Source organism: Phocoena phocoena, chromosome 1, assembly GCF_963924675.1.
Source record: "Phocoena phocoena chromosome 1, mPhoPho1.1, whole genome shotgun sequence".
Lineage (NCBI taxonomy): Eukaryota > Metazoa > Chordata > Mammalia > Artiodactyla > Phocoenidae > Phocoena > Phocoena phocoena.
In genome coordinates this window covers 78872804-79016982 of record NC_089219.1, presented here as the reverse complement: position 1 = coordinate 79016982, position 144179 = coordinate 78872804, and the positions used below count along the sequence as shown (strand labels likewise).

The 144179-nt window shown below is 38.1% G+C and overlaps 2 protein-coding genes across 4 annotated transcripts; both read left to right on the top strand.

Annotated features, from left to right (window-relative positions):
- The first annotated feature begins 63638 nt into the window (after nt 1–63638).
- Nucleotides 63639–117534, top strand: LOC136131481 (guanylate-binding protein 6-like). The gene is made up of 11 exons (XM_065888270.1): nt 63639–63828; nt 64627–64754; nt 67008–67117; nt 67320–67516; nt 68872–69117; nt 69856–70136; nt 70859–71071; nt 71977–72079; nt 72417–72610; nt 73562–73785; nt 117252–117534. The coding sequence occupies exons 1-11, from the start codon at nt 63639–63641 to the stop codon at nt 117532–117534; spliced, it is 2169 nt and encodes a 722-aa protein (XP_065744342.1).
- Nucleotides 117535–122091: 4557 nt separating this feature from the next.
- On the top strand, nt 122092–132565 carry LOC136118994 (guanylate-binding protein 5-like). 3 transcript variants are annotated; one of them, XM_065872396.1, is made up of 11 exons: nt 122092–122333; nt 122834–122961; nt 125132–125241; nt 126600–126796; nt 127164–127406; nt 128450–128727; nt 129483–129695; nt 130450–130552; nt 130774–130782; nt 130864–131030; nt 132452–132565. In XM_065872396.1, exons 1-11 carry the CDS (start codon nt 122144–122146, stop codon nt 132563–132565), a joined length of 1752 nt encoding a protein of 583 aa, XP_065728468.1. In that variant the 5' UTR covers nt 122092–122143. The 3 variants fall into 3 exon arrangements, with proteins under 3 accessions (XP_065728468.1, XP_065728460.1, XP_065728452.1); XM_065872388.1 differs by lacking the exon at nt 130774–130782 and having other exon boundaries at nt 130849–131030; XM_065872380.1 differs by lacking the exons at nt 130450–130552; nt 130774–130782; nt 130864–131030 and having other exon boundaries at nt 122144–122333.
- Nucleotides 132566–144179: the final 11614 nt, after the last annotated feature.

The window sequence follows — 144179 nt, the reverse complement described above, 5'->3', positions numbered from 1 at the left end:
CCATGGCCGCTGAGCCTACACGTCCGGAGCCTGTGCTCCGCAATGGGAGAGGCCACAACAGTGAGAGGCCCGTGTAACGCAAAAAAAAAAAAAAAAGTCTGCCCCAGTTAAATCAATTCAAGAAGTGTCAGTGTCTGACAATAGCTTAATATTTGTTAAAATCAACAGTCACAAAAAGTCATTAAGCATTTACTATGTACTAGGTGAAGTATATGCTTATATTCCATGATATAACTACACACACTCATGCACACGCACACACAAACACACCCATCAGGCAGGTCCTTTCCATGGAAAACTAAAATGTAAAAATGGCCCTATTATTCCAAAAAAAATCAAATATTATTCCTGACAAGAGTATGTTTTTATATTTTTATTTTTATTTAAAGGAACTCTTTATTTATTTATTTATGTATTTATTTATTTATTTATGGCTGTGTTGGGTCTTCGTTTCTGTGCGAGGGCTTTCTCTAGTTACGGCGGGTGGGGGCCACTCTTCATCGCGGTGAGGGGCCTCTCACTATCGCGGCCTCTCTTGTTGCGGAGCACAGCCTCCAGACGCGCAGGCTCAGTAGTTGTGGCTCACGGGCCTAGTTGCTCCACAGCATGTGGGATCTTCCCGGACAGGGGCACAAACCCGTGTCCCCCGCGTTGGCAGGCAGATTCTCAACCACTGCACCACCAGGGAAGCCCAAGAGTATGTTTTTAAATACAGAATATAATAAACATTATGCAATACTCTTTTTCAAAATCTATTGACATTGATGAGTAAATATATAATTATAGGCTTACAAAGAACTAAGAAGAGACATATCCCATTTTAGGCAAGATCTTCATATAGGATCCAGAAACCCAGAATTACAAAACAGATTAATTAGGGGTGATTATTTTTTCCAAGCAAGGGTGCCACCTCACATGATTCTTTTAAAGTATGAACTCTGATTTAAAATATTTAATATTTCGATTTTAAAAATTCATATTTGTGCACTAGCTTCACCCGTAATCATTTCAGAGGCATAGATTTACCTCTCTGAGCTACTTCCTGAAAAATATATCCATCTGGACAGAGAGCTAAATTTAGGTCAAATTACTTTCTAAAATTTAAAAACATTGTATTTGATTGTCTTGGAACATTGAAGGTAGAGAAGAAAGAAGCAGAGGTGACTAATATTTATTTAATATTTAATTTTTCCAGACTCTTTGCAAGGTGCTCTGTGTCCTGCTTAGCATCAACAGTTTTTGAGGTGAGTGTTCCTATTATTACTTTGTAAATCAGAAACAGAGGCCCACAAATAACCACAGTAATACAGCTAGTAAGGACTGAAAAGAAGTTTATAATCCAGAGCCATAGGACTCCATAGTGCATGCCTTAAAAACAAAAACAAAAACAACCCAGTTTATCAACCATAAAAAAAAAGCAACTTAAAAAAGATCCTTGATTTTGGAAGAAGATAGTATGAATATTTTTTGAGTACAAAGGCCCACATTGTTATACTCCAACAACATGTAAATTAACTTTTCTAGTTAGCTTGCTTTAAGGTAAAACAATTTAGGCCCTAGCGAATTGTGGATTTAACCTCTTGAAAAATACTGAAAATTTACCAAGCATGAAGAAAACAATTCATAGCACACTGGCATATTAAATGCTCAGTTTTTATGAGCAAGCCATGCCAAATATAAGGTAATTTTAGCCATTGAAGTCTGTCTTTATGTAAATAGATGTCTGCTCTCGCTGGTGCCATCCCAGCAATACAGATGGGCTATTTGTTGCCTGGTGCCAGGCTATAGAAAGATCTTAGAGTATCACAGATTGGTCTGCTGTTAGAGTTGGAACTGAACCAACTACCATATGATAACTGCAGTCATCTATTTTGATAGTCAGTTCTCTTCATTAGTATTCATTTTTGCTCTGAGAATTCAGCTCTCACACTAAGGGTGGGTCCCTAAAAGCATCTGGTTTCCCCCTTCCATATCACTGGCTTTGGATATTTTATTAATTGCAGTGTGAGTTGGCATCATTTACTAGTTTCAAATACTCTTCAAATGCCATCAGTATAAATGTTCCTTTGTTCCTTTCTTCCTTCTTTGTGAAAAAAAATCACAGGGTTCTGAATCTCTGGCCCATTACGATGCTGTATTTTATTTCATTTTTGATATGGAGTGAGCATAGCCAATCTCTCAGAATGCGGTGAAAGATTTTTGCTGCGTGACTACATTTTTCTTGTATGATTTCTTTCCATCCTGACTTTCCTTTAATCCATCCTGTCTATTCTTGGAACTCCTTCTACTGCTTCTCTCCAACTTTCAACTCTTTTTCAAAGTGATAGATGTCACATCCATGCTACTTCAGAACTTTCATGTATCCATATTCAAGTAATGCCTTTCACCACCTTTACACTACTATATGAATATGAACCAAGAGGACTCAGGCAACTGAGGGATCTAGGTTATGAAATGCCTGGTTTATCGTTTTCTTGACCCACACTACCTCCAGAGTAGGAGTAAAGCTTGGAAAAATACTCAAATTAGATTCATGAAAATTCTGAAGTGGCGTAGAGGTGACATCTATTATTCTGAATGAATCCTATACATTAAAAGCATCAGAGTATCCTATAGCGTGCCAGTGTGGCAGCATACTGAACCCTGCCTCAGAGTCTGCAAGACCTAGAAGCCCCATGAGATACAGAGAATGACAGAACTTCAGATGACACATCAGATGTCAGCACGTATGCCGCCCTATCTTATGCAAGCAACTACATTCTGGGTCTTGAGATGGAAACACTAAGATTCATTTATTCCTTGTTCTACTCCTTTATTCACACAAACGTTTATTGATTGCCTACTATGTGTCAAGAACTCTGCTAGGAATAGAGCTCACAATCCTTTTCTTGGCATCACGGTGGTCTTTTCCCTCCTATCCCCACAAATCACAATGGTACCACAGTTAAGTATTTGCCAAGCATCTGTGCTGTGCTAGGCACTGTGCTGGTTATTTACATAGTATCTCTCATCATCATCATAATCTTGCATGGGAGATAGTCATATTCCCACTTTATAACTAAGGAAACTGAGACTCAGAAAGACCAGTTATCTTCTCAAAGTAAGTGGTGGAGCCTAGAATCCAAGAACCCTGGTTTGGTTGGACTCCAAACAGCTGTACTACAGCTCTTTTCTCCAATAAGCTGTAGAAAACCCTCCTGCACTGAGAGTTAAGGTGCTCAGCGCGCCAGACCAGACATCTCCCGCAGCACTTTGGAGCAGTTCCAGCTCTTGTCCAACCAGGACTAAGTTCAGGCTTCCTTCCCTCTCTAGGGTTTTGGCAACCGAAGGTTCTTCTCCTGAAACTAGTCTTTTTCTCTTGTGTCTCTTGCCAACGGTTGTCTAGTTGCCTAGTTAGCAGATTCAACTCTTATCTTCCTCTTTATAGCCCTTCTCACCTGTGTATCAACAAATTTAAAGTCATTTGTTCTCACTTGTCTTTCCTTTTTCTAAAATGCACTTAGTCTTTCCTTCTATGTGGTTAAAGTTTTTCTGTCATTTCCTAGATCTATTTAATGCTTTATTTTCTGGTGAGTGTATACATCCAATGATCAATTCTTCCCCCTCCTATCCCGTGCTGCTTCCTTGCAATCTTACTTAACTTATCAAGCCTGGTATCTGCTGCTTCTGAGCAAGAAATATTAGGCAAGTTGTCTCACCAGTATGTGCCTCAGTTTCCTCATTTGTACAAGGCAATAGTACCTACTTCATAGAGTTGTTGTAAGAAATAAATAAAATAATACAGTACTTGACCATGATTGGAACTTCGTAAGATATAAATGTTAACCGTTATTATCGTTGAGGTTTAGTAGCGCATGTCAATTCTTTTCATCAGAATAGGCTCATAGGAGGGACTAAGACCTGGCGATAAACCCACCCACAGGGGAGCTGGCACCTGAGGCATGTGCTGGGCTGGAGGTTTAAGCTGTTGGGTAAGCATGCTTTCTGACTTTCTGAGGGCTGAGTCAGATTCAGTCAGGCAAAGAGTTGGTAACAGAATTGACAACGATGTAGCAGGGAGTTCTGGCATTTGAGAAGATACAGCAGTGAAGACTTGAAGATTTGTCAAGCGCTATGAAGGCTAGGTTCTCCAGGCTGATTTCCAGGACAGGCCCCCAATCCTTTGGAAGGGACCTTTGAAAGAAGTCCTGGTAAGGAACTGGAATATAGGCGAGTAATCAAGAACTTGGAGATGGTCAGAAGCCAACTGTAAGCCACGGAGGTAGATGTGGGACTTGGGAATGCAGTGAAGGTCCAGATATCAGACGTGGGGCCTCACACCAGAGTCAGATTCAGAATAGAATGAAATAGAATAGAATAGAATAGAACAGAATGAAATAGAACAGAGCAACATGGGGCTCTGGGACGAGGGGCTGGGGCAGTCCTAGGCCAGGACTAGGGACCCAGCCAGCTGGTGAGGACTTGGATCCAGACCCAGCAATTCTGGGTAGGGAGAGATATAGAGATGAGAAACCAGGCTGAGCTGGATCCTTTATAAATCTAATATTTTATTAGTCTATATTAGATTTATACACCCTGAAAGTTTAGATAAGTACGTATATGTAGGTATCTTGATTTGGTGTTAATTAACTTCTTATTCTGCTACTACTGCGAAGTATCATAGAGATAATGAAAAATAGATGTGAAGGTGATTTTTAAGTTTGCGGGCCCCTCACTGTTGTGGCCTCTCCCGTTGCGGAGCACAGGCTCAGCGGCCATGGCTCACGGGCCCAGCCGCTCCGCGACATGTGGGATCTTCCCAGACCGGGGCACAAACCCTTGTCCCCTGCATCGGCAGGCAGACTCTCAACCACTGCGCCACCAGGGAAGCCCAAGTTTTTTTCTTTTTTAAAGCTTTTTAAATGTAAGGAATTGTGGCTGTTATTTATAATCATACCTTTTCACAACAGCAATGAAATTTTCCATTTAAATTCTTGTTTTTCTTCATAATCTAGCCTGAATAATATTGCCATTAAAATAAAAACAACTGGTATATTGAATAAGCATAGTTTGAGGGATATAATAAGAAAAGCAACTTTATTTTTGTCTCCCACTGATACTTTAAAGTGTATTCAGTAAGATAAATGTTTTTCCTGCTGCTGGATAAAAGCTCGAGGGGACTTAATGACAGAAAGTCCCATGGTTGCTTTAACTTGCAAAACAGAGCTTGATTCAAAAATTAGAATGTCTAGGCTAAATTTTAGTTTCATTTATAGGCAAGAATTCCTTCCCCTTTCCTTCCCCCTCTCATCGCTAGCTGTCTCCTTGCAACCTTGTCAGGGAGGGATTATGGGTTGCTTGTCCCACCTAAGCAGCCTCAGGGACAGACAAGAAGAGGACCAGAAAGTTCTTGCTTAACTGGTACTTTCATTCTGTCTCTTTACTCTCTGGGCCTGGTTGATGTTTAAAGCTGATGTTCTCTCTCTGGGGCCATTCTGGATTATTTGACAGCTCACCTGCTGGGCCTCTCTGACCTCCACTCCACAATGTGGGCCGTGCCCCTCGTTTGCTGACTACTGGCTCCCTCTTAGCTTCTAGGTTTTCAGCAGTCCACTCAAGCCCAGATTCTGTTGGGATCTCTTGCCATCAGGCCAAAACCCTGTTTGAACAGATGGGAGCACTTTTAAAATGATTCCAGGATGAGAGTCTACCTGTAGTCAGTCTCTGTTGATGAGCTAACAGCAGCCAATCTCTCGGATGTCTCTGTCCTGATACCTCAGGCCAGCAGTGATAGCATCCAGCCACAGTCCTCAGACTTGTCACACCCCAGTCCAGCTTGCTTCCACAACTGCGGGGAACACAGATTGTCTCCCAGAGTCTCCTTCAGGATTTCCTCGCCTCATTTGAAGAAGGACAAAGCTCTTTTCAATAGGTAAAACGCCGTTATAATTCCACCCTCTCAGTCTGCCCTCAACCATTTATATCATCGAAGTGGGTCAGAGGTTTTAAAGGTACCAAAATATGTTCTCATAATTTTCTTTGAAAATATATACATGGTCTGGCATCTCACTTTGGAATTCAATATCTATTGTATTGTCATGAATGAGACAAAATTTCCAGTTTGATATCCTACCATATAAACAAAAATGTATCAGTCAAAGAAGCTTCTCAACTCTTTATGTATAGGATACAGGGAAATTAGAGTTCATTAGGCTATAGAATCACTGGGAAAAATAAGAATCCTTACTTATTCTAAGGATTCTAAGAATCCTTACTTATTCTTATATTTGGAGTTCCAAGTCCAAGTATCTCCTGATCATAAGAGAACACGGAAAGTACGCTTGCCCTTTGCTTCCAGTGTACTTGGTATATCGTCACTATCATTGCTCTCACCATTGTTCTTTTACATTTATTAGATTTAAAGATCCTGGAGAATAAGGACATGTACCTATTTTTCCTTGTATTTTTGGTACCTAGCATAGTATTTGGGATATTGAGGAAACTTAATAAAAGTTTATTAAGCTAACTTAAAGAGATATGGATTTCTACTTGGGCTCTGATAATAACTGGGTGAGTGGCATAGGAATGCGGTATTCCTGTTTCCTAGGCTCCTTATCAGTAAAATGGGGAAACTGCTGTTATGCTAATTAAAGAGATGAAAACTATTAAAAATGACCTAAAAACCATTCTGAAAACAAAGTGATTTATAAATGCTAGTAATTACTTCCATTATGCCCTATCTCTTGCTGCACCATTTCTACAGATGTGCTGTCAAAATGACCTAGAATCTCAGATTTTGCCAGGCTTGTTGGTCGAGGGGGTGACCTCTGTGTTCCTCTACAGGATTTCTTTCTTTCTTTTTTTTTTAATTTTTTGGCCATGGCGCATGCAGCGTGCGGGATCTTAGTTCCCCCACCAGGGATCAACCCATGCCCCCCTGCAGTGGGAACATGGAATCTTAACCACTGGACTGCCAAGGAAGTCTCAATATAGGATTTCTTGATTTCACGGTCCTTGATAAGTCTTTATTTATTATGGATAAAATGAAAGAAGCTAAGGCAGCTTTTGAACTGAATTATACTTTTTGTTTTGTTAACCATGAAAGGTCATAGAGTGACATCAGAAGTGGTAGGAATAGCACATAGTCAATTTTTGACACATCTTTTATAGAAAAAAAAAAAAAAAAAACCTGGAAAACCAAGAGTCCCAGTCTGTTGTTCATTTATGCTTCTATGAAATAGGCCCATCCAATTCAGCATATGTCAATGTATTTCTCATCTAGTGTTATATAAAAAACTACCTCAAACCTTACCAGCTTAAAACAACAAACATATTTATTGTTTCACAGTTTCTGTGGGTCAGAAATCTGTGAAAGGCTTAAGTGGGTGGTGTTTCTCAAAGTTTCTCATGTGGCTTCAGTCAAGGTGTCTGCCATGGCTGGAGTCATCTGAATCTTAACTGGGTCTAGAGAATGTGTTTGGCTGACAGCTACAGCTGTTGGCAAGAGGCCCCAGTTACTCTCCTTACCGGTCCTCCATAGGATTGCCATGACCTGGCTCCCCACACAGTGAGTGGTCTAAGAGAGAGAGAGAAAGAGAGGCAGGAAGTGTGGGTGGTGGGTGAGGAGACAGAGGAGAGAAAACAATTCCCCAAACAGAAGCTTTAATTCTTTACAATCTAGTTTTGGAAGGAACATACCATCACTTCTACCATATGCTCTTGGTCACATAGACCAACCCTGGTACGGAAAAGAATCTAAAAAAGAGTGGATATATGTATATGTATAACTGATTCACTTTGCTGTACAGCAGAAAGTAACACAACATTGTAAATCAACTATACTCCAATAAAAAAAAAAAAAAAAAGAATCTGTCCCTCTCAAAACACCCAGTGATCACTGGTGTGAAAAGCACAGGATAACTGCTATAGACATTTCTGTACAAAAAGGGGGAACTGGGAGTCACTGATCAGAGCAGTTATAAAATCCAGTCAGACATGGTAGAAGTTCTTGATTACGTCTCCGGGCCTGGAAATACTTCATCATGGCTCTCTATGCCTTTCTCTGGCCTTCTGGCATCGTCCTCTGAGCAATCCTTCCTTTGTCATGAAAGATAGTGTGTGTTTAGAGCTGAGCAGTTTTCTCAGCCTGCTTCCTTCCAGTGAAATTTTTGTAGTCCAAAGGCCACTTTTCATATTGTTCTCATTCTGTTCCTCTCAGGCCAAGCTGATAAGGTTTCTGAATGTGTAATTCTTTTAAAAACATTGTGGATTTTCTGTGAATCTTATTAAGTTGAACCATTAGACAAAAGCCATACCTACAAATCCTTTCAATGGAGCCCCGGCTCTTCCTTGGTTTTTTTCTGAGAAGGCTGAGGAACAATACCCTTAAGCTTTCCAGAGGCCCTGTTGTTTGATTGAAAGCATCGTGATACACACTGTAATTCTCCTCAGAGAGTCTTTTTCTGATTAAATCACACTCTGAGGAACCACCTTTGATGATCCTGAGGTCTAAACAAAAGACTTTTCAGTCTCTGGTTTCATATTTGACCCGCTTCTACCCCCGCCCCCAGCAGTGCTCTGGATTTGTTCTTTGCATAGAAGCTGTTTCTTAATCTTAGGATCATTTGCCATCGTGAAAAGCTAAGAACTTTCAAAATCATTGATTCCTGGCTCCTTTGTGTTTATCAATTCTTCCTTTAGTTTATATCTCTCCTCCTGCCTTCTACTTTAAGCAGCAAAAAGAAGGCAGGTAGCACTTTCAACACTGCTGTTGGAAATCTGTGTCACCCAGTTCATTAGTTACATTTTTTTCTTACATTTAACACTTTTCATATAACTATGTGCAACACTGTTTCTGAGCTTTCTATTAAAATGCAAAGCTCTTCTTGATTCTGTGTTCCAATAACAGTTGCTTCCCTTTCTTGTAAGCCCTCACTCACTGCCTTATCAAACACTACAAGGCATCTATTAACAGCTACTTGAAGGCACTTTAGGCTTTCATTAATGCTCTCTTCAACGCCCATTGCCCAGTTCCTAAGCCATTCCCACATTTTAGATTTTTGTTGTTGCAGCATCCCATTTCCAGATACCAAAATCTATACTAGTTATCTATTGTGTCCTAAACTACTCTCAAACATAACAACTTTAAATAACAAATATTTATTATCCCACTGTTTGCAAAGGAAGCTTGGAGCAGCTTAGCTGGATGGTTCTGACTCAGGATCTCTCACATGGTTGTAGCTGAGCTGTCAACTGGGCTGCAGTCTTTGGAGGCTCGGGCGGGGTTGGGGTTCATTTTCTAAGCTCATTCCAATGGCTTTTGGCAAGAGGCTTCTGTTCCTCCTTACGTGGGCCTCTCCACAGGGCTCCTCATGACATGGCTTCTCCCAGAGTAAGTGATCCAGGAGAGAAAAAGCACATTTGCAAGGAAGAGGCTGCAGGTTTCTTATACTCTAATCTCAGAAGTGAATACCATCATATCTTCTGTATCCAAATCATTAGAAGTTAGTCATTAAAACTAACCTACACTTAAGTTTTACCTCCTGAAGGGAGAAGGTTCAAAGAATTTGTGGGCATACTTTTAAAACCACCACAGGCAACATGCTGACTGGGGAAGACAGTTTTAGATGGTTTTAATTTCTTTGACTCCCAGTAGTCTGATTTTAAGATATAAAATATCTTAAAGTAACCCAATCCCCTAAAAAAGAAGACTTAAGTAATATTAGCTATACATTAAAGGAATTGGTCATTAAATTTCACAATCTAGTTGAGGCAAAAAAGAAAAGGAAAAAGAAATCTTGCATGTGTGGTTAATTTGTAAAGCATTGACATCAATGAACTGAGCATATTGTATTAGCAGTGAAAATGGGCAACTCCTACTGATGACTTTGTCTTGTGGTTCAGATTTGTGGTTAAATAATATGTGGTCAGAGGTCTTTCATCACCTACCTTGTCATTATATACACTTCCTCTTTGTTGACTTATAGTTAACTTTGAACAATCAATCCATTCCGATCTAAATAAGTCTTTTTTAGAGAAAATTCATGAATCTGAAAAAATATATAATAAATGATATAAAAGCCACAATTAAATATTATTACAGATATGGAATAGATATAGTATAATTGTACCACTTAGAGAGGTACAGAATTGTTATAGAACCTTGCTAACTGTAATTTTCTTTCACCTTTTACATTTTCTTACATAGATGCAGAGCAAGGTAGTGTCAGTTCAATAAATACAGGCAACATTCAATGATTATAAAAGGTTGGAATGGTTCTAGAAGAGTTGTATTTTCATACATTGTTCTGGTAGGAACTGGAGTTCACTAGGAGAATTGAGGATAGGAGAAAGAAGCTTATTCCACTCTTCCTTAATATATCCACATGAGCTGTCTGAGTTAAGTATTCAACATCGGGTCCTGAAAATGGAAAAGAGGCCTATACATTAAGTAGAGTTGGCAAACAGGAAAAATACTGCCATTCATGACCTCTTTTTCTTAATTTACCCTTCTTGGCCCTGGACAGAAAATTGTACGGGACTTGGAGTGGCTGAAGCTAGTGATGAAGATGATGTTAGTGATTTCTCTCTTAGCCCTGAATGGCCATTGATCGCAAAGACTTGGAATCAGCTCATTCTGCACCTCACACCTCCCTTTTGTGGCCAAAACTTAATTTTCTGGCATAATTTCTCTGCTGTTTCTCACAGACCCCTCTTTTAGAGTTACATTGAAAACAAAGGATTATTTCTTACTCTTTACTTACTCCTACAACCAACTCATTAGAAGGGGGAAAACCTAATTATTATGAATTCACCTGCTTTATGTGCTCAACAGTTGTAGAAATCAAGACATCCTTGTCAACACTGACTGGTTGGATTGTTACGGTGGCCCTCTTGTACCTAGAGTCCATAAAAGACTTTAAGGCTTGTTCTATTGTTGTTTCCTCAATGCATGATAATTATAAGTAGAAATTTATGAAATCCCTGTATAAGTACGTTGACAAAGTCATATCTTATAGGAGATAATAAAATGGATAAAGTCTCAGGACTTCCCTGATGGTCCAGTGGTTAAGACTCTGCGCTCCCAGTGCAGGGGGCATGGGTTCTATCCCTGGTCAGGGAACTAAGATCCCACATGCCATGTGATGTGGCCAAAAAGAAAAAAAAAAAGAATAAAATTAATAACTTCCATGATTATGATATTTGTGTATATGGAACAAACTACAGCTACCAGAAGTATATAATGTCATTAGAAAAGTAAATTAGAATAGTATTAGAAAAGACATCTGATGGTGATTTGTAATGGTAATAAAAGAGGAACTTCCTAAGCATCAAACTTAAAAGGCTCTAGTGTGCTCATTTTCTAATAGATTTCTATGATTATCATAGCAGATGCTATGTATCATCATTAATATTTTGTCAGATAATTTTTTTAAATGAATTCACTTTCCACTGTAGAACTATAATAAGCAAAAGTAAAGGAATACTTTTTTCATATTTCCATTTTTAAATTAAAAAATAGAATTAAATATGACAATTCAGAAAAATGAACAAATTATTAGTGTTCAGCTCAATAAACTATCCCAAAATAAACTTACTGCGTAATCACCACCCAGGCCAAGAGACAGAGTATTGTCTTCGTTCTTCTCTCAATCAATGCCTCCTTCCTTCTTTCCCAGGAGCATACATTATCCTGACTTCTAGCATCATTTTGGCTGTTTCAAACGTTTACATGAAAGGAATAACAAAGCATGTATTTATTCTTCAGTGTTTGGCTAATTTTGCTCAACATTATATTTGTGAGTCATCAATGTTGTGGTGAGCTAGAGTTCTTTCATTTTAATTGTTATATACTATTCCATTTTATGGATATTACTATGCAATTATTCATTTAATATTGGTAGACATTTGAATTATTTCCAGTTTAGGGATACTAGAAATAATGATATTAGGAACGTTCTTGAGCATGTCTTTTGGTGCACACATGCATGCATTTCTGTTGGCTATAAATCGAGGAGTGGATCTGCTGGGCAGGGTTGTCTTCATTGGCATGCAACTTGTACAGCTACACAGTGCCCTGTGCTCACAAAAGCTCAGTACTTGGTTTAGTGCTCTGTTATTTCTGTTCTAAAATTCCTTTTCTTTATTGAAGTATATTTGATTTACAATATTGTGTTAGTTTCACGTGTACAGCAAAGTGATTTGGTTATACATTTATGTGTATGTATCTATATTCTTTTTTCTCAATTCTTTTTCATTAGCGGTTATTACAAGATATTGAATATAGTTCCCTGTGTTATACACTAGGTCCTTGCTGTTTATCTATTTTTATATATGGTAGTGTGTATTTGTTAATTCCATCCTCCTAATTTAGCCCTCCCCCACTTCCCCTTTGGTAACCATAAGTTTGTTTTCTATGTCTCTGAGTCTGTTTATGTTTTATAAATAAGTTCATTTGTACTGTTTCTAAGATTCCCCATATAAGTGATATCATATAATATTTGTCTTTGTCTGACTTACTTCACTTAGTATGATATTCTCTAGGTCCATCCATGTTGCTGCAAATGTCATTATTTCATTCTTTTTTATGGCTGAGTAATATTCCATCGTGTGTGTGTGTGTGTGTGTGTGTGTGTGTGTGTGTGTATATATACACTACGTCTTCTTTATCCACTCATCTGTTGATGGACATTTAGGTTGCTTCCGTGTCTTAGCTATTGTAACTTGTGCCATTATGAACACTGGGGTGCATGTATGTTTTCGAATTAGATCTCTCATCTTTTCAACCTCGAAATTCTTAATAATTTTATGTTGAAGCTTGTCTTTTGTAATTGAAGCCTGATGGAATAATGAGCATGTGCATAGCAGAGGAGAAAGGCACAATGTCCGTGTTCGCAGTTCCTGGTGGCTTCATTTGCCTGTGACCGAATGCCTGCAAGCATAGAATTCTGGTGGAGCTACTACTCATTGAAGTTCAACAAGATTCAAAACAAATTTAAGATAAATGTATTACATCTACAGACTGGGCTGCGTAAGAAGGGCACTGACAGCCTCAAGAGGCCACGCTTTCATTCAAATCAGTATTTGTATCAAGTGCAGGGAGAAGGTAATGCATTCTAAGAAAAACGACTTCCCTTTATTAGCCAACCACTTAACTCTGAAAATGATGACAGAGAAGGAAAGGGAAAGATGGGACAAACCTTTCCTCTTAGTCCTTTCTTAGTAAGGGCTAAAGTAAGCCAAAGGTAGAGAATGTAGATAGAATATGAACACATTAAGAAGTGAAATAAAAATAGCAGAGTTAGTTTTGTGCGGTGTTTCCACTGTTTTGTAGAATAAAGTACATCTCCATGTATGGGCTATAAAATACAAATTGTGTAATACTCGTGATTCCACATATGAGTCAAGTGCCTTTATATGTGCACTTAAAACTGGCGTTGTACAATACAGAGATTAATTTTAAAATTCAAGATAATTTAAATTTTTAATTTTTCTTTGCTTAGAATGGCATTAAAGAGCAAATAAACGACATCATGACATGTTGCCCGAGATGCTGTGCAAGAAAGAGAACATTTTTATGCTTTAGTACCTTTTGAAGTACTTTCCCCCTGCTATTTGAACAGATCCTTTAATTTTTTTGTACTGGATCCACAAATTATGCAGCCAGACCCGCTACATAAGTCTGTAGGATGTGCATGACCATTTTAGAAAATGGTTTTTCAAAGTGGTTATACTAATTTACACTCCACCTAAAGGGGACAAAATTTCCTGTGGTGTCATAAGTTTGTCAGCACTCGATATTTAGATTTAGATATTCTGATGGGTGTGTGGTAGTTTCCTAATGATCAGTGAGATTGTGAGCCTTTTCATATGTCTATTGGCCAGTTGGTCATCATCTTTTGTGAAGAAACTTTTTTTTTTTTGTGGTACGCGGGCCTCTCACTGTTGTGGCCTCTCCCGTTGCGGAGAACAGGCTCCGGACGCGTAGGCCCAGCCACTCCGCGGCATGCGGGATCTTCCCGGACCGGGGCACGAACCCGCATCGGCAGGCGGACTCTCAACCACTGCACCACCAGGGAAGCCCAGCTCATTGATTTTTGACCTTTTTCTTTCTCTAACATATGTATTTTAAGGCTACAAAAGTTTGGCTTTAGCCACATCCTAAAAGTTTTAGTATTAACTGTTTTCATCATCATTTAGTTCAAAATATTTTATGATTTTCATTGCAATTTCCTTATTGGCTCATGAGTTATTTATAAAGTGTATTTTTAAAATTCTAAATGTGTGAGGATTTTTATTTTATCTTTGCATTATTGATTTCTAGCTTAATTCCATTGCTGTAAGATAATATGCTCTATATGACAGCAATTTTTGAAATTTGTGATGACTTATTTTATGACCCAGAAAATGTTCAAAAAAAGGATAACTGTAGTTGTTTGGTGTAGTGTTTCATATGTCAATTAAGTCATTATCATGTTGTTGTTAAAAGTTTTCTAGACTTATTAGTATCTTTATCTCATTGCTCTAGTTAGTGAGAGAGACATGGTAAAATTTCCAACTCTGCATATGGATTTATGAATTTTTCCTTGAAGTTTGATCAATTTTTGCTCTATATCATTTGAGACTCTATTATTATTATTAGATGCATACAGGTTTAGAATTATTATAATTTCTTGGTGAATTGAAATTTTTATCATTAAATAGCTCTCTATCTATAGAAATGCTATAAAAGACAAATTAATGGACTGGAGGGGTTCCACATTTATTACTATGGAAAATTCTTTACTTGTTTAACTAAACGCCTTGTAACATGCTTATTACACTTTTTAAATACATGTATTTTAATTGTACTGATAAATTTGAGTTATTTCTATTGTACTGTAGTTCAAGGTTTGACATAAATGCCATTTCTACCATGAAGCCATTTTTGATATCTCAAGGTAAAATAGGTGCTTCCTCTTTAGGACCTCATATTAATTTGTACGGTTGTAAATTACACTGCAACATTCTATCTTATCTAAATGGAGTTTATTTCCACGGTACAATTAAAGTTATTGGGAAGAAGAAATTTTGTCTCAGCAAAATATATACACTCCAAAACATCTAAGATGATATTTTGAATGTAATGGGAGCTCAATATATATATTTGCAAAATAAATGGAACAATGAATGAATAAACAAGAATGCTGGATTGCAGTGAAAGCAATGTTGATTGAAATAAGAAAACCTAGGTTTATGTGCCATCTCTACCTTGGGCAAGTGCTTCAAATGTTTTTTGTGTCCTTATTTGTAAAATTGGAACAAATGCCTACCTCAAGGAGTTTTGAGACTTAACATAATTTATCTTAATGTATATTGCAGAACAATATACAAATAGAAGGTGGCCATTTGTATTCTAAAAGCATGGGAAGGGGAAAATATCTGCCTCTAAAGGCATGAAATATCTTTAGACGAATACACAGGGAACTCTAGGCAGGGGAACTGGGTGGTGAGGATACAGGATAGGAATATGACTTTTAACATTACATACCCATTTGAATTTTGGACCATATGAATATGTTTTACATATATATATTCTTTTTAATATTCCATATGAATATTTTAACTATTTAGAATAAAACAAATAGAATTTAAGAAAAACATAATGTATTGTTATTTCATTTTGTGTCAGAGAACTTGGTTCAGTAAAAAAAACACTTTTTGTGCTGGTAGTAATAATGACGATTGAGGTCATTATGTAAACAAATTAACTTTATGGATAGAGGTTTAAAGAATTTGTGAATTAACTACTTTGCTTTTATTATTTATTAGAAAGTTCTTGCTTTGATATTTGTACTCTAGCTCAGAGGATGGAGCATATATTGATTATTTCTTAAATTCATTATGTAGTTTAGGTTTGTTAGCTTATCACATAACTAAATTTGGAAAGGTAAAATAACTAGAGATTTCTGGAATGTGAGGTTCCTTGTCATTTAATATAATTTAGAAATGTTTCCTGAATACCCTGCCACAAATAGAGAAAATTATTTAGGGCAGCAAGCAGGGAAGTACTCCTACTCATGTATCTTTGGTGATGAATATTGTCCTCCTGGGCTGACCTGGCAGCATGTGTAGGGATACACATGACTTAATGAGAGGGGATAGGGCCCTCAATCACCTTAATCAATTATCAACCTTGGTGATAAATGGAGTGACACATGTGGGAGACTCCAGAATTACCTCCAGAATTTCTGTAGAGGTTTTCTGAGTCAACTTTTCAGTCATTTAAAATATTTTTTGGTATCCAGGAATACTTCCTAACACTTGGCTTTGTCTATGTTCTGGCAATTTTCAATTGCACTAGATGACTAGGGATCTGAAATCCAATCTAAGGAAATACTGTTCTCCTTATACAGTTCTTGTTGAACTTTAGTGGAAGAGGGGATTGAAACTAATGCCTAGTCTGAGGATGAAAGTTGGCTCTGGAGCTCATTCATCTCTGTCTCCCAGGTTGGCAGGAGTAAAGAAAAAATTGACTTCACTCTGTCTGCAGCTATTGTAAAATGATTTCTGATTTATTAAAACCTTTTCTTATCCTCCTTTTCAAACTCTCTAGCTTCACTAAATTCAATTTATGATGTTTTAAAACTAAATAAAATGAAAAAGACTTTGGGAGGAATATTTTCTATTTATAATTTGTTTAGGTATCCCAGTTTCTTAATCATATCTCTCAAAAGACTCAGGTTTTTTTTTTTTTTCTATCTCTCAAAAAGACTCAAGTTTCTTATCTTTTAAAAGCTGTTACATTTCCCTTGAGAGGTAAATGAGATGTTTGCCAAGAGCCCTGTAATTTCCAAATTTGAACATTAAAAATAAGTCACTAGTGGCATTATATTAACACTTTTTGATAGTCACCACTAACCTGCAAGTAATAAGAACTTGTTGTTTAGCTTCGGCTTGATTAAAAAACTGAGGAAGTCATTATGCAGTCATAATTTTTGGTTCTGTTGCTCAGTGTAAAATGTAGTATGAACCAGTTTTCTAGGTGTTTTGGTTATGTATTGCTTATGATTTAGGGTGGTTTGCTATGGAGCAACAGGTAACTAAAATAAAAGGCAATAAGAACTATTCATTTCCCCCTTATTCCACAATTTGAGGAGGGCTCGGTGGGGATGTATTGTCTTTGGGCCACGTGGTGTTGGCTGGGGTAGTTCAAGCTTCATGTACTTGTCTGGTGCCTCACCTGGAGTGGCTGGATCAGCTGGGGGCTGGCTGGTCTTCTCTCTTTCCTTTCAAACTCTCGTATTATCCAGGGCGTCTCTCTCTATACATGATTATCTATCTCTCTATGTATCTATCTATCTAGCCAGCATCTATCAATCATCATCTATCTACCTATCTATTCATCTACCCACCCACCCATTCATCCATGCACCCATCCATCCATCCAAGAGGCTTATCTCTCTAACATAGTAGTTGAACTTCTTTATATGGCTGCTACATTCCAAGAGAATTAAAACAGGACCAACCATATTTCTTAAGGCCTAGGCCTGGAACTGTCAAAACATCACTTCTGCCATATACTTTTTGACAAAACGAGTCACAAGGACAGCCCAGATTCAAAGAGAGGAAAAATAGCCTGCATCTCCTCAGGATGAAGTGTCATGATATACAGAGATGAGAGGAAGGTGGCCATCTTTGGAAACAGCATACCATGTCAAGACAGCAAGATCAGTCTATTAAAATATCTCTTCAATGAGTCCCTTTACTCCTAAAAAAGAATTAGTTCATGCCCCTAAAATGTGTCCTTTCATGGAATCTGGTCTTTTAATCTTTATCTGATTATCATCAATATGCACAGAAGGTTTTTGTACTTTGTATATTACAGATTAGATACTTAAGTTTGCCTTCCTTATTTTTTTTTTGTAACAACTACACAGACTTTTATGAAATACACACACTCATACACATACACAAAAAACACATGCAAAAAAATGATTTCTACAATAAGACAGATTTAGGTTTTAATCCCAGGTTTTATCACACATTAACTGTATGGCCTCGGACAAGTTACTTATACTCTACGATTCTGTTTCCTCACCTGCAAATTGGATTGACAGAAATATCTATTTTATAGCATAGTTCTGAGATTTGAATGAGATGGGAAATTTCTCATATATAAGCCTTCAATCATTACTATTATCATATCTTCTCTTATGACTTCAAAATCATTTATAAAATTACGTTTATTTTCACTCTTAGTTTTCAAGGTTCCTGTAACTTGAGCAACTGGGGGAATGGTAGTGCCACATACTGAGGTGAGAAAGATTGAGACGAGAGTATGTTTTGGGATAAGTAATTTTCCTGATAAACAATTATCCCAGAGGCTATTAGATGATATATGAGCATATACTGAATTGTGCATATATATTCATATATACATGCATACATGTAAATGTATACAGACACATAGCATGCAGACCCAGAGAGGGGATGGGGAAAGAAGAGAAGGAGGAAGAGACAGAAAGAGAGAGAGAGAGAGAGAGAGAGAGAGAGAGAGGGAAAATAATAAATTTTGGAAACAATGATCCCAACTGTTGATGAATGACTAAGGACTATTCATTACTCTTTGCTCTCAAAGGCAGAGATTTTACCTTATTCATCTTTCTAGTTTCCATATCACACACCACTGTCTATCACCTCCATGTGGTAGAGTATTCATATAATTTTTCTCTGCATTGTATTAACACATTCTTTATAGAGTTAGCTTAAGAAACGATCTGGCAACAATTTTTAGAGCTCCTCAGTATGCCACAGATTCAGTTATACCCAGTTATGACTTTCATTTGCTGGGTCTTTGAAATACCTTTCTTTGCTTTCTCAATATTGTAATAGAACAAGGAAGAACGTAAAGTGTGAGTATTCTCTTTGTCTTCTAAGGCCAACAATTTCTATTATAATTTGAACAAAATATACGTCTTGTAATGTATTAACATTCAATACTAATTAACATTTATAATTCATATGACATTTTCATAGTCATTACAGAATTTGATAAAATAAACCCTTGGAGTATCATCATTATGCCTATATGACAGATAAGGAAATGCTCAGAGAGTTTAAGCCTGAGCCAGTGCGTGGCAGAGCTAGGACTCAAGTGCATGTCTTTCAACTCCAGGATCTATGCAATAATAAAAGTTTTGGTAGAAGAATCATCTTTGGGGATGTATGTGAATTTAAATTATTCCTGACTCCTATTATTATGACTAATTTGAAATGACTCTACATATTTCAAAATTTCTAATTAAATTTTGGTAACATCTTTTTAAAATGCACCATCTGTGATTCTTCAGTAACCTTTCATGGTGGATCTGTGGTTTATTCTAAATATATAGGTTATTAATTCATAATGAAAGTGACACAATGCTAGTAGAAGAAATTCACCAGAAATGATGATAAATCTATCATTAAAAAAGATTTTAGTTATTCTTTTGGCTAGTTATGAATAAGATTTTTGAAATTAAAGTTATTCCAATTATAGCAAACTGGTACTCGTTCTAGGTTTTTCCGTCCCACAGCAGGTTTAGTGTTATACTGAACTTCATTCATGGCAAATGGATTCTGTCCTAGCACCGAAATTCAGTGATGTGGAGTTGTGGTTTCAATACCAGTTAATGGACTGGCTACTGCCCTAGATGCTGTTATTGATCATCCGAGCATTTGCTAGGATTGCCTTTCTGAACAGCTACTGATTAAGGCTCTTCTCTTACTAACAATAGCAAACACATAAGCCCTCAGCCTGTGCCAGGCATTACAGAATTATGTTTCATAGAGGTATTTAGTTCCTGACATGTTATGATAGTTTTGTCTAAACTTTCAAGAAAAGATCTAAATTAGATGACACAAATAGTCATTGCTCAAGGGAAGCTGAAACACTCTTGTCGTTTGTATATTCTTAAAAGCTTGCAAAACACTTCCTTAGAATGATCTAATCCTCAAGATTGCTTCAGGGGCGGGTATTATAATTGAAATCTTACAGTAGAAGGAATTGAAGTTTACAGAGGTTAAGTGACTTACCCAAGACCCCTTTGGTGGTGGCAGAGTAGGGACCCGGGGCATCGTGGAAAGAGCAAGGAGTCAGAGAGACTCAAATGCAAGTTCCACCATCTTTGCCATTTCCCAGCTCTTGACCTTGGACGGGTTCCTTAAAAGCATCTGAGCTAGTTTCCTCATCTGCCTTGGCTTTGTCAGAAGGTTGCTGGTAGGACTGAGTGAACTGATGAATGCGAAGTGTCTGACACCTGAAAAGTGTGTGTGCGTGTTAGTTACATTATTTAACCTTTGAGGAGGAGATGGGAGACGGCACAGCACTGTAGACCACAGCACTTCAAGGCAGAACTGGTTCTAACTAACATGTGCTGCATGATCTCGAGTGTGTTACTTGAGCTCTCTGGGTCTCCGCTTTCCTCTGTTGTGAAATACGTATCATAATATGACCCTGTGGAGCTGTGAGCATCACCATTGTGACACAGGTGAAGCTCGGAGCACAGCGCCAGGCTGTCAGGAGGCACTCAGTGAATGTCAGGGCTCCTCTCTCTGGCTTCCAGCCTGGTGCTGGTGTTAGGACAGCACTGGCTCCGTAGAGAGTGCCAAATGATTTGGTCTAGCATGGAAGAGCTGTGGTGGGCTATGCGGGTCATTCCATGGGTGAGGAATCTGAGACCCGGAAGGGCGAACTGACTTACCCAGATCACAGAGCTAATGGCAGAGTTGGAAGTTGAACCCAATTCTGATTTCAACTCCAGTAGTCTTTTTTTTTCTTTTTACAATATAACAGTAACTTCATAAATAGCATTATTTATACCTCTTTTGCCTTGTGAAAATGATTTTTATTAAGAACTAATTCATATGTGTAGATAGCGTTGCTGGAGAAGTTGAATCAAACCTGAATTGTTCTACTTCACTGACAGCCAGGTGTAGGACTTTAAGCGTAGAAACATTTCCTTTCGTATACTGAGCTATTCTCTGTAACAGGATCACAGGGTGTGTCTTTGGTTTCTGTGCCTGGTGTCTAAACCTGTGCCCCCTTGGAAACAAGTCACACACTTACAATGTCTACTTATTTGATTTCAAATTCCCTGTTGCTATTACTCCAGAGACTTGTGTGTATCCAATGAAAGATGTAGTAAAAAGAACCCAGTACTGAGGCATAAAGAAATCCAGATTCTAGTTCCACATTTGGTATTAACTGGTTGTTAAACCTTGTTGGTAACACATCTATTACCCCTCTGATGGCTGTAAGGATCCTGAAGTGAGTCTGGAATATTTTTATTGCTGCTACAACAAATTACCACAAACAGTGGCTTTAAATGACATAGATTTATTTTCTTATAGATACGGAGGTCAGAAGTCAGAAATGGGTCTTATGGGGCTAAAATCAAGATGTTGGCTCTTTCTGAAGGTTCACAGGAGAATCCATTTCTTTGCTGTTTTCACCTTGTAGAGGCTGTCTATATTCCCTGGCTCATGGCCCCTTCCTGGCATCACTCCCATCTCCTGCTTCCACGATCACATCTCCTCCTCTCTCTGACACTCCAATGTAGCCCTGGGATTACACAGAACTCACCTGAATACTCTGGAATACTCTTCCCATCTCCAAATCCTTGACTAGGTCATATCTGCAGAGTCCCTTTTGCCACATAAGGAAACATTCAGAGGTTTTAGATATTAGGATGTGGGCATATCTCGGGGGAGGCGGGATTATTCAGCCTACCACAGTAACCAAAGTGGTCGATGATAGAGGACTGGGGATTGGAGTAGGAAAGAATGAACTTGGTTTTAGTAACTTCATTTATTTCTTAAAATTGTGAACAATGGCAGGAAATATAGTACATGAACTTCAGAGTTATGTAGACCTAGATTCAAATTCCAGCTATGCCACTTACTAGCTGTGTGACCTTAGGCAGATAACATAACCTCTCTGAGTCTCTGCTTCCTCATCTGTAAAATGGAAATAATAATGTGGATTATTTTTTTTAATGTGAGGTTTGAATGAGATAATGCATAGAATGTCAAGCTATTAGATAATGACTAGTACAGGTCAAGGTCTCAGTAAATGAGGCTGTCAATACTACTAAAGCCCAGGTCTTGCTTCAAATTCAGTGTGTGACCTCAGGAAAGCTCTCTCACTTTTTTTTTCTTTTTAAAATTTGGAACTTGGGTGCAGAGTTGAGATCATTGTACTCCTTAGTGCTCATCTGGGCAAGGTATCACTTTTGTTTAATTTTCATTTAGTCAAGTTTCAATATTCTTATCTCTTCCTCTGGTTCTTATTCCCATTTCCTCCACTGCCTTCTCGACAAACCCTCTCGAATGTGCTTGCTATGTGTCTTTGGATTCATGTATATTCTTCTAAAATATACATTATGGTATAATACATGTACATGTTTTAAATTAAATGTTATGTATTGTACTCTACAGTGTGTCTATTTCTTACTTTTTTTTTCACTCACGTTTGCACTGTTCAGGATTTGTCTGTCCCAGACCATATTACTTATCTATTCCGTGGTGATGGGCATCTCTCCCCTCTACAGATGAATATCCATTTATATGCATCTTTATAGACTTGTGCAAAAATTTCTCTGGGACATACACACAGTAGTTAGAAGAAGGGCAACGAGATAAGTATTGACAGATTGCCCTATAGAAAGGCTACACCATTTCTTCTTCCACCTCTTGAACAAGTGTTCCTGTTCACTTGGTGTTTTTTGACTTGAATTTTTGCCATCTGAAGGGTACAAAAAGCTATTATTTATTTTTCAATTCCTTTAAGCACTATTGGACTTAAGCATAGTTTTATATACTTGCTGGTTTACAGGTTTCTCTGCTCTATGGCTAGAAATAATATACATAATTTATATAGATATTAATTCTTTGCTCATTTCTTTCTTGGCTTAACTAACTTTTTGTCGTTATTTGTTAATTTATTGGTGTCACTTGAATGTTTTAGATGCTACTTCTTTGTTGGGTTTAGACATTTCAAATTTCTTGTCCAAATCTTCATTCTTCGGTTAACTCTATCCATATTATATATTCTAGATATACTCAGATATAGATAGCATGTCAGTTACGCTGTCACTAACTTTGCCCAATCACATGTATTTTAAGACTGGGAGGGTTTCTTTGATGAAAAGAAACTCAACTATTTCCCTCTTTATGATGTATGATTTGGGGTCTTATTGAAAAGTTCCTCCCCACCCCGAGATAACAAAGATGCTCTTCTGTATTTTCTTCTACTAGCTTTATATATTCCTTCATACTTTTAGTTCCTTAAACCTTCGAGGCTCACTTTTCTGTATGGTATGAGGTAGAGATCCAACTTAATTGTCTCCCAGGCGATGACCAGTTTTTTAATACCATCTCACACACAACACATCCTTTCTCCCCTTGTCTTTTGTACTGCATCCATCATATGGCACATTTCCATATGCACATGGACCTATTTCTGAACTCAATATTTAACTCCATGGTCTATTTGTCCCTATATGAATGCCATGTGTTTTGAAAAATTACTATGGATATATAATGTGTCTTAATTTCTGGGGCAGAGTCCCTTCCCTTTTCTATACTTAAAGAACAATTTTTGGTATTCATGAATTTTTATTCTTCCACATCCTAAATGTGCCGAGGTCCCCTAAAATTTCTACTCTAATTTTGATGGAGATTTAATTAAAATGAGAAGTAGAATCTTTGATTTTTGGCTCTGGATGAGACATGAAGAGTAATGTCTATATATACTACAGAGCTATTTCTAACATTTACTACAAATTTTTGAGGGATAAAAAGTGCATTTATGCATATGGACTAGGGAGTATCTTTGAAATACAAACTGTGACTTTTTGTTTAACTTGCAGTTACAGCAAAAGGTGCAGTGTTGTGAGAATGTTTCTATAGTCGTAAAATTATAGCATTTGAATAACATTTTATGAAGTCCTTCCATGTACAGACACAATTGCCAACAGAAGCTCCCAACTTAAGAGATTCTGTGGCCATGGATCATTTCTACATAACGTGAACGCTGTGAGCTATCAAGTTCCTTCTGATGTGTTTTTAGTCCAAAGTCTTAATTCTGGAGCAAGAGATTAAATGTACACTTTTTGGGTGGTGTATCTACAGCTATCTAAACATTTATTTTACTCTGGAAGCACAGTTATTTAAATATTACCATGGTACATAAGCTCTCTGACTATATCACAAAAGCAGATCTCTGTCTCCAGAAACAAATATTCTGAAAAATGTGACCATTGGAGAGATGCCGGCCAGAAAATATTTTGCTGTATTCTAAATAGAGTGGGCCTGGCAGTAGCCCCATTTGCTTCAGTACCCATCTTATGAGTAGATCGGCGTCCATTTCCCATTTAGGTTCTCATTCTCCCACTCCTCATATTCTCAGTCTTTCTTGCCCTCGTCAGTTGGCTCTCAGGAAGTAGTCTGAAGCTCATCCAGACCAAGGCATAAATAAATGGTCCAGAAGACATAAAGTCCTGCACTCCCAGTGATATTTGCATTAGAACAGACATCTCAGTCTCAAACTAAAGATATGGATCTGCAAGGTAGGCAGTAATCCCTTCTGAAGCCCGTGAAATTACAATTCACATTCCATTTATGCACAATCTCAGCTTTAGAACTAAGGCAAGGATGCCAGCAAAAACAAAAAACCTAGACTTGTCATTAATTTTTTTTAAATGTACTGTTACCAGGTTACCTGTAGTGACTATAAAACTCCATGTAATTGCTGTCCTGTTCTTCCAGCCCCTAAGGGCTAGATTTGCTGTGAGCCTCTTGGGGAAGGGTGTGAAGATTGTCACTTGTCTCCCCTCTCCTCTCCTCTGGGCCTTCTGCAAGAGAGTGAGGGGACATCTGAGCGCAGAGGAGAGTTCCAGGAAGGCTGCATGACCCACCCAAACACAGCCTGGCCTTATTGGCTCAAAGCCCATCTAAGACATGGGACTCCAAGGGTCATGTCCTTGCATTTGTCCTAGACAATTACAATTGCCTACAAAAATACTTCATCTGGAAGGTATTTAGCATTCTTGATGGAAAATATGGTCTTAGGCAGCCTTCCTGAGAAGTAACCAGTCACAGAAGAGGCTCCTTCCAGCTAAGTCAGTCACTTTCAGAAGAAATATCACTTGACTACTATAGCAGTTCATCTGTAAGGAATATGATGGTTGTTTTGGTTGAATTTTACTCAAAAGGATTCAACTTAACCTTTAAAAAAAGTTTAGGTCAACAATTAGTCAGCACCTAGTTTCTGCCAAATGTGGACTGAGTTTTCCAAAGGTGTGTTGGGGTCGGAAAGAGCCAATGGGAAAAAGGAAGCAAGGGTCATTCTGAGTTCAGCTCAGGATTTAGAGTGTGCTTTCCCAAACTCTGCCTTACCAGGCCACCCACCAATTAAGTGGGGCAAAATGATTACAAAACTGTTCGTGTACTGGGGACCCAGTCAACCATTTTAAAAAGGCCCTGATTGGCAAGAACGCATGTCTCAACCATAGGTCAAGAGGAGAATGACCACACTTCACAGCAGATTCTGGACGTGAACTGCTTGGTTATGGTGAAAGTCTCAGAAAGTTAATTGTGGAGCTGAATAACCTCCACTCTGTCCCTTCCTAGTTACCTGGAACTCCTTAAAGAGAGAGACAATGGCTTACTTGTTTTGACTCCCTAATGTGCAACATAATGCCCAGCACATAGTAAATGCTTAATTAATATTTGCTGAGTGATGGGATCACATCAGCAGACTAATGCCGGGGAGCAACTTCATAATGTGGCTGTGCTATGAAGCCTCTCGGTGTGAAAGGAGGTGAAGATGTAAGTTCATTGGGGGTGGGGTGGGGAAGCCTCCTCTAACTTATAGCCAATCACCTCTGTGCTTAGAAACTAAAGAATGCAAGACACATAAAGCCAATGATTAGCTTATCAGACAAGGTATCTACCACCTTGCACTGGATCCAAAGGAATGCTATTATTTAGGAAGGAGTGGAAATTGTGGGGAGAAGGGAAGTCTGGGGCTTCAGGGCAGAGAAAAGAGAAGGAGGTACTTTAAAGGAAAAAGGGATTAGAAGAGGTCAGAAGAGACACTTCTACCCCAGTGGATATTTCAGACTTCTGGGCCTGTGAAACTATGAGAACAGGCAGACTTCCTGGATTTATGGCAGTCCAGGAGGCAGTAAGCAAGTGACCTGTTTTTAATGAAACATTCAGTAAGATGCAGGCCACTCACTGGTTCCTCACTGGCATTAAGCAATAGGAAAAGTATGGGAAAAAGTGAAACTGATCGATCACACCCACATTTACTTTCACCATGGTAGTACATCACCACCCTTTTCTTGTTAGACTTCTTTTCTACCACTTCTGCTCTGTGATCAGAGAAATGGGTTGAAGGAGTTTGGAGTGGAAAGCAAAGGGTGAGGTGTCTCATACCTGGATAAGAAACCTCTGGGGAAAATTTGGAATCAGACATGATTGGGGAAGGATGGGATTCTGTGTCTCCTTCACCCCTTTGTTCCTCTCATCCCCCAGCTGGTGTGGGTCTTTGAGAATGACCACTCTGTAATTATGCAGTGGGAGGTGGTCACTGCTGGGGGAATTGGGTGGTGGATCAGCCCTACTCAAACCCTCAAAAGAGCACACCTTTACCTTCGCACGCTTCCACCAGGATTGGTTGTCTGGGCCTCACCTGGGTCCGTGCGGGTCTTTTCGGGCTCTGCCCCAAGGTCTTTTGCAGCAACTCTGGCCTTGCTCTCATTTGTCTAAAATGGGACAGTCACTGCTTCCTGGGGTCTGGCCTCCTCCCTGGCCCCTAGCCTTCAGGGACCCACATCTTTTCTTGTTTATTTCCCCCCCTCCCAGAGGAAGTCTTTTCTCTGGGCTGAGGAAAGTCCCTCTATCCTGCTTGCTTCTTCCAAGACTCTCTGCTTTTAAATTCCCTTTTCCTTTTTGTCTCCTCCACAAACCTTCTAAGTTCTCCTGTGGGTTTAGTTTAGGCTTTGTGAAATAAAACCTGGAAATTGTTGCTTTTGGCTGTGCTACAGAACTCTCTGAAAGCAATGAAACACAGAGCCAGCTACTTGTTTGAAAGAGGAAGAAGAAGGGAGAAAATATAGGGCGGGGGGGGGAAGAAACTCCTAAAGGCTTAAAATATATTTTTTCAACCTTATATCAAGAATATTCAAGTATTTGTAGGTGCTCTGATCCCAAATAATCATAAAAACATAAATAAACAAACGTTTCCGTACTTGAAAGGGAGATATTTATAGACACATAGAACCTATGGGGCCCTATAAATGGCACTATATATGCAGTTTTCCCCAAGTGAATATAAAACTCCCCTGGGTACAATATCCTGAAATATTTGGTTTGCTGACTAATATTTCCTGCCATCTCCCAAAAAGTTGATTTCTCTTTTTTCTTGACTTCCTCCCTTTTTTGTTTTACTCTTAGGTTCTGGTGGATCAGATTTCCTTACATCTTCCTCTACCAAATTTGGCTTATTTGCCCTGAATCTCTTCTAACAAACTTTTACAGACTTTACTAAAAGTTTGTAAATTTCTTGTAAACTTGATTCTTTATAAAAGTTGCTTAAAATCTCCCCATCTTTCTCCCTCTTCCTCGCCTTCTCTCTCTGTCCTATGTCTCAAGTCCGAGAGCATGCCAGCTCTTTTAGAAAAATCCCTCTGCTGCCTTCTTGTGGACATCTGCGGATAAGTAGGCATGCTCCCCAAAGCTGCTGAAACTGGCTGGCTAACTGGCTATGGAAATGGGTGGGACGATCACTTGGCTCCCACCAATGAGCTCCTTGACGTTGCTTCCTTCCTGGCAGCATCCAGGACACTGACCCACAGTCGCAGCTACACTTGTTTTTTTATTTAATTGGACGGACTCAGCTAGTTTTTTGTTATTGGCAGCTTATGAATAGTTTCCCCTATTTTTCTGTCTCAGTTCCAAGGTTTGGAGTCAAGGAAGAAAGCAAAGCATTTCACAAATGTCTGAAGCTGCTGCCTGTGGAGAGTGGACGCCTCCTTTGGAGGGGCAGCCTGACACTCCCTGGATTGTTACAAAGGAGGTGTCAGCCTGACACTCCCTGGATTGTTACTAAGAGTGATCAGAATGGTGCTTCTCACGTGTCCAGACTGACCTTCATTCTGGGCACCAGGGTGTTACTGTGGGCTACTTATGTTGCTGTTTTTCTTTACCTCCAGAGTGGGACGTGTCTTCTTCTTCTTCTTTTTTTTTTTTAAATAAAAGTAATATGTTCATTTGTACATTCGAAAAATCAGATAGTGAAAGAAAGACAGTAGAAGTCACCTGTAATGTCAACACACTGACAAGCTGTTGGCAATTTGCACTGCATCATCCTACTTGTGTATCTATATCTCTGAAGAGTTGTATCCTATTGTAGAAGTGGTTCGACATCCCTCTTCTCACACAACACCATGTTGCAGTCATTTTTCTAAGCTGTGCTGTGTAATTTACATCATTCTTTTCACGCTGCGTAGCTGTCCTCGTGCTTGCATTAGTGCCTTTTCACTCGGCTTTCCCTTGTGAGGACGGGAAGATTTGTTGACTGACTGACTGAATTCATTCTATGGCTGGACCGACCGTACCAAATGTGTTTAAGTGATTTCTTTTTGCAGAGCCTATAGATGGTACCCTGTATTTTAATATTTTTAGCAACACTGCAAGAATGTCTTTGTGTACTTGGACACTTCTTTTCTCCCTCCCAACATTAAACTGAAACATTTTAAACATAAAGAAAAGTAGAAAGAATGATGCAGCAAACACCCTAACCTTTCCTCAAGATTAAAAACTTGTTAATATTTTGCCACATTTATTTTCTCTCTCTGCATACTCTTTTTGATAAACGTTTTAAAAGTTACAGATTTCATGATACTTCACCCCTAAGCATGCATCTCCCAAGAATAAGTAACTTCTCCCAAATAAACACATGCTATTAGCACACCTAAGAAGGTTAATAATAATTAAAAAAATTTTTTTACTGGAGTATAGTTGCTTTACAATATTGTGTTAGTTTCTACTGTACAGCAAAGTGAATTAGCAATATGTGTACATACATCCCCTCTTTTTTGGATTTCCTTCCCATTTAGGTCACCACAGAGCATTGAGTAGAGTTCCCTGTGCTATACAGTAGGTTCTCATTAGTTATATATTTTATACATAGTATCAATAGTGTATATATGTCAATCCCAATCTCCCAATTCATCCCACCCCACCGTTTCCCCCTTGGTATCCATACGTTTTTTTCTCTATGCCTGTGTCTCTATTTCTCCTTTGTAAATAAGATTGTCTATACCAATTTTTTCAGATTCCACATATATGCGTTAATATAATATATGTTTTTCTTTTTCTTACTTACTTCACTCTGTATGGCAGTCTCTAGGTCCATCCACGTTTCTACAAATGACCCAATTTCGTTCCTTTTTATGGCTGAGTAATATTCCATTGTGTATATGTACCACATCTTCTTTATCCATTCCCCTGTTGATGGACATTTAGGTTGCTTCCATGTCCTGGCTATTGTAAATAGTGCTGCAATGAACATTGGGGTGCATGTGTCTTTTTGAATTATGGTTTTCTCTGGGTAGACGCCCAGGAGTGGGATTGCTGTGTCATATGGTAATTCTATTTTTAGTTTTTTAAGGAAGCTCCATACTGTTCTCCATAGTGGCTGTATCAATTTACATTCTCACCAACAATGCATGAGGGTTCCCTCTTCTCCACACCCTCTCCAGCTTTTATTGGGTGTGGATTTTTAAAAAAAATTATTTATTTAATTTATTTATTATTTTTGGCTGTGTTGGGTCTTCGCTGCTGCGTGCAGGCTTTCTCTAGATGAGGCAAGTGGGGGTCACACTTTGCCACCGCGCGGGCCTCCCATTGTGGGGGCTTCTCTTGTGGCAGAGCATGGGCTCTAGGCACTTGGGCTTCAGTAGTTGTGGTGTGTGAGCATCAGTAGTTGTGGCTCGCAGGCTCTAGAGTGCGGGCTGAGTAGTTGTGGCGCACAGGCTTAGTCGCTCTGCGGCATGTGGGATCTTTCCGGACAAGGGCTCAAACCCATGTCCCCTGCACTCGCAGGTGGATTCTTAACCACTGTGACACCAGGGAAGCCCTGTTTGTGGATTTTTTGATGATGGCCATTCTGACAAGTGTGAGGTGATACCTCATTGTAGTTTTGATTTTCATTTCTCTAATAATTAGTGATGTTGAGCATCTTTTCATGTGTTTCTTGGCCATCAGTAAGTCTTCTTTGGTGAAATGTCTATTTAGGTCTTCCACCCATTTTTTGATTGGGTTGTTTGTTTTTTTGATATTGACCTGCATGAGCTGCTTGTATATTTTGGAGATTAATCCTTTGTCAGCCGCTTTGTTTGCAAATATTGTCTCCCATTCTGAGGGTTGTCTTTCTGTCTTGTTTATGGTTTCCTTTGCTGACAAAAGCTTTTAAGTTTCATCAAGTCCCATTTGTTTATTTTTGTTTTTATTGCCATTACTCTAGGAGGTGGGTCAAAAAAGATCCTGTTGTGATTTATGTCAAAGAGTGTTCTGCCTCTGTTTTCCTCTAAGAGTTTGATAGTGTCTGGCCTTATGTTTAGGTCTTTAATCCATTTTGAGTTTATTTTTGTGTATGGTGTTTGGGAGTGTTCTAATTTCATTCTTTTAAATGTAGCTGTCCAGTTTTCCCAGCACCACTTATTGAAGAGGCTGTCTTTGCTCCATTGTATATTCTGGCCTCCTTTGTCATAGACTAGGTGACCATAGGAGCATGGGTTTATCTCTAGGCTTTCTATTCTGTACCATTGATCTATATTTCTGTTTTTGTGCCAGTACCATACTGTCTTGATTACTGTAGCTTTGTAGTATAGTCTGACATCTGGGAGCCTGATTCCTCCATCTCCATTTTTTTTCCTGAAAATTGCTTTTACTATTCAAGGTCTTTTGTGTTTCAATACAAATTGTAAAATTTTTTCTTCTAGTTCTCTGAAAAATGACACTGGTAGTTTGACAGGGACTGCATTGAATCTGTAGAGTGCTTTGGGTAGTATAGTCATTTTCACAGTGTTGATTCTTCCAATCCAAGAACATGGTATATCTCTCCATCGGTTAGTGTCATCTTTGATTTCTTTCTTCAGTGTCTTAAAGTTTTCTGTGTACAGATCTTTTGCCTCCTTAGGTAGGTTTATTCCTAGGTATTTTATTCTTTTTGTTGCAATGGTAAATGGGATTGTTTCCTTAATTTCTCTTTCTGATCTTTTGTTGCTAGTGTATAGGAATGCAAGAGAGTTCTGTGTATTAATTTTAGATCCTGCAACTTTACTAAATTCATTGATTAGCTCTAGTAGTTTTCTGGTGGCATCTTTAGGATTTTCTATGTATAGTACCATGTCATCTGCAAGCAGTGACAGTTTTACTTCTTTGCCAATTTGTATTTCCTTTATTTCTTTCTCTTCTCTGATTGCCGTGGTTAGGACTTCCAAAACTATGTTGAATAATAGTGGCGAGAGTGGTCACCCTTGTCTTGTTCCAGATTTTGGAGGAAATGCTTTCAGTTTTTCACCATTGAGAATAATGTTTGCTGTGGGTTTGTCATATATGGCCTTTATTATGTTGAGGTAGGTTCCATCTATACCCACTTTCTGGAGAGTTTTTATCATAAATGGGTGCTGAAGTTTGTAGAAACTTTTTCTGCATCTATTGCGATGATCATATGGTTTTTATTTTTCAGCTTGTTAATATGGTGTATCACATTGATTGATTTGCGTATATTGAAGAATACTTGCATCCCCGGGATAAATCTCACTTGATCATGGTGTATGATGTTTCTAATGTTGTTGTTGGATTCTGTTTGCTAGTATTTTGCTGAGGATTTTTGCATGTATGTTCATCACTGATATTGGTCTGTAATTTTCTTTTTGTGTGTGTGATATCTTTGTCTGGTTTTGGTATCAGGGTGATGGTGGCCTCGTAGAATGAGTTTGGGAGTATTCCTTCCTCTGCAGTTTTTTGGAAGAGTTTGAGAAGGATAGGTGTTAGCTCTTTTCTAAATGTTTGATAAAATTCACCTGTGAAGCCATCTGGTCCTGGACTTTTGTTTGTTGGAAAATTTTTTGTGTGTGTGTGGTACACGGGCATCTCACTGTTGTGGCCTCTCCCGTTGAGGAGCACAGGCTCCAGACGTGCAGGCTCAGCGGCCATGGCTCATGGGCCCAGCCGCTCTGTGACATGTGGGATCTTCCCGGACCAGGACACAAATCCGTGTCCCCTTCATCGGCAGGTGACTCTCAACCACTGCGCCACCAGAAAAGCCCTGCTGGAAGATTTTTAATCAGGGTTTCAATTTCATTGCTTGTGATTGGTCTGTTCATATTTTCTGTCTCTTCCTGGTTCAGTCTTGGAAGTTTGTACTTTTCTAAGAATTTGTCCATTTCTTCCAGGTTGTCCATTTTATTGGCATATAGTTGCTTGTAGTAATCTCTCATGATATTTTGTATTTCTGCAGTGTCAGTTGTTACTTCTTCTTCATTTCTAATTCTGTTGATTTGAGTCTTCTCTCTTTTTTTCTTGATGAGTTTGGCAAATGGTTTATCAATTTTGTTTAACTTCTCAAAGAACCAGCTTTTAGTTTTATTGATCTTTGCTATTGTTTTTTTTTGTTTCTATTTCATTTATTTCTGTTCTGATCTTTATGATTTCTTTCCTTCTACTAACTTTAGGTTTTTTTTGTTCTTTCTCTAGTTGCTTTAGGTGTAAGATTAGGTTGTTTATTTGAGATGTTTCTTGTTTCTTGAAGTAGGATTGTATTGCTATAAACTTCCTTCTTAGAAATTCTTTTGCTGCATCCCATAGATTTTCGGTCATTGTATTTTCTTTGTCATTTGTTTCTATGTATTTTTTGATTTCCTCTTTGATTTCTTCAGTGATCTCTTGGTTATTTAGTAGCTCACTGTTTAGCCTCCATGTATTTGTGTTTTTTACAGTTTTTTTCCTGTAATTGATTTCTAATCTCATAATGTTGTGGTTGGAAAAGATGCTTGATATGATTTCAATTTTCTTAAATTTATTGAGGCTTGATTTGTGACCCAAGATGTGATCTATCCTGGAGAATGTTCCATGTGCACTTGAGAAGAAAGTGTATTCTGCTGCTTTTGGATGGAATGTCCTATAAATATTAATTAAGTCTATCTGGTCTATTGTGTCATTTAAGGCTGTGTTTCCTTATTAATTTTTTGTCTGGATGATCTATCCATTGGTGTAAGTGGAGTGTTAAAGTCCCCCACTATTATTGAGTTACTGTCGATTTCCCCTTTTATGTTTGTTAGCATTTGCCTTGTGTATTGAGGTGCTCCTATGTTGGGTGCATGAATATTTACAATTGTTATATCCTCTTCTTGGATTGATCCCTTGGTCATTATGTTTTGTTTTTCCTTGTCTCTTGTGACAGTCTTTATTTTAAAGTCTATTTTGTCTGATATGAGTGTTGCTAATCAAGCTTTCTTTTGATTTCCATTTGCATGAAATATCTTTTTCCATCCCCTCACTTTCAGTCTGTATGTGTCCCTAGGTCTGAAGTGGGTCTCTTGGAGACAACATATATGTAGGTCTTATTTTTGTATCCATTCAGCCAGTCTGTGTCTTTTGGTTGGAGCATTTAATCCATTTAGTAAGATAATTATCATTACATATGTTCCTATTACCATTTTCTTAATTGTTTGGGGTTTGCTTTTGTGGGTCTTTTTCTTCTCTTGTGTCTCCCACCTAGAGATGTTTCTTTAGCATTTGTTGTAAAGCTGGTTTGGTGGTGCTGAATTCTCTTAGCTTTTGCTTGTCTGTAAAGCTTTTGATTTCTCTGTGGAATCTGAATGAGATCCTTGCTGGGTAATCTTTGTTGTAGGTTTTTTTCTTTCATCACTTTAAATATATCCTGCCACTCCCTTCTGGCCTGTGGAGTCTCTGCTGAAAAATCAGCTTATAATCTTATGGGGATTCCCTTGTATGTTATTTGTTGCTTTTCCCTTGCTGCTTTTAATACTTTTTCTTTGAATTTAATTTTTGTTAGTGTGATTAATATGTGTCTTCGTGTGTTTCTGCTAGAGTTTATCCTGTATGCGACTCTGTGCTTCCTGGATGTGGGTGGCTATTTCCTTTCCCATGTTAGGAAATTTTTTGACTATAATGTCTTCAAATATTTTCTCATACCCTTTCTTTTACTCTTCTTCTTTTGGGACCCCTATAATTTAAATGCTGGTACATTTAGTGCTGTCCCAGTGGTCTCTGAGACTGTCCTCAATTCTTTTCATTCTTTTTTCTTTATTCTGCTCCTTGGCAGTTATTTCCACCATTCTATCTTCCAGCTCACTTATTTCTTCTTCTGCCTCAGTTATTCTGGTATTGACTCCTTGTAGTGTATTTTTCATTTCAGTTATTGTGTTGTTCATCTCTGTTTGTTTGTTCTTTAGTTCTTCTAGGTCTTTGTTAAACATTACTTGTATTTTCTCTATCTGTGCTTCCATTCTATTTCCAAGATTTTGGATCATCTTTACTATCATTACTCTGAATTCTTTTCCAGGTAACTTGCCTATTTCCTCTTTATTTATCTGGTCTTGTGGGCTTTTATCTTGCTCCTTCATCTGCAACATATTTCTCTGTCTTCTCATTTTGTCTCACTTACTGTGTTTGAGGTCTCTTTTCCCCATGCTGCAGGGTCATAGCTCCTCTTGTTTCTGGTGTCTGCCTCCAGTGGTCAAGGTTGGTCCAGCAGCTTGTGTAGCCTTCCTGGTGGGAGGGACTGATGCCTGCCTTCTGATGGGTAGAGCTGGATCTTGTCCCTCTGATGGGCAGGGCCACGTCAAGTGGTGTGTTTTGGGGTGTCTGTGGGCTTAGTACGACTTTAGGCAGCCTGTCTGCTCATGGGTGGGTTTGTGATCCTGTCTTGCTTGTTGTTTGGCATGGGGTGTTCAGCACTGGAGTCTGCAGGCAGGTGGTTGGAGCCAGGTCTTGGAGTTGAGATGGAGACCTTTGGGAGATCTCTCGCCATTTAATATTACCTGGGGCCTGAATTCTCTTGCATTTCAGTAACCTGGACTCAGAGCTCCCACCCTGAGGCTCAGGCCCGATCCCTGTCCTGGGAACCAATATCCTGCAAACCACACAGCTCATCAAAAAAAAAAAAAAAAAAAAAAAAGGAAAAAAAGAAGAAGAAGGAAAAAACAAACAATGAAAATAAAGGGTGAGAAGAAAACAAACAGCCAAAAAAGCCCACAACAAATAGCAAAGACAGAAGCAAGCAAACAACAACAACTATTAAAAACAAACAAACAAGCAGACAACCAAAGCCCCAGACAAGTAGTAAAAGCAAAACCAAAGAAACAAAAACAAGAAAGAACAAAGAGACACACACACACACACAAAAAGAAGCAAAAACAAAAACAGAAACAACAAAACCCAAGAGAACAACCAGCCAAAGAGATGAACCCCTAAATGAAATGGAACAATTAAAAGCAAAACTAACAAAACAAAACAAATGCAGAATGCAAACTGAAGGAAAAAGCAAAGAAAACAAAACAAATACCCCAAAACGCTATAAAAGATAGAAAAGATAAGCACAAATAGAACAAAGGAAAAAAGATAAAAACAAAATAGATAAAGGAAAGAAGGAAAAAACACAGAACAAGAAAAAAGTAAAGTAGAAATAGAATATAAAAGGATAAAAAATATTAAAAAAACTAAAGAAAAATAAAAACAAATAATAAAAAAACCCCACAGAATAAAACAATACATTAAAAAAAGTAATAATTATATTTTCCTGGGGTCTCAGCTGTCAGTGTTCTTGCCCCCACCATCAGTCACAGCCAACCTCCGCTGCCCCAGGAGGCCCTCCAAAACTTCTAGGTAGGTCTCTGGTCCCTCTGTGGGCATTGTGGGAGCAGCTCAGACTCTGACCTGGCACAACTCCTGCACGTACTAGTCGCCAAAGTCCACAGCTGCTAGAGCTAGACTGCCTTCATTTGTGGGAATACTCGTTGTCCATTCAGATATTCCACAGATGTAAGGGTTACCAAGCTGATCGCAGGGATTTGTGCCTTGTGCCCAGAAAGATTTTTGTTCCTCTTCTTTAGTTGCCCTGCCCCTGGGGCTCAGCTGTGGTTTTAGCTCCACACTGGCATGTGGGCCACCCATAGGAGTCTGCTCCTGAGGCTGTCCTGGAGCACTTGGATCTGCCCCTGTGAGGAGAGGGTGCACATGTGGCATGACTACCTAGGTCATGGGGGCCCTGGCAGTGACAGGTGCATGGGAAAGCCAGTGGCCATGGTTGCTAGAGATCTGGCCCTAGCTCCTGATGGCTGGTGTGAGAAGGTCAGCCCTGGTTGGGGCTTTCCTTAACGCTTGAAGGGGCAGGGGGCTGGTTTGTGGAGAGAGAGGCTGCAATGGCAAATCCACCCACTGTTCATCACTCAAGAGTGGTGCCTTGCTTCTATGGCAGTCTGGGTTTCCTACACAAGCATTCCTGGTTGTGGATTTCCTCCCTCCCTTCCCCTCATGCTGTCTTCTTGCAGCCAACAGCAGTCCTCTCCCTTGGTTTGCTCTCCAATCCCTACATTCCAGCTCTCAGTTCCCATGTGCACATGCGGACACACATCCCAGTCTGGGGTGCACAGGGCTGTGGCATGGACCACCTGTGTACATTTCACTCTGTCCTGTATGCCACAGACTGGCCATTTCACCCTCCTCCAACAGCCTCAGGTACTCCCCTTCTGTCCCAACTGACTTCTCCATCAGTGAGGGACCTTCTCCCAATGCGGGAACCTCCCCTCTGCTTCAGCTCCCCTTCAGGGGTGCAGAGCCTGTCCTGCTTCCTCTCCTCTTCTTTTTCCCTTCTTTCTTTCATCCTACCTGGTTTTGTAGGGATCTTTCTTGTCCTTTCCAGTGTCCAAGGTCTTCTGCTAGTTTTCAGCTGGTGTTCTGTGAGAACTGTTCCATCTGTCGATGTATTCTTGATGCATTTGTGGAGAGAGAACTCCATGTCCTCCTACTCCTCTACCATCTTAGTGATTCCCAATAATAATTAATAATTCTCTAATATAACCTGATAGTCATCCTATATTCAAATCTCCCCAACTGTGTCTAAAAATACTTTTATAGCTGTTTTATTTATTTATATTTTTGAATCTGGATAAACGGAGTTTCACTCCCTGTATTTATTTATATGTTATATCTGTTTAGATCAATCTAGAAGTGTCATCTTGTATTTTTAATTTATTATTCATTTTTTTAAATGACATGAATTTTTAAATAAATAGATTAATTTTCTTATAGAATATCCCAGATATTCTGCCTGTTTATTTTCTCATGGTGTCATTTACCTTGTTTTTCTTTCCCCCATGTTTACTATCACTGAAGGTAGATCTGGATACTGACTGGGATGACATGATTATAATCACTCATAGTTGTGAGACTTTTTGATGTTAAAGTTGTCCCAAATTTGTCCATGAGATGTCCGTTTGGCCAGCTTCTCTGTCCTTGATATGACCTCATTAATCTTTGAGTGTGCTTTTGCTTTCTGGCATAGAAATATATCATAGCCACACTTTATGTTTTTCCCCTACACCTACAATCTGTGATTTCTCCAAGGAGCACTGTTTGCTGTTGTTTTTTAAAAAATGAACAAAAATTATTCAAAAAACAAAAATCTGGGTGCTGCATTTGCTCATTATTATTAGAGTTCTGTTGCTTCAAGAACCTTTTAGTGGGCCAAACTGTTATATATATATACTTTTTAATTTTTCCATTCAAATTTATGTTATAAAGATTTTTCTTAACTCCTTTTATATTTTTATTTTAAACACTCACCAACCAAAGCTCACCAAAGAAAAAGATTTATTTAGCTTGTTGCAGAAAAGGAAAATGCACACCATAGGGAACCAGAGGTCATCTCAAACTTGGGAAATTAAGAAGAGCACAGGGGATAGGAGTTAAACATACCATAGTCTCGGCAGGAATTATTTAGAATTTGTAAAGTCTGTGAGTTGCTGCTATCGTTTGTAGTTTTATCTTTAGAACACCGAGTTCCCTATGAGTTTATTGTTAAGAATGTGGTCTCTTCTGAAAAAGGACTATGGGCTGAATGAGCTGGTGTTTGAGCTTAGATAATTTGTCTTGCATGTTATGGTTTGGTGTATTTTATATATTTTGTGAGCTATAGTACAGTTATCTAAGTTGTGGTTTTTCTTTCAGTTACCAGTTCCTCCCTTTAACCTAGCAGCCATCAGGGTTATATTTTTAAAAACAACTTTATTGAGGTAGAGTTGATATACAAAAACTGTACCTACATAGTGTCTACAAGTGATGAGTTTGGACATATGCATACAACCATGAAACCATCACCACAGTCAAGACCATAGACATATTCATTACCTCCAAAAGTTTCCTTGTGCCTCTTTTATTTTTGGTGAGAACACTTAAGAGATTTACCCTCTTAACAAAATTTTAAGTGCATAATGCAGTGTTGTTCACAATCAGTTCTATGTTGTATGGCAGAATTTATTCATCTTGCATAACTGACATTTTAAACCCATTAAACAACCAGTCTCCATTGCCTCCTCCCTGTGGCCCCTCCACAGCCACCACTTGATTCACTGCTTCTATGAGTTTGACTATTTTAGGTGCTTCATATAAGTGGAATCATGCAATATTTGTGCTTCTACGACTGGCTTACTTCACCTACATAATGTCTTCCAAGTTCATTCATGTTGTCACAAATTGTAGGATTTCCTTCCTTTTTAGGACTGAGTAATATTCCATCCCATGAATATACCACATTTTCTTAGTCTATTCATTGGTCATTGGACATTACTGTCGTTGGCTTTGTCTGCCTTGTAGTTCTTTTGTTTGTCTTTTCCTCTCTTACTGTCTTCCTTTGTGTTTTGCTGATTTTTGTTGTTGTTGAGATATTGTTGCTGAAACTTGCCCTCTGCTCACTGGTGCTGAATAGAAACGTGGAGACAGAGTTTTGGATGAAGTAGAAAAGAGTAGCTTTTATTGCTTTGCCAGGCAGAGAGGGCCACAGCAGGCTAATGCCCTCAAGACTGTGTGACCCACCCTAGAGGGGGTAGTGAGGAGTTTTATTGTGTTCAAGGAGCAGGGTGTGATCAACTCATGGACAATTCTTGGATTGGTTGGCATCAAGGTGAATTTTCAAGCAACATCAACCTTCTGCTTTCAACCAGTGCAGGGTTTATGTTCTTATGGTCAGCAGTTTTCATCTGGTGGGTATCTGCTTCCTCTCAAAACAACTTAGGAATGTGTGTCAGGCCTTTATATCTTTCAGGGAACTGTGAGTTCAGTGATTCTGCCATGTGGCAGATTTATAGCCTAAACTGTTACCCATTCCCCAGCCCAACAGCTATTCTTTGTTTCTACATCTTCACATTTCCCAATCATCAAACCTTGAGTCAGCCTTTAACTTCAAAAGACAAGGACACGAGGGCTTGTACACAGTTTCAATATTTTTTGATTGTTTTTTCTCTCTCTCTCTTGTTTTTAAGTTTTTTTTTTTTCTTTTGGCTGTGCCATGTGGCTTGTGGGATCTCAGTTTCCCAGCCAGGGACTGAACCTGGGCCATGGCAGTGGAAGCCTAGAATCCTAACCACTAGGCCACCAGGGAACTCCCTGTTTTCTCTTTTTCTTTTTGTAGCCTCTGTTGGCATTTTCTTTGTGGTTACCTTGAGGCTTACATAAAATACAATATCTTATAGTTATGTCTCTTTTTAAGCTGACAATAACTTAACTTCAATCACATACAAAAACTCCCTCCCCACTTTATGTTTGATGTCACCTTCTATATATTTTTATATTGTGAATCTATTAATAAATTTTTGTAGTTTTTATTCTTAAAACTTTTTCTTTTAACTCTTACACCATAATTAACAGTGATTTATATACCACTGTCACAGTGTTACAGTATTCTTTATTTGTATATACATTTACATTTATCAGTGAGTTTTATACTTTGATATACTTTCCTGTTGCAGTTTAGTGTCTTCATTTCATCTTGAAAAACTCCCTTTAGTGTTTCTTGTAAGGTGGTTCTACTAGTGACGAACTCCCTCAGCTTTTGTTTGCCTGAGAAAGTCTTTATGTCTCTTTCATTTTTGAAGAACAGTTTTGTTGGGTATAGTATTCTTAGTTGACAGTTTTTCTTCCATCAGCACTTTGAGTATATCATCCTACTCCCTTTTAGCCTGTAAAGTTTCTGCTGAGAATTTCACTCATGGTCTTATGGGTTCCCTTGTATGTTAGTTTTTTCATGCTGCATTCAAAACTCTCTCTGTCTTTGATATGACAATTTGATTATAATGTGTCTCAGTGTAGACATCTTTAAGTTCATCCTCTTTGGGTTCTTTAGGCTCAGTGAATCTGGATGTTTATTTCCCTCCCCAGATTTGGGGAATTTTCAACCATTATTTTTAAAATAACCTTTCTGTCCCTTTCTCTCTCCCTTCTCCTCCTCTTATACTGTGTACATTGGTTTTCTTGAATGCTCTCCCGTAAATCTCATAGGCTTTCTTGACTCTTTTTTGTTCTTTTCACTCCTCTGGTGGGAGTATTTCAAATGACTGTCTTTGAGTTCACTGATTCTTTTTTCTTCTTGACCAAGTTTGTTGTTGAAGCTCTCTACTGAATTTTTCAGTTCAGTATTTTATTCTTCAGTTTCAGAATTTCTGTTTTGTTCTTTGTTATGGTTTCTATTTTATTTTGTTCATGTATCATTTTCCTGATTTTTTAAAGTATTCTGTCTGTTCTCTCGTAGCTCACTGTGCTTCCTTAAGATGATTATTTTGAATTCTTTGTCAGGCAATCCACTAATCTCAAATTCTTTAGGATAAGTTACCGGAGATTTACTTTGTGTCATATTTCCCTGATACTTGTGTTCCCTGCTGCTTTGCATTGGTGTCTGTGATTTGAAGAAGTAACTACCTCTTCCAGTCTTTACAGACTGGCTGTGGCAGGAAAAGACTTTCAGCAGTTGGCCTGGCTAGAAGTTCTGGGAGACTCTCAAACATTTTCTATGGATGTGCACCATCCACTGCTCATCTTCCTCCTGGGAGAGAAGTTTCAGGGTTGTGTGCCTTCCTCCAATCTTGCAGAGCTGTGCTGCCCACATTGAGCTGCCATCCTTTTTTATCTAAGGCAGTGTAATGAAAGACCAGGATGTTGGATTCATGCCTCATTCCTCTCCCTCCCATCTAAGGGAGAAGTCTCAAGGTTGTGCTCCTTCTCCCAAACTCACAGAGCTGTGTGACTTCCATATACCACCTTTTCCTAGGGCAGTGCATTGAAAAGCCTGGTCACTGAGTGTAAGCTACCCTTGTCTCCCTCCCTCCTGAAGTAGAAGTCTCAGAATTGTGTGTCATCTCCCAATCTTGCAGAGCAAAGCCAAGGGCTGAGAGCAACTCCCCTTTTTTGCTGCCCTCATATTTATTTCTCATTTGAAATAAGGGAGCTTTTAAAAATTTCTCTATGCTTGTTAGTCATTGATAGAAGTGTTACAGCTATAAATTTCCCTCTAAGCTCTGTTTTTGCCACATTTGTACATTTGGACATGTGTTGTGTTTATGTTTTTATTCATTTCAAAGTATTTTCTAATTTCTCTTGCGATTTCTTCTTTGACAAATTCATTATTTAGGAGTATTTGTTTAATTTCTACATATTTGTAAATCCCCAAATTTCCTTCTGTTATTGATTTCTAATTTAATTCCATTGTGTTTGAGGAATATAGTTTACATGATTTCAATCCTTTAAAATGTATGAGGTTTGTTTTATAGTCTTGTATATGGTCTGTCTTGAAGAATGTTTCAGGTGTGTTTTTGAAGAGTGTATGTTTTGCTGCTGTTGGGAAGAGTGCTCTACATATGTCTGGTAGATTTGATAGTGATGCCGAGTCCTTTATATACTTTTTGATTTTATGCTTACTTGTTCTACCACCTAATTTAAAGATTTACTTTTGTCCTTGTGGTTCTGCAGTTTCACCATGTTGTGTCTATATGGATATTTTTGGAAACTTTTTTCATTGAGTAATTGGTCTTGAATCTGTGGTTTGGTTTCCTTTCAATATTTCTGGAAAATATCCACCAATACTTCTGTTTTTAAATTTTAAAAAACTGAAGTATAGTTTACATAAAATATTATATTAGTTTCAAGTGTACAACATAGTGATTCAACATTTATATACATTACAGGTTAATCCCTATGATAAGTCTATTTGTCACCATACAAAGTGATTACAATATTATTGGCTATATTCACTATGCTGTATGTTACATCCCCCTCACTTATTTATTTTATAACTGGAAGTTTGTACTTCTTAATTCCCTTCACTTATTTGGCCCAACCCACACTCCCTTCACTTCTAGTGACCACCAGTTTGTTCTCTGTATCTATGCGTCTGTTTCAGTTTTGTTTTGTGTGTTCATTTGTTTTGTGTTTTAGATTCCACATATAAGTGAAATCATATGGTATTTGCTTTCTCCACCTGACTTATTTCACTGAGCATAATAGTCTCTAGGTCCATCCATGTTGTCTCAAATGGCAACATTTCATTCTTTTTTAATGGTTGGGAAAGATTCCATTGTATATGTATACCATATCTTCTTTGTTCATTCATCTGTTGATGGACACTTATGTTGCTTCCATATCTTGGCTACTGTACATAATGATGCAATGAACATAGGGGAGCACATATCTTTTCAAATTAGTGTTTTTGTCTTATTTGGATAGATATCCAGAAGTGGAATTTCTAGATTGTACGTTAGTTTTATTTTTAAATTTTTGAGAAAACTCCTTTCTGTTTTCCACAGTGGCTGCACCAATTTACATTGCCACCAACAGTCCACGAATGTTTCCTTTTCTCTACATCCTCACCAACACTTGTTGTTTGTTGTCTTTTTGATAATAGCCATGAATAGCCACTCTGACAGTTGTGAGGTTATATCTCATTTTGGTTTTGATTTGCATTTCCCTGATGATTAGTGATGTTGAGCATCTTCTGATCTGTCTGTTAGCCATCTCTATGTCTTCCTATGAAAAATGTGTATTTGGTCCTCTGCCATTTTTCAATTGGATTGTTTATTTTTTTGGTATTGAGTTGTATGAGTTCTTTATATATATTTGATATTGACCACTTATTGAATATATATTTGCAAATACCTTCTCCCATTCAGTAGATTGCTTTCTGCTTTTGTTGATGGTTTCCTTTGTTGTGCAAAAGTTTTTTAGTTTGATGTAGTCCCCCCCCTTTTTTTTTTTTGCTTTTGTTTCCCTTGCCTGAGAAGACAGACACCCCCCACCTGCCCCAAATATCTCTAAGACCAATGTCAGAGAGCATACTCCTGATGTTTTCTTCTAGGAGCTTTATGCTTTCAGATTTTACATTTAAGTATTTAATCCATTTTGAGTTTATTTATATATATTGTAAAAGAAAGTGGTCCAGTTTGATTCCTTTTCATGTACCTGTTCAGTTTTCCCAACAACATTTATTGAAGAGACTGTCTTTTCCCTACTGTTTATTCTTGCCTCCTTGATTGTAAATCAATTAACCATTTAAGTGTGGGTTTATTTCTGGGCTCTCTATTCTGTTCATTGATCTATATGTCTGTTTTTGTGTCAATACCATATAGTTTTGATTAGACTAGATGAACACTTTAGACCAGATGTACATAGAACATTCCACCACAAAACAGCAGAATACATATTCTTTTCAAGTGCACATGGAGCATTCTCCAGGATAGATCACATGTTAGGCCACAAAACAACAAAACAACTACATCTTGGTAGTGTAGTTTTGATAACAGGATGTGTGATACCTCAGTTTTGTTTTTTCTTAAGATTGCTTCGGCTATTGAGGTCTTTTGTGGTTCCATACAAATTTTAGGATTATTTGTTCCAGATCTATAAAAAATGCTATAGGTACTTTGATAAGGATTGAATTGAATTTGTAGATTGCTTTGGGTAGTATGGATATTTCAACAATATTAATTCTTCCAATCCATGACTGTGGTATATCTTTACATTTATTTATATTGTCTTCAATTTCTTTCATCAATATCTTATGGCTTGCAGAGAACAGATCTTTTACCTCCTTAGTTAGATTTATTCCTAGATATATTATTCTTTTGATGCAGCTGTAAATGGGGTTGTGTTTCTTAATTTCTCTTAGTTTATTATTAGTGTATAGAAACACAAGAGATTTCTGTATATTGAGTTTGCATCCTGCAACTTTACTGAGTTTATTTATCAATTCTAATAATTTTTTGTGGAGTCTTTAGAATTTTCTATATATAGCATCATGTAATATTATTTCCTCCTTTTTACTAACTTTGGGCTTTGTTATTCTCTACTTTTTAAAGTTCCTTTAGGTATAAGGTTAGATTGTTTATTTGAGATTTTTCTTGTTTTCTGAGGTAGACCTGTATCACCATGAACTTTTCTTTTTGAACTGCTTTTGCCAAACCCCATAGATTTTGGAATGTTGTGCTTCCATTTTCATTTGTCTCAAGGTACTTTTTAATTTCCTCTTTGATTTCTTTGTTGAGCCATTGAGTTTATTTTTCATAACACACTTTTAAATTTATTTATTTGTTTATTTATTTATGGCTGCGTTGGGTCTTCACTGCTGTGCATGGGCTTTCTCTAGCTGCGGTGAGTGAGGACTATGCTTCGTTGCAGTGCACAGGTTTCTCATTGTGGTGGCTTCTCTTGTGGCAGAGCATGGGCTCTAGGAGCATGAGATTCAGTAGTTGTGGCACATGGGCTCAGTAGTTTTGGCGCATGAGCTTAGTTGCTCTGTGGCATGTGGGATCTTCCCAGACCAGGGCTCAAACCCGTGTCCCCTGCATTGGCAGGTGATTCTTAACCATTGAGCCAACAGGGAAGTCCCGAGCCATTGAGTTTTTAGAAGCATGCTGTTTAGTCTCCACATGTTTGTGTTTTTTTTCCATTTTTCTTTTTGTAATTGATTTCTAGTTTCATACCTTTGTGATCCTAAAAGAAGCTTGATATAATTTCAACCTTCTTAAATTTATTGAGATTTGTTCTGTGGCCTAACATGTGACCTATCCTGGAGAGTGCTCCATATGCACTTGAAAAGAATATGTATTCTGCTGTTTTGGGGTGGAATGTTCTATGTACATCTGGTCTAAAGTGTTCATTTAGTCTAAAGTGTTGTTTAAGGCCAATGTTTCCTTATTGATATTCTGTTTGGATGATCTATCCATTAATGTCTGTGAGGTGTTAAAGTACTTGACTATTATTGTATTACTGTCAGTTTCTCCCTTTATATATGTTAATATTTGCTTTATGTATTTATGTGCTCCTATGTTGGGTGCATAGATATTTGCAAATGTTAAATCCTCTCATTGAATTGACCGCTTTATAAATATGAAGTGTCCTTTTTTGTCTCTTTTTACAGTCTTTGTTTTAAATCTATTTTGTCTGATATAAGTATTGTGATCCAGATTTTTTTGTTTCCATTTGCATGGAATATCTTTTCCTATTCCTTCACTTTCAGTCTGTGTGTGTCTTGATCCAAAGTGAGTCTTTTGTAGGCAACACATATTGGTCTTGTTTTTTATACATTCAGTCACCCTATGTCTTCTGTTTGGAGCATTTAGTCCATTTACATTTAAAGAAATTATTGATAGGTATGTAATTATAGCCACTTGTTAATTGTTTTCTGTTTGTTAATATTTGTTTAATATTGCCTCTGCACTACCTCACTTTTGTTCTGGAACACCCATTTAATGTAGTTTAGGTTTTCTTGCCTTATCCTCCAAGACTCCTCACTTCTACTCTTCTCTTCTAAATTTTTTCTCCTTCTCCTTTCCCTTCCCCCTCCTCCCCTTCCTCTTCTGCTTCTTCTTCTCCTTCTCCTTCTCCTTCCCCTCCTCCTCCTCCTCCTTCTTCTTCTCCTTCTTCTTCTTCTCCTCCTCCTCCTCCTCCTCCTTCTTCTTCTTCTGCTTCTTCTTCTTCTTTCTCTTCCTCTTTCTCGCTCCTTTTCCTTTTCCTCCTCCCCTTCCTCCTCCTCCTTCTTCTCCTTCTTCTTCTTCTTTTTCTTCTCCTCCTCCTCCTCCTCTTCTTCCTCCTCCTCCTCCTCCTCTTCTTCCTCCTCCTCCTCCTCCTCCTCCTTCTTCTTCTTCTTCTTCTTCTTTCTCTTCCTCTTTCTCCTTTTCTTTTTCCTCCTCCTCCTTCTCCTCCTCCTCCTTCTTCTTCTCTGTCTCCTCCCCTCCACCTCCTCTTTCTCCTCCTCTGCTTCCTCTTCCTTCTTCTTGGTGCTGCCATCAGGATACTTTATTCTGACCTGTCTTCCAGTACACCAACTCTTTCTTCTCATGTCTCTAATCTGCTTTGAATAATATATTTTGGATTTAAAATTTCAGCTATTCCATTTTTCATTTAAATAAATTTCCATTCCTTTTGAAATCTTCTACATCACTTTATCTAGTTTCCTGTAACTAGTAAATATTTTAAAGTTTGTCTTTTATATGTATAAATGGAGAAACCCTATGAGTTTGTAATCTGTATTCAATATTTCCAATATTTAAAATTTGTTAGTCTCTTTTTACACCTTGTGGGTTTTTTGAGGTGGGGGGAGTGTTTGATCATTGTTTCTTTTTGATTATTTTTCTCTTTATTTCTGTTTAATTTCTTTTAAAATTCCTTGTCGGGATTGTATGATGAATAGGGTAAAGTTATCTTCCTTTGTGGAGGATTTAAGCTTAATTTTTAGGGACCTGTGACTATTACTAGTCCAGAATTGCCTCAGGCCAGGATCTTGGCTTGAGTTTCTGGACCATCAAAGAGATGCAACCCTGTAATAACTATATTTTCTATCTTCTGTATTTAATGCTTTGGCATCTTGGGAATTTGCTGTCCCTGGAGAGATTGAACATCCCAGAGCTAACCAATTCTTAGAGATAGAAAGGGACTGACTCCTTTGCAAGTATGCTTTTGACATACAAATCAACCAATCCATAGCCCATATTCCAACCATCTCCTCTATCAGCCCTTGCACTCTGGCCACTATATAACAGTCCTAATCACCTGAGGGTCAGATATCAGATAACTATAGATACCCCCGTAACCTAGAGCCCACTGATATTATTCCAACTAGCCAATCCTAACCCTGTTTGCCATACCTATTCCTTCTTGCAGAAATCACAATAAAGCTCTTGCCCATGTTTCATCTTGCTCCCTGTGTTCCTAACTGACCCTCATGCTTTACTGTGTGGCCATGCATGGCATGGCATATTCTCTCATCATGGGAACTATAAGCAACAAACTGTCTTTTCAATGGCAATCATCTCTGGATGTGTTGGCCTTACCATATTTGAATAATAAAATCTTCTTTTAAAAACAAACCCCAGGCTGCAAATATATGTGATAGCCAGTGATCTTTTTTCCCTTTTCTTTTTTCTCTTTTCCATATGTAGCAAATCAACCTTGGACATAAGGCATTGAGAGTGAGGGATGGCAGATTTACTTTTAGTTCACACCTTCTTTGCAGGTTTACTCCAGGTGTTTGCATCCTTGACTGCAATTAGTATCACTTGGGGAAGAGGCCTTAAAAAACACTCATGCTCAGCTCAAAATCCAGACCTTTTAAATCAGAGACTGGTGATAGTCCAGAAGTGAAATATGAGCATTTTTAAGAGAGCATCCCATTGATGTTTATGTGCAGCAAATGTTAAGAATTAGTGATTTAGCCTTTTAACATCTAAAAGAGGTCTTCTACGAGACTCTTTTTTGTCCTCCTAACACCCTATACTGACAAAACTTAACTTTGTGCCATTTTGCAAAGGAAAAATGTTTAAAGGGGTCAGCTGTAGTTTTTTCAAAATGCAGAATGAAGGGTAGACTTGGAGTTGGGAAGCAATGAATTGATCAACAACACAATCACACTGAGGATCACATGAGGTATATCGTGACCATGCTTAATATGCTAACATTGAACAAGTTTAGCACAGTGCCTGGAATATGGTGAGTGATTAATATATACTAAACTGTTATTATGTTTTCTATGTAATATAATATATAGTATTATACATTATAAAACCCATTCTAATTTTATCATTAAATGAGGCTGGGTTTCTAGTTAATGACTCTAAGAGCTGTGAAATAATGGATAATGTTCAGAAGGATGAGGCAGTACTATTCTATATAAAGCTAAGAAAAAGGCAATTATTCATTTGCCTCATAGAGATTAAAGAGCATCCTTATCTGAGATTATCTTTTGAAGCAGAAGTGCAAGCATCTAAAGTCACAGCAAGAATACTTTGCTAGGGATCTAGTATGGGAATTCCAAGCTTAGAATTTTTAATGTCCAAACAAAACATGTTTCCTCATTAATAAGACACATTTTCGTTGAAGCTTCATCACCTTTTGTGTCGAATGGCACTGTGTTATCATCTCATTAATCTTCAGTGTTCTTGAGAGGCAAGAGTATAGAATTATCCATTCCATTATATTGCCTTTACTTATCATAATTGATTCAATATCATGTTATAAAGCATAAGTTCTTTACCTTTTATTCTTCTTATTGTTAGCCATAGACTAGCAGTTTTTGATTCTGAATTATAATATTTTGTCGCATTTTCATGTTATTTTTTAAATTGAGATACAGCTGACATATAATATTATATTACTTTCAGGTATATAAAATAATAATCTGATATATGCATATATTTGTGAATTGATAATCACAATAAGTCTAGATAACATCCATTGCCACAAATGCTATAATATTTTTTCTTGTAGTGAGAACTCTCTTTTTGGATGATAAAGAATTCAACATTTATTAAGTATATATTATGTATCATGGTAAACAACAGTGACTTCAGTCTTTGAGGAAATAGTCTAGGAGAGGGGAGAGATAGAAAAAAATATCTACAATATTTCATCAGTGTTATAACATTACAGAAATATTAGATCATTAATGTGATAACCCCCAAGAGATAAATAAAAGAAGTAAGCTTCAAACCCATGTATATGCCCACCCTAACAGTATTGGCTTTTTTTTACAATTACAACTACACACATATTGGCTGCTATAAATTGTCTGTGGAAGTTTGGGCCTGTACTTTTTTTTTTTTTTTTTGTAGTATCTTTGGTTTTAGTATCAGGGTGATGGTGGTTTCATAGAATGACTTTGGGAGTGTTCCCTCCTCTTCAATCTTTAGGAAGAGTTTGAGAAGGATAGGTATAAGTTCTTTGTATGTTTGGTAGAATTCCCTGGTGAAGCCATCTGGTTCTTGTTTTTTGTTTGCTGGGAACTTTTAAAAATTACAGATTCTATTCACTTGATGAGAACGTTTAAGATCTACTCCCTTACCAACTTTCAAACATACAATACAGTGTTATTAACTATAGTCACCATGTTAACTGTAGTATATTACAGCCTCATATACTCTTTGGGCAAGCTTTGGCTTTTGATCTCTGGCCCCTAATCTCATAATGCCTTCAAAACTGATGGTACATTCCCTTGTTTGGCAAACACTATCAGGAAAAAGCAGCTTTAATGCTCCACCCAACTCTTTGAGTTCCCACTTTCCCATGAAATTTGACCTAATGATGTCATTCATTACTAGTTTGCCAAAAAATTTTATTGCTTTTAAAAAGATACATTTTAAAATCCAGAATTGTAAATTGTTTCCAGTACAAGACTTTGTCTGAAAACATTATTCAGATTAGGTCACTGTATTTCCCAATTCTTTGGCTTCAGTATTTCCAGTGCTTATTATCTGTTCATTCTGTCTCTTGCCTCTATTCTCAAACCCACTGTAGCAGTGCACTCATGGCACCAGTCAGCATACTTCTATGTCCTACTCCAGTGTCTTTCATCTATTCTGTCTCAGGCTTTTCTTCACAGCTGTAAGTTTAGAGGGGTTAAAGACCTCTATGGTAACTCTCAATCAATGGGAAACATGAGTTGTTGGGAAAATCCTCACATTTCCCTTCAAAGGGACACTTCTGAAATGCATTCCAAGTAGTTCTTCAGAATATCCATGTTGGGATTGATCTCCAGTTTCCCACAAGGGTAACCAGCTCAATAATTCACCTTTTTGACTTTTCCATTTCCCTCTTTTACTCTCCCTTTCCCCGCTTCTCCCTTCTTCTGGCTTCTTGTCATCACTCCTCAAATAACTATGTGCATCCAAGTCTCTTTTCTGAGAGGGAAAACCCAGGTAGAAACATTTTCTCCAAAGGAGCTTAAGACCGTACTACTTCTCTCTTCATTTCAATTAACCTTTAGAGAACTTACATTATAGCCAATGTTTACGTTAGGAAACATATAAAGGCAAAATTATCATTGCATGCATGTGATACATTTGTATATATGGATTTCTACTTTATTATAATTGAATTTCTATAGATTCTATATTGAATTTATATTGAATTCAGTGAAGTACTTTTCACAGGAACATTCATATGTTACTGGATAGATCATGATTTTGAGTTACCACATGATGGCAGTGTCTGCAAGCCTTTATATCTTAGGTTTGGCCTTGTGCCGCATCCTCGGGAACTGTGTTCTTTAATCTGTTCTTGAAATGGACAGTCTAGCAAATGCAGGCAGAAAAGTCTGTATAACCTTCACCAAGGCACAGCCCACTCAGGCTAGCTGAAGTCACCTTGACATGTACCCAGATGTTAGGCTTCCTCACTCATTCACAGAGGCCTGTAGACCTGGCCAGGTGTCCCACAACCAAACCAGCCTCTTAATCACTACCACTCACTATATTCTATCACCACTTGTTTCTCTTTGGCTTGTTTAGGAGCTACTTGCAGTGATATGCTGTTGGGAGTTGGACAATTATGTAGACATGTGGATGCATGGCTCAGGCACCCAGGTAGGAACTCACCTGGTTGATGCTCAGACATATGGACAGTAAACGCACTCCTTTTCCATCTCTCTGCTCCAAAACAATAAGGATAGTTAGATACTGTTTGACCCAAATGGCCGTAGAAGCAGATACTCAGCCTGAGACTTTGGACTTAGACCAAAGTTCACTTGGCCTGTAAAACAATGATACATGAGACAGTGACAACCCCTAGCATGTAGTAGCATCACACTTACCTAAACCAAGGGTGGACAAACTATAGCCCATAGGCCAAATCCGCCCTATTGCTTACTTTTGTAAATAAAATCTTACTGGAACATAGCCACACCCATTTGTTTACCCATTGTCTACGGATACTTTTGCTGAATAGTTGTGACAGAGATCTGTGGCCTGCAAATCCTAAAGTGTTTACTATCTGGCCTTTTATGGAAAAGTTTCCATAGACAATGAGAATGGTGAGGAAGGTGGAGAAGAGGAGGAAGGAGGAGGACTCCTTTGTTCTCACAGCCTGACTTCCTTGGGCGTCTTCCTACTGCACCTCCATTTTTCTCTTTTAAGCTGTTCCATTTCCTTCCTCACTAACAAACAGGCACACCCAATCACTTTCTTATCTGACTGAATAAATCCTTTTGAAACTGGTCCAATTGGCTAAACTTCTGTAGAAAAGGAGCTGTACCTATGTTAGGAGAGGGTCCATGTTTTGGGGAAGTACAAGAATGCCAAGCCAGTAGTGAGCATCCCCAGATAATACCATGAAGGGTTATTCATTTTCATCTTTACTTATCTTTATTTTCTAATTATTATAAAAGATACTTGTTTCATTAAATATATATATATATATATATTAGGGAACAGGTTAAAATGTTAAGAGCTCTTCACTAAACAAAGCACTCAGGAATCCTCGCTAAGCGAAAAATACTTGAAATATACTTGGTTTACATTTGTGCCATGGATTTTCTAATTTTCTTGTTTGTCAAGGAGACGTAAGCCACCATAAGCAACCTTACACCAGGGAGAGAGGTGTATCAAGAAGAGAGGCCAGGGAAGTCTTCAATGTGGAGAGGCCCAAAGAAAGCTGGTGGAATGTGTTAGGATGCAGCTGTTGGGTGACTGGACTTTTCTAACTTCCTCTCACCTTGCACCCCACACCCATATTTGTGCTGTAGTCACTAAATCTGGCATGACTCTGCTGTCTCAAAAACAGCGTGAATTACTTTCAATTTCAGTTTTATCCCGTTACTGTACTGGAAGGGGAGACTGGCTTGCTCAGTCTGTTTTAGCTTTGATAAAGGAGGGACAGAAAGGTGCAAGGAGCAAGTGAGCAAGGTGTGAGAGGCAACTGGAACTGTTCTTGGTGTGTGTGGAGCAGGTATGTCTATCTCTTTTATGTGCAACCCCAATTTGATTTCTGATTCAAAGTGACAATTGAGAGAGGGCAGGTTGCCTATTGTCTGGGGTGCAGAGGTCTATGGCTGGCTTCAGTTTGGAGGACGCTCAGCTTCTCTGGATCAGTAAGGTCTGCAAAGTGACGGGCACACTCTGTCTCCCTGGATGTGCTGCTCCTCGAAAGAGTCCTCATGGGAGTTTGCCTGTCTTGCTTTATCCAGCTCTGTGGCTGGCATTAGAATTCACAGAATAAGACAGTCTCTGCAGGGCTTCCCTGGTGGCGCAGTGGTTGAGAGTCCGCTTGCCGATGCTAGGGGAAACGGGTTCGTGCCCCGCTCTGAGAAGATCCCACATGCCGTGGAGTGGCTGGGCCCGTGAGCCATGGCCGCTGAGCCTGCGCGTCCGGAGCCTGTGCTCCGCAACGGGAGAGGCCACAACAGTGAGAGGCTCGCGTACAGCAAAATAAAAAAAAAGACAGTTTCTGCCAAGGAGGTTATAGGCAATTATCATCTGAAGAGATTGTTTCTTTTAATCTTTCTATCAGTCATACTTAAGAAAGCTTCGTAGCGAGAGCTCTGAAAATATCTATGTAGAGATAAATTTAGTCCCCACATAGCTGATTTTTTATTAGTTAAAAATTAAAAATATCTTCAAAACTCTCTCTTTTTCCTTCTGTCTCTCTGGCTCCCCCTCCTCTCTCTCTTCCCTCTCTCTTCTCCCCCACGCCCTGTGTTTGTTGGTTTGTTTTTCATAGTTACATTGGAGTCTTTTGCAGCATTTAAAAAATCTATACAATCTGGGTTTAACAACCCTTCTGGATGATTCTTCTGTAGATCAAATTTTGAAAACCACTCCTGAGCAGGACTGAACAGTTGTACTTTGTTAATTGAAGTTAAAAATTCTGTAGCCTATTCACAGCTAAGAAATCACAGATCTGTTTTTTTTGTTTTTTGTTTTTTTGGAGCAAAGAGAACAAAGAAGCAGTTTACTGAGGCAAAGGCAAAAGGAAACACTCAGAGGAGAGTGTGGGGCACCCCTGCAGGGTTTTTTGATTCCCACTTTTATCTTATTTTTAGCCCTTTGAATGGGTGGGGTCTTTTTTTTTTTAACGTTTTTATTGGAGTATAATTGCTTTACAGTGGTGTGTTAGTTTCTGCTTTATAACAAAGTGAATCAGTTATACATACACATATATCCCCATATCTCTTCCCTTTTGCGTCTCCCTCCCTCCCACCCTCCCTATCCCACCCATCTAGCTGGTCACAAAGCACCAAGCTGATTTCCCTGTGCTATGCGACTGCTTCCCACTAGCTATCTATTTCACATTTGGTAGTGTATATATGTACATATATACACTACCACTGTCTCACTTTGTCCCAGCTTACCCTTCCCCCTCCCTGTGTCCTCAAGTCCATTCTCTAGTAGGTCTGCGTCTTTATTCCCATCTTGCCCCTAGGTTCTTCATGACCTTTTTTTTTTTTTAGGTTCCATATATAAAGTTGTTTGCAGTTATTCCTCTCACATCTTCCTACAGCTTCCTTTAGTCTTCACTCTAAAGAGGGGACTGGACAACTGCAGAAATTATAATGTAGCTGCTAGAGGCCCATGTTTTCCTTTGTATTCTTTACTCCCCACACTGAAGAATTAGACAAAAGGAGATGGTGCAGGAGCAGTGTTTGAATTTGCTTGCTGCTTTGCTCTGATAAAAAATTTCTATTTGTAGACCTTGTTTCTTAGTAACACAGTAACAGACTGTGTTCAAATGCACCCAATGGACCAACTTGTTCAGTGCAATTATTATAGATAAATCTCCATCTAATTCAACAAACATGTACTGAAATCCTATTTTGTGTCACATGCTATGCTCAGATATAAGCTTATAGTATTTAATTTTATTATCAAAACATTCTCCAGGCGGGGCCTATAATTTTTCTCACATTACCCCTATAATTATCTTTTTTTTAATTTAATTTTATTTATTTATTTTTATACAGCAGGTTCTTATTAGTTATCTATTCTATACATATTAGTGTATATATGTCAATCCCAGTCTCCCAGTTCATCCCACCACCACCACCCCCCCAATCTTTAAAAACTTAGGTTTAGCTAGGTGAGACTCCTTGTTTAAGGCCACATGAGTAGTAACTGATAGAGCTGTTTTCTCGGGGTTTTTTTTTTGATAATATTAGATGTATCTTGAATACTTGACCTATGAATATAAAACTGAATATTTGAGATATTTGAATATTATATCATGTTTATATATTCTGATAATGAAACATGCATAGATATTATAGGAAACTTTTAATATAATAGCAATCAAAAATATGCTAGGAGACCCATGGTATAATTGTGCTTTTAATACTTAATTTTTCAAATCAAACTTTGCCTTGGAAAACAATGACAAGGAAATCCCATATCCTTTTCACCTAGCTTTACCCAGTGGTGATCTCTTGCTAGATTTGCTTTCTCTCTCTAAATATATGTATATCTCTCTCAATGTGATATAAAATGATATTTGCATTTTTATTCGTATTCTCATTTCTGGGACTAAGTTGCAAAAAAACCTGACCCTTCTCAGCTAAGTACTTCAGCCTGAATCCCTTAAGATACAAGACATTCTCCTGTCTCCTGCCTTCTCTTTTTGAAAGGGAGGCTGCATCCTTTTTATTGACCTCATTCCCACACAACTGCTGCTTCTTCTACTTAACGCTCTTCTATACCTGCAGGTAAAGGATGAGCACGTAGGATCACACTAAAGTGTTAGCACATTTCGGTGTATGATGGTCACTTGAAAGCTACCACTGGTTATTGATAAAGGAACTTATAGGATAACCAATGTCTTTGCAGTTGCAAATAATTTGCAAGTAATTTGCAATTAATTCTGCCAATTAATTGGTTGCAGTGGCATGGCACAGAAAAATAGATTGTCTGCTTTTTTTTTTAACTTTTTATTGAGAAAAAATATATTTAACATAAAATTTACCATTTTAACCATTTTACTTAGTTCAGTGGTGCTAAGTACATTCACATAGTTGCGCAACTATCACCACTATCCATCTCCAGATATTTTCACCATCCCAAATGGGAACTCAGTACCCTTTAAATAAGCAATAACTCCTCATTCCCTCTCCCTGCAGCCCGTGCTAGACACTATTCTACTTACTGTCTATGCATTTGACTATTTTAGGTAGCTCACATAAGAGGAATCATATTATATTTTTCCTTTTGTGTCTGGCTTATTTCAGTTAGAATAATGTCTCCAAGGTTCATCAATGTAACATATTAGAATTTCATTCTTTTTATAGCTGAATAATATTCCATTGTATGACTTGCCACATTTTGTTTATCCATTCATCCCTTGATGGACATTTGCGTTGTTTCACCTCTTGGCTAATTTAGATACTGCTGCTGTGAACATTGGTGTACAAATATCTGTTCAAGTCCCTGCTATTAATACGTTTGTGTATATACCCTGAAGTGGAATTGCTGGATCAAATAGTAGTTCTATGTTCAATTTTTTGGTGAACCACCATAGTGTTTTCCACAGTGGTTGCATCATTTTACATTCCCACCAGCAATGCACAAGGGTTCCAATTTTTCTACATCCTGGCCAGCACTTGTTTGCCTTTTTTTTTTTTGGTAATAGCCACCATAATTGGTGTGAGGTGGTATCTCATTGTGCTTTTGATTCATATTCTCCTAATGATTAGTGATGTTAGGCATCCTTTGATGTGTCTATTGGCTATTTGTATATCTTTGGAGAAATGTCTGTTCAGGTCCTTTGCTTATTTATGAATCACATTTTTTTTGCTGTTTCTTTTTTTAATTTATAAATCTTTATTCTGTAAGAGTTGTTCCACGTGTAGATGTGGTGTATCTGTGGGGAGGAAGGTGATCTCCGCGTCTTACTCTTCCGCCATCGTCCAAGAAGTATCCCACTTTGATATCTGTTTTTAGTAATATGACTTCTCTTTTTTTCTTAGTCAGTCTAGCTCAAGGTTTGTCAATTTTGCTGATCTTTTTGAAGAACCAATGCTTGCTTTTTTAAATTTTGTCTATTGCTTTTCTGTTGTTTATTTCTGCTTAATCTTTATTATTTCCTTCATTCTGCTAGCCCTGAACCTTGTTTCTTTCTCTAGTTACTTAAGTAGTAAACTTAGGTTGTTGACTTGAGGTTTTTTCTTTTTTATTGCAATTATTTACAGTTATAACTTTCCATCTTAGTATTGCTTTTGCTACATATTATAAGTTTTGTTATGTTGTGCTTTCATTCTCATTTGTCTCTAAATATTAACTAATATTTCTTGGAATTTCTTCTTTGACCCGTTGGTTAAGAGTGTGTTGTTTATTTTCCACATGCTTGTGAGGTTTCCAGTTTTACTCTAGCTATTAGTTTCTAGTTTTATTCCACTGTGATCAGAAAAGGTACTTTGTATGATTTCAGACTTTTTAAAATTTAAGGTTTGTTTTGTGGCCCAAAATATTGTCTATCCTTGGAAGTATTCCATGCACACCTGGGAAAATGTGTATTCTCCTGTTGTTGAATAGGAGTGTGCCATATATGTCTGTTAGGTCCAACTAATCTGTAGTGTTGTTCAAGTCCTCTATTTTGTTATTGATCTTCTGTCTGGTTTTTCTACCCATTATTGAAAGTAGGGTTTTAAAGTCTCCTGTTATTCTTGAGTGCTCTGTTGCTCAATTCTGTCAATGCTTGCTTCATATATTTTGGAGCTCTGATGTTTGAGGCATATATATTTAGAATTGTTTTATATTCTAGTGACTTGACTCTTTTACCTATTCATAATGTCCTTCTTTGTCTCTTTTAATAATGTTTGAAGTACATTCATTCTCTCTTGCCTCATACAGGTATAACCACCCCAGCCCTCTTTTCATTGCGATTTGCACAGAATATCTTCTTCCATTCTTTCACTTTTAACCTGTGTGTGTCCTTAGATCTAAAGTGAGTTAGACAACATGTAGTTGGAGCACTTTTTTAAAAAATCCATTCTGCCAATCTATGCCTTTTCATTGGAGAGTTAATCCATTTACATTTGTTAGGGGGAGTTTTATCTATCTGCATTTAAAGTTAGTACTGATATGGAAGAACTTATTTTTGCCATTTTCTTATTTATTTTCTATATGTCTTATTGCTTTTTGTTTCTCATTTTCTTCATTTCTGCCTTCTTTTATGTTTAGTTGATTTTTTTGTAGTGACATATTTTGATTCCCTTTGCATTTCCTTTTGTGTATATTCTATAGATATTTTCTTAGTGATGGCTGAGGTGATTACAGTAACACTCTTATAATATCTATTTTGAAAAGGTGCCAACTTAAGTTCAAATGCATACAAAAACTCTACTTTTTCATTGCTCTTCCTTCCTTCTCTTTATGTTATTAATGACAAAATTACATCTTTATGTATTGTCTATCCATTAACATAGATTTATAATTTTTATGTATTTGTTTCTTATACACTGTAGAAAATAGTGTAATTAAACCCCAAATTACAATAATACAGGTTTTTATATTTACTGATAAATTCCCTTTCCCAGAGATCTTTCTATATTCATATAGTTTTCTGGTTACTGTCTAGTATCCTTTATTTCAACCCTTTAGCATTTCTACCAGGACAGGTCTAGTAGTAATGGATATCTCAGCTTTTCTTTACCTGGAAATGTCTTAAGCTCTACCTCAATTTTGAGAGCAGTTTTTATGGAAAGAGTTCTTTTTTCTTAAAAAAAATTTTTTTTTAAAAAGTTGAAGTATAGTTAGTTTACAATATTGTGTTAGTTTCAGGCATACAGCATAATGATTCAGTATTTTTGTGGATTATATTTTATTAAAGGTTATTATAAGATAATGGGTGTGATTCCCTGTGCTATACAGTATATCCTTGTTGCTTATCTATTTTATATGTAGTACTTTTTATCTGTTAGTCCTATACCCCTAATTTGTTCCTCCCCTCTTTTCTCTCCCTTTGGTAACCACAAGTTTGTTTTCTACATCTGTGACTTTGTTTCTGTATTTTTTTCTGAATATACATTCACATTTGTATTATTTTTTAGTTTCCACACATAACTGATATTGTCTTTCTCTGTTTCACTTATTTCACTAAACACAATATTCTCTAGGTCCATCCATGTTGCTGCAAATGGCAGTATTTCATTCTTTTTACTGCCAAATAATATTCCATTGTCTATATACTACAACTTCTTAATCCAGTCATCTGTTGATGGGCACTTGGTTTGCTTCCATGCCTTAACTATTGTAAACAGTGCTGCTATAAACATTGGAGTGTGTGTATCTTTTTTGAATTAGAGTTTTCATTTTTTCTGGGTATATACCCAGGCATGGGATTGCTGGATCATATGGTAGTTCTATTTTTTGTTTCTTAAGGAATCTCTATGCTGTTTTCCTTAATAGTTGCATCAATTTACATTCCTACCAACAGTGTATGAGTGTTCCCCTTTCTCCACATCCTCTCCAATATTTGTCATTTGTGATCTTTTTGATGATAGCCATTCTGACTGGTGTAAGGTGATAGCTCATTGTGGTTTTGATTTGCAATTCTCTAGTAATTAGTGATGTTGGGCATTTCTTCATGTTCCTATTAGCCATCTGTATATCTTCTTTGGAAAAACGTCTACTCAAGTCTTCTGTGCACTTTTTGATTGAACTGTTTGCTTTTTGAGGTTGAGTTTTATGAGTTGTTTGTATATTTTGGATATTAACCCCTTGTTGGTCACATCATTTGCAAATATTTTTTCCCATTCTGTAGGTTGTCTTTTCGTTTTGTTGATGGTTTCCTTTGCTATGCAAAAGCTTTTAAATTTAATTATGTCTTATTTGTTTATTTTTGCTTTGATTTCTTCTGACTTAGGAGACTGAGCTAAGTAAATATTGCTACAATTGATGTCAGAATGTTCCACCTATGTTCTCTTCTAGGAATTTCAAGGTTTCACGTCTTACATTTAGGTCTTTAAACCATTCTGAATTTATTTATGTATGTGGTGTGAGGGAATGTTTTAATTTCATTATTTTACATGTGGCTTTCCAGTTTTCACCATACCACTTGTTGAAAAGACTGTCTTTTCTGCATTGTATATTCTTTCCTCCTTTGTCACAGATTAATTGACCATATGAGTGTGGGCTTATTTCTGGGGTCTCTATGCTGTTCCATTGAGCTACGTGTTGTTTTTTGGTGCCAATACCATGCTGTTTTGATTACTGTAGCTTTGTCGTGTAGTCTGATGGCTGGGAGGGTTATACCTTCAACTCTGCTCTTTTTTCTCAGGATTGCTTTGGCAATTCAGGATCTTTCATGGTTCCATATAAATTTTCAGATTGTTTGCTCTAGTTCTGTGAAAAATGCTTTGATAGAGATTGCATTAAATTTGTAGATTGCTTTGGTAGTATGGCCATTTTAATAACATTAATTCTTCCAATCCAAGAGCACTGGATGTCTTTCCATTTCTTTGAATCATCTTCATTTCCTACATCAATATTTTATAGTTTTCAGAGTATAGTCTTCAACTTCTTTGTTAAGTTTATTCCTAGATATTTTATTTTATTTTTGATGTGATTTTAAATGAGATTTCTTTATTTTCTCATACTAATATTTCTTTATTAGTGTATAGAAATCCAGGAGATTTCTGTATATTAATCTTGTATCCTGCAACCTTGCTGAATTTATTTATTAGTTCTAATAGTTTTTGGGTGGAGGCTCTAGGGTTCTCTATACAGAGAGTATCATGTCATCTGCAAATAGTGACAATTTTACCTCTTCCTTTCCAATTTGGATACATTCTATTTCTTTTTCTTGTCTGAATGCTGTGGCTAGGACTTCCAATACTATGTTGAAGAGAAGTGATGAGAGTGGGCATCCTTGTCTTGTTCCTGAATTTAGTGGGAAGGCTCTCAAGTTTTCACCGTTAAGTATTATGTTGGCTATGGGTTTCTCGTAAATGGACTTTATTATGTTGAGATATGCTTCCTCTATACCCACTTTGACAAGAGTTTTTATCATGAATGGATATTGAATTTTGTCAAATGCTTTTTCTGCATCTAGTGAATTGATCATGTGATTTTTGTCTTTCCTTTTGTTAATGTGGTGTAACACATTGATTTGTCTGTATTGAACCATACTTGTGACACTGGAATGAATCCAACTTGATCATGGTGTATGATTCTTTTTATGCATTGTTGATTTCAGTTTGTTAATATTTTGTTGAGGATTTTTGCATATATATTCATCAAAGATATTGGCCTGTAATTTTCTTTATTTGTGGTGCCTTTGTCTGGTTTTGGTATCAGGGAAACGGTGGCCTCATAGAATGAATTTGGGAGTGTTCCCTCTTCAATTTTTGGAATTGTTAGAGAAGGATAGGTATAAGTTCTTCTTTATATGTTTGGTAGCATTCCCCAGTGATGCCATCCAGTCCTGGATTTTTGTTTTATGGTAGATTTTTTGTTTGTTTGTTTGTTTTTACAGATTCTATTTCACTTCTAGTGATTGGTCTGTTCAAATTGTCTGTTTTTTCTTGACTCAGACTTGGCAGTCTCTATGTCTCTAGAAGTTTGTCAGTTTCTTCCAGGTTGTTCAATTTGTTGGCATATAATTATTCATAGTATCCATTTATGTTATTTCATATTTCTTAGGTTGCAGTTGTTATTTCTCCTCTTTCATTTCTTTTTTGTTTATTTCGGTCCTCTCTTTTTTTCTTGGTGAGCCTGGCTAGAGGTTTGTCAATTTTGTTTATCCTTTCAAAAAGCCAGCTCTTGGTTTTGTTCATCTTTTCTATTGTTTTTTGATCTCTATTTTATTTATTTCCTGTCTGATCTTTATTATTTCCTTCCCTCTGCTGACTTTGGGCTTTGTTTGTTCTTCTCTTTCGAATTCTTTTGGGTGGTGGGTTGTGATGAGTTGCTTCTTTCTTGTTGCTTTCAAGATTCTCTCTTTGTCTTTTGACAGTTTTATTATAATACGTTTCAGCATGGGTCTCTAATTATTTATCCTATTTGAGTTGTTGAACTTCTTGCATTTGTAGATTCATGTTTTTTCATAACATTGGGAATTTTTAGTGATTATTTCCTCAAAGAATCTCTCTGCCCTGCCTCTCCGCTTATGCTTCAGTGACTTCTGTAATGCATGTATCTGTCTACTTGACAATATCCCATAAATCTCTTAGGCTATATTACTTTAAAAAATTCTTTCTTCCTTCTGCTCCTGAGACTTTATAACTTCAGATATCTTAGCTTTAAGTTTGCTGATTCTTTCTTTTGACTGCATAAGTCTGATCCCTTCTAGAAATTTTCTAAATTCAGTTATTGTATTTTCCGGTTTCAGAATTTCTACTGGGTTCCTTTTTATTATTTTTATCACTTTGTTGATTTTAAATTTTTGTTCACATATTGTTTTTCTTTTCTTTCTTTTGCTTTCTTTTTAGAAATGTGTGGGTGGGATGGAGTTACAGCTTATTTATTTATTTTTTTAACGTTTGGCTGTCTCAGGTCTTAGTTGCGGCATGTGGGATCTTTCGTTGTGGCATGCAGGCTTCTCTCTAGCTGTAGTGCACGGGCTGCATAGCACATGGGCTCAGTAGTTGCACTGCGCAGGCTCTCTAGTTGTGGTGTGCAGGCTCCAGAACGCGTGGGCTCTGTAGTTGAGGCATGCGGGCTCTTTAGTTGTGCCGCATGGGCTCAGTAGTTGAGGCACATGGGCTTAGTTGCCCTGCAGCATGGGAGATCTTAGTTCCCCAACCAGGGATCAAACCTGTGGCCCCTACATTGGAAGGCAAATTATTCACCACTGGGCCATCAGGGAAGTCCCCACATATTGTTTTTCTGGTATTCTTTAGCTCTTTGTGTTTTCATTTAGCTTTCTGAGCATATTTAAGAAAGTTATTTCAAAGTCTTTGCCTAGAACACTTAGTGCATGTATTTCTTCAGGGATGTTTCATACTACTTTATTTTCTTCCTTTGAAAGGGCCACATTTTCTTTGTATGCCTTGAATGGGCATACATTTCTTTGTATGCCTTGTGATTTTTGTTTTGTTGTTGCTTTTGTTGAAAATTGGGCATTTATAAAAACAGCTAACTTTCCCATTCTTTGCATACTGGCTTTGTGCCAAGGAATTCTTTCACTAAGCTGGCCCTTGGTTTTGAGGCTTGGGATTAAGCTAAGGAGAAACCATAAAGTCTTTTTAGGCTTTTCTGAGCATGCATCTTCCCTGAATCTGTGTGTGCCTTTTCAGTTTTCCCCTGTATATGCTGCTTTTAAATATCTTAATTTCCCAAAGTTTCTCTCCTTGGGTCTTTTGATCATCTATTGTTTGTCTCCACCCTGAAAAGGAAAAATTCAATTTCTCCTCTCAACTTTCTGTTCTCCATACTTCACTTCTGGTCACCACATATCTGGGCACTTTTTTCACACTAAGCACTTCTGACACTAATTTCCAAGAGTTAGTCCATACCCCACAGGTTAAGGGCTCAGTCCCACAAGACTGGCCCCCAGTTCAAATGCCAATTGCAAGTCTAGGTTGTCACCTGGACTTCTAACTGGCTATACATTGGAGGTTCCCACCATCTCCTCTTCAGGTTCAATAATTTGCTAGGATGGTTTACAGAAATCAGGAAAAACAGTTTACTTACTAGATTACTGGTTTATTAAAAAAGGATACAACCCAGGAACAGCAAGATAGAAGAAATGCATAGAGAAAGGTAAGAAAAGGTTGTGGAGCTTCTATGTCCCCTCTAGACATGCCATCCTTTGACCACCTCCATGGTCATCAAGTCAGAATCTCTCTGAACCCTTTTAATTAGGGTTTTTCAGTTTTTTAAATGAAGTCTTCATTAAATAGGGATGGTTGATTAAACAATTAGTCATTGATGATTATGCAACTTTCAGCTCTTCTCTGATCCCCAGAGGTTGGGGGATGAAGCTGAATGTTCCATGTCTCTAATATCATGATTGGTTCTTTTAAGTATGAGTTTAGGTGGGTATGCACTTTATGTATCATAGGGCTTGGTATATCGTAGGCCTTCAGTGTGTAGTAACAATAACTTGAATTTTATTATTATTATTGAAGTAAAACTATAGAGAGTGATAATAGCCAGTGTTTCACTACAAACCTCATCAGAGATTTGAGGGAATGATGGAGGAAAACCTCTGTAGTCTGCTAATTCTAGGTTAGCTTTCATCTCATGGAAAGTACAGAATTCTTACCAAGTCCAACGTTGACAAATGCTTGTATGACTCTGAGTTAGGGAATGACTTTATAATCTTATTTCTACTAGGAAGCACTTCTAAGTTAGCAGGTTGCCATGGCATCTGGACCCAACATGATGGACCCCATTTGTCTGGTGGAACATGACAATGAGCTGCTGTCAGTGAACCAGGAAGCTCTACAGATTCTTGAGAAGATTTCACAGCCATTGGTGGTCGTGGCCATTGTAGGACTGTATCGTACAGGCAAATCCTACTTGATGAACCGTCTTACAGGACAGAACAATGGTGAGTGTTGTATTTGGTCAGGATCCATTTGTTTGACTCTAGCTGATATCTCAGCCTCTTAATTTTCTTCCCTGGTCATGTGAAGGGAGAGCCAAATTCCTCTCAATAAACCACCGTTTCACTTCTAATTCTCACCACTAAATCACTACCTTATTGTGATCTGTTATCATATTTTTTGTTTTATTCCTATAAAGCAATGTTTCTCCTATGTATGCAAAAAATCCTACCTTCTTCTACCTGCTTAAGTACTGGGCTCTTGCGATTGTGTCTTCTCTCTCTCGAAACACATTTTGCTTTTCTATGGAATATTCTCATCAACATATAAAGATGTTTCATTATATATTATCTTAAAAATCCTTCCTGGACTTCATATCCTATTGTGGCTAATACCTCTTCCCCTTTTCAAAAATTATTTTGTCTGGCAAAAAATATAATCTCAATTTCTTTTTTCCACTTTTTTACCTACCCATATTTTACTGCAATCCACTACTCTCTGTCTCTGAACCTCACCATTCTTTCAAAATACTCTTCTTATGGTCATCTGAGACCTCTGTTTTGTCTGATTCATGGATACCTCTTTGTCTCCTTGTTGATCCCTTGCTTGGCATAATTCTCACAATTAATATCCCCTCCTCCTTGAAACAGGTGACAGACAAAGTAGGACATTCTTGAGGAAATAGAGAAAGCACCATGTTGTATGCTGGGGTACTTAAACTCCAGTAAGTCTGACTTTGTAGCCCCTGGGCTGCTTAGATTATCTGCTGTAACTGAATGTTGCTTTCTCCCCTCCCCTTGCAGGTTTCCCTCTGGGCTCTACAGTGCAGTCTAAAACAAAGGGCATCTGGATGTGGTGTGTGCCTCACCCTTCCAAGTCAGACCATACCCTGGTCCTTCTGGACACAGAGGGCCTGGGCGATGTGGAAAAAGTAAGGCAGAAAATCACAGATAAATCCTTTTTATTCTAGATTTTCTCCTTATTGCTTGACGATCATAGACATTTAACTGCTGTTGTCTATTTGTAAAGTCTAGAAATCACCTATAGTAAAGGAGGCAGACTATGGTTTGTCTGAATCGCACTTCTAGGTAAGGTATCATGGTATGTTAGATAAAATCTTTTATTTCTTGGCACTGTGTGGATGACTTGATTACATTTAATAAATAATTGTTGAACAACTGAATTCTAGACCTTTGAACTTAGTACTGTAGATATCACTGACCAAAATAAAGGTCCTGTACTCAAAGAGTCTTTAGTCCAGTTGACAAGGCCACACATATGCAGTCGGGTTTAATAAAGTATGATTGGTAAAGAAGCAGGTTGGAGAGAGGAAGAAGTGCTGCATTGCAATCTCCAGCTTCTGTCAATTCCATGTGAGCTCTAGATTGAACCGTCCTTTTGAGTTATCCTGAGCTGGGACAAGGGTGCTGATAAATTATTGGAAGCCTGCTCTGGAAGCCTTTCTAATCAAGAGGCCTGACACCTGAAGACTGTCTTTCACCAGCACTCCCAACAGCGGGGGGACTAAGTCCTTCAGTCTTGAAAGGTGATCCAGGCAGCACCTCACAGTTTCCATAATTTACAGTTAAGTGTAAGGATGTCTTGGTAAGAAAGTGGAGAAACATCAACCTGGGAGTGAGGAAAGTTTTCTGATTCACCTTCTTAGCTACCAGATGAAGAATGTATTTGAGGGTTAGAGTTAAGATATGGGTTTATATTTTCTATGATGAAGTTCATCAACTACTCACAGAGCATTGTAGAATGCTGTAAGATACCTCTGAATGTGCTGTTTCTATAAAGGCATGTGTTTGTCCTACAAGAAACATTTTAAGATGGATTTTTGGTATATTAGCTTTCTACTAATGGATGAAATAAATTACTTTTTTTCCACTTACTTTGAGACTTATTTGGAAATAGTATCTAAATTTCTATAGCTTTCTATTTCTTCCCAAAGGAGAATTAGAAATTCTGTATTTATTTTAAAATCATATATCAAGCAATGATATAGTCTTGTTGTTGAAATAATTTATTGTTTGTCATAAATACCACTTCTTCTTATCCTAATTGATTATTTTTAAAAGTTGCATTTTGGGGAAATAAAGTGATGAATAGACTATTTCCCCCCCAAACTCCAATATAGACTCTTCTTGACATGAATCACAGTTTTTGCATTTGTTCTAGGGAATAGCTTCACAACTGTTATAGTAGAAATGATCTCTGGATTTATGCTATTACTTAGTGCTATGATTTATGCAAACAAATTAGCCTGGCCTTTAAGGCCCTTCATCAGGCTGCACTAGAGCTCAAATGTACTTCTCCACTCAACCTCTGCTCCAGTCAGATGAAATGACTCTATTTTCATTACAAGACCCCTGTATTCTCCCATGTCTAATTTTGCTTCTGTGAGTGTTTCTATCTATGGGACCACCTTCATTTCTTCAATTCCACATTCAGCCAATTCTTTAATACTCAGTTCAAGACTTTGAGGAGGCTTTCATATCATAGATTCTTTCTCCAGCTTTCATAGCTCTATTCTTCCTTGACAAACAAATTTTAATTTAACATTATAGCTATAAGTTCAACTGCTTATATACACTACTAAGATGTAAGCTTTTTATAGGTATTGTCATCTTTGTTGCATTTATTGTTATGGATGTTTGTCACTGCTTTGAAATAGGCATCTTGAAAGGAATAACTGTCATTTTTAACATGGCTTTTTGAAATCTAAGAAACAGTAGGGAGCATTCAGTAACTTCTTGCAGATATTTACTGACAGGATATAATTTAAATACCCAGTTATGCCAACTGTGGTATATTTAATATGGGCTATGATTAATAAATATTTGTAGAATAAATAAGTGCTAACAGTCATCATTGAATACATAATTACACACCAAGTACTGTACTAGATTTTATGTATATGTTATTTTACTTCATCCAATTGAGGGGAAAGAAAGCACTATGAAGATAAGAAGGATTTTATATATGAAAAAATTGGAAACATAAAAATGTCTTTGTAATTGTCAAAGTTGTTATCTGTATTTATGTTTCTCTTCAAACAATTTCTTTGCATGGTGAGTATGTCAGCTGAAATAATAAATGAAAATATGATAGAATAAGTGTATGAATGAATTTCTAATTTAGGAGTAAACTCCTAAGTCTCGTGTTCAAATGTGCTTTCTAGGGTGACCCTAAGAATGACTCGTGGATCTTTGCCCTGGCTGTGCTTCTATGTAGCAGCTTTGTCTACAACAGCATGAACACCATCAACCACCAGGCCTTGGAACAACTGCAGTATCCTTCCAGGAACTGAACCACCAAGTTTCATTGAGTTTTTGGGAATGGAGATAGAGTCAGTTTCTCCTTCCCTGTTATTTAGCTGCCTTTAGTGGAGTGGAGGGGACTCACGGCAAAAGAGAGTGATTATAATACTTTTTAATTAGGGAAATGTGGGAATTGTGTGTAGGGGTTTTCTTTTCCTTAACCAAGTTCCTAGTTATGTGACAGAGCTCACAGAACTCATCAGGGCCAAGTCCTCTTCAAGACCTGGTGTACTAGAAGATTCCACAGAGTTTGTGAGTTTCTTTCCAGACTTTATCTGGACTGTACGGGATTTCACCCTGGAGCTGATGTTAAACGGTCACCCTATCACAGAAGATGAGTACCTGGAGAATGCCTTGAAGCTGATTCCAGGTATCAGAGCATGGCCTGGACAGTGGATGGTCCAATAGAGGGTGGGATCTACTACATACCGTCCACCATCTCTGCGGCTGCATTTGTATTTGAGACTCGATCAAAGTCTGTAGAAACTGTGGCTGGAAAGCGTATTGCAAAGCTCTAGGGACTGGAGTCTAAGTTCTCTTAAGAAAAGTAAAGTGTAAGGTAAAGTGAAATTATTCAAAACCAATTTGTTTTTCATACCATTTTTAACTTAGCATCCAGATTACAATGGGTGCTAATTCTTCTAAAGACCAGACACTTGAGTTCCCTATTTTGGCTTCTGGTGTTTTTGTTGAGGAAAAAAACCTGACAAGATACTTGTTAGACATGAAATTAAAATGAAAAGTCAATCTAATGAAAAAAAAAAGTGCATTTCACATAGTTAGGTATTATTTTTCTCAAAGAGGGAACTTTCTAATCCTGTATAGTATATCATCTACAAAATGACTTTATGTTCTAAGTAATCCTGAAGAAGTGTGTGTCTTTTCAATCTATGCCTTTTCAATATTTGCAATAATTTTTAGAACATTCATTTTACATTCCATATCACACCTTTCTCCTAATTCCCATATATTTACCCATGCTTTAATTACAAATTAATAAATTATTTTAATGGGTTACATTTACAGTGGGTATATCTGATGAAATCTTGAAAGATATATCAATTCTGATTTATTCCTTTTTGTTTTCATTTTTCTATTTATGCTTTCTTTAAGTATTTATTGAGAAATTGGCTAGGTGGGAGAAGACAACTGTCAGATCAAATATAATCCTTTATGTCAAAGAGGTTATTGATTAGTGGTGACATCTTAAAATTACATTTTAGGTACATTTACCCTTCAGTGTTTTTTACTAAAAATTAGCTAACTCTGTACCAATTATTTTTTAGCATCAAAATCATTTCCCCTAAATAATCTGGTGTCATTCCTAATATTCCTGATATGTTCACTATCCCTTTTTTGTGGCTCTTCTTTTTAGTCCCACAGCTCAATTCCTACATGAGATTAAGTAGAGCAAAAAGTTACACTTGTCCTTTCATTCTTTTAGCCATTAGTTCAGTAAACATCTAATAGACAACTACTCTACCATGTGCGGGTCTGGGGATACCAGCCATAGATTTCTTTTACTGGATCAGAAGTCTCCCCAAATTTCTCTCCAGAGTTACATCATTGGTATAAGTTTGATGTGCATAGAAGTACTGAATGTTTATGTTAAAGGAGTTATAAACATAGAAGACAGCAAAGATAAACAAATCCCTGTCGTAAAAACCATTAGCTCCCTTGTCCCAAGACTCTTCCCAGTCTAATCTCTGTTTTTCTGTCCCTCAGGCAAGAATCCCAAAGCCCAAACATCAAATCTACCCAGAGAGTGTATCAGGCATTTCTTTCCAACACGGAAATGTTTTGTCTTTGACCGGCCAACAAATGACAAAGAACTTCTAGCTGATATTGAGAATGTGTCTGAAGACCAACTGGATCCTAAATTCCTGGAACAAACAAATAATTTCTGTTCTTACATCTTCACCAATGCAAAAACCAAGACCCTCAGAGAGGGAATCACAGTCACTGGGAACCGTGAGACTCTTTTTCCCATTTCCGTGGGACCATTGAATATTTTATATATGTGTTTTTCAGTAGTTTTGTGTGATTCCGTATAGAATTTAGGTTCTACAGACATTCATACTCCATGAAAAAATGTGTATATTTTATACTTATCTTACTTTCGGAGATTTAAAAATCTCTCCCCCAAATTGCAAGTTTTGTCACTGAAATCTGTGGCTTCCACTGATCTGAAAAATTCCTACACTAAGAAAAAAATTCACTATCTGGGTATAAAAACAAAATTCCATTTTCTCAGGGGAAGTCTTGTATAGTAAGTGTTCTTCACAAGGAGAATACAAAAAATATTTTGGGAGTTTACAGTGGTCCAAAAATAAATATTAGCCCATAAATCACTGAAAAATCCATTCAAAGCCCCAGAATTGGGAATAAATATAATCTGATATAATCTGATATACCCTGTCTCATCTAATACCTCTGTAATCTATCTTGTTTTCAATATTTCAGATATCCCCTAGTATTTTACATACAGGTAAATTTTTAATTTTTTTCAGCCCTGTGGGCTGGAAAACCATAAAAATGAAGAGTCAGTAGGGAAATGAAGGTAGGGATAGTAGAAGGGGGAAGTGGTGTGTGTGTGTGTGTGTGTGTGTGTGTGTGTGTGTGTGAGACCTTAGAAATGTAGCCTCAGAATCCTGGTGCCTATTGACTGATAACTTAATATTTATCCCTTAAATGTCCTGGCTTATTCAGGTCTGAGGACTCTGGTTGTGACCTATGTGGATACCATCAATACCGGAGCTGTACCTTGTTTGGAGAACGCAGTGACAACTCTGGCCCAGCTGGAGAACTCAGCAGCCGTGCAGAAGGCAGCCGACCACTACAGTGAGCAGATGGCCCAGCAACTGAGGCTCCCCACGGACACGCTCCAGGAGCTTCTGGAGGTGCACGCAGCCTGTGAGAGGGAAGCCATTGCAATCTTCATGGAGTGCTCCTTCAAGGATGAAAATCAGGAATTCCAGAAGAATCTTGCGGTAATTTCTCTTTAGTATTTGTCCCCTTCTCTTGAAGAAGGGGAGAATATGACAGAATGAAGAGGCATCTGTCAAAAGCCTAGCAGAGCCTTTATTGAACCCATGGCTCATCCCTCTCTCAAGGATAAAGTAGTCTGTGTTCCCATCAGGGATATAGGGCTTCAAAGGACTACATTTCCTTCTTTTTTCTGCCAAGCCTCAGGCAGTTTATCTGGAAATGTCTCTCATCTCTGATGTAAAATCAGTATAGATATCTTCATAAAGTAAATACTTCTGTGGATTCCAAGGCTGTCCAGAGCATCCAAAAGTCATTCTGAAGCTGGTTTCTTTTCCTGTGAACACATTCCCACGACCAGCACCCAAAATTTCTCTTATCAGCCCCTCATTCCAGGCCATTTTCAACGTAGGTTGCTCCTTGTATCATTGAATATAGAATCACTGAATGTTGCAGCTGCAAGGAACCACAGAGATTAGATAATGTGACTCCAACATTTCAGATGAAGAACCTGAAGGGGGGCTAAGCAACTTTCCTGTGGTCTTACAGAGAGTTTTCAAGATTGTGAGTAGATCACATCTTGTGATTGCTGTTTTATTCCCTGTACTCCAAAAGAATGCTTTTCTCCTGAGGACCACAGTCACACCAGTCCTTCTACCAGATTCCTTGGAAACGTATCTCCTCTGTTCCTTGCTTCTGGTGACATCTCTCTACATTTCCCTTGCAGGAAATCATAAAGGATAAGAAGGAGGGTTTCTTGCTGCAGAATGAACAGGCATCTGTCAAATACTGCCAGGCTAAACTTCAGGAGCTTTCCAAGGCCCTAATGGAAAATATTTCAGGAGGCACTTTTTCTGTTCCTGGAGGTCATGAACTCTACAGGAAAGCAAAGGAAATGCTTGAAAGCGAGTATTGCCAAGTGCCCAGGAAAGGAGTGAAGGTGAGGAATAAGGGGAGCATGGGGAGTCTACAGAATAGAGTCAAGGGGGGGTTCCTGAAAATCTGAGAGCACAGCACCAGGTGTGGGTAATGAGAGAGCATGGGCGTATCATGACAGTTTTAGCTCTTGAGGTCCATACAATGTTCTTTATTCCTGAGCAGAAATGTCCATTCCCCCAAAATGACTATGGATTTCTAAAGTTCATGAGACAGAACAGAAATTGTTCATTTCTTCATCCAACAACATGCTTTTTGATGTGCCAAGTGCAGACGATCCACAAATCAGAGTCTTTGTACTCAAGACTGATCACAAGAGAGGAAGTCCAATACACAGACAATTGCATACAAAGTTATAACTCTTGTGAACCTGTGAAAATGGGCTACATAGGTGATAGTAACAAATGTAATAATAAAAAAGTAATAATGATAGTAAGAATGCAGCTGACATATTTTGAACTGTTATTGCCTATAGCCATAATGCTAAGCTCTTTCGCTAGACTCTTTAATCCTTCAAATAACATTAAGAAGCATCTACGCTTATTGTCAACTAACTTGTCAACAAACTAACTTGCCTAAAGTTACAGACAGCAAGTAGCAGAGGAAAACAGCAGCACATTTTAGAGGCAGTATTTCACATTGGGAAGAGCAATATGGGAAAGCACCAGAGATCCTGGGTTTGTAGAACTGAACATAGTTCTGACTGGCTGGAATCTGGAGTGGGTAGAAGGAAGTAGCACGGAGCTAGATACTGGAGGAAGACAGGTCGTTGTAAGGAGCTTAGGCTTGTTGTAGTGAACCACTGTAGAATTTTAAACATGAAGCAAAAATTACATGGACATACTTGTTTTTGCAGCACTAATCTCCTCAATGGAATTTTAAGTTCTGTGCTCCTTCTTGGTTCCTCAGGCAAACGAAGTCCTCCAGAACTTTCTGCTGTCACAGGTGGCAATAGAGAAATCCATCTTGCAGGCAGATAAAGCCCTCAGTAATGGGGAGAAGGCTGTAGCAGGTACGGAGTAGGGCTCTGGCCGTCCCACAGTTCCCTCTGACAGGTGTGAGAGCAAAACCTTCCTGATAAGGAAGAAGGAGCCTCTTCTCCATCTGTGGGACAGCTCTGCTACATCCAAAAACAGCAAGGGGAGTTGTGGTTGGACATGGTTAGATGTCAGCCAGACAGAGCCTCTCCCATCACATTCTGAAATGTGCTCTTGGTGGTGTGGACACGGGGGGCGGATTTCAGAGATTTCCTACCTCCCTTTCCAATTTTATTTGGTCTCTGAGGTCAGGAGGGTAAGAGATCAGTCCTTACCTTATTTTCATCCCTCTCTAAAACCTTCTTGGGGCAGAGGAGCAGGCCAGGAGGAAGACAGCTGAGAGGGAACAGGAGCTGCTGAAACAGAAACTGCAGGAGCTGGAGCAGCAGACGGAAGCACGACAGAGGAGTCTCCAGGAAAACATAGCCCAGCTGACAGAGAAGCTGGAGAGGGGAAGAGAAAACCTACTGAGAGAGCACAATATGATGTTGGAGCATAAGCTGAAGGTAGGTCAGGCTGTGGCCTTAGTAGTGCTTGACGGTCATTACCCTTGTACATCAGGAAGGGGTGAGTGAAGGTTACAGCAAGACTATGGAGGGAAGCACCCCTGCCGTTTACTGCTTGTGATATATTAAAATCCTGAAGCCTTTGAATCCTTCCAAAAAGCCTTTGAATTCTACTGTATAAGTAGACTCTGGAGAGTTCAGCATGATTATGGCCCCCCCAGTCCCCTGGAGAATATAAATAGTGTTTGGATATCCATTTTGAGAATTTTTAAATGATCTCATGAGGCTTCATTAAACAGATATTCCAACCACATATATTTGATATGAACAGCAACCGGTTTGCTTTACCAGGATCATTGCCAATTACCAGGAACCATGCTACCACCCAGAGACCCTGAGGTAGATCTATGCTGTCATAAAACTATTGGAAATGTCCAGACTTAAAAACATAGAGAGGCAACGGCTTCTAAACTTGCTGCAATGTCTCCAGGTGTGGATAGATACCCAAGCTATCACGTGACATAGAGGGAATTTTCTCACTGTCCATCTGGATGTGTTTATAACAGATTTTTATGATTTGGGTGACCGCACCATCTTGAGTGGGACTGAGAATTAGTGCAATCAGACCAAGGTTACCTCTCACCTCTCATTTTTTGTCTGGAACATATATTTGTCCTCATGTCAGGCTTAGCTTTTTGGCAAAACCCAACGGTATGTGAATATTAGTAAGGCTGTAAACTGTACTTTCTCTTAGTGTTTAGGTCCAAACCAGTAGATATTCTGTGTTACAGAATTCTCCTTTCATGACTGAGTAAGAAAGAACAATTTTAGCAGTGAAACAGAGATATTTTGCAAAGTTTTAAAGTTTGACAAAATGTAATCCTTGAAAAAAAATGGGGATTTAAAAAGTTTTACTTCCCTTCTCTCACTTTTTTTTTTTTTTTTTTTTAGATCCAGGAAGCTCTGCTTAAAGAAGGATTTAGAAAGAAATCTGAGGAGATGAATGCAGAGATAAATCATTTGAAAAATATGATTGATAATACTAAAAATGATGATACTCCCTGGCTGGCAGTAGTCTTGGACAAATTTGGCAAAGAGGTCTCTTCACTATTGTGCACTCCAGGCAAACTTCTTGGTCATATTGTGAGTGGTGTGAGCTCCCTATTTAAAACGAAGTAGGTCTTCTTTTAAAGAAATTACAGATACACAATATATGTACATGCTCTGGCCTATGTTTGGTGTGAATGCTTTTCACTTTCATTCAGCAAATCTTTAAATATAAAAAGTGGTTACTAGAAAATATCAATGTCTGGCCCACATTAGATAGAATAAATGCATGGACACTTTGATATAGCATGTTCACTTTTAGGAAATATATGTGTGCAAAATCATATATATGTATATATACATACATACATACAAGAGACCTGTTGAGGCATCCCTTTTAATGGCAAAAGATTGGAAACTACTTAAATGTCCATCTATATAAATTGGTAATATACATTTTCCATGTACATATACTGGAATACTATGTAGCCAGTAAAAAAATTGATAGTGGAGGTTTATATGTATAAATATAGAACAACCTTGAAGATATATAGTAGAGTGAAAAAAATGAGGTACAAAACAGTTTGTATAATCTGTTCACCATAAAAAATGCAATTATTATGTGCACTCATATATATGTACACATAGAACGCCTCTGGAAGATTCATTAGAAAGTGGTATCATTGGTTCCTTCTGGGGAGAACAGCTTGGCATTAGTGATGGAGGGGACACACACTTTTCATTATATCCTCTATCTTTTCAATTTTGTAAAGAAAGCTTGTATTATCATTTCTCAAATGACAAAGAAAACATAAAGTATAATACTAAAAATGATAATAAATGGAATGTGAAATTGACTATTAGATGATGAAATTGCTCATTGCTTCTAGAAATGACATCAGTCTGTTCAATGAGTTGGATCAGAATACTAGAAAGCATAAAATTTGCATCCTAATCTTGTTTTCACTTTGCCTGTGTTTTTAATCCCTTATATTTCTTCAAAAAGAAGGTATAAACTTTCCTGTTACCCCTTGAAATCTCAGCTAGAGGAGCCTTCACTTCCTCTCTTTGAGTTACACTTCTAAGGTATTGGAAGAAAATTACTAAACATTAAGAATATGCACTGGTGAGAGGAATCCCATCGTTCTTGAATGTTCATTGATTGACTCTCTGCTGCAGGCAAGGGCCAAAGACGTGATGTATCATTGAAGAACTGGATGCCCTGATAGTACTGGGGATTATAGACCCTGATGCATGGAGGCCACCTGTTAGCATTTAAACATCAGAAGCCCAAGTACATACCATAGTGATGAGAATCATGGTTTGTCTTAGCTGAGGCTGCTATAACAAAATTACCGTAGACTGGGTGGCTAAGACAAGAACGTTTATTTTTCCCTGTTTCTGGAAGCTGTAAGTCCAAAAGCACGTGCCAGCACTGTTGTGTTGTTGGTAAGGGTCCTCTGGCAGCTTTACAGATGGCAACTTTCTTACTGTGTCCTCACGTTTTTGGAAAAGGGAGGAGGCGGGGAGAGGACCTCATGATTCTTTGTTATAAGGGCACTAATCAGATTCATGAAATCCCCATACTCATTACCTAATTTCCTCCCCAAAGGCCCACTTCCAAGCACATTGGAACATTGGAAGTTAGGGTTTCCTCAAATGAGTTTTGGAGGACACAAGCACTCAGTCTATAATGTGGTTGGAGTGGCAGCCAGCCAGACCTGAGCAGAGAAAACTCTGAATACGGCAAATAGAACAGGGTGTCTGTCGAGTCAAAAGGGAGGGGAGGAAACAATCAAATGGAGACAAGGATGTTTACCAGGAGGCTGAGAGGCAGCCTCGATAAAAAAGACACAGTCCATAGCCTTGATCTAAACCAATTTCAGATCATGAACCTATCACCTGGAGGAGAGGGCAGGATCCCAAGAGAAAGGACTCTGCAACTCTAGAACAAGGTTAAATGATAATGATTTCCCCAGTCCCCCTCCTAGGGGACCTCTGGAAATTCACTTGGTACCTGTGTGCTGGGAAATGGGAATGGCCAAACGTTTTGGTGACTCTTGGAATCAGGATCCAAGTTTGCAGTGATACTCAGATCCTGAAAAGACTTCACAGTCTCCCTGTTAAAGTAGAGGCACACAGGATCCTGGTAATAAATGCAGTCTTGGCTCAGGTGCCATGCAACTAATTTGGTCTCGTATTTGTTTTCAAATAAAAGTAAAGTTCATCTGAGGACAGAAACCGTTACATATTTTTCTGTACATCCTCATAGAGTATGTTTACGCACAGAGTGTACTACATAAGAATCTGCTGGAAAAACAAAAGACTGACACATGTGTGACTTATCATGCCAGATTTCTATGAACACTCTAAGCGTCTTTGTTAATAGATAGTTTGGATTTTACACACTAGATTAAGGTCTCTAAGGTGACCCTTTAAACCTTTAAGGTCTTAAAGGCTAGCAGAGCAAAAGAAACTTTTCTGATGTAGTCTTCTCAGTGACTTCGTGTATCACAGTTTTTGTGCCTCTGCAAGGATGTTAACACGTCTTCACTGGAGCTTTAAATGACTCTATCCAGTTGTGGCTTCAAGTGTTCAGAAGGAAGAATAGCTTTGACTTTTAAGGAAGAAACCATATAGTAATGAATAGGCTTTAATGAAAAAGCAAACTGTTCTATAGAAATATTGTGTATCTGTTCTCATTGAGAGCTTGAATTAAGCAGATGTTCTAATCCCGTAGACTAGAGACACCCCGAATTGAAGAACAGAAGGAAGTCTTGACTTTTTTAGATTTGACATATAAGGGACATCATACAGTACTTGTCTTTCTCTGTCTGACTTATCTCACTTAGCATAATGGGCTCAAGGTCCATCCATGTTGTCGCAATGGCAGAACATCCTTCCCTGTGGCTGAATAATTTTCCATTGTGTACATGTACCACTCCTTTTTTATCCATTCATCTGTTGATTAGTGTTTAAGTTGTTTTCATATCTCGGCTATTGTGAATAACAGTGCAATAACCATGAGAGTACAGATATCTCTTTGAAATACTGTTTTTATTTCCTTTCAATAAAAAATAATAAAAACAGCTTGTATTGATCACTTATAAAGAGAAAAAGGCTTTCAAAAGTAGTTAAAAATTTATTCACACATCTAGTACTCATTAAGGAATACTTAGTTCCAACTATTTACACTGTTTACTAAATTCTCATGCCCTACCTGCCATTGTTCTGGATTGTGTGAAGAGAGCAAAGTAAAGATCTTGTTCTCATGCAGGTTACCCCCTATAGGGAAGTTACATAATATTATGGCAATATTTAGGCAGTAATAAATGTTGCAAATATATATATATATCTTGCCTGGATAGTGATTAAGACTCAGAGTAGAAACCAAATAGTCCTTCCTTCTTTAAGTTTGGTTTCAATCTACTCCATCTTGCCTGGGAATATAATTGTGCATTATTGAATCCTAAGGACCAAATATAATAACGTTAAAGCATAGCAAAACCCAGATGCATGGTGATTGAAAGAATAAATAAATAGATGAATGTTTGGATGAATAACCGAGTGTAATATTTCTTTATCATTTCAAGAGGTAATAAATATCCCTACCATTACCCATAGTCAAAATAATAAAGGTGTTTGCTGAGAATATTGTTTTTCCATCTGATGGAAACAAAATACAGAAAAGATCTCAAATCTAAGACCCTTGGATTGATGCCAGCATCTTGATAGCTGAACTGGAGGAAGCTGAAAACTGAGCAAACTCTCTCACAGAGCAGAGTTTGAGCTTTATAGCTCTGAACCCTAACTCCGGGGTCCCAGAGTGAGGCTAGGACAAGAGGTTTCTGACCTTAGGCAAATACTCATGTGATTTTCCATCTAAGGTCTGAATGATGGAACATTTTAACTAGCTAAAATGAGTTTTTTCCAGCCCTTTTTATTTTCTTTTATTTTTGCGGTATACGGGTCTCTCACTGTTGTGGCCTCTCCCGTTGCGGAGCACAGGCTCCGGACGCGCAAGCTCAGCGGCCATGGCTCATGGGCCTAGCCGCTCCGTGGCATGTGGGATCCTTCCGGACCGGGGCATGAACCCGTGTCCCCTGCAACGGCAGGCGGACTCTCAACCACTGCGCTACCAGGGAAGCCCCTCCAGCCCTTTTTAAAATAGAAAGATCCCTTTGTCTCTCTAATAGTAGTGTCTGGAGTGCTTATCATTGCTGGTCTTTGCCTGTTTGCTCTGAGATCTGTTCTGCTCCTTTCCTGTTGCTCTCCATTGCTGTGGAAATTAAATCTCAGCACCACACATATTCCTGCTTTCCTTTGCCTGCCTGCTGGGTTCAGCCACGATATGAGGCCTTGGATGAAAACTGTGAGTGGGGAGGAAGGGACAATTTGGGGTCTCTGCTTCCTGTGTTCTTCAGGTAGTATCTGGGAGGAGGTACATCTCCTCTGCGGCTCCAACTGCCCCAGCAGAGGCCCTGTGACGCATCACTTCCTGCTGTGAGGCCCAAGCCTCTGGGCTTCAGTATCAGCACCTTGTCCCTTGTCTCTCCAGCCTTAGACTGTTGCTTCTTCCTGCAGTTACTTAGCCCTGGGGTTACTTCACAGGCCCCTGTCTTTGATCTCTATTCCTCTATCACCTGTACAAATGTATTATGTGTAAACAAACTAAAGTGGTTTCTGTGCTGTACCATGACTGATATATCAACTCTGGACTCTGTACCCCTTTCCGTGGAAGTGTGGCTTCCTTACTCAGTATTGTTATTTGAATGGAAGCCTTTTACTACATCAATATCATCTTATTCCCTGACCACTGTCTTTGTGCTCACTTGTCCCAGGTTGCACTGAATATGGTGCCCACTCTTGGCCCCGTTGATTGGTCTAGGGAACAGGCCCAGATCAAACATGAATTAATGAATTCCTCCCCTGATATATTTGGAGTAGGAGAGGTCCCAATCTCTCTCTGTCCCTGTTGACTGTACATTAATATATAAAATGCAGAGACTATCAAGTTCTATTTTCCTTCCACCTAAAATATTAATTTTTTTTCATTATGGTGAAATATACACAACATAACATTTACTCTTTTATCTATTTTAAGCGTATAATTCAGTGGAATCGAATATCTTCACATGGTTGTTACAATCATCACCACTATCTGTCTCCAGCCCTTTTCATCATCCTAGACTGAAACTCCGTATCTAATAAACAATAAGTCCCCATTTCCCTCCCACCTATTTCCCAGGAATCATTAGTAAACTTTCTATTTCTATGAATTTAACTACTCTGGATACCTCATATAAATGGTATCATACGGTATTTGTCTTTGGGCTTACTTCACTTAGCATAATCTCCTCAGGTTTATTTATGTTGTAACATGTGTCAGAATTTCCTTCCTCTTTAAGGCTGAATATTATTCCATGGAAAATGGATACTGAATTTTATTTTTATTTTTTTTAAAAGCTTTATTTTATACAACTTTTAATGTTACACTTCATTTACAGTTATTCCCTGTGTTGTACAGTATACCTTTGTAGCTTATCTTACACCCAATAGTTTGTACCTCCTCTGCCCCCACTCTTCTATTGCCCCTCCCGCCTCCCACTGGTAACCACTAGTTTGTTCTCTATATCTGTGCGTCTGCTTCTTTTTTGTTATATTCACTAGCTTGTTGTATTTTTTTAAATTCCACATATAAGTGATATCATGCAGTATTTGTCTTTCTCTGTGTGACTTATTTAACTCAGCATAACGCCATCCAAGTCCATCCATATTGATGCAAATGGCCAGATATCATTCTTTTTTATGGCTGAAGAGTATTCCATAGTGTATATATACCACATCTTCTTTATCCATTCATCTGAATACTTAGGTTGCTTCCATACCTTGGCAATTGTAAATAACACTGCTATGAACGTTGGGGTGCATGTATCTTTTTGAAATAGTGTTTTGTTGTTGTTTTTTTTTCGGATACATTCCCAAGAGTGGAATTGCTGGGTCATATGGTAGTTCTATGCTTAGATTTTTGAGAAACCTCCATACTGTTTTCTCTGTGGTTGCACAGATTTACATTCCCACCAAGAGTGTACCAAGGGTTCCCTTTTCTCCACGTCATCTCCAACATTTGTTACTTGTGTCTTTTTTGATGATAGCCATTCTGACCAGTGTGAGGTGATAATATATTCCATTTTATTTACCCATTCATAGGTTGATAGATAACTGTGTTTCCATTTTTTGGTTGTTGTGAATAATGCTGTTATTACTGTATTGCAAATAATGGTGTACAAATACATGTTTGAATTCCTGCTTTCAGTTCTTTTGAGATATATAACTAGAAGTGGAATTGCTGAATCAAATGGTAATTTTATGTTTAATTTTTTGAGGAACTGCCATGATGTTTTCCACAGCAGCTGTTTCATTTTACATTCCTACCAGCAATGTACAAGAATTCCAGTTTCTCTACAGCCTTACCAAAACTTGTTTTCTGAAAAACAAGCTTCTTGTATTCTAAAAAAAATAGTAGACATCTTAATGTGTGTGACATGTATCTTATTATGGCTTTGATTTGCATTTTTCGAATGACTAGTGATGTTGAGCACCTATTGTCTTCTTAGTTCTGGAGGCTGGGAAGTACAGGATCAAGTTGCTGGCAGATCCTGTGTCTGGTGGTTTGTAGTTAGCTGCTTTCTCATTGTATGGTCATGTGGCAGAGAGCAGAAAGAGATCCTATGTTTAACTCTCTTTTTATTAAGGCATACTTCCATTCATGAAGTTTCTACCTTACGATCTAATTACTTTAAAAAAAACCCACTTCCAAGTACTATCACATTGGGAATTTAGGCTTTAACAGATGAATTTTGGGGGAACACAAACATGATGTCCATAGCATTCCATCACTGGCTCCACCAAATTCATGTCCTTTTCACATGCAAAATACATTCACTTTATCTCAACAGGCTCCAAGTTACAATTCTTAACACATTCCAGCATCAGCTCTAAAATCTAAAGTCCAAAGTCTCATGTAAGTATAATCTAAATCAGATATGGTGAGGCTTGCGGTAAGAATCATCCTGAGACAAAATTCTCCAGTTGTGAATTCGTGAACACAGACAAGTTATATGCTTCCAAAATACAATGGTGGGACGTGGATAAATAGCATACGGATAGACATTCCATCCCAAAAGGGAAAAGTAAGAAAGAAAGAAGGAAGGTATGCATGTCCCAAGCAGGTCTAAATCCTAGCAAGGTAAGCTCTACTAGATCTTAAGGCACAAGAATAATCCACTTTTTCTCAGTGCTCTGCCTTCTATATTTATTGGGAGAGAATCCTGCCCCAGGACCCACTGGGGCATCAGCCCTGCCTGCACAATTCTGCCTGGTGGGGGTTGTATGGCTGAGTCTGTTCCTGGCAGGGGTCATGTGCCTGTGACTGTGGGGTGGAGGTCATGCTGCTACAGATTCTCTGCTGGGCATTTTTCCCACCCTTTGAAATCAAAATAAAGTCAGACCTGTACCCCTACCTCCCAAGTCCCTGCACTTTGTGCTTGTGGTGGAAGTGGCAGCCCTGATGATCTCTGAATTGTATCTGGGGGTTCCTCTTCCCTTATCTTAAACAATAGCACATATTAGCAGAAAAATAGTACTATGGTCCAGTTCTCTTGGGTCTAAGAAGTCCAACAGTCTTTCTTCATTTTATCCTATTTTCTCTGTTGCCTGTAGTTCAAGCTGGCAGTGTTTCTGCTGTTACAGTCCCATCTCTATTCTTGCTTTTTGTTGAGATGGCTAATTAAATCCATGCTTCACACCACACTGATTTCCTTATCAAATGGTCCTGCCTCCACAACCTTACTGTGCTCTTCTGAATACATTTTCTTATTTTTTGTAATATGGTCAGCCTGAGAATTATCCAAATCTTTACCTTCTGGTTCCTCTTTCGTTAACAATTACTCCATCATTTTCTCTCTTCTCATATATATATTTTATTTTATTTAAAAAATTTTTTTTGCGGTACGCGGGCCTCTCACTGCTGTGGCCTCTCCTGTTGCTGAGCACAGGCTCCGGACGCGCAGGCCCAGCGGCCATGGCTCACGGGCCCAGCCGCTCCGCGACATGTGGTATCCTCCCGGAACGGGGCACGAACCCGCGTCCCCCGCATTGGCAGACAGACTCTCAACCACTGCGCCACCAGGGAAGCCCTCTCTTCTCATATTTTACTCTAAGCAGTTAGAAGGAATCAAGCCTCTCTCTCAACACTTTTCTTAGAATTTCTTCAGCTAAATATCCAGTTTCATCTATCTTCTACCAAATAGTAGAACATGAACAAATTTGGGCAGGTCCTTTGTCACTTTATAAAAAGAATCATCTTACTTTCAGTTTCAAAAAAGATGTTTCTCATTTCTGTCTGAGTTCTCACCAGTATCATCTTTTTAGTACTCTTCACGGCAATATTGGTTTTTTGGGGTTTTTTTTGCATCTACTTCAAAACTCTTCCACCCTCTATCCATTACCTAATTCCAAAGCTGCTTCCACATTTTTAGGTATGCGTTAAACTTTAGCACCTCACTTCTTGATACCAAATTCTGTCTTGGAGGGAACAAGCATTCAGTCCACGGCATCAAGAGTAGGTGTTGAGGATTTTGATCTGATATCAAAGGTGGGGAAATTCAATAAACTAACTTAGCAGGATTCTTATTAAAGTTGGGCTAGACGAGTTAAGGACAGGGGTCAAGGTCAAGTCCTATTTGAGAAGAGTGCTCAGAGGAAACCTAACTAATATTTGGTGAAAGAGAACATCTTTGTCACTGGGCAGGGGCTATATGTTTAAGAAGCAGATTAGACCCAAATGAAGAGAAACTGATTGAGGTAGAGAAACATCAGAAAAAGTGATGCATGTTGAAAATTAGGGTAGTAATGGAGGGAATAGAGCAAATTATCTAGCCTATATGTAATCAGAAGTAGTAGCAGAGGAAAGAGAAAAGGGACAGAGGTCATATTTGAAGATACAGTGTCAGAGAATTTCCCAGAACTTTAAAAATCATCCATGTGCAAATGCAAGATTAAGTCCAAGTAGAAAAAAATTGTAAATATACACCTGAGGAATCAGAGCGAAATTATAGCATACAAATGAGAATGTCTGAAAAATATTTACAGAGGAAAAACATTTAGTTTACAGCAAGGCAAAAGAAAGCTGATTTCTCAGTAGCATCAATGGAAGTGGAATGATAGTGCAAGAGAAAAAGTTCATGGTAAAGAAAAAGATAGTTGTCAACCTAGATGTATGCAGGGAAAAAAAAACTTTCAAAAATGGGTACAAAATTCATATCTGGAGCAGAGTTTACCATGAGCAGACCAACTCTAATGGAAGTTCTAAATATTTTACTTTAAGCAGAAGTAAAAAGATCCAAGAGAAAGGAAGTCTAAATAATATATACTGGGATTGAAAAATGAGAAGACAGAATTAACATAAAATAATTCAGAAAGAGTGGGATACAGATCAAGTGTTCTAAGGTCTTTGAATTATCCTGGAGGAGAGTAAAGGTGAATAATTTTGAGTTTGACGATTTAAGCATGAATTTTTTCACTTAAATTGTAATCAGATAAAGAACAGAGAAGCCTTTCAATTTCCATACTGTGAGGTATAAAAATGATTTTAACACATCTCAATAATTCATAAAATAAAAGACCAAAACGTCAGAGAAGTTAGAAAATATTTTAAAAACATGATGAACAAACTTGGCCTAATGTTCAGTTGTAGAGCCTGCACCCCCAAACAGAATACTCATTCTTTTAAAACAGACTTGGAACCTTCACATGAAGTTTACATATATTAAACCACAAGGCAGGATTTGTAATATCTTAGGTCGGTTTCCCTAAAAGCAGAGACTGAGAGATGTAGTTTTGTGCAAGTGACTTATTGAGGGAGGGTTTTCAACAGAAGGGGTCTGAGGTAAGCAGGAGAGGGCAAGAAAGTAAAAATTTAAAAAGGTTATAGTCTCAGGTAGAAACTGGCTCCAGGCTCGTCCGGGAGTGGGATCTCTGTAGCACAACCAGCACTAGAGTTGGTCCCTCCTTGAAGCAAAGGGTTGGATATCTATAGCCCACCACATCAGGCATTGCCCGTGGGTCATCCCCTTTGGGCAGAGCAGTTCCCATTTACTCAAGGGAAATTCTCCAGAGAAGAGGGCTAACCAAGCCTATTATGACAACCACATATGTCTTCAGACATTGTCAAATGTTACCTGGAGGCAAAATCAGCACCATTGGGAGCTACTGAACTGGAATAATTAAAACCATCTGCATGCAAACACATCTCCATCTCATAATTGGTGCTCCAGGGTTTGAACAGTCTCAAGGACTGAAGAAAAGCATGGAGGAAGGGGCCACTTAACAATGTCTACAGAAGATGTCTTGTTTGCCTTAAAATATGTTTAAATTGCCTAACTCTCTGTGTAGAAGATAAAAGTAACAGGGTTCAATCCACTGACTCAGGCTGTACTTCCTCAGGTCTCTGTTTTTTGTTGCTTTGTTAATGGGGAAGGAAGTGTGCCCTACTTTACTAAATTTTTTCAATAACTTTTCATTTTTTATTCAGAATGATATTATGTAAACAACTGGACTCAGAATAAAATCCAAAGCTCTCAGTATTAATTCAAAACAAGGCTAAGTAAAATCCCTAAATTTCCCTGCTTTGTATAATACATTTATCTTTTAGAGAGAGTGCTTTCTTTTGAGACACAGAACCATCAAAGGCAAACCCAACGTAAATGATGATGGTGATGATGATAATGATGATGATGACAAGAGCAACAAATACAACACTAGCAAGAGTCACCTTCATCAATTCATGCTTTGCTTATTATTGATGGATTTTCTATATTTTTTAAAAACAAAGTTACACTGCAGAGAGCAAAAGTCATACACAGTTCTGAATGACATCAATGTGGATACTTTTAAATATAACTGCATTTAGTCACTCAGAAAATATGTATTGACCACTGACCATGTGCTGGGTACCGTGGGAGGTATTTGGGAAGGCATCGAGCATTCTGTGGTTAGTATAACAACCGCGGTCCCTGCTCATGCTTTTTCTTTTAGCTCATGAATAAGACATTAAAACAAGGTATACAAACAAGTATGATGTTTGAATTTCTGGTAAGCAATGTAAAGGAATACAGCACAGGGTGCTATGAGTAAGTACAGACAGGAGACCCAGTTTAGGTTAGTCAGCCAGCAAGCCCTCCCTGACAGAATGAGAGCTCAGATGAATTTTAGTAAGAGCACAATAAGGAACAAAGTGAGAGAAGTGAACTCTAGACAGAAGGAGAGTTTGTGTATAAATTCCTGATTGGAGAAGAGTTGGGTTGTGTTTGGTACCTTAAGGCAGGGCCATATGCTGAAGCTGAAATAACGCGTGAGGAGGGGAGGGGCGGGCAAGAGCTACATGATGTAGGATCCTGTAACCTCCATATGGAGAATGCCTGCTCTTAAGACTTTTATGCAGAAAGGTGAGGTGACTTACCTTGTATCCTAAAAACCTCACTGCACCACCGGGGAAGCCCATAGTTTATGTTTAAGGTGAAGAGTAATTCGTTTTCAAATTGATCTAGAATAACAGTTTTCCAGCCAGGCAAACAATCTCTTCAATCACTCAAGGCCACTTGAAATGGCATTTCTTGTAAACATAATTCAGACTGAAACTGAAAGCACTGAAGAGCTCCTTTTATAACAGGCTCATTTCTAGGAAATCAGCATGTTTTCTGTACGAGCAAAAGGAGAGCCTGATTTTGAAAATCTAAATCCGTAGCATAATGTGAAAAGTGTTCAGACAATGACGTCAGTGTCCCTAAAGTGCTTCTGCAGATTTTCTTTAGACACCGCACCCTTCCTCTGGGGTACACTGTATTTCACTGGCCAGAAAAATCCCATGGATTGTTCAACTTCTGCTTAGCTGGGAATGAAACACACCAGGACCCTGTGGGGCTCCTGGGCACGGAAATCTTTCAAACCGTTGCCAACCAGGGAAGGGAGGGGATGCAGAGACAAGGGAGGAGCAGTCAAGAAACAATAGTGCAACCTTGGGGCAGGGTCCTGGTTCCACTTCAAGGGACACACATAATATCTTTGAGTTCTTCTGAAGAAACAAAGGCCACAACAAATGGAAGATGAAGTACTTGATGAAGCATTCTTCATTCCAGAGAGAAAGTGATCGTTTGATAACCTTGAGAACCACAGCTCATCAGGAGATGACCTGAGGCCAGATTAAAAGAATGTAGGCCCTGCACACACCAAGATCCTTATTAGCAACCCCAACATTGAACCATTGCTATAAAACTTCCCAGCTAATCCGTCCAGTTTGGGACACACAGCTTTTGAGGGCAAGAGCCTTCTGTGTCCCCCTCTGCCTGGCAAAGCAATAAAGCTATTCTTTTCTACTTCACACAAAACTCTGTCTCCAAGTTTCAATTTGGTACCCCGTGCACAGAGGTTGAGTTTTCGGCATCAGGAACTTCACCAACTCCCAGAGTGGTATAATTCAAAATGTGTAATTCAATTTAAGCTTCATGTCTCTGTCCTCCTATGGTACATTTTGCCAAAATTTCCAAAGCAAAGTTATCTGGCCACTATTTGAGCTCTTAGAATATAGCAGAATAGATATTGGGATAACATTATCAAAAGATCAAACAAAGGTTCATTATTTTAACATCTGACCCCCCCCCCCCCCCAAAACTTGATAGAGAGGAAAATGCACATGTCTGTAAAATGTTTTGGCCTGCCTTCTGGAGCAGAGAGGGAGAAAACAAGCATGTGTCAGTGTCGTCCAAGTCACTGTGCCTGACACACAGTGAGGCCAAACAAACCAAAACGTCAGAGTTTGGAGCAGAGAAAGTTTATTGCAAAGGCCAATCAAGGAAAACAGGAGGGTCCTTCTCAGAAGGCCTAAACTCTCTGATGGTTTTCCTGGAAGCGTTTTTAAATGTAAAATTTGCAGGATGTGTGTCTTCCTTTGGATGTGTTTGTTGTGAGGTAACAGGGTGATATCTCTGGAATCTCCACCTCTGGTTCCAACCAGTCTGAGGTCTATGAGCTTGTGGTCAACATATAGTCACCATCCTCCACCTGCCTGGGCATCTTAGTTTCTGTGTAAGAACTCAGAGATATGTATCCTTGTATTATCTCTATCCCTTCCAGAGGAACTAGGAGTCCTGTGACTCTATTGTCCTATTAACTGCTTAAGCCTGCTCTTTGGAAGTCAGGGAAGGCTTAGGAGACTAAAACCTTTTTTTTTTTCTCTTCAAACAAAGAACAGGACACACAGATGGGCTTTTGTACCTGGGAGGGCCCCTTAGGGTCCTGCTAGGTTTCATCAGCAGAAATCTAAGCAATAAAAATGTTGCTAAATTGCTTTGTTAGAGAAATTTGAATTGCTCCCCAAAGAAGGGAGCGAGTAATGGAAAGAATAAAATAGGGAGAGGAGAAAGGATCCAGCAAGGTAGAAAGGGCTGGACTTTGATGGAATGAAGAGCTCATGGTTCCCTTCAAAGTTGTGTTGGGCAAATAAATCTTAGGCATAAAGTTGTTCTCCCCCATCTTCAGTAAAATCTATTACACTTCCATGAGCTTTTTGGATGGTCTGGCATTGTTCAGTGGGTTTATAGGAGGTGCTATCTGCAGCTCTGACTCTTATTGAATTACCATCTAAAAGGTGAGAGGTCACTTTCCCCAAGACTGTAAAAGTCATGCTGCAAGTGATCAGACATTGAGACAGCATGATGTCAGCCAGCCCTAGAAATGGCCCAAATGCCACAGGAAAAAATAAAAGCACTCCTTGATCTGTTTTCCCCTTTGGGAGGCTGTGTAATTTAGACAGACTGCTTGAATTAGATAAGTGAGTTTTTATTCCCATAAATCTTCTTAGCAGAGTGAAGAAGGCTGTCGTGTACTAATCAACAACAATAAAAAGAAAAGAGCTCTGAAAGTGAATTCCTAGGGAAGGGAATAGAAGTCCATGACACATAATATTGGACTGTTCTAAACTCTTTGCTGTGTCTCATGCGTCAAGACAGAGTGTCCTGGTGACTGGGTTCTCTGCATGAGATTGGCTCTGAGGTAAGTACTGGAGGATGAGCTACAGACTCATGTGCTGCCGAAAACTAGGGATGGTCTTAGAAGTATTGAAAAATGAAAGTAGCCTAAATGTGTTTCAGTGGGCAAATCCAAATGTTATATCTATATCTGTATAAACAGCTCTACAAGGATACATACATCCACACACAGATATCAAAACAAAACCAGAAAAAAGATCATGTGAAAAAAGAACTGTTAAAAACAGCTACATACTGTGGACAAAGAATGCCACCTGCCATGTCAGCAGACAGAGGATGTTGTGGCTATCAAGACATCAGCCACCACAGTGGCCCCCAAATGTGAGCCCTGAGGGAACTAGGATGGATGAAATGGCACAGGACCAGGTGGGGCCCTCTCAGGTACAAATACTTTCTGTGCTCCTCCTTTCTTGTTTGTAGGAAACAGGCCTTATTTAGCCTCGTTGACCTTCCCTGAATTCCAAAGGGCGTATTCAAACAGTGGCTTTTCAGGGAAGGGAGGAAATGAGGACATAAAGGAGGAGCAGCTAAGAAACAATAGCGCAGCAATAGGTCAGGGTTCTGTTCCTCCTCAAGGGATATACATAACAATATCTTTGAGTTCTTCTGTAGGAACTAAGACCCCCCCGGCCCCCCCACCCCCCAACCCCCCCACCCCCCCACCCCCGGCCCCAGGTGAAGGAAAGTAACTTCAGGCTGAGCACAAGATTCCTGGAACACCGCCCTGTTACCACATCACCAACCAATCAGAAGAAAGTCTCCACACAGTGGAAGATAAGGAAGACTCTGCTCTTCTCCACAAATGTTTCTCCCTGTAAAAAGTATCATGGTCCAGCAGGATCTCTGTAGTTGGTTTCTGGACACAAGTTGCCTTCTTCCCAGGTTGCTGGCCTCCTGAATAAAGCAACCTTTTCTTTCCAACCAACACTTGCCTCTCGAGTATTGGCTTTCAAGTGATGATCAGCTGAACCTGCATTTGGTAATATGGAGATAAACAGGCTGTCAGCCACCAGCCCACCACCCACTGCAGCTGCCCCCATCAGGGGATTCAGGGTGGAAAAGAACAGTATACTGGCCTTAGATAGTTACATTGCATATCTAAGGAGTGATTTCAGTGAGCCCAGACACTTGCAACTTACCATACTTAGAAAAGTGCTAAATTCATTAACTTGAGACATCTGGTTTTCTTTAATTAACAGTAATCTTTTGGTGTTCTGACTGCCTGGTTTTTGTGGCAAAAACTCATATATACTGCTCCTCCCTTTCCTCTTCTGAGCAGTCTCTCAGAGCTATCTGAGGGGCTGCCTTCCAGGTTTAAGTCCTCAGAAAATCTGAATAAAACATGATTCTCAACTTTTAGGTTGTGCATTTTTTTCAGTGGACAATACATAAATGATATCATTTTTATAACAAAATCAAAAAGCAGATGTCAAATGGCCAATAGATATGTGAAAAGATGCTCACTGTATGAGTCATTTAAATTACAATATGTTACCCTACACATCTGCCAATATTTAGGCTTGATGAGGTTGTGGATCTCCTGGAAATCTCTACACTGCTAATGCAAATATAAATTAGTACAACTATAAGGTTGTTTGACAGTGTCTTCTAATGTTGAACATATGCTTTTACAGCTCATTTTCTATGTATATATAAAAGAAGAATGTGCACATATGTGCATATTTGAACTGAAAGAGATGTACAAGTATTTTGATAACAATTTTGTCATAATCCCAAAAACTGGACAATGCTTAAATGTCCATCAACACTTGTGTGGATAAATAAAATGTGGTATACATTTAGAATGGAATACTATATAGCAATGAGAATAAATGATCTACATCTACATATAAAATATAGACTAAACTTACAAGCATAATATTGAAAAGTGTACTAAAAGGCGCATATTTTATTATTAAATTCATATAAAATGCTAAAGCAGGATAGTGGTTATGCTTGATGGGAAGAGATGGGAATTGGTAGAACCAAAATGGGAGCATGAGGAACACTTTGGGGGGGTCCAGTTATGATCTAATTTTTGTATTTAGGTGTGGCAATGTGGATGTGTTGTGTTTGAAAATACATAGAGTTCTACATTTATGAAATGTGCACTGTTCTGTATGTATATTTATGCCCTAAGAAGTTTGTGTAAAACATATATAGGAATAAATCTAACAAACATATACAAAGGCTATATATGGAAAAGTACAGACTATTACTGATAGATTTTAAAAGGCATAATAAATGGTGGAACATATAAAGATCAAAGAATGCAAGATTCATTTTCTTTTAAAGTCATTTATTCCCAAATTTATCTATGGATTCAATGCAATTCCAAACCAAATTCCAAAGGGTATATATTTGTGAACAAAAAGATAAGGTTATTCTAAAGCTTACATGAAAATGCAGAAACCCAAGAACAGCCAAGGCAATTGTGAAGAAGAACAAAATAAAAGAACTTATTCTATCAGATGTCAAATCTTATTATAAAGCTAGAATAATTAAGATATCAGGATATTGGTGCACACGTAAAGAAATAGATAGATGCAACCAACTAGAGAGCTCAGAAACAGACTGACACATTTATGGAGGGGTGATTCATGGCAACTATAGGAAAACCATATTTTTTTGAATAAATGGTGCTGGGTCAGTGTTATATCTATGGAGAAACAAACCCCAAAGCCTGATTTTTACAACACAACATTCACAAAATCAATTGCACAGGGATTGTAAATCCAAATGTAAAAGGCAAAATAATCAAGTTTTAAGAAAACGTTAGAGAGATTATTTTCATGTCCTCCAGGCTTAGAAAAAGGACACTAAAGTACTGACCACAAATAAAGAATTGAAAAATGTAACTACTTAAAATTCAGATTCCCAGTACATCCAAAGACACCATAAAAGAATGAGAAGCAAATCAAGGATTTTAAATATATGTATATATATATGTACAGGTATGTTTGCAGACATGTATTATGTATGTATATATGTATGCATACACATACACAGAAAGAAACTCAACCTTAGAATATATAAAGGGACCATCAAGTGAAGAATAAAAGACAGAAAACACCTAAGACTAATAAGCGAGATCTTGAACAGGTAAGACCAAAATAAGGTATCCAAGTAAGCAATAGATGTGAAAAGTTGCTGCACCTTACTATTTAACAATAATAATTATCTAAGAAAATCAAACTAATCTGCAACTTAAACTAGACACTCACAAAAATGACTACAGTTTTGAAGTCTGGCATTTCCACATGATGGTGACAATATGAAGCATTGGAAATTTTATACATTTTTGGTGAGAGTATAAATTGGGATATCCATATTGGAAAATTGTTGGATAATATCTACCACTAAAGGAACAAATGTATATGATAGGATCAACTAATTTTAGTCCTAGATATATAACCAATTGAAATATTACTTATGTGCTCAGTGCCATAAATGACGTCTCAGGTTCTCATCAACAGTAGAATGGATAAAACAATTGTGGTATATTCATGAAAAGGAAAACTATGCAGCAATAAATATGAATAAATAAACCAACAACTTTAATGAATTAAAAGTTGTAGTGTTGAGTAAAAGAAGTCAACACAAAATAAGCATACTGTATAATTCAGTTTATACACAAAAAGACACAAAACAGACAATAATCTATGTATTAGGATCCAGAGGTTAGAATTTAGAAGTTAAAAGATAAGAGCAGAAATAAATGAAATAGAGACAAAGAAAACAATAGCAAAGATCAGTGAAACTAGGTTCTTTGAGAAGATAAACAAAATTGATAAACCTTTAGCCAGACTCATCAAGAAAAAAAGGGAGAGGAATCAAATTAATGAAATTAGAAATGAAAAAGGAGAAGTTACAATGGACACCACAGAAACACAAAGGAGCATAAGAGACTACTACAAGCAACTATATGTCAATAAAATAGACAACCTAGAAGAAATGGACAAATTCTTAGAAAGGTACAACCTTCACAACTGAACCACAAAGAAACAGAAAATATGAACAGATCGATCACAAGTAATGAAATTAAAATAGTGATTACAAAACTTCCAACCAACAAAAGTCCTGGACCAGATGGCTTCACAGGTGAATTCTCTCAAACATGTAAAGAAGGGTTATCACATACCCTTCTGAAATTCATCAAAAAAAAATGGCAGAGAAAGAACACTCCCAAGCTCATTCTATGAGACCACCATCACCCTGATACCAATCACCAGAAAAGAAAATTGCAGACCAATAACACTTGTGAACATAGATGCAAATATCCTCAACAAAATATTATCAAACCAAATCCAACAAAACATTAAAAGGATCATCCACCATGCCCAGGTGGAGTTTATCCCAGGGATGCAAGGGCTCTTCAATATACACGAATCAATCAATGTGATACACCACATTAACAAACTGAAGAATAAAAAACATATGATCTTCTCAATAAATGCATAAAAAGCTTTTGACAAAACTCAACATCAATTTATGAAAAAAAATCTCCAAAAAGTGGGCATAGAGGGAACCTACCTAAACATAATAAAGGCTATATATGTCAAACACACAGCAAATTTCATTCTCAATGGTGAAAAACTGAAAGCATTTCCTCTAAGATCAGGAAAAAGACAAGGATGTCCACTCTCGCCATTCTTATTCCACATAGCTTTGGAAGCCATAGCCATGGCAACCAGAGAAGAAAAAGAAATAAAAGGAATCCAAATTGGAAAGAAGATGTAATAGAGTACTGTTTGCAGATGACATGATACTATACCTAGGAAATCCTAAAGATGCTATCAGAAAACCACTAGAGCTCATCAATGAATTTGGTAAATTTGCAGGATACAAAATTTATACACAGAAATGTCTTGCATTTCTATGCACTAACAACAAATGATCAGAAAGAGAAATTAAGGAAACAGTCCCACTTACCACCACATCCAAAAGAATAAAATACCTAGGAATAAACCTACCTAAAGAGACAAAAGACCTGTACTCAGAAAACTATAAAACACTGGTGAAAGAAATCAAAGATGACACAAACAGATGGAAAGATATACCATGTTCTTGGATTGGAAGAATCAATATTGTAAAAATGACTATACCACCCAAAGCAATCTACAGATTCAATGCAATCCCTATCAAACTACCAATGGCATTTCTCACAGAACTAGAACAAAAAAAAATTTACAATTTGTATGGAAACACAAAAGACCCCGAGTAGCCAAAGCAATCTCAAGAAAGAAAAAAGGACCTGGAAAAATCAGGCTCCATGACTTCAGACTATACTACAAAGCTACATTAATAAAAACAGTATGGTACTGGCACAAAAACAGAAATATAGATCAGGATAGAAAGGATAGAATGGAACAGGATATGGAACAGATAGAAAGTCCAGAGATAAACCCATGCACCTATGGTCACCTAATCTATGATAAAGGAGGCAAGAATATACAGTGAAGAAAAGACAGCCTCTTCAATAAGTGGTGCTGGGAAAACTGGACAGCTACATGTAAAAGAATGAAATGAGTACACTCACTAACACTATACCTAAAATAAACTCAAAATGGATTAAAGACCTAAATGTAAGGCCAGATACTATAAAACTCTTACAGGAAAACATAGGTAGAACACTCTCTGACATAAATTGCAGCAAGAACTTTCCTGATCTGCCTTCTAGAGTAATGAAAATAAGAATAAAAATTTTAAAATGGAACTTGATTAAACTTAAAAGTGTTTGAAAACCAAAGGAAACCATAAGCAGAATGAAAAGACAGCCCTCAGATTGGGAGAAAATATTTGCAAATGAAGCAACTGACAAGGGATTAATCTCCAAAATATACAAACAGTTCATGCAGCTCAATATCAAAAAACAAACAAAACCCCAAAAACCCCACAAACATCCCAATCAAAAAATGGATGGAAGATCTAAATAGACATTTCTCCCAAGAAGGCATACAGATGGCTAAAAAGCACATGAAAAGATGGTCAAGGTCACTAATTATTAGAGAAATGCAAATCAAAACTCCAATGAAGTGTCACCTTACACTGGTCAGAATGACCATCATCAAAAAATCTACAAATAATAAATGCTGGAGATGGTGTGGAGAAAAGGGAACCCTTCTACAATGTTAGTGGGCATGTAATTTGGTACAGCCACTATGGAGAACAGTATAGCAATTCCTTAAAAAACTAAAAATAGAGCCACGATATGATCCAGCAATCCCACTCCTGGGCATATATCTGGAGAAAACCATAATTCAAAAAGATACATGCACCCCAATATACACTGCAGCACTATTTACAATAACCAGGACATGGAAGGAACTTAAATGTCCTTAGACAGATGAATGGATAAAGAATATGTGGAATATATATATATATATATATATATATATATATATATATACACATACATACATACACACATATATACACACAATGGAATATTACTCAGCCATAAAAAAGAACAAAATAATGCCATTTGCAGTGACATGAATGGACCTAAAAATTGTCACACTGAGTGAAGTCAGACAGAGAAAGACAAATACCATATGATATTGCTTATATGTAGAATCTAAAAAAATGGTACGAATGAACTTATTTACAAAACAGAAAGAGTCACAGATGTAGACAACAAACTTACGGTTACTGGGGGGAAAGCGAGGGAATGATAAATTGGGAGATTGGGATTGACATATACACACTACAATATATAGAATGAATAACTAATAAGGACCTACTGTATAGCACAGGGAACTCTACTCAATACTCTGTAATGGCCTATATAGGAAAAGTAATCCAAAAAAGATATATATATATATATAACTTTTTTCAGTTTGCTGTATATCTGAAACTAACACAACATTGTAAGTCAACTATACTCAAATAAAAATTTTCAAAAATGTTTCTTTGTTAGTTTTCTATTACTGCACAACAAATTTCGCCCAAATCAGTGATTTGAAACACCAATTGTAACTTCAGAGTTTCTATAGGCCAGGAATCTGAGTGTGGCTTAGTTGGGTCTTCTGCTTCAAGGAAAATTGGTTTTCCCCCAGAATATAGAAATGTTCCCAATCTTCCAGATACATTCGCTTAAGTAGTTGTTCAAGGGGCCAAAATTATACCAAATTGTAAACTACTGATGGCAGGAGAACTACCTACTGACTCTAGAGTTATGGTGTTTTGGGTAATTGTCTAATTCTATTTGCCTGGCTTTCAAGACCCTTCTTGTTTTGCCCTGAGTCTTGTTTCTAGTCTCATCTTCCTCTCCTGCACACCTACCTGCTGCTTTGGTCAAGTGGAATAATTCTACAGTACCCGCAGTGGACTTGCACTTTCTAACATTTCTGACTTGACCTGTGCTGGTCTTTCCACTGGCATGATCCCTTCATCTTTACAAGTCCACATGTCATAAATTTTATAAAGACCAGGTATTTTCAACCTACTGCTACTTTTCCCAGTCAGACTTATTCTCTTCTAGTTCTGATCTCAAAGAGTACTTGTACCCATTTATTGAACTGACCACATCTTCCTTTACATTATAGTTTTTGATTCTGCACCTAGCAGAGATTATCATCTTGGTTGCATTTTATTTAACATGTTTATTTCTTCTCTAGGAAGTCATCTTCTTGAGGGCAGGTGAACTGTGATATTGAACTTTGCATTAACAAACAAAATACAGTGCTGTTATTTAGTAGATGCCCCCAAAATAATTGTTGGATTTAATTTATAGCACTAGTGTCCCTAATATAGCCCATGATTGATAAAAATTTACTAAAAAATTGCTCCTATATCACAATGCACCTACTCTCTTCTTAGCACTCTATTAAATATTTTACACACATTGACACCAACATCAACCACTTTTTTCAATTTTTTAATTGAAGTATAGTTGATTTACTACATTATGTTAGTTTCAGGTGTACAACACAGTGATTTAATATTTTTATAGATTATACTCCATTCAAAGTTATTACAAAATAATGGCTTTATTTCCCTGTGCTATGAAATTTATCCTTGTTGCTTATTTATATTACACAGAATAATTTGTATCTCTTAATCCTCTAGCCCTAACTTGCCCCTTCTCTCTTTCCTCTCCCCTTTGATACCCACTAGTTTCTTCTCTATATATGTTAGTCAATGTCTGTTTTGTTATATTTACTACTTTTTTGATTCCACATATGTGATATCAGATAGTATTTGTCTTTCTCTGTCTGGCTTTTTCACTAAGCATAATACCCTCTAGGTCCATCCATGTTGTCACAAATGGCAAAACTTCACTCTTTTTCATGGCTGAGTAATATTCCATTGTATATTAAATCACTACCAGTTTAAAACAAGTATATATATAAGGCCAATATATAGGAAACTCATGCTAGACACAAATAAAAAAACTACAATTGATACACAAAACTAGAGAAAAAGGAACATAAGCATGCACTAAAAAAAAATCATTAAACCACACAAGGGATGAAACAAAAGGAAGAAGACAAGAGAAGTGATGAACTACAGAACAATCAGAAAACAAGTAACAAAATGGCATTAAGTGCATGCCTATCAATAATGCCTTTATATGTCAATGGTCTAAATGCTCCAATCAAAAGACAGGGTGGATAATTGGATAAAAAAAACAAGACTTATCTACAAGTTGCTTGCAAGGGGCTCACTTCAGAGCTAGACACACAGACCGAAAGTGAGGGGATGGGTCTTTAATCCAATTTGAGTTTATATTTGTATATGATGTTAGAGAATGTTCTAATCTCATTCTCTTGCATGTAGCTTTCCAGTTTTCCAAGCACCACTTATTGATAAGATTTACATTTCTCCATTTATTCCAAGAGGGAAGTTTATAGCAGTAGAGGCCTACCTCAAGAAACAAGAAAAATCTCAAATAAACATCATAACCTAAAAAGGAATTTAAAAAATAAGAATGTATAAAGCCCCAAGTCAGCAGAAGAAAGGAAATAATAAAGATATGATAATAAATAAATAAAATAGAGACTAACCATCCCCACCAAAATCAAAAACAATATGAAAAGGTCAATGGAAACATAAGCTGGTTTTTTGAAAAGATAAACAAAATTGATAAACCTTTAGCCAGGCTTTTCAAGAAAAAAAGAGAGAGGACTCATGCAAAATAAGAAATGAAAAAGGAGAAATAACAACTGATATTACAGAGATACAAATAAATATGAGAAAATACTATGAACAGTTATATGCCAAAAAATTGGACAATCTAGAAGAAGTTCCCAAATTTCTAGAAACGTTCAGCCTTTCAAGATCGAACCAGGAAGAAATAGACAATCTGGACAGACCAGTCACTAGTGGTAAAATTGAATTAATAATAAAAAAAGCTCCCAGCAAATAAAATTTCAGGACTGGATGGCTTCCCAGGGGAATACTGCCAGACACATACAGAAGAGCTAGTATCTATCCTTCTCAAATTATTCCAAAAGATGTAAGATGAGGGAACACTCCCAAATTCATTCTAAGAGGGCACCGTTACCCTGCTACCAAAACCAAAGACACTACCAAACAAGAAAATACAGGTCAATATCTCTGATTAATACAGAGGCAAAAAACCCTCGACATCATTCATTTCTTTTAGCAGTTAAAGGATGCCCTGAGAGTGGTTACTATAAACACCAAAGTTGAGGTTTGAACTTCAGATTGTCTTCAAAAGTTATGATTTCTGCCCTACTATTTAGTTTATATATACTTCAGCTGAAATAGTGAATGAGCGATTGAATGAAGAATTGGATGCCTAAATCCCTCTCTGCAACATGTTTCTTAGGCTGATCGTAAAAAAGACTCATGGATCTTTGCCTTGGCTGTGTTTCTGAGCAGCAACAATGCCCAATACAGCATGAGAACCATCAAACACCACTGCTCTGAAGCAGCTACAGTATCCTTCCAGGAACTGAATGACCGTTTTATTTCGCTAAAGGAAATGATAACTAAGACTATTTCTCTCTCCTGTGATTCAAAATCATGGTTGAAGATAAGAGGATGCCAAATGGAATTTTTATAAAATTTGTTTCTAAGTGACATCTGGAAATTGTCTCCTAGAGGGCTTCTCTTTCCTTAGATAATATCCCATCTGTATGGCTGGACTGAAAGAGCTACTCAAGGTAAATCCTCTCCTAAACCCCCAAAAGTAGATGATTCCAGTGAGTTTGTGTTTCTCTCTAGGTTTGTTTGGACTGTATGGGATTTCATAATGAAACTGAAGATAAACCAATACCCCAACATCAAAAATGAAAACCTGGAGGACGCCTTGAAACAGATTCCAGGTATCAGAGTGTGGCCTGGGTGGTAGATATTTCAGTAAGATATGGGATTCAGCATTGACATCAAGTTTTATATGAGACTGGATGGAGACCCATGCTAATGGTGATTACTGATTTTTGAAAAATGATTGGGAATACTTTTTTGAATTAATTTTTAATGAAGTATAGCTGCTTTACAATGTTGTGTTAGTTTCTACTGTACAACAAAATGAATCAGCTATACATATATTCCTTCTCTTTTCTATTTCTTTCTCATTTAGGTCACCACAGTGCACTAAGTAAAGTTCCCTGTGCTACACAGTATGTTCTCATTAGTTATCTATTTTATACATAGTAACAATAGTGTATATGTGTCAATCTCAGTCTCCCAATTCCTCCTACCCCCCCATCCCCCTTGGTATCCATACATGTGTTCTCTACATCTGTGTCTCTATTTCTGCTTTGCAAATAGATCATCTATACCATTTTCCTAGATTCTACATATATGCGTTAATATGCGATATTTGTTTTTCTCTTTCTGACTTACTTCACTCTGTATGACAGTATCTAGGTCCACCCACGTCTCTACAAATGACCCAATATCATTCCTTATAATGGCTGAGTAATATTCCATTGTATATATGACCACATCTTCTATATCCATTCCTCTGTTGATGGACATTTAGGTTGCTTCCATGTCCTAGCTATTGTAAATAGTGCTGCAATGAACATTGGGGTGCATGTATCTTTTTGAATTATGGTTTTCTCTGGGTGTATGCCCAGTAGTGGGATTCCTGGGACATATGGTAGTTCTAGTTTTAGTTTTTAAAGGACCCTCCATACTGTTCTCCATAGTGGGTGTACCAATTTACATTCTCACCAACAGTGTAGGAGGGTTCCCTTTCCTCCACACCCTCTCCAGCATTTAATGTTTGTAGATATTTTGATGATGGTCATTGTGACTGGTGACACCTCATTGTAGTTTTGATTTGTATTTCTATAATAATTAGTGATGTTGAGCATCTTTTCATGTGTTTGTTGGCCATCTGTATGTCTTCTTTGGAGAAAAGTCTGTTTAGGACTTCTGCCAATTTTTTTATTGGGTTGTTTGTTCTTTTTGATATGGAGCTGCATGAATGGTTTGTATTTATATTTTGGAGATTAACCCTTTGTCAGTCTCTTCATTTGCGAATATTTTCTCCCATTCTGAGGGTTGTCTTTTCATCTTATTTATGGTTTCCATTGCTGTGCAAAAGCTTTTACGTGTAATTAGGTCTCATTTGTTTATTTTTGTTTTTATTTTCATTACTCCAGGAGGTGAAAAAGGATCTTGCTCCAATTCATGTCAAAGAGTGTGCCTATGATTTCCTCTAAGAGTTTTATAGTGTCTGGCCTTACATTTAGGTCTTTAATCCATTTTGAGTTTATTTTTGTGTATGGTGTTCGAGAGTGTTCTAATTTCATTCTTTTACTTGTATCTGTCTAGTTTTCCAAGCACCACTTATTGAAAAGGCTGCCTTTTCTTGCCTCCTTTTTCTTAGATTAGGTGACTATAGGTGCGTGGGTTTGTCTCTGGGCTTTCTATCCTGTTCTATTGATCTATATTTCTGTTTTTGTGCCAGTACCATACTGTGTTGATGAGTGTAGTTTTGTAGTATAGTCTGAAGTCTGGGAGCCTGATTCCTCCAGCTCCGTTTTTTGTTCTCAAGATTGCTTTCACTATTCAGGGTCTTTTGTGTTGCCATACAAATTGTAAATTTTTTTTTCTCTAGTTCTATGAAAAATGCCATTGGTAATTTGATAGGGATTGCATTGAATCTGTAGATTGCTTTGGGAACTATAGTCATTTTCAAAATGTTGATTCTCCCAGTCCAAGAACATGGTATATCTCTCCAGCTTTGTGACGTCTTTGATTTCTTTCATCAGTATCTTATAGTTTTCTGCGTGCAGGTCTTTTGCCTCCTTAGGTAGGTTTATTCCTAGGTATTTTATTCACTTTGTTGCAATGGTAAATGGGATTGTTTCCTTAATTTTTCTTTCTGATCTTTCGTTTTTAGTGTATAGGAATGCAAGAGATTTCTGTGTTAATTTTGTATCCTGTGACTTTACTATACTCATTGATTAGCTCCAGTAGTTTTCTGGTGGCATCTTTAGGATTTTCTATGTATAGTATCTTGTCATCTGCAAACAGTGACAGTTTTACTTCTTCTTTTTAAATTTAGATTATTTTTATTTCTTTTCCTCCTGTGATTGCTGTGGCTAGGACTTCCAAAACTATGTTGAATGATAGTGGTGAGAGTGGACATCCTTTTCTTGTTCCCGATCTTAGGGGAAATGTTTTCAGTTTTTCACCATTGAGAATGATGTTTGCTGTGGATTTGTCATATATGGTCTTTATTATATTGAGGTAGGTTCCATCTATGCCCACTTTCTGGAGAGTTTTTATCATAAATAGGTGTTGAATTTTGTTGAAAGCTTTTTTTGCCTCTGTTGAGATGATCATATGGTGTTTATTCTTCAGTTTGTTAATATGATGTATCACAGTGATTGATTTTTGTATATTGAAGAATCTTTGCATCCCTGGGATAAATCCCACTTAATCATGCTGTATGGTCTCTCTAATGTGCTGTTGGAATTGGTTTGCTATTATATTGTTGAGGATTTTTGTGTCTGTGTTCATCAATGACATTGGTCTGTAATTTTCTTTTTCTTTTATTTCAAACATTACATTTATTTTTTTTAACACCTTTATTGGAGTATGATTGCTTTATAGTGTTGTGTTAGTTTCTGCTGCGTAACAAAGTGAATCAGTTATATGTATACATATATCCCCATATCTCCTCCCTTTTGTGCCTCCCTCCCATCTTGCCTTGCATTCCTGGGTAAACCCCACTTGATCATGGTGTATGATCGTTTTAGTGTGCTGTTGGATTCTGTTTGCCAGTATTTTGTTGAGGATTTTTGTATCTATGTTCAACAGTGATATTGGTCTGTAATTTTCTTTCTTTCTTTTTTTTTGTGATGTCTTTGTCTGGTTTTGGTATTAGGGTGATGATGGCCTCGTAGAATGAGTTTGGGAGTGTTCCTCCCTCTGCAGTTTTTTGGAAGAGTTTGAGAAGGATAGGTGTCAGCTCTTCTCTAAATGTTTGATAGAATTCCCCTGTGAAGCCATCTGGCTCTGGACTTTCGTTTGCTGGAAGATTTTTAACCACAGTTTCGATTTCATCACTTGTGATTGATCTGTTCATATTTTCTCTTTCTTCCTGGTTCAGTCTTGGAAGTTTGTACTTTTCTAAGAATTGGTCCAGTTCTTCTAGGTTGTCCATTTTATTGGTATATAGTTGCTTGTAGTAGTTTGTTATGATCCTTTGTGTTTCTGTGGTGTCAGTTGTAACTTCTTCTCATTGTCTCTTCAGTTATTCCACACATGCAGGATTTACCAAGCCTATCTTGGGGATTTAATCCACGGTGTGTGCAGCTGCATGGAAAGATTTCCGCTCCTGTTCCTTAGTCGCACTGCCCCTGGGTCTCAGCTTTGGTTTTGACTCTGCCTCTTTGTGTGCACCGCCGTCAGGCATCTGTTCCCTGCCCAGGCAAGAGGGAGCAAAAGTAATGGCTGATTGGGGCATACTTACTCACTCAGGCCAGGGAGGGGTATGGCTGTCACTATTAGGTTGTTCATGAGTTGCCGGCGGCAGGGACCAGCAGGCAGTTGCAACAGACTGTGGTGCGCTTGCTCTGGTGGGAGTCCCTCCCAGTGCCCACAGAGGCAGGAGCTGGTGGCTTGGGGTGGTGGTGGCCCCACCCTCCACATGCAGTCAACAATGGCGCCTCACTTTTCAGGCAGACCTCGCTTCCTCTAGAGACATTGCTGGTCATGCATCCCCTCACTCCCATCCCTCTGCTGTATCCATTGCAACCAACTGCTCATTTCCCCAGATCGTCTTCCAACCCCATGCTTTAGCACTCAGCTCCCACCAGCACTGGTGGACTCTCATCTCAGGCAGGGGCTTCCAGGGTTGATTCCCAAGGAGGCTTTGGGATGTTCGGCGCTCAGGCCCCCGGAGCCCACACGGGTGGAGGAGACCCCCACCAGAGGGGTGGGTGAGCTTGCTCGGATGGGAGTCCCTCCCAGTGCCCGAGGAGGATGAAGAAGCTGCCGGTTGAGGAAAGGGGTTGTAATGTGGCCCCGCCCCTTGAGCACCACTCAACAATGATGCACTGCTTCTATGGCATCCTGGACTTTTTCTGCAAACTTTCCCGGTTGTGGAGCTCCTTACTCCTGTCCATTCAGGCTGTCTTTTCACAGCCAACAGTGGTCCCCTCCCTGGGTCCGCACTCCAAATCCCACTTTCCAGCACCCAGCACCCCTCCACAGCAGGCAACTCATGACTCAGGCTGGAATGCATAGTGCTGCAGTGCAGACCACTCGATAAGTTCTTACTTTGTCCTGACTTTCACATACTGCCTGCTGCATTCTCCTTTGGTCCCCTGAAGGTCCTTTTTTGTCCCAGCTGATTTTCCCACTATGAGGAAGTTTTTCTGAGTGCGGGGACCTCCCCTCCCTCCCCTTCAGCTTCCTGCCAGGGTTGCTGGTTCCTTTTTTGATTCCTCTTTTCTTCCTTCTTTCATCTTACCCAGTTGTGAGGGGATTTTTCTTGTCCTTTTAAGTGTCTGAAGTCTTCTGCTAATGTTCAGCGGGTGCTCTATGAGAAGAGCTCCATCTGTAGATGTATTTTTGAGGTATTTGTGAAGAGCGACAAATTCCGCATCCTCCTATTCTGCCATCTTGACACAGGAATACTTTTTAACGGGTTACTATTACCTGAAAAACTTCAGCAACCAGAGTTTAAGTTCACTAAGGAAATTTAAACTCAATATTGGACCAAATGATCTTAGACAAATTTGTACCATATAAAGAGTTCCAGGTTACCATCAGTGCTATAACTTCCCAAGACTCACATGCTTGTCTTCCTTACCAAATGCTCCTTTAGTTCTATATAGAGAAAAGAAGCTAATCAGATTGGAAGTTGCCATGCAAAAAATCACACTGAAATAAAAGGACTTAAAAATTAAAAACATACATCCAAAATATATTTTACTAGTGCCTGGGTAGTTACGTATTTCAGAGAAGGATATTTATACTTTAAAAAGTCAAGAATAGGGAATTCCCTGTGGTTCAGTGGTTAAGGCTCTGTGCTCTCACTGCCAGGGGCTTGGGTTCAAGCTCTGGTTGGGGAACTAAGATCCCACAAGCCTCATGGTGCAACCAAAAAAAAAGTCAAGAATAAAACACTGACATACCCACCAGTCAGATGACAAAATCCTTCATTTTACATTTCTCACAACGTCACCTTTTCCCTTCTTACAGCCTGTCCAATAAAGGCCAACTCAGTAGATTTGGGGCTTCTTCAAATTCCAAAGAAATGTCTGGCCCTTGACAGGTTCCTGGAAGAAAACCTCTAAGTCCTTGAAATCCCTGCCTCATAAGAATATTTTGTATATCTATGTAGAGCTTAGAGCCATACCAGGTAGTTTATGCTGACAATGTGATGTATGGTGAGGGTCTTGGGGTAGACTGTATCAGTTTGACATCTGAAGGGTCTGGAGTCTGAGTAATTAAGAGGATTCCCACATGACTGCCTCCAGTTATACTACTGGACGCCAAGGCTTGGACCAGCTGACCTGGTTGGCAATATCCCATACATCTTGTCACACATTGTTTCTGGGAGACTTAGATGTTGCCTGTGCAACTCCACTGGGAGAGGACAATTAGGAGTCTTGCCTTGTCTCTCCTGGAATCCATTCTATGCACCTTTTGCTTTTGCTGATTTTGACTTGTAGCCTTTCATTGTATTGAACTGTAACTTTGAGCATAGAACTTTTTTGAGATTTTTGTTTATTTCTGTTGAATTATTGAACCCATAGGGTGGCTTTGGGGACTCTTGAGTCCAGCTGGCTCTCAAAATGGGATTTTCTAGAATGACTCTGACTCACTGAAACAAGGCAAAATCATGGTTTTGGGAAAGGAAGTAGGAGAGGTGGTGATGAGGAAGGTCTTATTGTGCCCTAACTGAATAGGGCCTTAGTCTTCTCGATCCACAATCTTTAAATAGCCTTTTAACAGGGTTCTTGTAGCCATCAATGAGATCTTAAATAGAGCCTTTCAATTAGAAAGTATCAGATTTGACCTTATACTCAATATGGGATCCTGAACGATGTAAAATTTGCTTTGTTTGTTTCTAGATCTGCATGTGTCACCCTATAAAGTAGAGAAGAAAATTCTTTGACTCAGCATGGAGCTTGATGAACAATTTTTCACACAGGGTCAGCATTGAATTATTTTTTAAATGTGGGTGGCCATGCTACCTCATTTGGAATTGAGAATTAATTAGCATCAACCCTACATTACCTCTCAAAAGGCATCATTTGGACTAGAACACATTATAGGGATAATTCTCAGGTCTGGCCTATCATTAACCTCTCCTTACCCCAGTGAGATGGTGCTGAGGGAGTCTTAGGAAGATTCAAATGATGGATACTCTCAGTACCTAGGTCCAAAAGTCTGAAAATATTGGATGACCCCCTCACAGAGTACTCTAAGGTGGTAGAGAAGCAGACATGCATCCTTAGCTGCTGAAGTTGTTAAATGCAATATTTCACCTCTTGATAATTGGGAGTTTTCAAAAGTACACTGTCTCTTTTGCAAGTTCAAGAAGAACTGCTTAATGAAGGATTTAAAAAGAAATCTGAGGAATAAATGAAGAGATAAATCTACTGAAAAAAAGAGATCGAAACAGCTAAAAACAATGTAAACTCAGGATTTTCAGTTTCTTGATGAAGTTGGCAATGGGATCATTATGGGACTACATGGTGATGTTAAGCTTTTTGAAAGAAGAAAAACTTATTTTAAACTAGTCATGCACAAATTAAAGCAAGAATATCCCATGCAATTCTGAAATAACAATTATACATGAGGGGGATCCCTCTGTAATCATATGATAAAACAATCCAACAATTAGCACACTGGTACTGACACCTGACTATTTAAGCAGCAATCAAACAGAAGAGAAAGTTTAGAAATAGACTCAAATTCATATTGAAATTTCAATACTAGATGGATCTGGTGTTTGGCATTAATGAAAGAATATGGAGAATTCAGTAAAAGTAATACCATTTTTCTCTCTTTTGTTGAAGTACATTTGATTTACAATATTTTGTTAGTTTCAGGTATACAGCATACACCAAAGTGATTCAGATATATATATATTTCAGATCCTTTTTCATTGTAGGCTATTACATAATATCAAATTTATTCCCTGTGCTATATGGTAAATCCTTGTTATCTATTTTACATATAGTGGTGTGTATGTGTTAATCCCATACTCCTAATTAAGCCCTCCTGCCCCTCTTTCTCCTTTGTTTTCTGTTTTGTAAATAAGCTCACTTGTATTATTTCTTTTATTTCTTTGAATCATCTTCAGTTTCCTTTATCAATATTTTATTGTTCTCAGCTTATAGGTCTTTGACCCCGTTGGTTAGGTTTATAATTACATATTTTATTTTTTTTGACCCAATTTTAAATGGGATTTTTCTTTTACTTCTCTTTTAGATATTTCATTGTTAGTTAAAGAAATTCAATAGATTTATGTATATTAATCTTGTATTCTGCTATATTGCTAAAGTTATCTATTAGTTCTAATAGTTTTTGTGTGGCATCTTTAGGGTTTTCTACATAGAGTATCATGTCATCTGCATATAGTGCCAATTTTACCTCTTCCCTTCCAGTTTGTTTTTCTTTTTCTTTTCTGATTGCTGTGCCTAGGACTTGTAATTCTATCTTGAATAAAAGTGGTGAGAGTGGGCATCCTTGTCTTGTTCCAGGATTCAGCAGGAAGGCTTTCAGCTTTTCACCATTCAGTGTTATATCGACTGTATGTTTGTCATAAATGGCTTTTATTATGTTGAGATATGTTCCCTTTATACCCTCTTTGGTGAGAGGTAGCCATATGAAAAAAATACAAAATTGGAGACTCCCTTATTCCTTTTACCAAAATAAATTTCAGATGGATCAAGTTGAACCATGAAAAACCGAACTAAAAAGTTAGACAAAGGGCAAGATGAAGAAAACATTTGCAACTTATATCAGACAAGGAGGTAATTTCTTCATGCCATTAGGAGCCTTGCATATATCAGTGAGAAAAAGAGCAATGGCTTCACAAAAAGAAAGAACAAAAATCGTAGAAGAAAATACGGATGTTATTTACTGATAACAAGCAGATGTGCAAATCAAAACTATGAGTTACATGTTTCCACTTCTAAAATTATCAAGAAATAACACATTTGTTGTGACACTTGGTTGGCAAAGGGTTTGGGGAGAGGGGAATCTCTCATATTTGCTAGTTACAGTACAGATGGTAAAATTATTTATCAAAATTCTGAACGCATGAAAACCTCTGACCCAGCAAGTCCACATTAGGAATCTATCTTACAGATATACTTGCTGTGGTGGAAAATGACTTATGTCCCAGGATATTTGTTGCAGCATTGTTGTGAGAGCAAAAGATTGAAACAACTCCAAAATCCACCTGTCAGGTACTAGAAATGTAAGTCATGGGACATATGCATAAAGGAATACAGTCACTAAAATAAAGAGGGAAATACTATTTTAAGTAATGTGAGAAAATCTGCAGGATTCAATGTAAAGTGAAAAAAAGATGCATAAACTGTATAATTTAAATCATCACATGGATAAAATAATAATTTGTCCCACTCCTAATCTGCTGTCATCATGAAGCTTTGCCTTCTTATTTGCTCACCAGGATAAAATACCTTTTTTGGTCTACGCAACTACATCAAATGTCCAGGTTCTGTCCAAACCATGGGGGCCAGGACAATATTTCAGTCCAAGCAGCATTTCCTATGACCTCTCTTAGTATAAACAACATAAATATGGCCAGTTGGGCTCTAATGTCTGATAGAGTTTTGGATGTAGTCAGTGCATTTTAAATACTTTAGCCAATAAATAAGTAGTTGAATTGCAATACCTGCTACATAGAAAATTCTCAGAAAATATTACTTGAAATAGTTTTCTTTTTCAAATTGGAAAATATCATCGTATATGTGTACTTTTATAATGAAAAATATTGATAATTCACATTCATTGAAAATAAATTTGCAAAACACACAAAAATATAAAAATACCCTTCAATCCTTGCAATGACCTAGAAATGCTGTTAATTTTAGTGTGCTTATTCTTCTAGGATTTTATCCTCGCCTTACTGATTTATGCTTCTTTTAATTAGATCCATATTGTACATACCACAAATTAAATGATTCTTATCAATATTTCCAAGTTTATCTGCATGCAATAAATCACTTTCAGTTATCTGGGAAGGGGTTAGATCGGTAGACAGGAAATTCAGATCACAAAGTTCACATAACCTTTCTATCGTCTCTGAAATGATTTTTTGTTCTCTGTCGCAAACAAAGACTTTATTGGTCAGAAGAAAAACATGTGACTTCCGAGCATTAGTCGGATTTCAATGTAGCCCTGCTCCACTTTCACTTTCATTCTCAGTTATATTAATAGAAAATGGAGTATCGAATTTTGTCCTGAAGTTGACTCAGAAATTTCACACCCACAGAAGGTAAGGATAAACTTTAAACCTTATCATTTGCAAAATATTAATTAGACAGAAGAAGTTAGAGAAGGCAAGAGGAGAGACAGGTAAATTGTTGAGTTCTTCCCCAATTTCTCTCAGATAAACACTGAATATAGCCACAAATCTGTTGACTTACTGGTCATTTCCTCATCTGAGCCTATGTTCCTGATAGCTTGGATAAGAATCTGAATTTTAGATCAGGTTTTAAATTGTCCAGATTTTCCACAAAAAGGGTCCAAATTCTATTTACTAACTGTGACATAAAAGAAGCAAGAGTTTTATTTTCTGTGTTTTTTTTTTTTGCTGCTGTTGTTATTGTTGTTGTTTTAACTTTGTTTTGCGGTACAGCATTTATAAGCAAATGTCCTAAGTGGCCCTTTCATTAGTAGAAGAACCTTTGCAGTAAGTTTCAAAGCTTTAAATGAAAGCATAACATAGAAACAGAAAAGTGCACAGCTCAAAAGTGTTCAGTACGTGAAACACACAAAATGAACCCATTCCTGTAATTGTTACCTAGGCAAAAAAAATAAAAAAGGGAGCAATCTCAATACCCCAGAAACTTTCTTATGCCCCTTTCACTCAATAACCCCTCCATCCTGCTCAAAGATGCCTACTCTCCTTACTTTTCTCATCAGAAGCTAAGTTTGCCTCTTTGTGAGCTTTACATAACTGGAATTCAACAACATGTATTCTATTGTGTCCAGTTTGTTTTCCTCAATATTATAACTGTGAGGTTAATCCGTGTTGTTGGGTTTAACTATAGTTTCACTATTTTCTTTACTATAAGACATTCCATTGTACAAATACATCACAGATTATTTAGCTATTTTACTGTGGATGGACATTTGGGTTACATTCACTTCAGAGCTTTTATATATACTGCTGCTTAGATCATTCTGTCCCTATTTTTTATGCACATGTAACTACATTTCTGTTGGATGTGTACTTAGGAGTGAAATGGCTAGGTCAGAGGGAACTTAAGTTCAACTTAAGTCGATGATTCCAAACAGTTTTCCTGAGTCTACATTGAGTCACCTTGAAATAAACACGTTTCCTAAAAGAAAAATAACCTTTCAGAAGCATTACTAGTCTGAAATAATGTGTGTATATTTAATGATTCTACCTCTTCATAGTGGCAGACAGTTTATATTTATTTGGATATGGTGTATCCATGGCAGCTAACAAAATAATGTGTGGAATGAATCAGATATCTCTGATTCAACAGGCTGTGTATAATATTCCAGGAAGTAGGAGGAGCAAAATGGATGAAAAGGAGAGAAGAGGAAGAGAACAAGACAGAAGAAGGAAAAGAGAAAGAAAAAAGGCATCAAGGATGCTGATTCTGTCAAACTTTGGTGAAATATACTGGGCATACAATCTTAGCAAAATTTAGCTACAGCTTTCCTCAGTTATAAGGACTTGATCTCTTTCTTCAGGTTTGATCATTTCTCCTACACTTTGGGAAGAATATTTGCTGGGTAGTTCTGCCACTGTCACCTAATTCTGGTGGTCACGTTTGGGGTGGAGCACCTCAAGATACACAGAATTAGCCCATCTGACAACCAGAACCCACTACGACCTGGGGCCCTGGACCCTTCAGAGAGCACTCATACACCTGAAACCGATACAACACTGTTGACGAACTATATTCCAATATAAAATAAAAATTAATAAAAAAAGAAAAAAATGTTGCCAGAATCAGAAGCATCTTGTAATTCTCCTTTTTATTTCTACTCAGAATAATATTAAGTAAAGAACTTATATCAGAATAAAATCCAACACCATCATTAAAATTATAAGACAAATCTAAGTAAAACCCCTAAGGTTACTGCCTCTTGTACGACATACGTATTTCAGAGACAAGCGTTTCTTTTCGGTCATAGAACCATGAAGCTAAATCTAACATGAGAAGATGATAATGATGATGATGACAACAATGATGGTAACAAGTACAATAGTAAAGAAGGTCATATTCATGAAGTCATGTTTGAGCATCTTGAGGTAGATTTCCCACATTATGTCCTACCAGGTCAAACACCCAGGATGCTGTGAGCCAAACTCAGATGTAGACCTGACTGACATAGGGCATGTGCTTTTAAACATGATTGCATTTATTTATTCAATAAATAGTTATCAACAACTGACCATGTGCTGGACACTGTGGAAGGCATTGGGGAAAACAGGAGGAATACCGGGGTTAGTAAAACAGCCATGGTCCCCATGCTCATGCAGTTTTTTAGTTCACAAGTAAGACATCAACAAATTGTCACACCAATAAGTGTAATATTTCAGCTTCTGAAAAGCATTGTAAGGGACTAGTCCAGGATGCATGAAGAAGTGTAGAGGGGTAACCCAATGTAGATTTGTTGGTCGGAAATGCCTCCCTGAGAAAATGAGAGTTAAGATGAATTTTTTTATTGGAGTATAGTTGATTTACAATGTTGTGTTAGTTTCTGGTGTACAGCAAAGTGATTCAATTATATATATATATTTTTTCTTTTTCAGAATCTTTTCCATTATATCAAGAGTTTATTACAAAATACTGAATATAGTTCCCTGTGCTATACAATAGGATCTTGTTGTTTATTTCATATACAGTTATTTATATCTGCTAATCCCTAACTCCTAATTTATCCTTCCTTCCCGCTTTCCCCTTTGATAACTGTTAAGTTTGTTTTCTATGTCTGTGAGTCTGTTTCTGTTTTGTGAATAAGTTAATTGTATCATTTTTTAGATTCCACATATAAGTGGTATCACATGATATTTGTCTTTGTCTGACTTTCTTCACTTAGTATGACAATCTCTAGGTCCATCTGTGTTGCTGCAAATGGCATTATTTCATTCTTTTTTTATGGCTGAGTAGTATTCCATGGAATATATATATACCACATCTTCTTTATGCATTCATCTGTGGACGGACATTTAGGTTGCTTCCATGTAAGATGAATTTTTACCAGGAGAAAACTGAGTCAGGAAAGGAAGGAGGGAATGGAGTTCCAAGTAGAAGGAGACTTTGTTCAAAACTCTTCACTGAGGAACAGCTTGGTGTGTTTGGTCCTGAATGAAGGCCCATGTGGTAAAGTAGAGATAGCTTGGGTTTAGAGAGGGGGTAGGCAGGAGCCAGACTATGTCGATTCTTGCAAGTCACAGAGGAGACTGGATGTTATACGCACTGCAACTGGAAGCTTTTAACTTTTTAAAACTTTGGGGCATAAAAACAACAGGATTCATTGTGTTTTGTTTTGTTTTTTTTAAATCACTATCTACTGAGTGGAGAATGAATTGAAAACAATCGAAAATAATGATTATAAGTCATGATATCAGCCCTATCAATTGTTCCCTCTGCAGCTTCCTGTATTGACCAGCCTGTTTGTAGAAAGATTTAAAAGATCTAAATGCCACACACTTGCTCCTGAAAAGCAACAGTAAAAAGGGAAGCGCTGGAACTCCCTCCTTAGCCCCCAAAAGTTACAGGCATTTCCAGGTATCACATTGTTAAATGACCTACTGTAAATGTTCTCCTACTCAATGTTTTCCAGCCAGGAAAATAATCCCTTAGGTCAATTCAAGGTTACTCAAAACAGCATGTTCTGGGATGGAATTCAGATTGAAACTGAAAGCAATAAACAGTTACTTGTATAACAGGCTCAATTCTAGGAAATCAGCTGCTCTTCTGTTCTAGCAAAACAAGAACATCACTCTTAAAATATTTAAACTTGTACCAGACTGCATAAAAATTGTTCAAAGGACAATGAAGCCACTGTTCCTGAGGATGGCTTTGAAGATGGTTACTAGCTACCTCCTTTTTCCACTGTGGCCCCCTGTGTTTCCCTGGCTAGAAAAATTTCACATGCAGCTTCTGCTTGTCTGGAAACATCACCAAAGGCTCAGAGCTCACAAAATGTATAATTCATTTTAAGCCGCATGCCTCTGGACTCCTGTAGGACATTTTTTCACATGGTTTCCAGAGCACAGGTGTCTGCACAATTTACAATGCCCCACATTTTTAATTCAGCCTCCTACTCTCTAGCAGTGGAAGAGTTACTGGGATAACATATTATAAAAAGGTAAAGCATATGTTTAGTAGTGAACATTTCACACCAAAATTCTTGCTGGAAGGGGAAATGTGCATGTCTGTAAAAATTAATTGACATGCCTGTTGGAGCAGAGGTAGCAAATACAAGGATGTAAGTCCCAGTGGAAACCTGTTTGTTCCAAAAAGCAAGGTAGTGAGTAGAGGAAAGCAGACAGAGTAAGGAAGAGAGAATGGAGTCATCAAGGTAGAAAGAGAATGAGTTTTGGTGGAGCAGAAGGCTTGTATACCCATCAAAGCTGTGATGAGAAAAGAGGTCTTAGGAAAAGAGATGCCCCCTTCAGTACACCTTTAATGGAATCTACTACACTTAATGCATGATTTTTATATAGCCTGCATTTGAGAGTAGGAGCTGCTGTTTCCAACTCCACCTCAGATAAATTCCAATCCAAAAACCGAGTGTTCACCTTCACCATGACTGAAAATTCATGCTACAATAGATCAGACAATGACTCAGTATGGTCTCAGCCAGCCCTGGAGAACCACCTAAATGTCATATCACAGGAATAAAATGGAGTCATTCTTTGATCTGATTTTCCTTTTAGGGGATGTATTAGTTAGGATCTCTAGAGAAGCAGACCCAATAGGAGATGGATCTATCTATCTATCTATTTATCTGTCTATCTATCTATCTATCCATCTATCTACCTACCTACCTATCTAGAGGTAGGGGTGTGTGTGTGTGTGTGTGTGTATAGATAGATAGATATAAAAATAAAGAGATAATATGTCTATCTATGTATCTATCTGTACACACACACACACACACACACACACACACACACATACATTAAGGATTTGGCTCTTGTAATTAATTGAGAAGTCCCATGACCTGCCATCTGCATGCTGGAGACCCAGGAAAGCTGGTCGTGAATTCAGTTTGAGTCCCAAGGCCTGAGAACCAGGGAAGCCATTAGTGTAAATTCCATTCCAAGGGCAGGAGAAGATGAAATGTTCTAGCTCAACAGTGAAGCAGCAGGGGAAAAAAAGGAATGAATTCCTCCTTCCAATACTTTTTGTTCTATTCCTGTCTTCAGTGGATTGGATTTTGCCCACCATGTTAGAGAGGACAATCTGCTGAGTCCACTGATTCAAATGCTAATCACATCTGGAAACACCGTCTTAGACACACTCAGAAATATTGTTTAATCTGGGCAGTCCAAAGCCAGTCAAGTTGAAACATAAGATTAACCATTATAAGTTCACCTTTTGTCAATTTGGCACCCATATACAGCTCCTTAAATCATAGTTATTCTCCAAATAAAGACAATAACAAGGTCATAGTTCCATATAACATGATACAGCTACAGTACACACATTCAAAAGTGCACTAATCCCTTCCCCAGAAAAGGAGGTAAAGTCCTTGAGTAATGTTTACTCTTCTCCTTGATATCCCATAACTTAAATACTGTGATGTAAAGTTAACGGTGCTTAAAACTATGATGTAAAATCAGTAAGTCTTATGTTACTTGAAAGACTAAGAGAGGAAAGAAAACAAAAATTTGTATATATACACATACATGCAAACATATTATAGCTAAATAAGGAGGAAATGCTCATGACAATTACAGTCTGTGTTTCTGTAACTAGTCATGTGGTATGTATAACTACCTTTTGCTACTACCCACTTCATATTCTCTTTGCCTTTAACAAGCATCTCAGCTGGTCATGGTTCTTTACATGATGTGGGGTGACCCAAACCTTCATTTCTGAAGGGTCTGGACCATTAGTAGTCCTGCCTGGATTGGGTTATTTTAGTGTTCTGTTGACCTTAATCATTATGAAACGGAGCAGGGCCTCTGGGCCTTCCCCCCCATGTCCTCTGCCTGCCTTTTGTCTGTAGGAAAACTTTATCCAAAGAATAAGTTTAATCAGAGAAGTGAGAAAATATAGAAGCAAAGAAAACAGTCAAACGAGACCAAATAATATTCGTTTAGACATTAAACAAAGACAAGGACCTTTAGTTCCCTCTTCAAGGGCTATAGATAATATTCTGAGCCATATCGTGTGAGCTGTCTTCTAGGTACTGAGACCCCTACCAGGAGAAAGAAGTTAACTACATGATGACCAGACTGTAGCCATGACATAAGCTGCCACAATTCTGAGAACTGGCCTCAGGGAAATGGGAACAAACCGATCCTGGAACTGAAGCTTCACTACTTAAAACAATCAAGATGATGCTGAGCCCATTGCACAACCAATTTCAAGATGACTGTCAGAGTTTACTGTGCTACTTCTGCATGTAGCCCCCTCCTCCTGCCTATACATCCCTGAAACTTCCCTTTAAAAGCTCTTTCCCACTGACTGTCAGTGGGGGGAGTTGGCCTTTGGACACGAGTCCACCTCTCTCCAGTTGCTGGCCTCCAAAATAAAGCAAACTGTCCTTTCCACCAACCTTGCCTCTTTATTGGCTTTCAAGTGGAGAGCAGCTGGACCCCACTTTCGCTAACAATTATGCATGGTAATATTAAGGGATGCCCTAAGGATCCTCTATATTCCAGACACACTCTTCCCCACCTCCATTATGGAGTAGTAGTCCAATTTCCCCTTGGTAATCAGGGTCAGTCATTCCAGCCAACACTGTCACTCCCTTCTTTGCCTGTTGATTCAGAGGCACAAGGACACCAAAGTGGCCAGATGGCAGTCTTAACTTCTAGTTCATTGGAATCTTTATTGTGTCTCCTGGTAGAAGCATTCCTACCTCTGGAATTAAGACCTCTAAACTAGCAGAGCATAGAGTTGTGAAAAGAGGAGGCAAAACTTTTCCTAGGGGGTCCCTAGTGGTAATAGTGAGTGGTGCCACTCCTATTTCTATCCCTTGATTCCTGGACTCAAGAATCTTGACTGTCAAAGAATCAGCAACATATATTGGACACTGATTCAGAGCATATACAGTATTTTGAAGAAACCTGCCCCAGCCTTGCAAGGTTTGTGGACACCTAGCTGGCACTGTAATTGAGTTTTAAAAGGGTTATTTCACAGTTCTATCAAGCCAGCTGCTTCAAGATGGTGGGGAACAGTAAGATCAATGAATTCAATGAGCATGGGCCTATTGTCACAGTTCATTTGCTGTGAAGTGAGTTCCTTGATCAGAAGCAATGCTGTGTGGAATGCCAGGGTGGTGGATAAGGCATGCTGTAAGTCCAAGGATAGTAATCTTGACAAAAGCATTACATGTAGAGAAGGCACCATCATGGGCCATGTCAGTGGTTGGTGTTGATCTCTGCTACTGGCTAGATACTCAGCAGTGGTGTTAGCCAGAGCAGCCTTGGTGAGCAGAAATCCATGTTGTTGAGCCCATGTATGACCTCCATCCCTGCCACCCTCCCTCTTGATTACCAAAATCCTTCTCTGCTGAGGGTCACACTTAGGTGACAATTCACATAGGATGCAAATATCTTCATGTTTTTTACCCATTCAGAGAGAACAGTAGACATACATTTTCTCCAAATTCTTTCCCATCAATTTTCCAGTCATGTTCCTTTTAAGTCCCTGATCATCCAGCCAAACCATTGTCCATTAGGCCATGAATCAGTATATAATCTATGTCTGATCATTTCTCCTTTTAAGCCAGGTGAACATCCAGGAGGTGCACTGCTCAATACCAGATGGCATTCAAAAAAAATCAATTCCAGGTGGACTGTAGATCAAAATATGAAAGAAAAAATAAATTTTTTTGAAAATAACAAAGACATTATTTTTACATCCTCTGGGTTGAGAAATAGGACGCAGAACATTAAACAGGAATAAAGAATTGATGAGTTTAGATCTATACACACAGACACACATACACACAGCTCAAATTCAGAATATATAAAGCAATCTTTATATCAAGAAATAAAAAAGACAACCTACTAGAAAAATAAGCAAGAGTTTTGAATAGGTGTGACAAAAACGATATCCAAATAAGCGATAGATATGAAAAGATCCTTAAACTCTCTGATTATCAAAGGAAAGCAAATTAAACCTGCATTTACTACACTCACCACACCCTCACCAAGATGATTACATTCTAAAAGTCTGACATATCTAACCGGTGGTTAGTATGTGGAACATTGGAAATTCTTATACATTGATGGTGAGAGTATAAATTGAGACAACCACATTGAAAACTATTCATTAATATATGAAGAAATATGTTTTTACTGAACTCAACAACCTGAATGACTGTAAAAACATAATGTTAAGCAAAAGAAGTGAAATACAAAAACAAAACATCCTGTATAATTTAATTCAGATTAAGATGAAAGACAGTAGTAATTTATGGTGTTAGAAGTCAGATTAAAGTTTCGGAATTAGTTATCTGTTACTACAAAACAAATTTCTCCAAAATTTAGTGCTTGAAAAAACAACATTTATTATCTCACAGACTCTGAATGTCAAGAATCTAGGTGAGTCCTCTGTTTCAAGGTCTCTCCCTGCTGCAAAGTGCCATTTGGGACTGCAGTCATCTCAAGGCTTGACAGGGAAGGATTCACATCCCAACCTTACTCTTGTGGTTGTTGGCAGCATTAATCATTATGAATTTGGGGCTAAAGCCTTCAATTCCTCACTGGCTGTTGCCTAGAGACCACTCTCAATGTCTTGCCATGTGAGTGTCTCTACCATGGCAACTTGGCTGCACCAGTGTCACCAAACCAAGAATGGAAGGGAGGGAGGGAGAGAGAGAGAGAGAGATCAGTCTTTTATAGCCTAGTCATGGAAGTAAAACCTCACAACTTTCACCATATTTTTAGAAGAAATTCACTAGACTCAGCCCACTGTCAGAGGGAAGAGGATTGCACAGGGGTGTGAATACTAGGAAGTGGAATAGTGTAATGAAGCTAGGATCATTGGGAGCCATGTCAGAGGCTATCTACCAGTTTCCCTGTGGGAGGAGGGAGTTGAAATTGCAAGGTTCTATGACTGAGGTTCTGGGAGTATTTGTAAATATCTATTCCTTTACTGACATGAAAGCAGGAGAACATATCTACTTTTGGAAAAGTATCTAATATCCATACTAATTAGATACTTTTTATCTAATTAGATACTAATACTAAAAGTATCTAATTAGATACTAAAAGTATCTAATGTAGATGTGTAATTTGGTCACTTCTCTTTATGTATATGGTTTTCCAATAAATATTTTTAAAGTGAACACTGTGGAATAACATCAACATTAGGGCAAAGACAGATGCTTTCTTTGTCTCCCCCCTACAACGTACGACCATTAAACATCCACAATTCAGCATAGATACCTCTGCCCAACACACCAGGAGAACTCCATAAACCTGTACATCTAAAGGTGGGTGAACTGTGACACACAAAGGACGTAGAACGGGAAACAGTGGAGGCAGTGCCTGCAGTACTTGTCCCCGAGCTGCAGCAGTTGAGCTGGCAGCCACAGAGAACCCAGAAGCAGCAAGGGAGGTGGCACACACGACTCTGACCTCCTGGCCATAGCAATGCTTGTGGAGACAGATATCTAGGCAGCAGCAGCGGTGGGACCTGTGACACCATCCCTCCAGCTACAGAGGCACGCACAACTCCAGCCCTCTCATCCATCACCCACAGCAGCGTTGTCGGCGAACCTAGCAACCCTGGATATGGCAGAAGTGCCCATGATCCCAGCTCCCCTCCCCCTTCTCCTCCCCCAGCAGAGGTGGAGCCTATGACTCAGGAGATCTTGGATGCGGTGGAAGCACCTCCCATTTTGGTGCCCCGGACTGCGACGCCAGGGACACGAGCAGTAGCAAGGCCCTAACAACCCTAGAGACACAAGCAAGGACAAGAAGGCACCAAAGTACACCTCTGACAGAGGCAGTGGAGGGTGGAAAGTGCCAACTCTCTAATATAACCAACCAGAGTCACGCAGGTAAGAGAAATCAAAAACCTGTGCTATAGCGCCACCTACTGGAAAACAAAAGACAGGCTCTCATTTCTAATTTCTAACCTGTTGAATCATTAGAATCAAGTAAAACACACACACACAGACACACACACACACACACACACACACACAGCTTTATATAAAGGTGTTCGCTACTTCAGACGCACCAGCAGAGGAACAAACAATTCATCACAACATGAAGAACAACAGTAACACTGTATCACAAAAAGAAAGTGACAATTCGCTAGAACCTCAGAAAGGCAGTAAAATGAGCTCAGGAATAAATGAACAGAAGGAATACTTTGCTAAAGGGATTGAAACTCTAAGAAAAAGTCAAATAGAAATTCTGGAGCTGAAGGACTCAATAAACAAGATGAAGAATGCATTAGAAAGTGTTGGAAATAGAGCAGACCACATGGTAGAGAGAATTAGTCAGTGTGAAGATAGAAATCTAGAAATAATACAGGCAGAAGAGGAAAGATAATTACGATCTTTAAAAAATGAGGAAATTCTATAAGAACTATCTGACTCTTTTAGGAAGGGCAACATTAGGATAATGGGTTTCCCAGAAGAAGAGCAGATGAAGGGAGCAGATAATTTATTTAAAGAAATGATAGCTGAGAATTTCCCAATCCTGGGGAAGGAACTTGATATTCAAGTCCATGAAGATAAGAAAGAGAACACCTAGTTACCTCAATGCAAAAAGACCTTCTCCAAAATATATTATATTAAAACTGTCAAAAGTCAATGGCAAAGAAAGAATTGTAAGGCAGCCAGAGAAAAAAAGATTTTAACGTACAAAGGAATCCCCAATAGGCTATCAGCAGGTTGCTCAGAATAAACTGTATGGACCAGAAGAGAGTGGAATGACATTCTCAAAATACTGAAAGGTAAAAACTTTCAGCCAAGAATACTCTATCCAGCAAAGTTTTTTTATATAAATAGAATCCTAAAATTTGTATAGAATCTCATAAAGGCCTGAATAGTCAAAGCAATCTTGTGAAAGAAGAACAAAACTGGGCAAAGGTTGGATCCCCATCGGGAAACTAAGATCTCACATGCGGCGCCGCGCAGCCAAGCAAAAACAAAAACAAAAAGCAAACAAAAATGGTATACTCACATAATGTAAACATACCTTGGGGTTATATTCACTGTTACTGTAGACTTATTATGGTTTCTCATAGCCCCGAGGACAGTTTGGAGTAGAAAAAAATGCAAATGATTTCAAAGTTCTCTTCCGTGTACAATTTGGCTTGTGGTTTCAGATTGGCTTGTGGTTTCAGTTTGGACGGGGTTTCAGTTTCCTGCAGCAACATTTCAAAAAGCCCCTTCCACTTTGTTTTTGTTTCATACTGTAATCCTCTGCCCTCTGGTAGAGTGGAGTGGAAAGAAAAGAAGTCTCCAGGACTGGATAAGAAAAAAGTATATCAGAAACCAACACAGCTAACCTGAGGGACAGATTTAGAACTCTTGCCAATTTCTCATTGAAGCACCTTTGTTACCAGCTCTAAAAGATCTCTGCTGCTGATTTCACCGTTAAGGTAAGCCTGGGGCAAGGGTGGAAAGGGTCAGGGTGTCTTAAAAAGTCTGTTCAGGATACATGGCAGCTGAGCTCCGCGTGGACTATCAGCTCTTATTAAAGGTAAATTGTGGTGTTGTCAGACAGGCAGCAGAATTCATTGAGTGCCACTTCCGCTGAATTAGACAAGAGCTCCGGGACTGAGAGTTTGAAATGTCTTCATACTGTCTTAATTGCCACTTAAGTTACCTTTGATAAAACCTGATAAATATCCTTCAAACTGAAACCTTAACTTTTGAAGAGCTATGACTGTACTATTTTCATGAGAAAGAGCATGGAACGAAATGTAATGTAAATGGTTTGCTTACCTTGTTAAGGACAAAAAGAAGAAAGAAAAAAGTTGAAACCCAGAATGAACAATGAAGAAGTTTTATGAAAATGGCTATATATTTTAGTCATAGTCCTGCACTTTTTTGAAGATGAATTTCTTCCTTTAGAAAGAACCCTGAATGAATTAGTCTTGATTTATTGACACCCACTCATTCCTTAAGGCCTTTTGTGTCGGACTTTGTTTCTACTCCTCTAATAATTCTACTGTTATGAATCACTTTTTGTTTTTTATGTATTTTTCATTGTTGTTTTGTTTTGTTTTGGCTGCACCGCACGGCACTTGGGACCTTTAGTCCAGGGACTGAACCCCTGCCCTCTGCAGTGGAAGCGTGGAGCCTTAACCACTGGGCCTCCACGGAAGTCCCAACGAATCACTTAACACCGTCTGGAAATTTTGTTTACTCCTTGAAACTTTCTCCTCCTTTGAATTTCTTGTCACGGCACATACTTCGCGCATCTCCTTCTTGCTTGATTTCCATTTTTCTCATTAAGAAGAGCTTTTTCCTTTTCCTACCAACTCAAACCAAAAACAACACAAAGTAAAGGCAACCAACATAAAAGTAACACAAAACCCATCTAGAATTGTATGACTGAAAACAGAGATGTCTTCTTCTAGAAACTCCGTCAGTAGTCCTTCCGAGCCTTTTCTCTTTTATTTCTTAGCATTTTCCTTCTTTACCATTTTTTTCCCTTTCCTACAGCTCTCTCTCTCTTTTTTAAGCTAGCAGTTATACTGATGTATATAAATAGTTATTTATTTACTTTCTTTTTCTGAAGATAGGCTTAGAGTGTTAAGTGAAATGCCAGTGTCAAACAGAGAGCCAGGTGGAAGTCTGAGATTAGAAGTCAGATCTGCCCTATTTCAAAGTCAAAATGTATATTTGTATTTCTGTGTGTTTTGATGCATTCTTGCATTGTTTTTATTTACAAAAGAGTATGGGGCTCTAACAGAATTAGGGAGAAGAATGCAACTCAGAGCACACATCACAGGCTGAGTTATGATAGAGTAATAGTTATGTATGGGGCTATAGCTATGTATGTTATGTCATACATAACAATAGTTATGTATGAATCTGCAGAGATGTTTTGGAGATTGGGCTGCCCTAAAAACATTAAAGATGTTAGCCGGGTAACATCTGGGGACAATGTATAAAATACTTTCATTAATATAGATACACAGCACTAAATGTTATTCATTAGGAGGTCTGAAAATTCAGACAGACTAGCTTCCTTTCCCATTAGTGACCTCATTCCAAAGCACAAGAGCTTGTAGGTTCCCAAAATCTGCAAATAGATTTAGATTGTGTATCTTCTGTCTTTCTAGCTAACTGTTATAGATCATCACTGCCAGGTCCCCATATCTTTCGAACCTAGAAATGATTATGACCCCTGCTATATACAAATCAGATACCAGAACTCAACAAGCATAAGGTGCCAGTACTGCATTGGAAGTGGATTAGAGTGAAAAGAAACTTTGCATTTGGGAATGTAAAATTATGTGTGATCCCCTCTTTTTGGATGTGGCTTGGACTGAACATTTCCTGGCTCCCATGCCCTGACGCGATGACATTTGCAATGGATATATTATCTGTTGCCAAGCAGTTTCTGTTTTTATTTATCTGTCATCTGGATAATCTCTGGGGCATTGGCTATGAAGAAAGGGGGAGAATGGGTCTTTATAACTTTTTAAAAGCTAGCAAGGGAATCCAGACCTTTGCACTGTAAGATTTCAGTTTTTTAAAAGAGGCAAGCAGATGGTGGATTTTTAGCTTCTGTTGAAAATAATCACTTCTAAAATGGAAGAAAATTGTTCTTTATGATGTGGCAAGGCAGAAAAGCAAGCATTTGTTTTCATCTCAGATAGCTTAAACATGTTTTATTGGGGACTCTTTAGGTTACAGAAATTGATGCCCAGAAATTAGAAAATAAATGGTTAAGTATTATTTAAGAAAGTATTTTCACTCACTTTCTCATTCATAAAATGATTACTCATTTAAGTTTTGACTGAAGAACACATATTAATAGCTACATAAAAAATTCTTTAAAAGTAGAGCTTTAAGAAGTAAACAACTGTTATTTGTTGGATAATGCTATGTAATGACCTGGCAGGATTTAGTATAATACACTTTGACTGGACACAGCCCTAAATCAGAGAAAAGCAAGTTGATACAGTGTAAAAGCAAGAAGTGTCATGTAACAAATAGTGGCCATAAAGATTCAATCTGGGGATTCAAAGAGGTAAAAACTAAGAAATAGAAGCAAACCAAAACCAGTGGGGAAGCGTCAGACTCAAAATAGCAGTAAACTAGTCTCAGAAAATGGTTTTCCATAAGGCCACCCAATATTTAAGAACCAGTGGGGTAGCCTATAGTAGAACTCTGAAGGGACTAAGACCTAAGTTGCTATGACCCTCTTTGCTCTTTTGTCTTTTTTAAACTTCTTCAGAAACTTAGGCCATGCTGCAGAGTGGTACACCTGCAGTTTGAGGAAGCAAAATGATTTTTCTCTGTTTAAAGTCTAGAAATTCCAGTCTATCCCATCACTTCCCTTGCAGGTCAGGTGACCCCCCTGAACATGGCCCCAGTGGTTCACATGCCAGAACCCTTGTGCCTCATCGAGAACACTAATGGGCAACTGTTGGTTAATCCGAAAGCTCTGAAGATCCTGTCTGCCATTCAGCAGCCCGTTGTGGTGGTGGCTATTGTGGGCCTCTACCGCACCGGTAAATCCTACCTGATGAACAAGCTGGCTGGGAAGAACAAGGGTGAGTGGCACCAGCAAAGCCCAGCCAAGTCCCTTCTGCCAACCACACTCCCAGCGTGCAGGAAGGTGATGCGAGGACAGGAAGTTAGAGATGAGGAGGAATATTGAAAGCTAATGTTTGGGCCACAGATAGTTAATTATCTTCTGGGAGATAAAGGGTTGAGTTCTGCTTCTGACATATCACCTCTTTTTTTCTTAGAAAAATCATACTATTTTCCAATTATAAGAGTAAGACATCATTAAAATACTTCTACATATGTAATTACAAATGATTAAAATTTTAATAGCTTAATATTCTTGCAAAACAATCCATCAAATTTCCAGCCTACAGTACTTGGTATTCTTATTATCTCATCCCTCTATTGTAATTCAGATCAATACTGGGTTATACTTTCTGCCATATCTTCATCTTGCTTTCCTTAAATGGTAACTCAGTTGTCAAGAAAGTCTCCAATTTCCAGATCCCCTCCTCAATTACACGCTCTCCACTCCCCCTTGCAGGTTTCTGTGTTGGATCCACGGTGCAGTGTCACACCAAGGGCATCTGGATGTGGTGTGTGCCTCACCCTGAGAAGCCTAACCACATCCTGGTTCTTCTTGACACGGAGGGACTTGGAGACATAGAGAAGGCAAGGAACAAGGATTCCTTTTTTTTTTTTTTGCAGTACGCGGGCCTCTCACTGTTGTGGCTTCTCCCGTTGCGGAGCACAGGCTCCGGACGCGCAGGCTCAGCGGCCATGGCTCACGGGCCCAGCCGCTCCGGCGGCATGTGGGATCCTCCCGGACCGGGGCACGAACCCGTGTCCCCTGCATCCGCAGGCGGACTCTCAACTACTGTGCCACCAGGGAAGCCCAGGATTCCTTTTTAATCAACCTCCTCATCCCTGAACATTCTTTACACAGGGAGATTTTTTTTTGTACTTCTGTTTGACCAGAGTATACATTTTATCCCCCTCTCTATTTTTAATAGTCAAAGTTTGGAAACCTGAAGTGAGAAAAATATATGTATAAGCCAGAGTCATAATTGGGAGGCTGTGCTAACATGGAGATAGGCACTTAACCGGACTGCAGAAAGGTGCTACAAACAAAATCACTGTCACGAGTCTGACCCTGTAGAGGATAGAGATATGCAGTAAGCTTCAGGGCAGCGGGACTTGAGTCCAAATCAGGGTCCTGGCACTAGGAGCTCTCGGACTCTGACAAGCAAAATAAGTCTCCTCAAATCTTCAATTTCCCCTTTGGTCTCATCGATTTTATCATTTGCCCAGGAGTAGCGTGGGATTTTTCCACTTCTACGCTGGTAAGTGTCTAACAACCAGCCCACTGGGGAAGAAAAGCCTTGCTTTGTAGTACTTGCCAGATATCCAAGTACTCCCATAACAGCTCACTCCAAGCTACCAGAGTCGTCACTAAACTCAGGGCTCAGGAAAGATGTACACAGCCAGCTCTCGTGAGCTGGCTCGAGCACAAAACTGGATCTTTCCCATGAGCTCTCGTTTTTTATGTCTTCATTTTGCCTTTAATTTACCACAATTCAAAATAGTTAACTCCTTTTTTCTTTAGTTTCCTCACCTGTAACATGGAGACAGTAGTTAAAAACTTATCTCGACGGTACCAGGAATCAAAACATGTTTCTGCTCCAGTCCTGCTGACCTGTGCAGAATTATCTCTGATCCATTTTACATTTTAAACATTATCTGAAACCTCAACAAGGGGAAAAAATATGACAGTAGTCTGGAGAAGAGGCTCTGGGGCTCAGGCTGATAAGGACTTTACCTTTCTCATCCCTGCCAGATTAGATAATCACCTGGAGAACTGTAAGAAATGGCCTCCACGTACAGGGACTGTATATCTTTGTATCTTAGCATCTTCTTTTTTTGTTGTTGTTGCATCTTCTACGTACAGATCCCAACACGAAGAAGGTGCCCTGGAGCCCAAGGTTGGGGGTATCCAGTTTAGATTACATGTTCTAAAAGAGGGAGAGAACCATTTAGAGGTTTGCATCGAATACACTGAAGGTTCTCCTTTGCAGGGCTCCTGATCCGTTTGTGTAGTAGAGAAATACCAAGTCAGTTCAGAGAACTGCCTTATTCCCTTTGCAGTTTATTCACATCCTTCACCCCCAGTAGGCTCCTGAATATGTATCCCTAATACATCCCTACTCTTTGAGCAATTCTGGTGCTGAAGCTTAGCTGTATGCTGTCACTTGTCCCATCCCTCTCTCTAAAAGAAAAACGTATTGAACCGTCCGGTATTTAAAAGCTACTCAATAAAATAGATGCATGTATTATGTATACAGACCAACTTTGTTTTACACAATTGAAAATCTTGATTTTAAGCACTCTGGTTACCTTCATGAACTTTGACTATCCATTTTTCAAATACCTAACCAGTTATAAGAGGGACTGATAAGTTAACAAAATATGGCTTTGTATAAAATTATCAATGCTAATGACAGAACTATTCAAAGCTCATTATTTCTCACAACCATTTCTGTTCGTCTTGGCTAACATTTGTAAGTCAAGGGTCTTTTTTTTTTTGTGGTACACGGGCCTCTCAGTGTTGTGGCCTCTCCCATTGCGGAGCACAGGCTCCGGACGTGCAGGCTCAGCGGCCATGGCTCACGGGCCCAGCCGTTCCGCGGCATGTGGGATCTTCCCGGACCAGGGCACGAACCCATGTGCCCTGCATCGGGGACTCCCAACCACCGCGCCACCAGGGAAGCCCAAGGGTCTATTTTTAATAACTGCTCATATGCGAATGCCATGAGACATGACTGAAATTTGTTCTGACTTCTAGGATGACAAGAAGAGTGACACCCAGATATTTGTACTGGCACTACTACTGAGTAGTACCTTTGTATATAATACGATGAACACAATTGACCAGAGGGCTATCGACCTCCTGCAGTATCCTTTTGTTGTCCAGGATGGCACCAAAGCCAGAGAGAACTGCTTTATTCACCAGCTATGTTCATGAGTCCTTGTGTATCAAACACAAAAATGAAAACATTGTAAACATTAAAAGGACAAGACAACCCTCAGAATGGGAGAAAATATTTACAGATGAAGCAACTGACAAAGGATTAATCTCCAAAATACACAAGCAGCTCATGCAGCTCAATATCAAAAAAACAAACAACCCAATCCAAAAATGGGCAGAAGACCTAAATAGACATTTCTCCAAAGAAGATATACAGACTGCCAACAAACACATGAAAGAATGCTCAACATCACTAATCATTAGAGAAATGCAAATCAAAACTACAATGAAGTATCACCTCACACCGGTCAGAATGGCCATCATCAAAAAATCTACAAACAATAAATGCTGGAGAGGGTGTGGAGAAAAGGGAACCCTCTTGTTCTGTTGGTGGGAATGTGAATTGGTTCAGCCACTATGGAGAACAGTATGGAGGTCCCTTAAAAAACTAAAAATATGACCCAGCAATCCCACTACTGGGCATATACCCTGAGAAAACCATAATTCAAAAGGAATCATGTACCGCAATGTTCACTGCAGCTCTATTTACAATAGCCAGGACATGGAAGCAACCTAAGTGTCCAACGACAGATGAATGGATACAGAAGATGTGGCACATATATACAATGGAATATCACTCAGCCATAAAAAGAAATGAAATTGAGTTATTTGTAGTGAGGTGGGTGGACCTAGAGTGTGTCATACAGAGTGAAGTAAGTCAGAAAGAGAAAAACAAATACCGTATGCTAACACATATATATGGAACCTAAAAAAAAAAAAAAGGTTGTGAAGAACCTAGGGGCAGGACAGAAATAAAGACACAGACGTGGAGAGTAGACTTGAGGACATGGGGAGGGGGAAGGGTGGGCTGGGATGAGGTGAGAGAGTGGCATGGACATATATACACTACCAAGTGTAGAATGGATGGCTGGTGGGAAGCAGCTGCATAGCACAGGGAGATCAGCTTGGTGCTTTGTGACCACCTAGAGCGGTGGGATAGGGAAGGTGGGAGGGAGATGCAAGAGGGAGGGGATATGGGGACATATGTATACGTATGGCTGACTCACTTTGTTACACAGCAGAAACTAATGCACCATTGTAGAGCAATTATACTCCAATAAAGATGTTGGGGAAAAAAAGGGGCAAGAAAAAGAGTCCTTTTATTTACTGATGAAATGAGGATTGGTTATAACCCAAAGGGAATATAAAAGTATAGGAGGGCATGGAATTAAATATGGTTTAGACGCAGTTCTATTTCCAACAGTTTTCCTTAATTGCATCTCAGCTATGTGACAGAACTGTCAAATCTGCTCAGAACAGTTACCTCACCTGATCTTGATGGGGTAGACAATGCACCTGACTTTATGAACGTCTGTCCAGACTTAGTGTGGACTGTGAGAGATTTCTACCTTGACCTGGAAGCAAATGGGCGACTCATCACAGCAGATGAGTACCTGGAGAATTCATTGAGGCCAAAGCAAGGTAACAGGGACTTCAGTTTTGGAAAGAGGGAGAAAAGTAGCACAAGAAATTATCTCTTGTGTGTTGCTGGTTAAAGTTATAGTTTCCTATATTTACTCAGCTGACTAAATCATCACATAAATAATTAATACTATTGATTTAAAGTGAACTAATACATTCAATATTAAATTGTATTACTCCCTTGTTCTTGGAGCAAATTACTTTTCCATTTTCCTTTCTCTGATTGATCACGTTTTAAGTTTTTGCTTAGGGTTTGTGAAAATGTAGTGAAATAAATAACAGTAGGTAGAAAGCACATTTATTTGTGGGAAAGAGATTAAAATGAAAGTTAACCCTATACTAAATAATTCTATTTTTCCTTCCTCAGGCACCGATCGACATCTTCAAAATTTTAATTTGCCCCGTCTGTGTATACAGAAATTCTTTCCAATAAAGAAATGCTTTATTTTTGACTTGCCCACTCATCGGAAAAAGCTTGCCCAGCTTGAGACACTGCATAATGATGACCTGGATCCTGAATTTGTACAACAAGTGGCAGATTTCTGTTCCTACATCTTCAGCCATTCCAAGACTAAAACTCTTTCAGGAGGCATCAAGGTCAATGGATCTCGTGAGTACTTCTTCAAGGATTTTCCTTCAATCCAAAATAGAGAATGGGAGCACTGCTGTAGTTTTCTCCTCCCACTATTGAAATTACATAATCAGCTACTACCAAGAAAACCATATGTATCATATTTATTAAATGCAGGTGAGTACCAAAAATATTTCTAGGATTTTTTAGCAATGCTTGCAAAGTAAGGTAAATTAGGAATATAACCTGATGAAAAGGTCAGGTTAAAAAAGTTCTACCTATAAGTGGTCCACTGTTGAACTAGACTAACCCACATGGGTTGGCAGCATTTGTTCTACTGATATTATGGATACTCATTATGCCTTTGATAGGCAGAAGATGAGGAAAACACATACATTCTCTGTATAAATAGAATGTGCTTGATACAAACATTAAACAAGCAGATGCCCAAGTTGTCTAGAACCCTTAAAGAAATCTAAGCAGACTTCTTGGTCCAGTTGTTCCTAAATACTCTATGTCTTGGAACTTTGTCAATTATTGCTACGCTCTAAAGGGAAGTTGAGTGCAAACAAAAATAGCTAAGGGCAAGGAAGACAAACAGGAATGTTCCAACAAAGAGTAAGGTGAGCTGGTCTAATTGGCCTACTTTGTGATTTTTCCAATGAGGGTAACACTCATACCAGCTTTACAGGTTGAAGTGGAGGAGAAAATGGAATTCTGAAGGAAACAGAAACCTGAGGAAGAGAGAAAGAATGGGAAGTATAAAGAGGCAGAAGATCTATAGTATTCTAATCAAATGAATACACACAATTTTATATAACCATTTCCTCATTTCTCAATGAGAAAATGATGAAATGTGGATCATCACATAGATCTTGAACTTTCCTCTTTGAATACTTTCTTTTCTCAAAGAATTAAAGATCTGTCTTCTTGGTCACATAATTTCCCAGAGGAACTTCTTTGGGCCACATGAACGCTGTGCTGGAGGCTGAATACGCTAAATTAACATTCTCAGAATTACTCAGTTCAGAGCATGTCCCTTTTCTCTGCAAATAATTCAAGCATCTCTTCCTTCTGTGAAGATCTAGAGAGCCTGGTACGGACCTGTGTCAGCGCCATCAACAGTGGGGATCTGCCCTGCATGGAGAACGTTCTGGGCTTGGCCCAGATTACGAACTCATCCGCAGTGCAAAAGGCCATTGACCACTATGACCAGCAGATGGGCCAGAAGCTGCAGCTGCCCACGGAAACCCTCCAGGAGCTGCTGGACCTGCACAGGGTCAGTGAGAAAGGGGCTATGGAAGTCTTCATGAAGAACTCTTTCGAGGATATAGACCAAGGATTCCAGGAAACATTAGAGGTAATTAAGTTTTATTGCTGTAGTTCATGGGGCTTAGGGGCAATATAGGCAAGGTATTGCTATGAGGACAAATGAGGACTTAATTAAGAGAAACAATTCTTACTAGACTGAGAGACAATGACTATCACTATGTGACCAAGATATCACTATTATTCTGAAAACAAACAAACAAAAAACCAAACAAATAAACATGTAACTACTCTGGACCCTATAGATTCTGAAACTTTCACATGCAGACAACTCACTGTGTTACAGCCATGGACTAATTTTTTTTTAAGTAATCTTATCCCTTAAAAAATGTATTCATAAAATACTAATAAACTTTCCTTTTTTATTAATCAAGCATACAGAATTGCCAAATGGATCTACTAAAATATTATGTCCCTAGGTTTAATAGCACACACTCATCCATTCTACCTCATTGGGAATCCCAGCCCAGTACAATACTGGGATGGTTGTAAAACAGTAGGTTGCATTTAGAATTAGGGCATGAGGCTAGAGATCTGCAGTTTGAAGATCCTATCTAAAGCAGAAAAAGCAAAAGAATGGGGTTCCAGGAGATTTCAAAAACAAAAGTAAAGTCATTTTTCTACAGTGTATCATCCTTGGAACTTTTCTAGGTTTGGTAGGGAGGATATAGTATTGCTTGTAGTCCTTGAATTTACAGAAAAAATACAGAGATTCTTTTTGTAAGCCATTTCTAAAAGTACTGTAGTGTTGCTAACACCTTTTCCATGGGCCTTTTTCCCTTTAAGATCCTGCTAGAAGCCAAACAGAATGACTTTTGTAAACGGAATTTGGAGGCATCACTGAATCGCTGTTCAGCTTTACTTCAGGATATTTTTCATCCTCTAGAAGAAGATGTGAAGCAAGGGATTTATTCAAAACCTGGGGGGCATCGTCTCTTCCTTCAGAAGAGAGAAGAGCTGAAGGCAAAGTACTATCAGGCGCCCAGGAAAGGAATACAGGTATCACTAGTTTTATGTATTAATTATGGGGAATTGCTAGGGGTCTTCTTTTTTTGGACAGGAAGAATGAGAGCTGTGGTATTAAACTGAACTATCACCATAGTCACCAGACTTTTATCACAACCTTCAACACTCATTGCAAAAAAGGGACTTTTTTGGTTACACAGTACAGAATCCCAAAAATTGAACTAACTTAAAATAATTCACTGGCTCACATAAACTAAAGGCAAAATGTTTAAATTTAGTCGTAAGTATAGATATGTTCAAGAGTTTAACATGATCAGTTGATTACATGTAACAATGTCATCAATTTTCCCCTTTCCTTTTTCTTTCCAATCTCAACTCCAGCTTTCTGTTCTCTTTTCCTCACCATTGGCGTCATTCTCAGGCAGGCTCACCCCACACGGCAGCAAAGATGACACCAACAGCTCGCAGCTTAACTAGTCCTTTGTGCCCTCAGTCTCACAGGAGAGAAAGCATCTTTCCCACCATCCATATCAGTCTTTAAAACACCCAAGCTGCAGTATTTTCCCGCCTGTACCCAAATATTTTGCATCAAGTGGCCTTGGGTACTCTAATAGGCCAGCCTGGAGCTTGTGCCCCACCCCTTGACAGAAAAGGCTTGACATAGTTTCACCAAGTACAGACTGAGCACTTCCAGGGAGGAAAAGGTGCTGGGAAGAAAAAGAAATAAAGAGGTTTATAACATTTCTAATCATTTCCTAGCTCTAACTGCATTTTTTGGGGTTCCTAGGCTGAGAAAGCTCTGCAGAAATATTTACAGTCCAAGGAGTCTGTGAGTGTTACCATTTGGCAGACAGATCTGGTTCTCACAGCGAGGGAAAAGGAGATGGAAGGTGAGAAGAAAATGGAGAAAAAAATGCAAGACAGAAATTCTATACATTTTAAATTAATTTGGCCTGGTTCACCTGGGATCATTAAACAAGAGCAAGAATGGCAAAGATGTGCCATTCTTAGCTCCTCAGTCTATATTTGAATAGGGCATATACCGTCAGCTACAATATGATTACCTGGAGGGGAAATATGACCCCAGGGAATTTTCTCTATGAAGTAGCAGCAATAACAAGTGAGTGGGAGGCAGAAGGAAGGGTACTTTAATCCCGGAGAAGTTTGCCATTTTCTTCCTTTTCAGAGGCACGTGTGAAAGCAGAGTTTATGAAGGCTGAAGAAAAGAGGTTGGGGGCAATTCTAATGCAGCACCAGCAAAGGATGGAGCAGAGGGAGAGACTCCATCGGGAACAAGTGAGACAAATGGAGATAAAAAGATTGTACCAGCAGGCCCTGCAACAGAGGGACCAAGAACGTCGGCTCAAGGTACTCATCAATTATTTCGTTTCTGGATTTTAATCACATACCCCTCTCTGTACTGATGAGAACACGAAGCAGTGACAATGTGGGAGAGGCAGCATAATATTGGGGCTCAGGGCAAGGACTCTGGAGTCAGACAGCCTGGGTAAAAAAGCCAGCTCCACTTCTTATATTATAAATATATTACATATATTATAAATATATAAATATGTTGTTTGGAGATGGTTATAATACCTATTTTATAGGGCTATTTTGATACTTAAATGAGTCAATATTTGTGTTTAGAATGATGCTTGGCACAGCATAGGCACTATTAATTTGTTAAGCAAAATCCAAGGATATTTCTAACCCACGGTAATTAGTCTTTTTTGTTATCTTGTTAATTGCTCTAGCTAGTCGTTTCCACTGGTCATAGATTACCTTGCTAAATGAATTTCATATTACTGTGTTTATGCCCCTTTCCCTTCCTTAATTGTCACTGGTTCTGAAAGCCTTTAACTTGTTTCATTCAGTCCTCTACTATTATTATCGCTCAATTAACAGTAGTTCTTATTTACCAAGCACTGTACACACGTTCTCTAATCTAATCTATTCACTGTGAACCACAACCATTATGTCCTTATTTTTCTGATTAGAAAAATTAGGTTCCAAAGAGATAACTAAATGCCAATATCATACATCCTAGCAAGTTATCAAAACAGCCTTCCCAGTGAGTGAGATCTACAATGCTTTCGTTTCTACAAACCTAGTCTGAAATTCTTATGTGAACACGCTTATGAGACAAAGGACACCCTCCTCCTCCTCCAGGGTGGCTGATCTACCTGTAGGTCCTTGTTTTCCAGACACTGCTCCAAGACAATTTTGAAATTACAGACCTGCACTGAAGGACAGTATTTTCAACCTGGTGTTTCTGATCTCCCCACACTGTCCTTCTACTTTTACCCCATAACTGTGGAGACATGAAACAAATTCCCTTATCTAAGGCTCAGACTCCTCACCTGATTGTGGATATCACCTAGACACCTAGTTGTTGTATCAATCTCTCCTTGTAATACTAGATCTGACATTCCTCTGTGTATACGTGAGAATTGAAGTCAAGATGTGACTCAGATTCCCTAAGGACAAAGGGGGAAGGGGCCTTAGGATATAATTCTTGGAACACCAATAGTTCAGGGATTGAGAGATGAGGATGTTTCTGTAGCTAGATAAAGAAGCATGGAAGAAGAATTACACAAGTAGAAAACCAAGTGTGAGACGTAAGATGGACATGAACAGAAAGGAGGAATCAGGGTCTGTCTTTTGTTACTGATTGATTAAAATAACTAAGGGAAAGTCAATGATTTGGGCTCCTTCCCTCCCCCCTCCTCCTGCAGAGATCTGGACATTACGTTTTGCTGAGCTCTTTGGTTTTATGTATCACTCTTTAGGAGGAGGCTGAAAAGCTCAAGGAGAGATTCCAAGCTGAGAGCAGAAAACTTCAGGATGAGATCCAGCATCCCCAGAGGAATGACTCACCAGATGATACATGTATCTTACTCTAAAGAACTAAACACTAGAACTTCATTTTCTTGTTCACTTTCACTGAAGACACAAAGGAACAAGAAACTATAGAACTTGAGACAATCACCATTTAAATAAACTTCATAATAATTATACTGAGCTTTTGTATTGAGTTATACGGTTATGATGCTCATAATTGGTAAAACGTGCATTTCACTAATTTCAATAGTTTAAATGTTGTTTGCTTCCTTAAAGAGATTATGACTTGTATTATAAGGGACATATTAACATTGCCGCTATTGGCAGTGGTATTGGGCAGGATCTATAAAGGGAGACTTTCTCTTGTACGCCAATACCACCCCTCTAATTTTCCATATTTGTCTCAGTGGGGATTGGAAGAGACCTGGGAGGGTGTTTCTACAATAAACTAAGTCACATGGAATTTGCCCAGTGACTTGGACTCAGGTGGGCATCACTCCTGCCAAGTGGTTTTGTGCTGGATGCCATCAGGGAGAGGCACTGATGATAAAACACACGCAAAAAAACTAACCAAACTTCGTAGTGGAGACGTGTGTGGTTCTCAACTGGGTGGAGGCTGCTCAGTCTATGGGCAATTATATGACTCCTGGTCATGGTCAGTAGACAGTCTGCTTAGACTATTCTAAGCTGTAAGCAAATAACATCATAATGAAATAGAGGTGCTCTAGAAGATGGAAGGAACTACCAGCATGGAAATTGTGTCATAGGCTGAAGAGCTAAAGAAGCCTAACCTTCCTGTTATCCTCACCAAGGGCATAACTTAAATAGGACATTATATATTATGAAGCAATTTATATTGGACTTGGTGATTGTGTATCACATCTTTATAATCCTTTAAGTCTGTAAATAAATGGTATAAGGCAGGGGTGCCCAATGCCTGGGCCATGGACAAGTACCAGTCCATGGCCTGTTAGGAACCAGGTCGCACAGCAGGAGGTGAGCAGCTAGCAAGCGAGCAAAGTTTCATCTGTATTTACAGCCACTCCCCATCGCTCGATATTACCACCTGAGCTCCGCCTCCTGTCAGATCAGCGGCGGCATTAGATTCTCATAGGAGCGCGAACCCTCTTGTGAACTGTGCACGCGAGGGATCTAGGTTGCACGCTCCTTGTGAGAATCTAATGCCTGATGATCTGAGGGGGAGCTGAGGCGGTGATGCTAGTGCTGGGGAGCGGCGGCAAATACCGATTATCATTAGCAGAGAGGTTTGACTGCACAGAGACCATAATAAATCAATTGCTTGCAGACATATCGAAACCCTATCAGTGAGTGGCAGGTGAAAACAAGCTCAGGGCTCCCACCGATTCTGCATTATGGTGAGTTGTATAATTATTTCATTATATACTACAATGTAATAATAATAGAAATAAAGTACACAATAAATGTAATGCGTTTGAATCATCCTGAAACCATCCCCCCGCCCCCAGTCCATGGAAAAATTGTCTTCCATGAAGCCTGTCCCTGATGCCAAAAAGGTTGGGGACTGCTGGTGTAAGGTATGCAAGATAATGTTCCAAAAGATCTCATGGGACTTATTTAATTTTATGCTTGCTTGTAGTACTAAAATTAAATGATTTTAATTCTTTGCAATCATATATGAAAGCCTACTGATTTTTATCAAAAACTATGGATTCTGTAAATATATCTGTGTATAGATATTTTAACTGTAAATAACCATACAATTTTTTAAAATAACTATACTACTTTGTGTTTTTTTCCTCCCAATAGTTAAGTCTATAGGGACTTCTGAATTTCCCTTAAAATATTGAGAACTTTTTTTGAGAATTATTTTAATATTGGAAATAAAACACATTTTCTAATACCTTTCTATTTGCTTTTTGTTTCTTTGTTTTATAAATCCCTAGTGAAATAGGTTTTAAAAGTTATAGAAACATTATACAAAACTCTATTTTGTTTTCCTTAAATTGCTTACTTATTTATATAAGGTGTTTCCCAATTGGATTACATTACAGGAGCTTGAAATTTTTTAGTTGCTCAAAATATGATTTACTGTTTAAAGAAGAAAAGCACGTATTTTAACATCTGTCTTTTTTCCTCTTCTTTGCAGAGTTTTATTATGCTGAATTTCCCATAATCAGATAGGGCCTTGTGCTGTTCAGCTGTATTTCTGGACTTGAACATCCGAAGGTACCAAAGACCATAACATATTTGGCTGAGCTTTTACCTAATAATACTTTATAACTGCCTTTGCAAGCTGTACAATTAATAAAGGGAAAAAAATACATCTTAATACCCAAGGAATTGTCATGGTTGAAAAGAACAATATCTTCAAAATAAATATTGATTTCATTACTACCTCTCTTAGAAGAGATTTTTAAAAACTGCAGCTAAGCAAAATTAAGTCACTTATCTAAGAGTCCAAGCTTGGTACTGGTTACAAAGTGTCTGATTTCTAGTATAATACTTTTTAATTATATTTTCAGGAAAAAAAAATGGCTTGCTCCTTTCTCTTAGAACTTACAGAGGCACATGTTGCTTTCATCGGTCATCCACAAATATTCTTACCTACCACCTTTCATCGGATGTATAATTAGGAGTGAAATGCGCAAGCTATTGGCTACTTATGTTCAACTTTAGTAGTTGATTCCAAATACTTTTCCAAAATACTGAAAATCATCCTTAAAATTATAATGGTTTCTAAAAGCTTTCCAGTAGTAGTATTTTTAGGCCAAAGCAATGTATATGTGTTTAATGATTGAGAATTCATAGTAAATATTTATATCTATTTAGAAATGATATACTGATGCAAACTAGTAAAATAATGCATAGAACGCACTCGGCTATAAATATATGTTTCTGATTCAACAGACTCTAGATAACACCCCCAAAAGAGGAGGAGCGTGATGGAGGAGAGTGGAGGAGAAAAAGAAGAGAACAAGGCAGGAGAAGGAAAAGTGAGGTAAAAGGAGCAAAGGATGCTGATTCTGCCAAACTTCTCTGAAATATGCTGGGCATGTACTCTCAGCAAAAAGTGGGTACCACTGTAAAAATAACAGCTCTCCTGTTACAAGGAATTGATGTTCTCCTTCAGGCTGCATCATTCCTCCCACAGTTTTGGGAAGGATTTTTCCTGAGTAGTGGTCCAATCAGTGACCTAACTCTGATGTTGAGGTTGGGGATGGAACAGCTCAAGTAATATGCGGGAAGTCCATCTAACAACTAGAATCCAGGATGTCCTGGGACCTTGAATCCTTCAGAGGGCACTTGTGGGAACCCTAGATCAGGCAATTCAGAGGCACTTACTGGTCTTAGACTATGCTGTGTCTATTAATTCTGTTTTATCAACACAAGCGCTGGTTTTGAAGGCATTGGAGCTATAATAATGACAAATAGGCAAAATGCAAATCAATTGCTTTTGATAGCATAGTTTGATTGACCGGATGCCAAAGTCACAAATTTGAAAATTTCTTAACCTAAAATGAACTAGCCTTGAAAAGTTTTGGAAATGTATAATGGATACTTTCAAGTTTATGATAATCTACTCACATACATATTCAACATTTGGAAATAGATGTCACAGGTAACAGAGGACGCCAAATTATCTAACTATTGTTTTAATTTCAGATTGGATCTTAGGACCAAGGGTGTAGATGCTCTTTCCAATTGGCCTCACTTGAGAGGCACCAAATCTGTTTCTATGGAATGGAGTTAGGGCAAAATGAGAAACAATCAAGACTCCAGGGCTGTATCTGCAGTAGTGCTTATGATCACCATTGATGATGTGGCTTGAAGTGAATATGCTCAGTTAGTGGTAGAAGAGGAGAAAAGGTAGAGTCAGCTCAACCTGGGTTGAGGGACAAGGAACAGAAGGAAGATCAGTGCCTCTCAGGGAGGGACAGAAGACAGCCTTTTGTCTTTTTTCACATTCACAAATACATGATGCCATATCTAGGATACTTTCTTTTATCTATGTGTCTATCCTACAAATATGAAATCTTCATAATCACCTTACTCCCTGCAACAACAGTTTAAATTTTCATTGGGATTACATTGAATCCATTAAAAAATATTTCTATCAGCTCTGCTTTGAAATCTCTGTATTTACATCCATTTTGAAACTTTTTTACTGAGTAAAGAAGTTTGAGTTGACATTGTTTTTTTATTCAGTACTTTAGAAATGTTTTTCCACTTTCCCTAACTTGCACAGTTTCCAGAAAGAAGTTGTTCACCTTCTTACTCTTGTTTTTCTGTATGTAGTGTCTGTTTTTCTTGCAGCCTTCAAGATCTTTTATGTTTAGATTTCATTATTTTGCCTATGGTGTGTTTAGGTGTGTTTTTCTTTGTATTTATCCTACTTGGGTTTCTCTGAACTTCTGAATCTGTAGTGTGCTTTCAGTAATTTTAGAAAGTTCCCTTTCCTTTCCATTTTCTAATATTACAATTACATGTATATTGTTTTGATATTGTTTTGTGAGATGTGCTGAGCTACTCATTGCTCAGTTATTTCTTTCACTCCTTGAATATCTTCATGGTTCAGTTTGGTTAATTTCTATTGACCTATCTAAAGTTCTCTGATTCTTTCCTCCACTGGGTACTCATTCAGTCATCCGTTAAACCCATTAAAGGACTTCTTCATTTTCACTTACAGCATTTCCATCTGACTCTACTAATAGTTTCCACTTCTCCGCTGAAAACTCACATCCGTTCATTGTGTTCATCTTTCCACTAGATCCTTTAACATAATAATTATAGTGATTTTAAAAGCCCTGTCTGATGGTTCCAATACTTGGTCTACCTCTGTTTCTGCTGCTTGTTTTATTTCTTCACAATGGATACTTTTCACTTCATTTTTTTCTGTGTCTCATAATTTTTTATTGAATGCTGGCCATTGTGTAAAAAACAGTTGAGATTGAAATAATGTTTATGCTTAGAAATGGGTATGTCTCCTTTCTGTTAAGATGTTTGTGGTGACCATTTATTTAATGTAGTTATAATTCAGTTGGATATGGGTTTTGTTTTTTCTACAGCTAACTGCAGTGTACCACAAGCCTCAAATTTCTCCAGTGGAGTTCTATAATTACACTGTTCTTTATATAAAGCCTGGAGTGCCAGAAAGTTTGTCTCAGTATTGCTGTTCCACTCCCAGTTTTAGCAGACCCTGAACACTGGTGTCACATGGGTCTTTTATGTCTTTATGATCTTATTCCTATCACAATGACGGGCTGCTAGTACCTGTAACTCAGTTCAAGGTTCCTGGTGAAAGCATGGGTCATCTCTGTTCTCCAGGTACTGCTGTGCAACCTCAAACCATGAAATGCCCAACCTGCCTGTCCCACCAAGGGGGCTCCCTCATTTCTCCTGCCCTACATTTAATATTTTTCTGTGAGCACCTGATGGAGGCCAGCTTTTTAGTGTTTTACCAAACTTTGTGTAGCAGGATATTAAATAATGAGACTGTTCCTGTCTGAGTATATTCACTAGGTTCAGTAGCTGAGTACTCTAGGTTTCAAATAAACCCCCACAATTTCTAAAACAAGATGCTAGACCATCTTTTCAGGAATTCAACTAACAGAATACGAAAGACTTTATATCAACTAAATGGAGTCCCATTAAATTCTATCATTTTAATAACCCATTTTAACAAATTGTCCTTTACAATACTGTACTCTTACAACTGAACTCTGAATGTAATTTTAAAAGGTATTCTTCCTCAAAACATTTACAAACCATGGAATCTGGAAGAAATAATCCAAATTTACTTTTTCCTCCATTATCAATTAACAAAAAACCTTGTTTACAGTCAAAAAGAACTAACTAGACTTAGATTATTCTTCTCTAGAAACCCGTCTTTATAGCATCGTAAACAATATTAAAAATAAAACCAAAAACACAAGAGATAAGGGGAGCTTCTTGGATCCAGGTAGGTGATAAAGGACTGTTATTATTCAGGCTTGGGTCATGTGCCCACCCTCCTTCTACATCAGTCTCTGTGTCTCAGGAAGTACAGGGCCACTATACTTAGCCCACCTTGGGTTCAACTCTCAAAATGGCCAAGATTGTTTCAGGACTCATTAAAAAAAATCTGTCTTTGATATATTGTTGCATATATTTTTAGAGTTATAACAGAATTTTCACCTCTAAATATTGTATGATTATATTTTACAAGATGAGCTCATGCAACCCAACTAGAGACTATATTTTTCTAGCTACGCTTGCAGCTTGGCATGGCCATGTGATTAAGCTTCACATGAAATATAAACAACAGGGAGATCAGCTGGGTGCTTTGTGACCACCTAGAGGGGTGGGATAGGGAGGGTGGGAGGGAGATGCAAGAGGGAGGGGATATGGGGATATGTGTGTATGTATAGCTGATTCACTTTGTTATAAAGCAGAAAATAACACACCATTATAAAGCAATTATACTCCAATAAAGATGTTAAAAAAGAAAAGTATATGTATGTCACTTCTGGATCTGGATGAGAGAACTTTGAACTTTCACTCTGTGAACCCCTTTTTCCTTCCTACTGCCTGGATCACTAACGTGGCAGCAGTCAAACTTTGATCTTGCAGATGAATACTATGACTTGATGGGTACAGAAGAGCAGTATGCAAGGAAGCTGCATCCCTGAATGATCTTGTGGAGCAAAGTTTCCACTCAAGCCAAGAGCAGAAGGACTATAACATGTCTTCTAAGCCAGCGGTCCTTTTTTTTGGCACCAGGGACCGGTTTCGTGGAAGACAATTTTTCCACAGGCGCGGAGCGGGGAATGGTTCAGGCGGTAATGTGAGCAATGGTTCAGGCCATAATGCGAGCGATGGGGAGTGATAGGGAGCAGCAGATGAAGCTTTGCTCGCTCGTCTGCCACTCACCTGCTGTGTGGTCCGGTTCCTAACAGGCCGTGGACTGGTACTGGTCCAGGGCCCGGGGGGTTGGAGACCCCTGTTCTAAGCTGTAGCAACCGCCTCCTAAATGAGCTCTTTCTCCAGTGAGCTCTTTTTTCTCCCTCTTTTCCTGCAATCAGAGTGATGCAACAAGCACAGCTCTGAGCCTGCTTGATAATCTTCAAAGATTGCCTGCCTCTGGAATAAAGTCTATGACCTAGGCCACAATTGACCTTTCAACTTCATCTTCAATGAGCCCATCAGCTACAGTGGACTTCAAGTGATGTGCAGCATTTACTCACTACCATTATATATTTGCTCATTCCCTTCCTTTAAAATACATTTCCTCTAATCTCTCTTTGATGAAATCTGAGTCATCCTTCAAGATACAGCAGAAATTACACCTCCTTATGAAGCCATCTCTAACCTTTCCAAATATAATTGTTGCTTTGAAATAGACTCAAATATTTCATTTGTTACATTATGTTAGCACTGATATCTTCTCACTTTATTTTATACTATTTGTCCCCTTCAAGGCATAGTTTCACAAAGAGTGAGAAATTTGCTTTAAATGCCCAGTAAATATGGGTCTCCAATTGGATTACATGTACCAGTAAAATGTAAGTTCAAGTGTTGCAGGCAAAGATAGCATTGCTCAATTTTAATAATCCCAAATAAAGACAATTGAAAACATTGATCAGTGTGGCAGCCACACTGGCCATCTCATGGTTTTCTGAGCACACCAAGCTTGTTTTCACCTCTGCAACCTGCTGTTCTCCTGCCTGGAACACTATTCCACTTTATCTTCAAATGGCTTACCCCCTCACTTCAGTTACAACTTTTAAAAATACTGCCTCCTCAGAGAACCCTTATCTGACTAACATAGCTAGAATATCCACCTCCTCTGTCCATTACCCATTGACTTGTTACCATTCTTTATCTTCACCTGAAATTTTATATGCATGTACTCATCCATGTAAACACACACATATTCATATACTAATTTATTGTTTGAATAAGTATATTTCCTTTGCATGTTTTTCTCATAAACCTCTCTCTCCTTTCATGATTGTAAACACTTCAATATCTGGGACCATGTCACAATCTGTACCTACTGCAGGGATTAGCATACAATAATTACTCAATATATGCCTGTCAAATTGAATTGAATCAATATAGTGCTCTTCACATTTATTATTCATTTACCTGTGTTGATTTTTTTAATTGACTAAAAGATTAAGCAGTCCATCTTTGCAGGTACATACTAAGTACTAAAATAGTTTAAAAAAAGAAATACAGCTTTCAGTTCACTGCCATTGTTGCTTGGAAGATTCATTCTGGTAGCATACATATGTAGCAACCCTTTGAGGTAGATATTGAGTAAATATTTTTATTGCCAACTTTGAGTTAAGGAAATTGAAAATCTACATTGATTTTAATATCTTAAACTGTAAAAGCACAAATGAATACTAGAGATTAGCTAAATCCACTTAGAGATAAATAAACTGCAGCTAAGAAAAACTAACAGAATTCCCAAAGTCCTTACAGACTCTTAGTGGACTAATGCCAGAAAGACTAATGCCAAAAAGTTGAAGTATTGGCAATGTTGAAATAGAAAATTATGCTTACTTCATACATGTTTTGAAGTTTAAAAAAGAAAAAACACTGATCATCTAATTTCACCATGATATTATATTGGAAGAGTATATTTTAGCTTTTAATATTAAGAACAATAGTATATAATCACATCTTAAAGGTAAAGTTTCCTAATGAAGATGAGATTAATAGCATCATATATCAAAGAAAAAAGAAGGATTTTAATACTTCAATATGAAGTTTGGGAGACCACACAAGATGGTGGAGTAGAAAGACACTCTCCTGAGCTCACCCCCTCTCATAGGCACACCAAAATCACAACTATTTGCAGAACAACCATTGAGGAAAAAGACTCGAACCTACTGGAAAAGATCTTCTACAACTAAGATCTACTATCTATCTATCTATCTATCTATCTATATATATATATATATATATATATATATATATATATACCTCATGGTAATTACAAACCTAGAACTTATAACAGACACACACAAAAAAAGAAAAAGGAATCCAGATATAACACTAAAGATAGTCATCAAATCACAAGAGAAGACAACAAAAGAAGAAGAGGGGAATAAAAAAGACCTATGAAAACAAGCCCCAAAACAATTAACAAAATGGCAATAAGTACATACTTAACAATAATTATTTAAATATAAATGGACTAAATGTTTCAATCAAAAGACACAGAGTGGCTGAATGGATACAACTATAAGAACCATTTATATACTGTCCACAAGAGAGTCACTTCAGATTGAAGACACACACAAACTGAAAGTGAGAGGATGGAAAAGCGTATTCCATGCAAATGGAAATCAAAAAACATCTGGGATAGCAATACTTATATAACACAAAAAAAAAGACTTTAAAACAAAGACTATAAAAAGAAACAAAGAAAGACAACACATAATGAAGGGATCAATCCAAGAAGACATACCAATTGTAAATATATATGAACCCAGTATAGAAGCACCTAAGTACATGAAGCAAATATTAACATACATAAAGGGAGAAATAGACAGGAACAATAATAGTAGGGGACTTTAACACCCCACTTACATCAGTGAATAGATCATCCAGACAGAAAATCGATAAGGAAACAGTGCCTTAAATGACACATTAGGTCAGATGACCTTAATAGATATATACAGAACATTCCATCCAAAAGCAGCAAAATACACATTCTCTTCAAGTGAACATGCAACTTTCTCCAGGATAGATCACATCACAGGCTAGGCCACAAAACAGGCTTTGGTAAATTTAAGAAAACTGAAATCATATCAAGTATATGTCCTGACCACAACCCTATGAGACTAGAAATCAACTACAAGAAAAAAAAACTGCAACAAAACCAAACACATGGAGGCTAAACAATATGCAACCAATGGATCACTGAAAAATTCAAAGAGGAAAACAGAAAATACCTAGAGACAAATGAAAATGAAAACATGACAATCCAAGATCTATGGGACATAGCAAAAACAGTTCTAAGATGGAAATTTATAGCAATGCAAACTTACCTCAGGAAACAAGAAACATCTCAAATAAACAACCTAACCTTACACCTAAAGGAGCTAGAAAAAGAAGAACAAACAAAATTCAAATAGTAGAAGGAAAGAAATCATAAAGAACAGAGCAGAAGTAAATGAAATAAAGACTAAAAAAAAAATAGAAAAGATTAATGAAACTAACACCTGATTCCTTGAAAAGATAAAGAAAATAGATGAACATTTAGCCAATTTGATCAAGAAAAAGAGAGAGAGGGCCCAAATCAATAAAATCAAAAATGAAAAAGGAGAAGTTACAACAAACACCACAGAAATACAAAGGGTTATAAGAGACTACTATGAACAACTATATGCCAATAAATTGGACAACCTAGAAGAAATGAACTAATTTCTAGAAATGTACAATCTCTGAAGACAGACCAGGAAAAAATAAAAAATATAGAGTCCAATTACCAATAATGAAATAGAATCAATTATTTAAAAAACAAAAAACTCCCAACAAACAGAAGTCCCAGACCAGATGTCTTTCTCAGGGGAATTCTACCAAACATTTAGAGAAGAGTTAATACCTAACCTTCTCAAACTATTCCAAAAAATTGCATAGGAAGGAACACTTCTAAACTCATTCTATGAGGCCAACCTCCCCCTGATTCCAAAACCAGACAAAAATATCACAAAAAAAGAAAATTACAAGCCAATATCACTGTTGAATATGGATGCAAAAATCCTCAACAAAATATTAGCAAACCAAATCCTGCAACATTTGAAAGGATCATACACGATGATCAAGTAGGGTTTATTCCAGGGATGTAAGGATTTTTCAGTATCTGCAAATCAATCAATGTGATAGACCACATTAATAAATTAAAGAATAAAAACCCTATGATCATCTCAATAGGTACAGAAAGACCTTTTGACAAAATTCAACTTCCATTAATGATAAAAACTTTCTAGAAAGTGGGCATACCAGGAACTTACTTCAACATAATAAAGGTCATATATGACAAACCACAGTTAACATCATACTCAACAGTGAAAAGCTGAAGGCATTTCCTCTAAGATTAGGGAAAAGACAAGGATGCCCAACCTCACCACTTTTATTCAACATGGTTTTGGAAGTCTTAGCTACAGCAATCATACAAGAAAATAGAAATAATCCAAATTGGAAAGGAAGTAGTAAAACTGTCACTGTTTGCAGATGACATGATACTATGCATAGAAAGTCCTAAAGACACCATTAGAAAACTACTAGAGCTCATCAGTGAATTTGGTAAAGTTGCAGGATACAAAATTAATATAAAAAAGTCTGTTGCATTTCTATACACTAACAATTAAATATCAGAAAGATAAATTAAGGAAATAATCCCATTTAGCATCATATCAAAAAGAACAAAATACCTAGGAATAAACCTAAGGAGGCAAAAGACCTGTACTCAGAAAACTAAAAGATGCTGATGAAAGAATTTGAAGATGACACAAACAGATGGAAAGATATACAGTGTTCATTGATTGGAAGAATCAATATTGTTAGACTGTCCATACTACCCAAGGCAATCTATAGACTTAATGCAATTTCTATCAAAATACCAAGGGCATTTTTCACAGAACTAGAACAAATAATTTTAAAATTTGTAGGAAACACAAAAGACCCCAAATAGCCAAA

Coding starts and splice junctions, on each gene's coding strand:
- LOC136131481 (XM_065888270.1), top strand. CDS start 63,639: ATGGCATCTGGACCCAACATGATGGACCCCATTTGTCTGGTGGAACAT. Junction 71,072..71,976: donor TGCCCAGGAAAGGAGTGAAG/GTGAGGAATAAG, acceptor TTGGTTCCTCAG/GCAAACGAAGTCCTCCAGAA. Junction 72,611..73,561: donor TGTTGGAGCATAAGCTGAAG/GTAGGTCAGGCT, acceptor TTTTTTTTTTAG/ATCCAGGAAGCTCTGCTTAA.
- LOC136118994 (XM_065872388.1), top strand. CDS start 122,144: ATGGCCCCAGTGGTTCACATGCCAGAACCCTTGTGCCTCATCGAGAAC. Junction 122,962..125,131: donor GACTTGGAGACATAGAGAAG/GCAAGGAACAAG, acceptor TCTGACTTCTAG/GATGACAAGAAGAGTGACAC. Junction 128,728..129,482: donor GATTCCAGGAAACATTAGAG/GTAATTAAGTTT, acceptor TTTCCCTTTAAG/ATCCTGCTAGAAGCCAAACA.